General features: G+C 33.6%; 17 protein-coding genes and 1 long non-coding RNA gene across 24 annotated transcripts; 8 read left to right on the top strand and 10 right to left on the bottom strand.

Moving 5' to 3' along the window:
• Window positions 1-4813: 4813 nt before the first annotated feature.
• On the bottom strand, window positions 4814-9117 carry LOC146941506 (Mitochondrial import inner membrane translocase subunit Tim17/Tim22/Tim23 family protein). 2 transcript variants are annotated; one of them, XM_085755298.1, is made up of 6 exons: window positions 8758-9117; window positions 8543-8658; window positions 6380-6506; window positions 5343-5491; window positions 5180-5242; window positions 4814-5113 (listed from the first exon to the last, which is right to left on the bottom strand). In XM_085755298.1, the coding sequence occupies exons 1-6, from the start codon at window positions 9052-9054 to the stop codon at window positions 5089-5091; spliced, it is 777 nt and encodes a 258-aa protein (XP_085611424.1). In that variant the 5' UTR covers window positions 9055-9117; the 3' UTR covers window positions 4814-5088. The 2 variants fall into 2 exon arrangements, with proteins under 2 accessions (XP_085611424.1, XP_085611423.1); XM_085755297.1 differs by having other exon boundaries at window positions 4814-5102.
• A 3299-nt stretch (window positions 9118-12416) lies between these two features.
• On the top strand, window positions 12417-16200 carry BIN4 (double-stranded DNA binding protein). Its single transcript, XM_085755296.1, has 13 exons — window positions 12417-12461; window positions 12664-12749; window positions 12886-13138; window positions 13278-13339; window positions 13502-13754; window positions 13877-13938; window positions 14091-14144; window positions 14450-14567; window positions 14953-14999; window positions 15145-15171; window positions 15366-15441; window positions 15578-15714; window positions 15810-16200. The coding sequence occupies exons 2-13, from the start codon at window positions 12702-12704 to the stop codon at window positions 15909-15911; spliced, it is 1239 nt and encodes a 412-aa protein (XP_085611422.1). The 5' UTR covers window positions 12417-12461; window positions 12664-12701; the 3' UTR covers window positions 15912-16200.
• A 2373-nt stretch (window positions 16201-18573) lies between these two features.
• LOC146941504 (uncharacterized) lies at window positions 18574-22105 on the top strand. Its single transcript, XR_015032401.1, has 6 exons — window positions 18574-19103; window positions 19253-19294; window positions 19638-19712; window positions 19960-20056; window positions 20861-20960; window positions 21624-22105. It is a non-coding gene; the product is annotated as an uncharacterized LOC146941504 (long non-coding RNA).
• A 756-nt stretch (window positions 22106-22861) lies between these two features.
• Window positions 22862-24676, bottom strand: LOC146941503 (uncharacterized). 2 transcript variants are annotated; one of them, XM_085755293.1, is made up of 2 exons: window positions 24471-24676; window positions 22862-23765 (listed from the first exon to the last, which is right to left on the bottom strand). In XM_085755293.1, exon 2 carries the CDS (start codon window positions 23699-23701, stop codon window positions 23264-23266), a length of 438 nt encoding a protein of 145 aa, XP_085611419.1. In that variant the 5' UTR covers window positions 23702-23765; window positions 24471-24676; the 3' UTR covers window positions 22862-23263. The 2 variants fall into 2 exon arrangements, with proteins under 2 accessions (XP_085611419.1, XP_085611420.1); XM_085755294.1 differs by lacking the exon at window positions 24471-24676 and adding an exon at window positions 24293-24311.
• Window positions 24677-29523: 4847 nt separating this feature from the next.
• Window positions 29524-31720, top strand: LOC146941502 (UNC93-like protein 1). Its single transcript, XM_085755292.1, has 2 exons — window positions 29524-30978; window positions 31363-31720. Exons 1-2 carry the CDS (start codon window positions 29813-29815, stop codon window positions 31547-31549), a joined length of 1353 nt encoding a protein of 450 aa, XP_085611418.1. The 5' UTR covers window positions 29524-29812; the 3' UTR covers window positions 31550-31720.
• Window positions 31721-38133: 6413 nt separating this feature from the next.
• Window positions 38134-40470, top strand: LOC146941501 (UNC93-like protein 1). Its single transcript, XM_085755291.1, has 2 exons — window positions 38134-39336; window positions 40106-40470. Exons 1-2 carry the CDS (start codon window positions 38171-38173, stop codon window positions 40335-40337), a joined length of 1398 nt encoding a protein of 465 aa, XP_085611417.1. The 5' UTR covers window positions 38134-38170; the 3' UTR covers window positions 40338-40470.
• Window positions 40471-42124: 1654 nt separating this feature from the next.
• On the bottom strand, window positions 42125-45222 carry LOC146941500 (uncharacterized). The gene is made up of 2 exons (XM_085755290.1): window positions 45009-45222; window positions 42125-42480 (listed from the first exon to the last, which is right to left on the bottom strand). The coding sequence occupies exons 1-2, from the start codon at window positions 45114-45116 to the stop codon at window positions 42295-42297; spliced, it is 294 nt and encodes a 97-aa protein (XP_085611416.1). The 5' UTR covers window positions 45117-45222; the 3' UTR covers window positions 42125-42294.
• A 3602-nt stretch (window positions 45223-48824) lies between these two features.
• LOC146941499 (uncharacterized) lies at window positions 48825-49569 on the top strand. Its single transcript, XM_085755289.1, has one exon. The coding sequence runs from the start codon at window positions 49015-49017 to the stop codon at window positions 49414-49416; it is 402 nt and encodes a 133-aa protein (XP_085611415.1). The 5' UTR covers window positions 48825-49014; the 3' UTR covers window positions 49417-49569.
• A 12497-nt stretch (window positions 49570-62066) lies between these two features.
• LOC146941498 (uncharacterized) lies at window positions 62067-68033 on the bottom strand. Its single transcript, XM_085755287.1, has 9 exons — window positions 67775-68033; window positions 67435-67681; window positions 66906-67055; window positions 64710-64767; window positions 64529-64621; window positions 64290-64388; window positions 63764-63855; window positions 62853-62912; window positions 62067-62746 (listed from the first exon to the last, which is right to left on the bottom strand). Exons 1-9 carry the CDS (start codon window positions 67933-67935, stop codon window positions 62483-62485), a joined length of 1224 nt encoding a protein of 407 aa, XP_085611413.1. The 5' UTR covers window positions 67936-68033; the 3' UTR covers window positions 62067-62482.
• Window positions 68034-71032: 2999 nt separating this feature from the next.
• LOC146941497 (uncharacterized) lies at window positions 71033-73905 on the bottom strand. The gene is made up of 4 exons (XM_085755288.1): window positions 73480-73905; window positions 73165-73408; window positions 72923-73078; window positions 71033-71268 (listed from the first exon to the last, which is right to left on the bottom strand). The coding sequence occupies exons 1-4, from the start codon at window positions 73638-73640 to the stop codon at window positions 71197-71199; spliced, it is 633 nt and encodes a 210-aa protein (XP_085611414.1). The 5' UTR covers window positions 73641-73905; the 3' UTR covers window positions 71033-71196.
• A 5862-nt stretch (window positions 73906-79767) lies between these two features.
• Window positions 79768-82985, bottom strand: LOC146941496 (uncharacterized protein C16G5.07c-like). Its single transcript, XM_085758014.1, has 4 exons — window positions 82735-82985; window positions 82404-82647; window positions 82158-82313; window positions 79768-80126 (listed from the first exon to the last, which is right to left on the bottom strand). Exons 1-4 carry the CDS (start codon window positions 82902-82904, stop codon window positions 80034-80036), a joined length of 663 nt encoding a protein of 220 aa, XP_085614140.1. The 5' UTR covers window positions 82905-82985; the 3' UTR covers window positions 79768-80033.
• A 469-nt stretch (window positions 82986-83454) lies between these two features.
• Window positions 83455-84975, top strand: LOC146941495 (uncharacterized). The gene has a single exon (XM_085749961.1). The coding sequence runs from the start codon at window positions 83455-83457 to the stop codon at window positions 84973-84975; it is 1521 nt and encodes a 506-aa protein (XP_085606087.1).
• Window positions 84976-99454: 14479 nt separating this feature from the next.
• LOC146941494 (uncharacterized) lies at window positions 99455-100555 on the top strand. The gene is made up of 2 exons (XM_085758013.1): window positions 99455-99869; window positions 99952-100555. The coding sequence occupies exons 1-2, from the start codon at window positions 99719-99721 to the stop codon at window positions 100350-100352; spliced, it is 552 nt and encodes a 183-aa protein (XP_085614139.1). The 5' UTR covers window positions 99455-99718; the 3' UTR covers window positions 100353-100555.
• Window positions 100556-103569: 3014 nt separating this feature from the next.
• Window positions 103570-105855, bottom strand: LOC146941493 (uncharacterized protein C16G5.07c-like). Its single transcript, XM_085758012.1, has 5 exons — window positions 105447-105855; window positions 105242-105349; window positions 104909-105152; window positions 104666-104821; window positions 103570-103994 (listed from the first exon to the last, which is right to left on the bottom strand). The coding sequence occupies exons 1-5, from the start codon at window positions 105611-105613 to the stop codon at window positions 103887-103889; spliced, it is 783 nt and encodes a 260-aa protein (XP_085614138.1). The 5' UTR covers window positions 105614-105855; the 3' UTR covers window positions 103570-103886.
• Window positions 105856-107327: 1472 nt separating this feature from the next.
• Window positions 107328-113159, bottom strand: LOC146941492 (uncharacterized protein C16G5.07c-like). 2 transcript variants are annotated; one of them, XM_085755286.1, is made up of 6 exons: window positions 112896-113159; window positions 112656-112808; window positions 111507-111613; window positions 110697-110946; window positions 110443-110598; window positions 107328-107378 (listed from the first exon to the last, which is right to left on the bottom strand). In XM_085755286.1, the coding sequence occupies exons 1-6, from the start codon at window positions 112917-112919 to the stop codon at window positions 107367-107369; spliced, it is 702 nt and encodes a 233-aa protein (XP_085611412.1). In that variant the 5' UTR covers window positions 112920-113159; the 3' UTR covers window positions 107328-107366. The 2 variants fall into 2 exon arrangements, with proteins under 2 accessions (XP_085611412.1, XP_085611411.1); XM_085755285.1 differs by lacking the exon at window positions 107328-107378 and adding an exon at window positions 108989-109222.
• Window positions 113160-124442: 11283 nt separating this feature from the next.
• LOC146941491 (uncharacterized) lies at window positions 124443-130139 on the bottom strand. Its single transcript, XM_085755282.1, has 7 exons — window positions 129177-130139; window positions 128833-129076; window positions 128590-128745; window positions 127498-127601; window positions 126669-126918; window positions 126409-126567; window positions 124443-125245 (listed from the first exon to the last, which is right to left on the bottom strand). The coding sequence occupies exons 1-7, from the start codon at window positions 129332-129334 to the stop codon at window positions 125096-125098; spliced, it is 1221 nt and encodes a 406-aa protein (XP_085611408.1). The 5' UTR covers window positions 129335-130139; the 3' UTR covers window positions 124443-125095.
• A 1874-nt stretch (window positions 130140-132013) lies between these two features.
• Window positions 132014-133341, bottom strand: LOC146941490 (large ribosomal subunit protein uL6). The gene is made up of 3 exons (XM_085755284.1): window positions 132910-133341; window positions 132399-132521; window positions 132014-132302 (listed from the first exon to the last, which is right to left on the bottom strand). The coding sequence occupies exons 1-3, from the start codon at window positions 133279-133281 to the stop codon at window positions 132216-132218; spliced, it is 582 nt and encodes a 193-aa protein (XP_085611410.1). The 5' UTR covers window positions 133282-133341; the 3' UTR covers window positions 132014-132215.
• Window positions 133342-136623: 3282 nt separating this feature from the next.
• On the top strand, window positions 136624-140426 carry LOC146941489 (putative calcium-binding protein At1g02270). 4 transcript variants are annotated; one of them, XM_085755279.1, is made up of 10 exons: window positions 136624-137192; window positions 137284-137388; window positions 137489-137594; window positions 137942-138162; window positions 138239-138315; window positions 138390-138510; window positions 138600-138725; window positions 138915-139022; window positions 139137-139244; window positions 139772-140426. In XM_085755279.1, the coding sequence occupies exons 1-10, from the start codon at window positions 136959-136961 to the stop codon at window positions 140006-140008; spliced, it is 1443 nt and encodes a 480-aa protein (XP_085611405.1). In that variant the 5' UTR covers window positions 136624-136958; the 3' UTR covers window positions 140009-140426. The 4 variants fall into 4 exon arrangements, with proteins under 4 accessions (XP_085611405.1, XP_085611407.1, XP_085611404.1 ...); XM_085755281.1 differs by having other exon boundaries at window positions 136625-137192; window positions 138402-138510; XM_085755278.1 differs by having other exon boundaries at window positions 136627-137192; window positions 139769-140426.
• The last annotated feature ends 424 nt before the right edge of the window (window positions 140427-140850 follow it).

Below are 140850 nucleotides of genomic sequence, written 5' to 3'. Positions count from 1 at the left end.
ACAGAATTTATATTTATAAATAAGTAAAATAAGTATATTGAGGTGAGATTAAGACATTGCGAATTCCCCGACAAGAAACATGGATATATAGATAAATTGTAGTAACGTTTAGATTAAAAATTTAAACTTTAAAGGTAAATTCTTATCTACCGTGTATTTTGGTGGGTACTGATGCAACATGGATGAATGATACATATTCAACCAAATTTCATAGATACTATTGTGTTCATCAAATTCGAATGCTAACGATTTAGTCTAGATCACGTATAGCATGTCATGTCCTCTCATTCATCCACTTGATGTTTGCCACTTGCATATACTTGGCTAAGAAATAACCTTTTCAAAGTGATTTAGAAGCCTATTTGATGCAACATCAACGATACACTTTATTATAAGACGCAATTAAAATAAGAGCAAAGGTCCGACAACAGACTTGGTCTCACAATGCAAGCATATAAGAAACTTGTCATCTAGTTTACTGGCTAGTGGGGCTATAGAGAAGGATACCCCAACATGGAATGTTGTGTGTGATATCCCTCAGGGAAGCTAGTAGTGTCTTCCAATACCAAAGGCAGAGGAGGATGAAGTCTATGGCAGATATAGTAGTATTTTGTTATATTTTAACATATCTGGTACTGAGTTACAAGCAAATTGTATAAATTAACTTGAACAATTATCGTGATGGTTAATATATTTTTGTTCCCATATTGTCGTTTTAAACTTATAACTAATTACATGCCCAAATACTATTTTTAGGCGACTTTCAAACTGATTTCACAACCTTTTACACATTTGGATTCTATAATTTTGATGCATTTAAAATTTTAGAAACAAAACTTCTGAAAAATATGTTTTACACATCCAGACTTTACAACCCCAATACAAAATACGTAATTTTACACGTCCATGTTATAGAATTTGAACCTATAAAACACAATAAATAGTGATATACGGTCTAGAATGCATTGACAATTTTTGTGGACTAGAATACATTGAAACTTAAATAAATTTGTGTGTTTGATTCATGATCATTCACAAACCACCTTACCCATTCAAAATAAATTCTAACATAGTTGCAGTTTACTATAAGCGGTAAACCAAGTTTGTTTATGATCAATGATAATGTTACATTTTATGATTCAAAGAGCCAACTAAAATATCACAAAAAGTTTCATGGTACATTATGTGGAGTTCATGGACTATTGCTACAAAATATTGATCATGGACTGAAAACCGCCAATAAACCCAAAAAGGAATTTGCTCTTTATACATTTGGCAATTACTCACAGGCACCTCAAACTACTAAAAATACCTTCAACGACATCTAAAGAGCAATTGTTAGGTGTCTAAAGAACAAATCACACCCAATAATTGTATATGACAAGTCCACAAACGAGTCTTCTAAATCCAACGGAGACAATTTAGTTCATTGAAGCTATAGTTCTTTAAAAATTGGAATTGTTTCTCGCTTTCCAAAAATTATTGTGTACTTGAAGTTTTTACGGAATTTCATAAATGTAGTTTCTTATGAACTACTCCCTCCGGTCCTATTTACAAGAGAAAATTGATTTTTTAGATACATTGAATAATTTATGTATCTAGTCAAGAATCTAAACCAAATACATAAATTACTTAATGTATCTAAAAAATTAATTGTCTCTTGTAAATAAGACCGGAGGGAGTAAGTGATTAAAATAAGAAAGGGAAATGTTAACTTGTGCCCTTGGGGCATAAGTTAAGAAACTAAATATAGAAGGTTTTTCTTGGAACTTGTGCATTCAATATCTTAAAAGTTGCAAAAGTTATACTTTTAATATGAAATTTATTTTTAATTTCTATTTTAAGCACTTTAAGTTAACATGACCCAATAAGAAAAAACAGTCAATTTAATTTATAAACTATCACTTTCTCACAAATTCAGTTCATAAATTATTAAAATCAACTAAAAGGTGTTTAAATGATTCTCCTATCAATCTTATTTGGTCATTTGGTTAACGAAATTGATGTATTTTTATATAGTTTAAGGACTTTTTAGTTGATTTAAATGGTTTTGGAACTACATTGGCAAGATACCGACAATTTAGGGATCAAATTGATTGTTTTGTTCTTAAAATAGTGAGTTTGTGTACCTCTGAAGTCTAAATACTTCAAAATAGAGACGTAACCGTATAAGATACCAATATTCCGTGGATATGCATCAAAAAAGTATCAAAATTAGTTTTTAAATTTATTTAAATTATTTATCAAATATTTATAATATAATCCATCCGGTCACTATTATAAGCAAAATTCCACTTTTTAGATACATTCAATAATTAATGTATCTAGTCTTTGTTATAGACTAGATACATTAAATATTGAATGTATCTAAAAAGTGGAGTTTTGCTTATAATAGTGACCGGAGGGAATACTTTGCAGATAAATATAGATGCTTTAGGGATACATATTTTAAAAAAAAAAAAAAAGGTAAATGAAAGTGAGACAAGATTGTAAGAATTTAGTGTAAATAAGTCGATCTTTTCCTTGATAAACATACTTAAAAGGGTTAATTATGTTTCTAGTCCCTATAAAATAGCGACCTTGTAAGTTTAGTCCTTACTTAATTTTAATAGCATTTTTAGTCCCTATAAAAAAAATTACTTATAATTTTAGTCCCTGCTAAAACAAAGTTTGATTAATTATCCTTAAACTCTTAAATTTTTGAACGATTTTTTTGAGACAAGATTAGAACACTATGAAAGGTTCGTTTACTAAAATTTAGAATTTTCAGACATGAAATGAATTAAATATGAATTTTTTAAAACGACAAAAGTTAAAGATAAAAAGTAATAAAATCTGGATGTAGAAATCAAATTTTGCGATAATTTTTTGCGGAGGAACTTTTAGTAATGTTCTAAACATGTCTGCAAAAAATTGTTCAAAAATTTAAGAGTTTAAGCATAAATTAAACAAATTTGAATTGAGTAGGGACTAATACTCAGGGCAAAAAAACAAAATTAGGAACTAAAAATGCTATTAAAATTATGTAAGGACTAAACTTACAAGGTCGCTATTTTATAGGGATTAGAAACATAATTAACCCTACTTAAAATATATGATATGTGTGGACCGTGGTAATAAGAGTAAAGATAGTAGACATTCAATTGGCCAATATTAAACAAAATTAACATTAAATTCTTTCAACGACGCTGTTATTGACATGATAGGTATGAAAATAGGAATTCACACTAACCACAAGAATTATCTTTGTAAATTATGATCTTTAGAATTATATATTAATAAAGAAAAATTGAAGCATATTTCTTTTCACTATTTTACATGCATATATTGTTGGGTTAATTATGTTTCTAGTCCCTATAAATTAGCGACCTTGTAAGTTTAGTCCTTACTTAATTTTAATAGCATTTTTAGTCCCTAATTTTGTTTTTCTGCACTGAGTATTAGTCCCTACTCAATTCAAATTTGTTTAATTTATGCTTAAACTCTTAAATTTTTGAACAATTTTTTGCAGACATGTTTAGAACATTACTAAAAGTTCGTCCGCAAAAAATTATCGCAAAATTTGATTTCTACATCCAGATTTTATTACTTTTTATCTTTAACTTTTGTCGTTTTAAAAAATTCATATTTAATTCATTTCATGTCAGAAAATTCTAAATTTTAGTAAACGAATCTTTCATAGTGTTCTAATCTTGTCTCAAAAAAATCGTTCAAAAATCTAAGAGTTTAAGGATAAATAATCAAACTTTGTTTTAGCAGGGACTAAAATTATAAGTAAAATTTTTTTTTATAGGGACTAAAAATGCTATTAAAATTAAGTAGGGACTAAACTTACAAGGTCGCTATTTTATAGGGACTAGAAACATAATTAACCCTTTAATATCTTAGTCATATCCTAAACTATAAATTAAAATTTCACGTATCCCCGTATCCCATTGGGCTTCATATTTTTGTATTTACTCAGTTACTGGAAAACAACGAGTAATTTTGGTAGAGAACCATCCCTGCTGCAAAGTTTTTTTTAGGGGGTTCAAGTATGCTCCATTTGGGTAATGCTTCATTTAATCCATTTAGGCTTTGGATGAAAGACATGTGGCAAAATTAAATTTAAGGGTTGAGATTCATTTAATAAAAATAAAATACAAAGCACTGTCCACAGGCAAGTATTTTATTTAATAAAAAAATTTAGTTTCTTCTTCTCCTTCTCACGCTCCCACAATCCCCACTCCTCCTCTCCCTTCTTCTTCGTCGCCGCCGCCACCGTTTCGCCTCTCCCCATCATCGCCCTCTCTTCCTCCCATCATCATCTCGCAGCTGCCGTCGTAAACTATTCCATCGAAATCTACAAAATCAAAAACAACCAAACACAAATCTGAATTAGATTAGATCAGAACAGATGACGGCGATGGGTGGTTGTGGGCGGTGGTGCTGGTGGTGGTGGGTGGAGGTTTACCGTGATGAGAGGAGATGGAGAGAAAGATACGTAATAGCAGAAGACAGAAGGCTGCTTTGTTTACCTTCACCGTGTGATTAACTGTGGTGCTTTGTATTTTATTTTTATTAAATAAATCTTAACCCTTAAATTTAATTTTGCCACGTCTTTCATCTAAAACCTAAATGGACTAAATGGAGCATTACCTAAATGGAGCATATCTGAACTCTTTTTTAGGAGGGGTCATTTAACACTCAGAATCGCAAAAATTGAAAATTCACTTCCATTAACGGTTGCTAATGCTATTGTTAAAAGCGAGCCATAGTCTTTTTATTTTTAACAAAGCAAGACATAGTATTTACGCATAATCAATCGTTATAATTCTTCCACAAACAATGACTTATCTTATTTAAAGTGAACAAATCCATGCACCATAATTTGCTTTTGACCCCATTTGCGTTTCAGGGCAATCAAAATATGACTGTTAACCAAATTTTATCAAATAAACTGCAACAACAATGAAACATAAAGCATAATAAACAAAAATGACAAAACTCATTTGCAATGCAAACTCCCTATACTATGCTTTTCACCACTTATAGTTCGGAGGTAGGAGATTATGCATGTCAGTTAACGGCGGCTTCCACGCTTCTCTCTCAAATCTTGGTCCCTGAAGACAGACTTTAGCTTTAGCAATTAAGAGTATGGAACTATTACAATGTAAAAGCACAGAGTATCATTCCCTACCTATGGATGTGGTCAAGAATCAAAAGTCTGGGTCCTGGAGGAATTTTCACATCTCTCAGAGCGCTGAAACAACACATCATACGAAAACAAAGTACTTTAAGTCAATCAATGGTAAACAAAATAAGTGGAGAAAATCTGACAATAAATAAATTAAGCATCCTACCTGTCATTGAGTAGAGGCAAAGTGTTGTCTGATAATAAGCCTTTCTTAAAATTCTTCTCGTAATTCTGAAGACCAAGGTTTTGCAACATGTTTCTTGTTTTAGCATAGTGAGTATCTTCAGCAGGTGGTTGAGAAAACTTTTGTCCTATCTGCATGATTAATGTATAGTTTAAGACATGCTATGGGTTTACGGGGGTACCAAAATAAAAATCGGAAATACATATAACAACGAATCTAGGCAAGAACATCTCACTTGGGCAACAACCAATTAACCATGTCTAAATTTTTTAACAATAGGTGAAAAGATACACAACAAAGATTAACCCAAATAATTTGTTAATAATCAACAAACATTCACTGAGGTCGCCAACATGAAAATTGAAAAATGCAAGACACATAAGACCTGGACATTCCTTTATAAAAATTTGGCATAGCCTAAAAGGCTATTAAAAAGTCTATCTTGAAAGAGAAAAGGAAACATGCACTGCCAGTGTAAACTAGTTTTACATTGACATCCAATATGAATTGAGTATTTGACAGTTATTTTAAAAAATCGGTTATAATACAGACTTAAATAGCAAGCAATATGATAGTAAGTCATGGTGTGTCGCCGAGAAACCTCATCTTGCAATAAGGCTTTCAAGGTCATGGTGCTGTTGTAAAATAAATTCTATACATTGGCAAAAATGTTTACATCTTTAAATGGGTCAGTAAGTCAAAGATCTGATGCTATATATACACATACATGCACCTACCTAATAGGCCCTACAAGACTTTTTCGATGGATGGCCAAAAATCTGACATTAATAACTACCCAAGCTTGTATTTTACATAGCCCAGTTGACTTGGTAAATATAAGCCTTACACAACATAGATTTGGCATAGGGTAGGCACTACTCACTACGACTCCAAGGGTGGCCGACCGTTTTCCATTCCTAGTGCAGCATTTATGTTTACCACTGATGAAATGGGGGTACTACTACAAGATTATTTTGGTTTACAAAGCTGTAAAAAAGATGCATTTTGTTCGTGCTCACCTGGAAAAGCCCACCTTGAACGAGTGCAAAGAATAGTCCAGATGTGACTGCATTTCCTGCTTGATTTGGTCCACCCATACCACTTACCAACGAAAACATGGCCCCAGAACCAAAAGCTGCCGCCATGCTGCAATAAATAATTGTAGTGCTATTAAATTACTGCTATAAGAAGACACATCAATGATAACAAGGACAACAAATCAAAATACTGAGTAGAGCGTTAAGAAATAGGAAATGGAAAATAGCTGTTATATCCGATTTAAACCAAAAGCATCACCACAAGAGCAAATTCATTTTCATCTACAATAAATCTGTTGGTAAGATTGTCCAAATACCGGCATCAGAGAGCTCTTCAAGTACATGATATGTGTTTTTTTTTTTTTTTTTTAAAATTGATGAGTTGCAACATAAAGTTTGAAATTTAATATTGAGGCTACAACCAGTGATACTCCATCTTATATTGACTTATAAATACATACACCACACCAAGTGTATTGAAATATGCGTCATAAACGTAACCAGACCAATAACATAAAATGGTGATGACAACAATAACTAAAACCTTATAGCACAAGTTGTGCATGAATCATGTAACACCTTAACTTGACATGAATTTAAGTCCAAACCAAATAACACAAATGAGATGATTATTGCACACTGTTCCCACACTATCATGATTTATTTGACCCTTTTAGGCAATCTGTCCTGTCTACCCTTATAGGCTTTGGCTCTGCCTAATACATGAAAATATACCATCTTTTGAGAAGGGTGGCAGGTTAACAACTTTGATGCAACTGTTAAGCAGTAGTGTTGTACAAAGCATATGCCCAAACCCACTAATAGTAGAATAAGGCAAATAATCCTTAACGAGGAAATACAATGAAATCTGTCCCTCCTCTTAACAGTTGTTAACCTAAAACCTTTTAATATATAAATATGATTATGGACTTGTTACATATTAATTACAATCTTTTTAGGAGTTTATATCATCATCTCTTTTCCTCATGGTTCAAAAAAAATCTCTCTTCCTCATTTCCCCGACTGAATCCCCTATAATTTTAACAGTAACACACATGCTATTATTCAAAGTAGAATACGTTTTTATTCGTTTTCTGTCTTCTTCAGAAAACAGAGCTTTGATTTGTTGCAACTTGCAAATAATCACACAACCTTGATAGTTGTGGTTGTGTTGATGGTAGAAGGCTAATTCAAGTTGAGAAAACTCAATATCTCAAGGCTTATTACTTAATATTTTCATAAACTCTAAAAAGGCTATTTCAAGATTTGCCTCCATCAATTTATGCAATATTTATTTGGCTTACACTAAGGTTTTGTTTGTGAGTTTAGAGAGGAAGGGAAGGGAGGGCTTTGGGGGAGAAGAGTAGGGGGAAATAGATAAATCTTCTATATTTTTTGAGAGTGTGTTTTTGTAGAGAATGATGAATGAATATTATAACAACATAGATTAGGATTCTAAAATTTAGCTAAACCCTCCGAAATCCTCCTCCAATACAATTTTTGAGTACCTCCATTTTGAGGGGATGTTTTGTATGAGGCAAAACAAACCCCCTATTTAAGTTTAGGGACTATCCTTTCTTTCATTTCCCTTTTCTCCTTCCTTTTACCCAAAGCTCTCCCCTCCAATCCACTTGAAACTCGCAAACAGAGAGAACAGAGAAACTACATACATCATAAACTCATTGCATTTTATTTTCACCTTTTAAAAAAAAATACAAATACTACTTTCTGAAGAAAATCATTTCCAGTTATTCAACTAAACCACAATTCACAAAATTATAGCAAAAGAAACCCAAGAACAAATTAAAACTAATGGAATTGCATATCTATATATCACACCTAGCAGCAGCACATCTGATTGAAAGCATGTCCAGTGTCCAACACAAACACGGAACCAACACGTGTGATTATATTAAATTATGTCATTTTCTCAAAGCATTCTCAGTGTCAACGTGTCAGTGTTTCTTGTGTCGTGTCGGGTGCTCATGTCTATGCTTCATAGTATCATACAAATAGTTTAGTGTTAATAATTGGACACAACTATATACAGTAATTCAGAACAGAAAAATATGTATAATTTCACCCACAAGTAAACCAAACATACAAGAAAGAGAAAAGAAGAAAAATTAGGTCAAGAAATTTCACCTAGATTGAACATCTTCCTTTCCTCTCAACCTTTTCAAAACACAAGTAATACCAGCATTCACTCCGGTCATAACAGCAAAATTCCGAGCCTGAATCAAAGGACCTCCAGCAAGAGCCTACAATATCATAAACAACAAACCCTAACTTTTGAAATTCAACCAAAATTAAAAAAATTAGGTTATTAAATTACTCCAACATAGAAAATTCGATGAAACCTGTGCTTGTTGAAGAGAAGCCATGGCTTGAGGGTTAAGAGAAGCATTAGGCGGTGGAGTTGGAAAAGCGGAAGATGCATCACCGGTGAGAGTACCCATGAAAGCACCAATAGCGGCACCTTGAGCGGCGCTGGTGGTAGTGACGACGGCGGCTTCAACGGCAATGGACTGTTTAGAGAGCCAAAGCTTGAAACCATTTTCAAAGTGTTTGTAACGAGTTTGAATTTGGTCAATTGGGTTTTGAAGTTGTTGTGGTAAACCTTTCAACACCATTGCTCCTTGCTTTCCTTGTTCCATTTTCTTGAATTTCAACGCCGCAATGAAAGTGCGATGGAATGGAATGGATATTTTGTTTTTGATAACGTTTCGTTTCGTAGGAAACCTTTTATATAATTTTCTTTTTTGTTTTTTAGAGGATCTTTTTATGATTTTATTAAAGTTAATTAATACTTTCAATTTTAAAATTTAATAATTAGCAAACCGGCCATTTTAACTGGAAAAGCCGAAGCGGTGCCATTCGTTTTTGTACGCTACTTACCGGATCGCGCACTAATGTGCACAAGTATCAATGTATTTTTTGTTAAAACAAAATCAAATTGATTGGTATCATTTGAAATTCAAGAATATTTAGATGAGATGGTAAAAATACTTATAAATGAGAGAAATGTATAGAAAAGTGGTGTTGAAAGTCTCACTTATTTGAGAGGTAGTTTGAACAAGTGTTTATGGGGTAGGAACATCGGACACCACAAAAAAAAAAATGGAGAAAATTCACACTATTTGATTTTTGTGCGTTGTGTTAAACTCCTCGTGAGCTTAGCTCAGTTAGTAAGGATAATGCATAATATATACAAGGTTCGGAGTTCAAATCTCGGCCACCACCAAAAAAACTCATCCACAAACTCTAAAAAACCAAAATAGAAAATAAGGTATTGTTAGCGAGTACTTTTAGGACATTGGTTAAAGAATTCTTTAATAGAAACTTTATCTTAAAAATACAAGTTTTTATTTTTGTATTAACAATGATTACACCATTTTTTGATGCAAACTTACTTTAGAACTTTAACCAATGCCCCAAAGGCACCAGGTAACATTCTCATTTTTATTGGGGAATTGGTCACTTTAGTCCCTGAATGGGAGAGGATTCATCACTTTAGTCCCTGAATGAAGAGAAATTGCAAAACAGTCCCTGCATGGTCAATTTCATGGACTAAAGTGACTAACAGAGTTTACATTCAGGGACTAAATTGACTAACGAAGTTTGCATTCAGGGACTAAATTGACTAACAAAGTCTACATTCAGGGACTATTTTGCAATTTATCTGCATCCAGGGACTAAAGTGACAAATCCCTTCCGATTCAGGGACTAAAGTGACTAATTCCCCCATTTTTATTATTATGCGTGAAATGATTCCATGGTTCACTCGTTGTGAGAGAGACAGTTAGGGATGAGAATAGGCTAGACCTAGCTAGGCTTTGCAAGACTTGAGCCTGACTTGCCAATTTTTTTTCAGGCCTGCAGCTTGTCATAAGCTTATTTTTTAGGCATGAGTCTGACCTTCTGAAAGCCTAATACTGCCTGCTAGCCTGTTTAAAAACCTATTTCAACTGAACATCTTTAAATAAGCAATGTGATCTAAGTTTAAATAGACTAACAAACCAATATATCAATTAGATTAAACTCTCTTTTGATAATTAATATGAGTTTTTAGGGAATTTGATTATATATTTTATCATATAACAATTCTAGTTTGTAATAATACGTTTAAATATGCAAAAAAATTAATGTATACTTATAAGCTTAAATTATTGAAAAAGCTATCAAATTTTTATTTTAATTCAAAGTACAAAATATAATATAATAATAAGAAATAATATTCATATTTACTTAAATAGGCTGATCTAATAGGTCTAAGATGCTTTTTGAATGGTCTGGTCTTATAAGCTAAATAGGCTTCTAAAAAAGCCTAGACATTCTCTGTTTAAGAAAAAAGTCTGGTCTGGCCTGACCTGTCATAGGCTAGGTCATAGGTCCCAGTAGGCCGGTCTGACCTATTCTCATCCCTAGAGACGGTGTATCAATTATGAGAGAAAGTTACATCAAATAATATATTAAAATTTGTATAATTAATTGGATTAGCAGCTATCTCTTAACTAATCCAACCAATGTGTAACTAATTTTTACATATCTAATCGTCTCCTGCAAAGCTTGAAAGTGTTCAATTTGAGAAATACAAAAAAGAAATGTCGAAAATCACAAATTTCAATTAAAATAAAAGTATTTGTGTGATTAAATTCTAAGTCAAATCACATACAATTAGATGATGATATGGAAAAAAAAATTATATTAATGATGAATATGCATTAATCTGTACAAATATTTTAAACACATATGAAGATAAAAAAAAAAGGAAATAGACTAAAATCATATAATTATTAAAACTACAAAGGACAAAGCAAGAACAACAAACATTTTACATTAAAGAATATCAGAGTCCGATCCAAGTGACCGGTGATGTAATTTGTCTAAAATTTAAGAGGTAGCAGTAGATACTAATTAAAATTTTAAGTTTTTTTTTTTTAAAACAAAATGAAATATATTAATAAATAAGCGGAGATTTATACCAACACAAAGAGCATTAGGCAAGGACCTCAAAAAAGTTACAGTCACATACAAGGATTCAGAAGGGGAAATACTTGTGTGACATTAATGTCACGGTGACATTAAATCTGGACCACACATTGGGTGACATTAGATGTGTTGTGTGGCCCAGATGCAATGACAATGACAATGTGTGACCCAGATGCAATGGCACGGTGACATTAATGTCACTAAAGTGCCACCCATTCAGAAGCCACTTAAGATAACTTTTTAAACTTTTAAATATCAAATGTACAATTTTCAAGAATTTTTTTTCACGTTTCGCTTGACGAAAATCGAAAGGTAAGTAACTTTTTCTTGCTTGGAACCACTTAAAGATAATAATAATAATAGCTTCATACTATTGTTCAACTAGTATTGTAATGATTGAAGTTTTCATTTCTTTCTAAACATTTCAAAGAGAAGTCATCTGGATCACATGAATTTAAGCAAAATTATTAATAGGAAAATGTTAACTTGTGCCCTTTAATTACTAATAATAACATTAAAGGTGGGTAGATAATTTGTTGTGTTTTTAATTATGTTTGAGTCCAAAGCATTCATTTATAGTCAACAGATGTAACTTTTTTTTTAAAGATCCAACAAATATTACTGTTAATCATTCCTAAAAAAAAATAAAAAATAGAATTGTTAATCACTAAATTTTTACATGTATTATTGCCAATGACATGAGACTCTTTAGTAAAAAAAAGAACCTGTTATAATGGATATTAATAGTATTTTATTCTTGTAAAAAAATAGTATTTTATTTGACAATACTATTATATTTCATATTTAAAAAAATGAGCAAATATTTTTAGTGATAAATTATAATTCTTCGTACAGTTTGTAAATTTTATTTTATTTTTAGTCAAGACAGATTCTAAAATTATTTCCTAAAAAAAAGGTTCTGAAATTTTTGTGTATTAAGAAATACAAATATTTTATCTATCTGCTGGTACGACGTCGTTTCACGTTTGATAAAATGAGAAACCTGTCTTCAACCCAATTTCTCTTCATCTGTATAGTTCAGCAGTTCCCGCCTTTTCCCTCCGTCATAAAGGTAATTAGATCTATAAGCAAACACATCGATAATTGAATTTCATTTTATGTTATTTTAGCTTTCAGATTTTAGTTCGGTTAGTTCACGATCTTTACTCTTTCTCTAGTCAACATTGCTTTGCGTTTTACTCGTGCCCATTACCTGTTCGATCATTTGCTTCACTCACAACACCTCCTTATACACTTGTTTTTCGTTCTTTCAGTGATCAAAACCGCTTTCTCATCTTCATTTACCTAAAAAATGAGCAGTTCTGGAGATAGTTCGCCAGATTGGTTGCGTTCTTATCAGGTATCGAATTTCTCGAAGATTCTATGTTCTTTTTGATGTACTTTAATAAATGTAGTCTTCACATTGTACATCAGTTCCTAAGGGTTAGTTGTGCAATACTAACATCATTGGTGGTTACACATTTTTGTGCTACTAGGTGCCCACTCCTAATTCGCCGGTGACACTGTCATCTGATTCCGAGTATTTACATGATAGTCGCAGTTTTTCTGATGAGGATATAATTGACGATGAAGATTCATCTCCTAAGTCACCTAAGAATCTTAAGGCCAATAAGAACAAGGGTAGTGCCAAGTCTTCAACGAAAAAGACGTTGGAAGGAAAAAGTCTCAAGATAGAAGATGAAGCACCACCCACAAGAAAGAAACTGTACACGCGGAAGGATAAAAATGGTACGCTTGATATTTGATTTTAATTTGGAGTTTTCTTTAGATGAAATAGTATTTATGGTCAATCAACTTGAGTTATAGAATGTGAGAACCATTCGAGAGTGTTATTTTTACTGCATTGTCATTTTGTACTATGATGCAGGAAAGAAGGAGGAAAAGAAGATCAAGCTCGATTCAGACACCGACAAGGAAGCAGAGCATAAAGTAAGACCCATCGCATCTTTAAATGTTAGGTGGCATTTGTAGATTTGGGGAAAATAGCACATTTCTGTTTACCTTATTATGCGCATTGTGTCAAAAATATGGGTTGGTTTTGGCCTGCTATTTGTATTGTGATTATTGATTATACCAAATGTTTTTGCATAGGAATCCATTCATTCAATGTGGGAGCTGTCATCAGATTCCGAGTCATGTCGTGATCATAGCCCAAAAACTGAAGATCATATTGATCAGGTAGAAACTAAACCTCAACCTTCTGGTGAAGATGGACTTCGTGGCAATGACGGAAAATCTCCATCCACAAAGGCTTCAAAAGCGAAGGCATCACAAAAACAAATAGACGTAGAAGACTGCACACCAGTAAAAGGGAATAAAACAAAGGTTAATGCAAAGGGGAAAGGTACGAAATGGTTTATTTTTAACTTTTAAGAAAAAAAGGCAAGACATTGCTCCATCTTCATGCATATGGATATGAAATAGGCATTTCCTTACCATTTATACATGTTTCTCGAAATGGGACAGGTGGTGATGGAGATGTAGAAGTTAAAGATGAAGAAACTTTTGAAAAGCCTGTTGTACCTAATGTAAGAATGACATTGTTATACTGATTTCCTAAAAATATTTTACAGCATGGCCGTCACTTTGATACATGAACAAATAATAACTATCAAAGACCATATTGACTGCCTATCCAGCCTGGCATTCTAAATTGTGCTTTGCTTTCTATTTGTTCCAGGTTTCCTCCTCAATATTGCCTTTGATGCTTTCTGAGAAAGTTCATCGCACAAAGGTCAGGTGGCAACTATATAATTTATAGATTCCCTTTGCTACATGTTTGGTTTTATAGTTGTATGGGCCATGTTTAAATACTACCACAGGGACAACCAGATGAGTAACACATTTCACTTTCGAAAACATATAAATTTCGTGGAAGAAAAGTTGCTAGTCTGGCTTATAATTTTGTTTTGAATGGAACGACAAATGGCATGTGTTTTTTTTTCTTCGTAAAAATCACATCTGCTGTAATGATTTTCCATTTCCTTTTTTCATGAAAAAGGAAACGAGCCAATCCTAAAAAGCTGCTCTGTTTTGCAGGCTCTTGTTGAGTGTCAAGGTGACTCCATAGATCTGAGTGGTGATATGGGAGCTGTAGGGAGGGTTATTATCTCAGATTCCCCGTCCGGGGATCAGGAAATGTGCTTAGATTTGAAAGGTATCTTAGTACATGTTTTATGATTAACTAACAAATATTGTTGTCTTTACTGTATAAAGATAAACACACATATCCTGATGATAACACTGCGTATACATGCAGAACCATAATACAGCTTAGCTATTTTAAGTGCTGTTCTGATTGTTACGTGTTAAGTTTTCTAGAAATAGCTGACTGTATCTTACCTGTTTTAAAAAAAGGGAATCTCAGACTCGTAATCATAAAACCTTGATTTTTAGCGATTACCTCTTTTTGACATTTTGATTTCTTCTCCAAGTTATATTTGTTCTAATGTGTCCATTATAAGTCGTAATTTTCTTGTTACACTACTTTTGTCTAATAGTGGTAACCTAACTGATTGTTCAAATCTTTATTTTCTTTTCAGGAACAATATACAAAACATCTATAGTTCCTAGCCGGACGTTTTGCGTTGTATGTCATCTTGGATGTAATCTGCATTTATCATCACGGCCTTGAAAGTTTCTATTTGGCCTTGTAGCTAGTTACTTCCATGATTAAGATACCATACCTTTTAAATATTGCTTTCATACGAGTTTTCTTCTTCTTTTTCTTTCAGGTTAGCTTTGGGCAGACAGAGGCAAAGGTCCGTTGTTATCTAGATTTTACTTATGTGCTCACTTTACGTTGTAAATATGTCCGAATACATCTGGATTACTACTTATCAGTTATCTACACATCTCCTCATTTATTTAATTTACTTATCAGTGATTAGTCAGCCTTGACCAGGATTTTGTAAAATACGGTGCCATTAATATTTAACCTGTAACTTATTTTCAGATAGAGGCCATCATGAACGACTTCATACAGCTGAATCCACCGTCTGATGTTTATGAAGCTGAAACTATGGTTGAAGGTAATTTGCATCCACCAACAATTAACTGAGGATTTTATGTCTCCTAGTGCTGCTTTAAATATTATTTTACCGAAAAAAAGGAAAAAATATGATGCATGAATTCTTTGCTTGACATCTATTATTTTCATGTGAAAAGGGACATTGGATGGTTTTTCCTTTGATTCTGACGAGGAAGATGGTAAGAGGCAGAAAACCGCCCACCCAACTGATCAAAACGAGCACGCTGAGGAACAGACACCTGGTAAATCCAAAAGGAAGGTGGACAAAACATCGGTAAGTTTCCTAGTTGCTTTTGGTTTAGATTTGTCTGTATTGATGATTGAAATTGCTGGTGCATAAATTTTTAGTTGCTGAAAATTTCGATACAGGGTGCTGAAAAGAAAAGAGGTAAAAATACTGGAGGAAAATCACAGCCAAAGACAGCAAAGAAGAAAGCTCCAAGTTCCAAGAGGGCAAAGCCTAAGAAATGAGTCAAAGAAAGATTATATCATTTATTGTATATGTCTGTACTAAATAACTAATTCTTGAATTAAAAGTAGAGATGCTGAATCAATTTACCAATGACAGAGATGGTAAATCGGCGATAGTAGATCAGTTGCTGTTAGAATTCTTACCAAACCCCGAGCAGGAGAATTTAAAAATATAGTCTGCTGAATGAGTTATTATCAATTCCTTATTATGTTCCTCATTATCAGGCCTGTTTCGATACACTCATTGTGATTTTCTTTTTCAGTGAATGTTATTTCAATTTGTTTGCCATCTTTTCTTTTAATTTATCTGCACTAGCTAGCTGGTTCCAGTGGGTTATTATCACTGCTCATCATTTCCACCACATTAAGTGGCCTTTTTCTTTTGATTTACCGGGTTCTATTTTTTCAACAGGAATCATACATAACGGGTTTGGAAAAATGCAAATTAAATTGAACAATTATTAGAAACAACCTAGTTGTTTTACATTGAGTTGGTCAGGTCATCAATCATCATGTTGATTTGGACGCGTGCCCACCCCAGCTACCAATTAGAATGATATTAATTTGAAGGAAGTGATTCTTCATGAACATGTTTAAACATCGATCGAAAAGCTACGACTCTTCATGAATCATGAAACATGAATAGACACCAATTACAATAATATGGCTCTTATTAAAGACCCCCCACCCCAATATATGGACTCAATTGAAACATGATGTGGCTACCCAATATATGCATCGTCCTAATTAAGCGATAAAATTTATTGATATATTATTTATTACCAATGGAGTCATTTGCACCATTCATTAATAAAAGATTAATCGGCTTCTTATTTTGATGCTAATGCTGTATAATATAATTTGGGTAACACAATCAATACTTGCACATGGTTTGGACAGTGACATCCTGATAACATGTCGGGATTGTTAACGTGTATATATATACACAGGCAACAACTGGAAACAAAATTAAAATTCGTAAAACATTGGAAAAATATTCCTCTTTTGTGGTAAGAACAAGACGTAATAACCTATATAAATTAGAAAAATTCTCCCAATAAAAAGAAGGAACATTCGTAAAAAAAAAAGGACCTAACATTACTGATTCTCAACAGAGAGGAGTGAATAAGGATTGTAATCGAAAGGTAAATGGTCAAGAAAGAAGGTTGGTTATGATAATTGATGAGTAAAGAACCAAGGAATGGTTCTAGTGTGGCTGTGTGCAATGGAGAGACAACGGTAGCGAGAAAAGGCAACTTGGTGAGAAAGAAAGAGACTGATTGTGAGATGATTGTTCAGAATTAAAAAGTGTTAAATTTTTATTAAACCAAGAATAAACGAAAATTTCATGCATCACAATATCCGGATACAAACTTACATCTGCCTACAAAACAAAAGCAAAAAACTGACAAAAAAACATCATCAAAGTGTTAAAAACATCAAAACTCAAATAAAGGGAGTTGAAACTTGGAATCTTAATCTTAATAATATACAAACATGAAGCAACAAATAGCAACTTTTTTTACACCAATCCAATGTGGCACATACTCAATCCAATGTGTCACAAGCTTAAGCCATCTACGAGTCTTTATCACATTTTATAAAGCTCATTTTATCATCAAAAATAGTAAGTAGGAGCTGAAAATGATGTAATCCACATTTTTTAACAATTAAAAAAGCATCAAAATTCATTTTAGACCATAAAATTTTGAAAGTGTTTATTTCCCTCCAACAAACATCATTTTCAGGTGTATTAATAAGAAAAAAACAAATGTTGAATTTGAAATCAGGCCCAATGCACCCAGCCCAACAATAAAGTATACTTTATCAGATTTTTTTGCAGACATTAATGGTGTGTTTGGTTGCGAGAAGAAAGTAAGAAGAGAGAAATAGGTGAGAGAGAGAATGAAAAGAGAGAAATAGATGAGAAATAGAATGGATTTGATGTATTGTTTGGTAATGAAGAGAGATGAGAGAAATTGAAAAGAAAGAAGTGTTGATTGTTTATAAAAGTACTAAAATACCCTTGGTTTTCTTTAAATTTCAAAAATATTTTAAAATTTTACAACAAATCCATCAATGACTCCCACCGCCACTGTTGAGGTATCCATGCCAATTCACTCCCTAACTAGTCATTCCTTTCTACCACCTCTAGGCCTCAACAGTTCCGGTATTCCTAGTTTGAACACAAGCTCGGTCAGTTTCATTATTTGGTGATTGTTTTATCACTTCTACAAACCAAAAAAAACTGAAAACCCAATTTTTCTCATGCTAGATTCAAATTGAATTCACTTCAAATCCAAAATTACACTAAAATTAATTAATCAATCAACTGTTAAATAACACAAACTCATAACTTATCAGATCAGATCTATGTATTTCCAATCACAAAAATAAAAAACCTTAACTTTATTTCCATACATTCGATTCATAGGTAACTGCGAACAACAACAATAACAAAATCAATAAAAAGAAAAACACAACCAGTTATTAATAAGAGTGCGTGTGGTTGGTCTTCTTCCTCTTCACGGTGTATCAGTGGCCAAACAATTCCCAGCAGTGTTGTGAAATAATATGTCATTCATATGAAGAAAAAGCAAGGGTAGAAAAGGAAATAAATAGAAAATGAGAACTTCTCTCGTCTTTCTTCTCAGTTTTGCAGAGAAGATAAAAAGTGTGGGACCCACGCGAAATAAGCCTCTCTCCCCTATTTCTTCTGTCTCCCAAACAGGAGAAGTGTGACATTTCTCTGCTGTTTCTCTCTTCGATGTTTCTCTCCTCTTTATTTCTCGCGTACCAAACAGAGTGTAAATGCAAAAAACACAAAAGAGTTGCTTTTCCCCTCTTCTGCGCGTGAACAACCTTCATTATCAGACAAACACCATTAACACAAATTCTGCACATCTCAATTCAAATTCAAATTCAAATTCGAAATTTGAATTCTCCCCTTAAAATTTTCGCTCTCTCTCTTGGATTTCATTCTCTCATTTCCGTCTTCTCTCCTCTTTTCTTTCATTTTTTCTCAACTGCAATTTCACCAAATACAATTCTCAATTCTAAATCAACCGATTCCAATTTCACCAAATAAAAATCATTTTTTCGATTCAGAGGTAAGAAATCCAAAGAGGGAATGAAATCGCAGTTATCGGTTGAAGATCGATTTTACGAAAAAGCACGCGAACGGCGCGAGAGGTAAGAATTTTAATTTTTTTTCCCTTTGAATTCATGATTTGTGTTCATGTTCAAGATATTAAAATCCTCTCTTACTCTATCTCTCTCTCTCTCTCTCTCTCTCTCTCTCTCTCTCTCTCTCTCTCTCTCTCTCTCTGTTGTTGTTACAGTATGGAAACTACGAAAGCTTCTTCAGTTTGGATATTTTCAAGGTACCGTTTATACTCACTCGATAATAATTCAATTTTTTATTTCGGATTTATATTTTAGAATATTGGGTTTGTTGATTGAAGTTGGTCTAATTCTGAAAATGGTGTTGAATTTATTTTAGTTCTGTATTTGATTTGATTTATTTATGGTGAAATTTAGCACTCACCAAGTGTTTGAGAAAATGTCACAGTAAAAAGAATGTTAGTTTTGATATTGATTTTGTTTTGGATTTGTGTTGTTGATATTCTTTTGTTCATTTTTGTGATTTTTTTGCCATATATTTGAAGAATTCCTTTAAATCTCTGACTCACCGTTTTTTATCTTTCTTTCCATCTAAATTTTCAGATTTCTATTTCATCCACATTTTGACGTAATCGGTTTGTAGACTGAGAAGAAGATGGTTTGGTTTAAGGACTAAAGGTAATGGATTTTCCGATTCAAATTTTTTTTTTTATGAATTTGTGTTGTGAAAGGTTTTAACTTTTTGGTTTGTGTGTTTTCATTTGTGCTTTTTAATTTGAAGGTGTTGTGTCAGATTCAGCATCTCAACCTCACTATTGTTGAACAATTAAACTTATTGTTCTTTCCATGTTCATTATTTATAGTTTTGTATTCGGTTGCCATGAGATTGAGTTTTAATTATTTTCATACAATGATCTATTTGCAGATACTACATTGGATGATGTATATGGTCAACTCAGGAAGAAATAATGAAGGATCTCATCATTTATAATTGGGTTAACCAAAAATTAGTGCACAATAAGGTAAACTAAAAATTATTACAATAAAATTAGTTTCTTGCTCTATTGAATAGTGCAATGATATCTGTGCAGTAATGAAAATTTAGAGTCTTTGTATTTGGTGATAGACTATGTTTTTATTTGAGTGCAATGATATAATGTTTGGACTATTTTATTGTTTTCAATCATTGGAAGATACATATCAATGACATATTATCAATTAGAACCAATTATTGAAATTAGTATTTATTTTTAAATTGTTCACTCAAATGTAATTTTGAAGTTTTGGAGTTTAAATTGAATCAACTTGATAATTAATTCAATATAGTTGTTCATTATCTGTATTGGGGTTTTATTCTAAAGATATCACCATGAAATAAAGTTTACTAGCAACTCTATTTGTAGTGTATATCTGTCATAGGCATAGTAGTCTAATACGACCTTTTGTTTTGTTCATTACGAACTCGGAAGAATGAGAGCTGTAATTTATATTTGGGTAACTTTCATACTATTTGGGTAACTACATGAAGGTTTCATACTATTTGGGTAACTTTCATGAGTTTCCATTGTTATATTTGTGTTTTTTATATGTATGTGCTTGATTTGTTTTCTCTGTGTATGCCTCTTGCAAAAAGGTATCAATTTAGTTAAATGTTATATCATACAATTTGAATGATATTTATTATTTTGTTAAATGTTATATCCTGCCTCTTTCACATTTGCTTATTTGTTTTTTTATTTAGATTTTGATTGCAGGATAGTAACCGTCATGTAGATTTTTACTGCTTTCTTTTAATTTATTTGAATATTTTGTTTCTTTTGTACAAGGATTTTCTCAATGGGTAAATGGAAAGCAAATGGAGGGTGACTGAACTATTAAGAACAGTTAAATACTAGCCTTGGAATTCAGAAGGCCCCTCTTTGTATGGTAAATCTTTAGATCTTATGTATTTTGTTCTTTATTGAAAAGAATAAGTTTTAAAAAGCTTGGAATTCATTGAACTTCACTATAATTATGAATGGGGGGACATATATGGCCGAAAATATAAATTAATGTCTCAATATTTGAGGAAATAAAGGAATTCCAAGTGGTCTCCTTTTTTCATTGTGGTCTCCTTTTTTCATAAGGCTTATGATGTTCTGAATTTTCTTTCATGAGTAAGGTGTAGTCCATGAAGCAATGTGAAGAAATCTAATATGAGATCCCTTTTATGAAATTATTACTTCATTGCATCAGCACCACCTGTTAGGTCACATTTCATTTATTTTATAAAGTGAAATTTACTTTAATTTGAGCCAGTGCATAATAGAAAATTCTAAAAAAGTTTAATGTGTAAAATAGTCTAAATGTTTGCTAGCTTATTTTGGGTTCTACTTTACTTGATCTCTCTTGATGAAATAAATTGCTGTCATATTTTGTGTATATGAATAAGTCTCACTCCCTTCCTTAGTCTTTTTGAAGAATAAATTTCCCTATCTGATTATAGATTGAATAATTGCCAACTTTTGTTTTTTTTTGAAAGAAACTTTTTGTTCTTTTTTGTTTATCCTACTTTGATTCATCAACCATATTATAAAAACATTCATCCAGGTCTGTGTTTTCAAATTATAGCTATAAAGTTGGACAACTTATGGGGTCTCCTAAGAGGAGGCATGTTCCTTCATATGATTCTTCAAGGTCTTCATCTTTTATGGAATAATTACTAGGATGGAAATCTATCACAATCACCACATCTTCAGCAGAGTCCATGTCAAACAACTTAAGTAGTTTGTGGACTTATATTTTGAGGCCTAATTTTTTTTTATTAGTGATGTAATAGTTGTGATGTAACCGATGTTACTTAATTTTTGTTTTGTGTCTTTTAGTATAGTTTACCTTTATTAAAAAGGAAAGAGACAAGAGACTAGATAGGAATGAAATTATCAATTGATATGAAATATGAATCAATGCAAAAAAAAAGAAAAATCATGAACTACAAAAATACTAGGACGTAAATTATCGTCATTGTCTTCCATTTAAGAACTGTTGCAACAGGGAAATTAATAGATTTGGAGATACAGTCTTCTATGAGATTTATTTTGGTTTTTTATTTTCTACTTTGCTTTTTCATTTTCTACGTTGCTCTATAGCTTAATATTGTTTATCCATTCTTTATGATAATTTCTAAATCCGCCCCTAAATCACGGGAGGCTAACATAATTGTGCTTTCGATTCTTATTTAAATTATTTAAATAGAAATCATGTTCTTGATATATACTGGATACACTATAGAGCAATTTAATATTATTTAAATTAAAAATAGACAATTGAGCCAATGTTATGCCCTGCATTAGAAGGATGTTACTTACTAATTTTTTTCATTTACAATTTTTCTTTGGCAAATCTTATACATTAATATTACTTTATATATATTTCTGTAACATAAAAAAATATATTCCTTTCTGTAACTACAAAACTTTAAAAATGTTTCTAAGTTTGGTGCATTATCAAGGTTCCCCTCTTGACTATTTCCAATTAGACACAAGGCTTTAGTAGCATGAGAAAATCTATTTGTTTTTATCCATCATTATATTTTGCCACTTTTTACTTATCAATTTATGCATCACGGGAGGCTATAAAGTATTTGATTTAAATTTCTATTAAATGTCCAAAGTTTCATATTCCTTTAAAACATCGAGTTACATGTGTTTCAATTAAGTTTCTATTTAATTAAGTCTACAATTTCATATTCCTCAAAAAGCATGGGAGGCTATAAGTATTTGATTTAAGCCACAATAAATCTTTTCTAGCCCGTGCGTTGCACGGGTGGAAATGCTAGTAACACTATATACACTTAACAGACAGCTAGATAAGGTCTACAATTAAGTACATTGTTGATGCATATTACATTATTCAGGTCCTAAATCAAAATCAAACATCATAAAGGTGAAGGAAATGCATCTGTAATTAGATACAATCTTCTTCTCACTAATGTTAGCAAGAATCTAAAGTAAACTGAGATCTCACATACAACTGAATACTGAATAGAGCCTGCTAAAATCCTCATTCAACATTTAAGCTACATTAACCACCACATTACATTAATATTAAAAATTAGGAGTTCCAGCAATAGAAAGATGTTCATACAACGCGTCCATAGTAAGTAATCCATAATTGTTCAAGTTCCGTTATTCATACTCATCTGATAAAAAAAGGAAAAAAGACAGGACAAGTGAAAAGATGTTATATATCTAGCTCATATCCATGCCATCTCCAACTTGGCTGCAAATAGGACTGACAGCAGAAAAAGACTTCTCAAAAGGAGAAGGATGGCGTTGGGTATCCCGTCTGCGCTTAAAACCACAGCCATCAGTAGGCGAGTTCTCTGCATCAAGCTTCCTTCGTACACCTCTCACCGCCTGTTCCTCTGTCGGTGTAAGCGGGAAAATCTGACCACTAGCTCGGCAGAGGGAGCTGTGATTGTCATACAGAATTCTCTGGTTACAGTTTTTATCACAGATGTGAGTCAGCCCTGTTAACTTGCAGCGATACATGTTTCCGAAAACATGTTCGTTTTGGCACTTCCAGTCGCATTTGTGACCAGGAACCGGACTCTCTCGGCCCAAAATACTCGACAGGTAAATAACATTTGCAGGACCAGCTACCACAGATTCTCCATATACCTCCATTCCTTCGGCGAAAACAGCAACTCACTCCTAAGTAATATTTTACACTCCCACTTCAAGGCCTTGCCTGCAAGGCAGTCAAACTCAACATAAATTTACCTACTTTTGATTCTGCCCTGACAAAAATTTATTTGGTAAAATTGATTCCGACTAAAATGACTGGAATGCAAATTATTTATGTTTAGATACGTAAATGTAAAAGTGAGTTGAATAACAGATTCGATTGGAAAAATCAATTTTAGAATCAAAAACTCTAGTTTCTAACTTTAAGAAAGGAAAATCAATTTTACTCGAACCAAATATGTCAAAATCTACACCGCTAAAATCAATTTTGGCTAAAAGGCTAAATGAGAAACCGTAATTAATTTTGCAAAATCACGGTGACTGATATATGATAGTATATCATAAAACGCAAATTGAGAATCTAATATAGTTTTTACACAGCTAAGACAAAATTACATGTAACTAACTACACCATTGATTGACACGTGACAAACAGCTCCACATGCGTCAGATCTAAACCGAGTCCAGTGGGGTTTGAATTTTATTAATAATTTAATTTAATAAATAAATAAATAAATAACAAATAATTACATAATCAAATATGAACACGCGCGCTTTTTAGCAATTAAACGACAAAATACCCTCGTTGATATTCTACTTCCCAGAAAACCTAACATGAAAATCAAAACCAGAATTGCTTTACACATGAATACTACAACGTGCAGAAGAAAAAATTGAGAAAAAAGATGAAGAAAGAAAACGAACTTACACGCACGGTCTTCAGCAAAGTGAAGCTCCACCCGAACAGAATATTTTTTCTCCTCTACAGAACCTATAAGAAAAACAAAGAGAAATATCTCTCTATGAAGAATGAACCTAATGTAATGCAGATGCTAGTTAGATGAAACTAGAAAATAAGAGAAAGGGAATGGAAGGTATTTATAGATACTCAACGCTGAATGAATGAATGAATGCTGGTAGTACTCGTGACTTTACACATGTGGGGTTGACGTTCCACGTAGGATTAAATGCAACCCAAATTTCTCACAAATTTAATTTCACCTCACCTACAACTACAATTTTGGATAAACTAACGGATCCAACCATCTTTCTTAACCCATCATTTCATCATCATCACATTTGAGTTAATTAAGAATATAAAAAACAATATTTAAATTAATCTCTAACATAATTTTGATTCATTACTGTAGAGAAACTAGTTAATGTCAAACACATTTATTTTCACAAGGTACAAATTTGCTAGTGATTAATTTAAGAATAATTTTATATTTTTTGTAATAATTGAAAAAACTGCAAGCGGCGAAATTGAACTTTTAATCTAAAAATAAAAATAAAGTAGTACAGTGTGAAAATAATTTTATTATGGCTTGTTTGTCACGTGTTTCCAACGGTCACTCTTTCTTCTTGGGTGGCCTAGCTTTCACACTTCTAAGTAACGTTTCAATTTTTAATTTATCAAATTAGTCGAGTGAGAGAAAATGGGGCGGGACGCGGAGACTTTTTTCTTCTAATGGACCTTTGACACGTTTAAGCACCACCGTCCGCCTCTTGTGAAATTTCTTTAAGAGGTCTGTTAAATTGCTTAACGTTTACTCAAAATCTTAAAATTACCTCTCTCGTTTGTAACTCTCAAATCTCTTGGAACGTAACGCGTGATCGGTCAAGTTCAGATTTAGGAATCACTCCTGTTATACTCCATTCTGTCACTATTATAAGCAAAAATCAACTTTTTAGATTCATTCATTAAATGATGTATTTAGTCTATATTATTGACCAAATACATCATTTAATGAATGAACCTAAAAAGTTGATTTTTGCTTATAATAGTGACCGGAGGGAGTATATGTTATGTTAATATGTTAAATAAGCTTGGATATTATGTTAAATGAGTTTGAATCTCATCCTAAATGGTAGTTTAAAGAATGAAGGTATTCCTTCAAACATATCTATACACTCAACAACTCGGTAACCTGAATAACTAACTACAAATAATTACAAATAGCTTATTTAACCTGAATAACATATCTATACACTTGAAAAAGTGGTTTGAAACTTAAATAATGGTTTTGTGATCTAGGTGTTTGAGGAAATGCTTTACCGAATGTTTAATATATTTTTTCCTGTTGGTTGTTGTAGATATGACTGACGAAGTCGGTACGTTGAGACTTGGTAGAACGGTCTAACACAACTGCGTACACAAAGAGCCACATGCGCCAACACCACCACCACCATAGGATCCACAACAACCACCACCACCACCACCGGAGGACGTCCCGATTACATTTGGTGGCGAACTTTCAGATTGATCCTTATTGTCTAATTTCACTAAGCACGTTGCACCCAAAATATGAGTGGGAGATGCAAGTAGATTTGCATATTATTTATATTTGTTTTTAATATTTGTAAATTTGTATGTTTTTATGTCAGTGCATTTGTATGTTTGTACTTATGTTTTTATTTCATTTTTTTTTATTACTTTTTCAGGGATGTGAGAAACTACTCAGATGCATAAACAACATGAAGAGGATAACAAACATGGATATTGTCACATCATTTGGCATGGTTTTGGGATGTGGCGGAGATTTTCGGTCTTTTTGCGCATATTTTCACTCGGTTTAGTTGGATTAATCCAAGCTTGTGTACGGTGTTGACGGAGCGGTGGCATGAAGAGACTAGAAACTTTCACCTGTGGTGAGATGACCAGATGTGTTATGCCTTTTGCACTTGCTATACATGGAAAGATGATGAACCATTGAAGGCAAATGAGCAAAAATGACGGTGTTGTGTTGCTTAATGAGTTACATGGTTTGGACATAGAAGATGCTTATAGTGAGTGCAAAAAATTGAAAGGTACCCGCATAACCTACAATTGGCGTCTTGAAACCTACAAGTTTCATCACCACAAGCCTTGCAGCTCGATAGTGAACCAAGCATGAATCGGCTGAGAAAGATAGACACATGACTGTCTATACGAGCTTACTTACTATACCTTGTTACTGCATAATGCATTTGATTTTAGATGGGATTCGCGTGATAATGGATGGATAATACAAAAACGGGATCACCTCAATTCATATAAAATAAAGTCGTAGATGCATTTTTCGTAATAATTGAGAAAGAATTTGCTTATGCTTGTCGGATTTTTGATGTGGTTGCTGCTTTATTAACTTTGTATGTTACATTAGATATTGCCTTGCCTAATTTCCTTGTGTTTTTTTTTTTTTTTTTTTATCATTTCACTTCACTTTAGCACATGTATGCCGCCAACTAAACAAAACAAATGTCTCCCTTTCTACTGTTTTAGTAAGTAAATTATTTAAAATGTTCAAGAAAAATATTAATAAAAATATTTTTTTTTGGTACCAAATAAAAATAATTTTTAAAAGATTGATAAAAAATACAATCATATTTTTCGAAATCAGAAATCCTCATAGATAAATGAGATTTCAAAATGAGTTAGAGAGTCGTGCACTGTGATTGTGAATATATTTTACATAAAACAATCAATAAGAATTAAGAACTCATTAGTTTACACTCATACAAACAATTTCAAAATCCACTTAAAGAAGTGGAAGATTGTGGTAGAATGGTTAACTCTTGTCTTAGTGCAAAACAATTATATATTTACATTAACATTATATTTCTTTTAAAATACTTTAAAATATTGAAACAACCTTAAACGTCGTCAAACATCGAATTAAAGTTTTTTAAATTGGGTTAATTAAGTTTTTAGTCCCTATAATTATACAAAATTTTGTTTTTAGTCCTTATAAAAAAATTTGACAGATTTCTGTCCCTATAAAATTTTTCAGCACGTAGTTTTAGTCCCTGTTAAATTAAAATTTGTTTAATTATGCTTATAATTTTAAATTTTTTAATGATTTTTTACATACATGTTTAAAACATTATAAAACGTTCCGCCACAATAAGTTAGCTCAAAATTTTATTTTTAGGTCCAAATTTTCGTTAGTTTTATCTTGAATTTTTTGCGTTTAAAAAAAATTATATTTAATTCATGTTAAAAAATTCTAATTTTTTATAAAAGTTATTATTATAATGTTCTTAACATGTCAGTTAAAATTTATTTAAAAATATAAAAGTTTAAGTATAATTAAACAAATTTTAATTTAACAGGGACCAACACATACTTTTAGTCCTTGTAAAATTAAAATTTGCTTAATTGTGATTAAACTTTTAAAACTTTAACATAATTTTTGCATATTTAGTTAGAACATTATACAAAGTTCCTCCGCAACAAAGTAACTCAAAATTTTACTGTTAAGTCTAAATTTTCATTAATATAATCTTGAAAATTTGGTTATTAGAAAAATTCATATTTAATTAATTACATGTTAAAAATCTAAAAGATTTTATAAAAGAGTGTCTTACGATGTTATGAACATGTCTCTAAAAATTCTTTCAAAAATTTAAAAGTTTAAGCATAATTAAACAAATTTTAATTTAACTGGGACTAAAAACACTAATGGAAGATTTTGTAGGGACTAAAAAGTGTGATTTGTTTTTATAGGGACTAAAAACAAAACTGCAGATATTTATAGGGACCAAAAACTTAATTAACCTTTTAAATTTGAAGGTGTTTTATTTAGATTGACGAAAATTGAATCATGTCATATAAGATACAATTCATATGTGTGTGGTGACGTGGTGTCAGGACCAATAAAAGAAAAAAAAATTAAAACTAAGGAAAAAAATGATAAAGAAATGATGAAAACAACATAGATGAAGATTTGGCCCCTTCTCTAGTAGAGATAAGGTTAATGAACATTGACTAGCAAGTAGTACCAACCAAAGAATATGGTTATGCTTTTGCCAAGAGAATATCAAACTTTCTTAAATAAAAATTATTTTCATCAATTATTACCATGATTTTCATCAAAAGAATTTAGTAATTTCCATATAAAGAACGAAAAAGTTGATACAAAAAAAGTTTCATAATTAATAAATATTGGGATAAAATTTCCATAAGAGATAACCCAATTTTTAATGTCGAATATCGTTAGAATTGATACTTACATTTAAGAGTGTAGTGATTTGGTATTTTCATCTCACTGTTATTTTTTGTATTGATATAATATAATATAATATATATTTTTTTGACAGGATAATGTAAAAAGTTAGGGAAATGTTAACTTGTGCTCTTAAGGCACAAGTTAATGATTCAAATATGGAAAAAAAATTGAAATATGTGCATTACATTTAATATTTAACTTTTTAATGAATTGAATGCACAAAATTTTAGAAAACATTTCTTCTTTTGAGTTTCTTAACATGTGCCCTAAGGGCACAAGTTAACACTACCCAAAAAGTTATACAATGATTTTTTGACACAAAGTTATACAATGATGAATGAATTTTTTTTTTTTGAAGGAATACAATGATGAATGATGTTGATGAAAGAAACACAATAATTTCGCCTAAAGTTACTTCATTTCTTTTTTGGTGTCAATATCAAACGTTATCTTATTAATTTGTCAATGAAAATCCATTTTTAATGGTAATAGTAAATAGTTTAAAGAAAATGCTTAAACTCGCAAAAGAAGCCAATCACGAGGTTAAACTAGTTTAAGGGAAAATTGTTTCATTCCGTTTTTTCGGAGTTGAAATTTTGACCGCTATTTTAAGAATAAGACACGTAATGTTTGATCAGAATCCGAGATAAACGACGTTTTGGTTGTGTATTGCACTACTGTTTAATCTATCTATCCAAAATCCACTTTTTAGCGTCACCATCTTTTCATCAAAATCAATAAAGAATGAAATTGCCATGTTCATTCATTTTTAACCAAGACATATATGCTTTGCGTAAGCCTATTGAACATATGGTTCGTATGTTTGTGACAACAAATGACACAACGTTGCATGTAACTACAACGTTTCGCTTGTAAAAAAAAGAAAAAAAAACTTAACTCCAAATTTGTCACATTTTTAATTGCATTTACTGCAAAATTGTCCACATTATGGTGGTCAAATCTCAATCTCCAACTCCATAAATTGTTTCTTTCCCTTTCCATTCTTCATCTCCAATTCTGAATCTTTCTTTCACAATCTTCACTCTTTCACAATTTTCCAATGGGTGGTGTCGTTGAACATGAAGAATCAGCCACTCAACCACCGGAAACCTCAAAAACTTCATCACTTCTTAGATACAATTCACCTCTTTCACAAATCATCCTTATTGGGTTGGTTTGTTTTTGTTGTCCAGGCATGTTCAATGCTCTTTCAGGAATGGGTGGTGGTGGTCAAGTCAATGCAACAGCTTCCAACAACGCCTTAACCGCACTCTACACAAGCTTCACAATTTTCGGAATCCTAGGTGGTGGCATCTATAACATCCTCGGACCCCACTTAACTCTTTTCGCAGGTTGTTCCTCCTATGTCCTTTACACTGGTTCTTTCCTCTACTACAATCATAAACAACATCAAGCTTTTGCTGTAGTTTCCGGTGCTGTTCTCGGCATCGGAGCTGGACTATTATGGAGTGCCCAAGGTGCTATTATGACATCTTACCCACCCATGAATCGTAAAGGAACTTACATTTCAATTTTCTGGAGTATTTTCAACATGGGTGGTGTTATTGGTGGTTTAATTCCTTTTATTCTTAATTACAATCGTGGCGACCAAGCTGCTACTGTTAATGATGGAACTTATATAGGTTTCATGGCTTTTATGTCACTAGGGACTGTTTTGTCTCTAACTATTTTACCTGCTAGTAAAGTTATTCGTGATGATGGAACAAAGTGTACAAATATGTTGTACTCAAATGTTGCAACTGAGTGTGTGGAGATTCTTAAATTGTTCTACAATTGGAAGATGCTTCTCATGATTCCTGCAGCTTGGTCTAGTAATTTTTTTTACGCATATCAGTTTAATCATGTTAATAAGACACAATTTAGTTTGAGAACAAGAGGGTTGAACAATGTGTTTTATTGGGGAGCACAAATGATAGGGTCAATTGGGATTGGTTACACTATGGATTTCAGTTTTAAGAGTAGAAAGAAAAGAGGAATTGTGGGAATTAGTGTGGTTGCTGTTCTTGGATCTATTATATGGGGTGGTGCATTGGCTAATCAGATTAAACATAAACATGGCAAGGTCTTGGATTTTAAGGAGTCTGGTTCTGATTTTGCTGGTCCTTTTGTTTTGTATTTTTCTTTTGGGCTGTTAGATGCCATGTTTCAGAGTATGGTTTACTGGTCTATTGGAGCATTGGCTAATGACTCTGAAGTTCTTAGCAGGTAATATTGCAAACTAAATTTTGTTTGATTTTATTATTTAACTATTCCATTTGTTCTTGGTTGCATTTTTTTGCTCAAAATATCAACTTAAATATGTTTTGAACTAAAACAATTATGTTATTGCACCAAAACATAATATTTTTTTAATAAGTAGTAGAAACTTCAAGAAAATATTTGGAGCTGTGATGCAGTTCTTGTATATATAGTACTAGTATCAACCAGTATTTTTTGGTGGATTATTATATGACTTTAAATTTGTAATTAACTAATACTAGCATTAATTTGTAGTTTTAGTGATTGGCATTTCATTTGGAGTATCCCTGATAGTTGAAATTTGGAAATAAACTCATGCTACTGCTAGTACTAATGTTTGGACTTACACAGGTACACAGGATTCTATAAAGGGATACAAAGTGCGGGGGCTGCAGTTGCATGGCAAATTGATAATCACAATGTATCTCCAATGACACAGTTGATTGTGAATTGGGTGCTCACTACACTAAGCTATCCGTTATTGTTGGTTTTAATGATTTTGGTTGTGAAAGAGGACAATAACGAGGAAGAGAAATGATAATAGTCTGTAATATAATGTTTTTAGCAGTATTTAGAGTCATTCTAACAAGTTTTTAATTGTTTTAGTTGAGTTTTTGTAAATAATATAATGGATGGGTAAGGAAGAACTATTTGGCATACAAGACCTTTAAACATGCTAAATCACCTAAACTAGACAATTTTGTGGTCATGTTATACTTTCTTAGATGATATATAGGTGATTTTTTGAGTTATAGTCATTGCAGATGTTTCAGCGAGGAGAAATGTGACAAGGGATGAAGAAAATCAAAAGGACCAACTACTGTTACATGCACGATGCGTGCTACAAGACACATGTTGCGCAATTGTGATTGAAAGTGTCTCGTCACTGCTTAAGACGCATCGTGTGCTAGGAGTTGCGCGTCGCGCAAGAATGTTACCGAAATCATGGAGTGCGGATAGAAATAATTAATTTTATTGTGTTATTGGAGATCATTGGATAACCCAAATATAATGTTAAGTTGCTTAGAAATTAAGTCATAACATGCCTATAAAGTATAAATACAAGAGACAAACAACACAAGGTAAAATGATTAGCCTATCTTTTAATCGAAACATCAGTGTTCTTGTGATTAGTGATTGATACATGCATAAATTGTTTGTCTAATTTAGGTTAAAAGTGAGTTTAACATAAATTGTTTGATGTTCAGATACATTAAGGTAAACTTGATTCTCATCAAATATGTTGTTTGAATAGTTTAGGCAAAAGTTGATTTTAGATTTGTAATTACCAAAATTAATTTGTATATGTGTATTTAAAAGTTAGATTTCATTTCTATTTTATATAATTATTTATTTATTAAAGAAATGAGCCATAGAGCCCAATCTAGCCTCTCTTCTCTAACCTTGAGGAAAATGGTTTCTGCAACATCAAAATTGCAACAACAATGGCGAAGTCGAATTCCAACAAGGTCCCACAAAATGCAGAAGACATGAACCTCCTCAAGTCCGAAGTAGCTTCTTCTGCTTCTTCACTAAGCTTATCCACAACTTCCCAATCCAATTCAGGTTTCAACGATGCTGATTTGTTTATATGATATCATGTTGTACCTTTATCTTTATGGGTTTTTAATTTACTTACTTGCATAGAATTGAATCGCATGCATCACCAATGCACTGATTTACTTCAATTTTCCCCCTATGTTACTTATACTTATAGCTAATGACCAGATCTTAATAAAGTGAGTTAACACTTAGCTATGACTTGGTTGAAGTGAATATATTTGATATTTCATTCGATGGTGTTATAGGCTACAAAGCACGTCTTGCACAAAAACTGGACATATACTAGTAATAATTTAAGAAAATGCAAGTGATTTAGTACAATATGTGTCGGTGTTGGATACCGACTTGTGTCGGGCTCCAGACACATCTTCAATATGAAGTGTCGGTGTTACATAAATTTTAGGAGGGGGTAAGTGAGCGTCCCAGAACTCCAATAAACTGAAACTAAGCATTAATGTTTTTTTTTTCTTCAGCTTGGGGATCCAGATAAATAAGCAGCAGCTAATGCCAACTATCACTTGTCCAATCTTTTTCTCAGCACCCAAATATGAAGGTGTGTATACTTATGAACATCTATTGTTTCAACCTTTTCAATTTAGTTCTGTGAGTATCAATAATTTGTTTTTAGTCAGCTTTTGGATTTTATCAACGTTATTAGGAAATAGATATATACTTGAAGAAATGTTACACATGCTATATGTCTTACTTTTCTATTCTTACAGTTCTTGTGTCATTGAACGCAAATTTGGCTGCGCTTTGCGTCTTTTCTTCAGATGTACTCCCTATATCCCTCAATAGATGACCTATTTGACAATATACATTATTGATTTAACATACTTTGACTTTGACCATATTTTTTTACTAATTCACAAAGATAAATAATATCATGTAAGATTCGTCTCGATGAATATTTTTAAAATATTAAATTTTCGTAATTTTTTTTAGTAGAGAATTGAAGATATCAAAGATAAAACATATGCATTGTTACGTGTGTCGGAATCAATTAGGTCATCTAATATGGAACGGATGGAGTAATATGTAACAGATTTGTCGCACACATAAGCGCCTTGAATATTAGATCTTGCCACATATTGATTGTACCTGTTTTTATTGTCATCTCCATCTTCATATGACACTTTTGTTATAGAAGAACATTCTGTATTACAAGTATTTGAGTATATATAATTATACTGTAATTGTGTTTTAATCATAATAATACTGAATGCTTAAAAACAACCTCTGTTAAGACTTTTAAGATTCAGTTCTTATGTTTGAATTCGATTCCTAGCTGTCAGGCTTTCAATTATATGTTCTAATCTGTATAAATATGGTTTCTTGTAACTCAATTCATTCATTCAAATGAAATACATTTCAGACGTAAGAATTCTTCACACCGAAGAATTCTAGGAGCACACCCCTGCATATTGGGAAGCGCCGTGCCTTGTCAGGCTTTGAAGCACTTTTATTTATTGCAAGGTTTGCATTTCCCCATTGTCTCTCCCTCTAACATGCCCTCCTTATTATGAAAAAATCTTCTGCCATTAAGCTATAATCATGTAGGCTTTTCAAAAAGATTATGCAAGAAGAATGAGAAAAAAATCGTTGTGATGGTTTTGAAAGTGATAAAAAACATCAAATGTAAAACAATTAACCAAATTTGCTGCCGGCCAGAGTCGGCTTGGATTACACACTGCTTGACAAAACAAAGGATAGATAAGAAAACAACAAATAATGTGTTAATATTCTTTTCATTACGCAGGAAAAGTTCAACGTTGACAACAAATTTGGACTATTGAATTCTTTAAATATTCGATTTTCCTTCATGAATTATTAGGAACAGATTCAATTGTTTGTGCAACCATACAAAAGAAAAGTGTTGATTCCGTGGGCCAGTATGCTTTTTGTTTTGGTTGATTCCGTGGGCCAATATACAGAAAGATTCTTTACGTTGTTACTGCATAATGCATTTCATTTTACACGGGATTCATTTGGATAACGGATGAAGTGTTACCCGTGCTAGTAGTATTTTGGCATTTTTGATGTGGTTGCCGCTTAATTAGCTTTGTTATATCCTTGACTAATTTTCTTTTCAGGTTTTTGCTCTTGGCTTTAGCCTTTGTCTGTCACCAAAAAAACAAAACAGATGTCTCCTTTTCTACTATTTTAGTAAAATTATTTAAAATGTTCATGCAAAATATTGATAAAAAAGTAGTTTTAAATGATAAAAAAATATGCATACTAATTTTTAATCACTCGATCACCGAATTATTGGCCGAATCTTAGAATCACTGGGTTATTGATCAAACCGTTGAATTATTGATCAAACCGTATGATTGAATTGGATTAAACCGAATGACTTGATCATTTGTATATGTATTAAATCAATGACACCTATTATGAAAAAAAAATGTATATTTTATACCTAAATAAAAACTACATATCATATTTAAATAATAATTGACAAAAATTGTACCAAAAAAATATTGACAAAAAATTTGTAACTTCACAATGGTCATTTTTTCCTCAAAATAAAAATAAAAATGGTCACACAGATTTTTACAAACAAGAGTACTAAAACAATCGTATACCCCACGCCGCCTAAGGCTAGGGTGGGAGACCTCTTTAGGTCTCCTTAAGTGACTTGAACTTTTTTTTTTTGTTCTTTTGCAAAATAAATGTCAACCATTGGATATGTATGACAATGATTGATGGCTGTGATCTTTGGTGGACTGTGGCCCACTAATCTTTGAATATTGTTTTTAAAAAAGGCAATATAAGTTGGAATTATTATAGTTAGAAAAGGGTGCTTTCCGATTTGTCTCTAGAAGTCCCAGGAACGGTTATTTTCAAAGGCTTTATATATTTTTTTTACAATTGCTAATTTTCTTTAATTATAATAATTATAAGGGTTAATTAAGTTTTTAGTCCATATAAATATTTACAGTTTTATTTTTAGTCCCTATAAAATAAAATCACATTTTTTTAGTCTCTGTGACATTTTCCTTAAGCATTTTAGGGACAAAAAATGTTGATGGAAATTTTTGACAGGGACTAAAAATGTTGATGTAAAAATTTTATAGGGACTAAAAATCCTGATGAAAAATTTTATAGGGGTTAAAAAGTGTGATTTTATTTTGTAGGGACTAAAAACAAAATTCTGAATATTTACATGGACCATTTACTTAATTAACCCTAATTATAAATTCTCCGGTTAATGTTCAACGAAAATGCAAATTTTTTCTATCTTAATTATTTGGCACATCGACATATTTTAATCATTTTGTGTTTTTTTAACAAATAATCATATTTCGAGGCGAGAGAAAGTAATTGTTAAAAGATTGTGATGATTTTGTAACAAAAAATTCATTTTATGTAGTTGTATGTTTTTTTGGTAGTGTTCGAGGTTCGAACCTCGGACCTTGCATATATTATGTAGTTATATTCATACTTACTTTTTAATTATCTCAATTATACTCTCAAACAACTTTTTTTATAATAAAGATTGTTTTATTAAAGAACTGTAATGTCATTAAAAAAAATCGATTATATTTTTTTGTTATATTGTTGGTGTCATTGAAATAGATAATTATGGTTAGTTTGGTTTGTTATAACTTGAAAGCAACAACCATTTATATTTTTAGTTTCAATCAAAATCAAAATATCATTAAAAAACACCGTTCATAACTTTTCAAGTGTGACTCTAGCATTAGTTGAAGCCTTAACTTTATTAAAGGAGTTGGAAGAAAGTTAATTTTTTCTTAACTTTTCATAAATGTGAAGTTGAAATAATTTTTATATTGACTTACAATAATTAAAAAGATGTGCACAATATTTAGACTTTGAACTCTACTTGAGACTTTGAACTTTATCAAAATCTGAACTCTGGACTTAGTTAAAAAGAAGAAAAAGCTAAGAATTAAGAATTAAGATTCTTTTATATGAGAATATTTCAGATACTAATTATCGTTCTATGATAATCTTCCTAAGATTAACTTTCGTTTTCTGAGAATCTTTTAAAACAGACTTCTGTTTTATGAGAATCTTTCAAAGACTAACCTGTGTTCTATAATAATCTTATATTAGGATTAACTTTCGTTCTAAGAGAATCTTACAAAGACTAACTTCCATTCTACGAAAGTCTTCCTAAGAACTAAGATTATGTTATATGAGAACCTTCCAAATACTAACTATCGATCTATGAGAATCTTCCTAAGATTGACTTTCGTTCTGTAACAATCTTTACAAGACATGCTTTTGTTCTATGAGAATCTTCTGAATACTAACTATTGTTCTATGAGAATCTTTCAAAGACAGACTTCTGTTTCATGATAATCTTTCAAAGACTAATCTCAGTTCTAGAGAAACTTTCAAAGACTAATTTTTATTTTATGAGAATCTTATAGAGACTAACTATTATTTTATGAGAATATTCTAAAGACTAACTTTTATCCTATGTGAATCTTCTAAAGACTAACTTCCATTATCCGAAAATCTTCCAAAGATATTATATCATTTTATGAGAATCTTTCAAAGACTAAAATATTCGCACGAATTTTTTTAATTTAAATTTAGTTGTAAAATTTAATATTATTTTTTTCCAAGAAATTTTATTAAATTATTCCTTTCCACCATATATGTTATTATAACATAATAATTTGTCAAAATTGATGGTATTAAGTGACTAAAAATCAATTAAATATAATAAAATATTGATCATTTAAATTGAAATACTATGTTAATAAAAAAAAATTGGAACTAATGGATACGACACTTTGGGATATATATATGTAGTTTATAGTTTGAAGGATATTTTTTTTTGAGTAATATTGTTTGAAGGATGTTGATTATATGTGGTTCGATAATGATTTATATTAATTAATGCGAATTTCCAAAGCTGACCTTGTAATATTGGTAGCAACAAATATATAAATAAATCATTGAAAGAATTATTATAAATTATCTAACTTCCTACAATGGGTAAACAACAGTGCAGCCACTGAAAAAAAAAAAATTGTTCCCACTCCTATGGTACGAGACCTATGTGGCCCTCGCACCGTATACAGCGCCATACACAACACATGTATTTTAGGTACTATTACAACTTTTGGTAAAAACAAAAGTAAAATGAAGAGTAAAATAGAAATGTGCACGGGCTGAAAAAAAAAAACCCAACTTATCGTTTCATCTTTGTATTCCAAGTTTTAACTTTCATCTCCTTCCTTTTTTTCATCATCAACATTGTCATGATCTTTATCTTCATATATTTTGCTGACATCTTTCTCTATTCACGGTTTTTTTGCAACTAAATTTCAAACACAAATCACGTAATGGTTTTTATCTTTGACCCGGACCGGGCCTGTCCGAACCTACACTGAAAATGACACAACGTTGAATGTAAAGTAACCACGTAAAAGGTTTGACTTGTAAAATAAATTAACTCCAAATTTGTCTCATTGTAGATAGCATTTAATGCAAAATTGTCACATTATAGTGATAGTGACCAAATCTCAATCTCATCTCAAACTCCATAAATCATTCCATTTCATTCGTTCATTCTTCATCCCCAAATCTTCACTCTCTTTCTCAACTTTCCAACATGGGTTCAACTGAACATGAAGAATCAGGAATTCAAACACCAGAAACAACAAAAACTTCATCACACCTTTTCAGATACAATTCACCTCTTTCACAAATCATCCTTATTGGCTTAGTTTGTTTTTGTTGTCCAGGCATGTTCAATGCTCTTTCAGGAATGGGAGGTGGTGGTCAAGTCAATGCAACAGCTTCCAACAACGCCTTAACCGCACTTTACACAACCTTTGCAGTGTTTGGTATCCTAGGTGGTGGCATCTACAACATCCTCGGACCTCACTTAACTCTTTTCGCAGGTTGTTCAACTTATGTACTCTACGCTGGTTCTTTCCTTTACTATAATCATAAACAACACCAAGCTTTTGCTATAGTTGCCGGCGCCCTTCTCGGCATCGGAGCAGGTCTATTATGGGCTGCACAAGGTGCTATTATGACATCTTATCCACCCATGAACCGTAAAGGAACTTACATTTCAATTTTTTGGAGTATTTTCAACATGGGTGGTGTTATTGGTGGTTTGATTCCTTTTATTCTTAATTACAACCGTGGTGATCAAGCTGCTACGGTTAATGATGGAACTTATATAGGTTTCATGGCTTTTATGTCACTAGGGACTGTTTTGTCTCTAACTATTTTACCTGCTAGTAAAGTTATTCGTGATGATGGAACAAAGTGTACAAATATGTTGTACTCAAATGTTGCAACTGAGTGTGTGGAGATTCTTAAATTGTTCTATAATTGGAAGATGCTTCTCATGATTCCTGCAGCTTGGTCTAGTAATTTCTTTTACACATACCAGTTTAATCATGTTAATAAGACACAGTTTAGTTTGAGAACAAGAGGGTTGAACAATGTGTTCTATTGGGGAGCACAAATGATAGGGTCAATTGGGATTGGTTACACTATGGATTTCAGTTTCAAGAGTAGAAAGAAAAGAGGGATTGTGGGAATTAGTGTGGTTGCTGTTCTTGGATCTATTATATGGGGTGGTGCATTGGCTAATCAGATTAAACATAAACATGGCAAGGTCTTGGATTTTAAGGAGTCTGGTTCTGATTTTGCTGGTCCTTTTGTTTTGTATTTTTCTTTTGGGTTGTTGGATGCTATGTTTCAGAGTATGGTATACTGGTCCATTGGAGCTCTAGCTAATGACTCTGAAGTTCTTAGCAGGTAATATTACAAACTAAATTCTGTTTGATTTTATTATTAAATATTTGATTAATTAGCTATTCCATTTGTTTTGAGTTACTTTTTGCTCAATAAAAATATGCAAAGAATTATCTAAGCTGTAGGAATTTTTTATAAGTAAAATAAAATACCACTTGAAATATATTTTTAACTCATAAAAATATGTTTTTCATCAAAATTGATTAGCTTGTGAGCAGGTTCTTTGAGTCACAGTTGCAGTTACGGAACAAAGTATACTCATTTTTAGAAATGATGTACTTTTTGCACTAAATACAATTTTCTTTTAAATAAGTATTTAGTATTTGTTAACAAAAAGGGAAGCCTTGACGCATGAGTACCAAAATGGTGGGACCATTTCACGGATCCGTTAGAGCTTTAGTGCACGTGGGCTGTCCTTTTTTTATTTGTTAATAAATATTTAGAGTAGGGTCTATTTCTTGTCAAAATTTGGAAATTAACTAGTACTAGTAGTAACTTGTATTTTTAGTGATTAGAATTTCTTGTGGAGTATGATAATAGTTGAAATTTGGAAATTAACTAGTACTAATACTTACTTGTATTTTTAGTGATTAGCATTTCTTGTGGAGTATGATGATGATAATTGAAATTTGGAAATTAACTAGAACCAACACTAATTTGTATTTTTAGCAACTAGCATTTCTTGTGGAGCACTAGTATTGATTAATATGATATATGAAATTTGGAATAAACCATTGAAGTACTACTAGTACTGATTTTTACACATACACAGGTACACTGGATTCTATAAAGGAATACAGAGTGCAGGGGCTGCAGTTGCATGGCAAATTGATAACCATAACGTGTCTCCAATGGCACAGTTGATAGTGAATTGGGTACTAACTACATTAAGTTATCCCTTATTGTTAGTTTTGATGGTTTTGGCTGTGAAAGAGAACAATGAGGAAGAGGAGGAACCTGTCAAACAAGTTGCTCCTTCAAATAACAATGGGTCTGTCCATTGACTATGCTAGTATATCCCCCTTGGATTAAAAAAATCAAAGAATCATTTGGTTGTCTTCTTTTTGTTGTCATTTGCTATTGTTGTTATCATTGTTCGAAGTTCATACAATCATATTTAATATTTTTTCGGGGAAATTAACTTTCATCTATAAATTTTAGTTAAGGGTCTGAATTAAACCTAAATAAAGGAGAAAAAACTACTCTACTAATCTAACAATTAATTATAACATTAATCATTTTTTTTTAAAAAAACTTTGATTTATGAATGATCATGCAATACATTGATCATGAAAAAACTTGAATTTCAATTTGACAAAAATACTAATGTAGTTTGATTTATTTGTAACGACAAAAACTTGTGTTTTCTTCCCTCATGGATGAACTTCTACAGGATCATCACAAGGTCCACAAGATGCGTTGGTTCACTAGTTTAATGTATAGTTGTTATGATGTACTCCCTCCATCTCTATATATAAGCACCCTTTGCCTCTAATAAAAGGGTGCTTATATATAGGGACGGAGGGAGTATATACTATATATAGATTAGGGGTTAGTATAGTTTGATTCACTTAAAGTATGGGTCCAAGTTGGACCAGTTTTTTTTACCATCAAATTTAATCATGGTATCTCAACACCAAATCTCTCCCTCTCTCATTGCTCTCATAATGAATATGAACCTAGAAATGGGAGTCAGAGAAAGTTGAAAATCAACACTTTTTTTTGGTGTCGTTGAATGAAGATTGGTTGAATTTGGTCTCCCAGTAATTTGTTGAATTTGGTCTCCCAAACATCTTTCACCATTGTACTGTCGCTTCCTGCACGTGACTTACTTTCATCGCACGTTCAGAAACTCATCTTCCATCGCCGAACCTAAAACTCATCTTCAAATTCCCTAACCACTCTGAGTATATGGATTAAAAGTAGGAATCCTGAATTCGGTCAATAGAAACAGAAATTAGTACAACAATGTTATCTACCTCCATCCAAGCAAAGTTGAAGGTTGAAGCAACTCCTCCCCGGCAAGTTTTTTTCTCTATGATTCCTTGAGAAAGAGACAATGAGAGAGATGGATGTAGTGTAGATAGATCATCATGAAATTTGGTGGACTGATTTAATCTAATTGTAAAAAAATTGGTTCAACTTGGATCAATACTTTAACTGGTCCAAACTATACTCGTCCATAGATTATTTAGTAATTAGTTGGATAAGATTGAACTAGTTAGGGATTAACTTGAACATAGAATTTACTTGTTAGTCAAGTAACCATATTTAGGTAGCATAGTCCACTCTATATAAAGAGTAAGTGCCTTGCGTATAAGAGACACATATTGTATTGCGTGAGTTAGTTACTCAAGTTGAATGAACATTTTTACAATTCAATAACCACTTTTATTTTTTTTTCTCTAATCTCAATTTTCTCTCTTCTCTTTCTCTCACTTTATTTTTATTATTCACTTAAGTTTTTATCACAAATTACAAGCTTATCTCAACAATCACAACTCACAATTGGCGTGAGAAAAAAATATAACCATATGTGTCAACTATAACTGGTTAAAATTAAATAACTTAAAAGAGGCAAATGTGCTTGGTGTGCATTGCTGTATTGAATTAAATGTTACAAGATAAGATAAGATGACGTTTGAATATAAATTCTTTATAATTCTTTTGTAGTTTATTACTTGATGTATATTTAGCCTACGGGACACTTCTCTGTCAATAAAAAAAGACACTTAATTTCTCTATGGCCAACAAAAAAAGTAGTTGAGCCAAAACAAAGAAAACAAAATAGTAGTTTAATTTAACCAGTTAACATATAAATATAAAGCAAATATACTATTTCTGAAATGATATGTGTAACAATTATGAATGAAACAATTCCTTGGTCATGTTACAACTTCCTAGAACACACCATGAGTTCGATTTGGCTCAGGATATTTAGACATTAGATACTCAAGCTTTTCACAGGGTCACAAGATTTTTATTGGTCTCCTCAGCTTTTGGTTCCTCAGCTTGAGCTTCTTTCTTTTCTGCTTCAGCGGTCACAATAGCAGCCTCCTCTGGATTGGATTCTACTGGTTTCTCTGCAGGCTCAGATGAGTTTACCAAAGGCTCATCTTTCTTCTCAACTACTTCTTGGGTGTTTTCCTGCATAAACCCCCCACCAAATGTTATTACTTACTTTCTTTTTAATAGATAAAAAATAAAAGATAATCATCACATCACACACACATTTAGGGATGTCAATGGGTATCCATGGGTACGGGTACTATGATATCCGTCCCCGCCCCGTTGGATAAATATGGTACCCGTACCCGTCCCCATACCCGTGCGGGTATCTCTAAACGGGTATTTAGATACCCACGGATATTCGCGGGTACCCATGAATTTTTGAATTTTTTTTTATTACAAAGAAAATACTTTTTAATTACCTACAAACTTCTACTTTTAAACATCCATACATAACATATTTCATTCAAATTTCATAATCCATACCATAATCCAAAAAGCAACCGTTGAAATAAAATCAAAATATCCAAAATTCAAACAAACATCCAAAATAAAAGCATAGAAATCTCCAAATAAAAATCTAAATAGGAGGTATAGCTTGCTAACTTGCACCTTAGTGTTTTTAGGTAGGTGTAAGTTAGCAGCCCCCTATATATAAATATAAATATACACACACACACACACACACACACACTAGTTTAGAGATCCGGCGTTGCCCGTGTTAGATATTAAATAAGTTTTATAAGTTTGTGTGCACGAATACACGTGTCAGTATATTAGATTGAATTTATTTAAATTTACAATTATAATAATATCTTAAAAATAAATATAAATGATGAGATGAATGTCCAATGCAAGAATAAAATGTGTAACAAAATCAATAATGAATTAGTCAAAGTGGTAAGAGTTTTGGGTCCTTTTAAACATGTGGTCATGGGTTTGTTTCGTGACCCATGCGTATGAGAGAAAAATCGTTTGAAAGGGAAGAAAGTGATTGATATATATATATATATATATATATATATATATATATGTAAATATGTAAATAACGAAAATTTATTTATTTATAGTTAACATTTGCATTAGAATATGCTGCAAAAGGATAACATAATAACTAACAAACCTTTTTTTTATCAAAAAAAAAAACTAACCGAACCTTTTTTTTCCTCAAACATAAAAACTAATTGAATGATATAGTGCTAAAAGATTAGTAATAACTAATTGAAGCTTCTTTTCCTAAAAACAAATAAACAAATTGGAGTCTTTTAACCATAAAATAAGATCATATATGTAAACTTTGTTGAAAGTATTATGTGTAGTTTGTTAAGATATTTCTGCTAAATAAAATATTAGAAATTCAATAAAAATTTAAAGAAAATATTAAGTGGATAAGATCAAAATGTTGGTGAGATATTTATGTTAAATAAAATATTGATTTTTAAAAATAGAAAAAATAATAAAAATAATGAGAATGAATGTGGAAATGACACGTGGCATAAAAAACCTTACTTTATATATATACTATTGATATATATATAGACACACACACATACTCATACACACACATAGATATTTTAGTAATTTACATAATTCATTAACGGGTACGGATACCCGCAGGCACGGGTATTATCAAATCTGTGTCCATAAAATAACGGATAGTTAAATACCCATTTATTATACCCGCGGGTACCCGTTTAGCTACCCGCCCCGTGCCCATAACGGATTTTATCCGCGGATACCTGCGGGCACGGATTTTTTTCCACCCCTACACACATTTAAAAAAGACTGGGAGGGAGAAAATTATCATTAATTAAAACAACATTGTGAGCATTCTACAATGGAATATATAAGGGGATTTGAATTCGAACTTCATTCCTTAAAATTACATGGATACATCTTTTGAACAGTCATGCACAAACTCATTCTTAGTCTAAAATGTGTTAACTCAATCGAAAAGTTTGACTTTATAGTTTCAATGAATATGATTCAAATTCCATCTTAAACTATTGTCAAAAGACCATTAACATCATCATATTATTAATAATTTTTAAAATTGTGCGCACACACATACTTGTATGTCAATACAAAAATTTAATATTTAGCAATCAATTTAGATACCAAATTATTTTGATAAACCAATTTCAAAAACAATATTTTAAATTGGTAGCTAGATAGATATGTGACCAATTTATACATTGATTTGTAAAAATTTGATATGGAATATTGTTTCGTTACAAATTAAAATATAAGCGATTTTGATATAAAATGATTTAGAAGAAAATAAAAAATAATTTTGTGTTTGTTTACAATTATAAAATATGATTTCATATTTCTCATTCATTCATTGGAAAATACATTTTTTTCCCTAAAAAATTAATCAACCTTTTTATTTGAAGCACAAAATTAATTTCCTTGAACAAAATAACTTTTGAAAAGAATTTACATATACATAATTAAAACATTAAAAAAGTGATTTTATCCTTAAATTTTTTAAACAATGCACTCGTAAAAATCAGTGATAGCTAATATTGGCAACAAATTTTACATTTGCTCTCTAATTGTGTCCCTAAATTGATAACATTTTTTGTAGTTGTGTGCATGTAAAAGAATATTTTGGGAGATAGTATATGATTAAATGAGAAAGAGAGAAATGAAAGAAAAAGAACCTGAGCAACAGTCTCGCCATCAGCCTTCTTTGGTGAGGTTGGAACCTCAACTGGGGCTTCCCCTTCGTTCACAGCAAAATCCTTAGGAGTACTCACACAACCTCCCATAATTCAATTCAGATTGTTAAACAAAGAGAGTGAAAGGGAGGTGTGTGGTTTAAGGGCAAAAATAAAGGGTAAAATATATATAGCTGCATTGTATCTGTGGTTTAAATTTTAGGAACAATTTTCGGGTTGTAATAGAAAGAAATTAGCCTGGCAAAGAGGATGTTTTGTGGCCAAAATAAACCCGATTCTTACGTATGTATAGATGGTCGTTAAATTCATTATTCACTTCTTGTTATGTCTCTTTGTTTTCTTCCATGCATTTTCTATTTTCTAAAGTTGGGGTTGTGGCATAGTTGGAGGTTCACTTTGCGAGCAACTATTATAACCAAATTAAAGACAACTATTTACATCAATTTATAGGTTCATATTCTAGTTAATGCGGCTGCAAAGATGATCTGTCCTCAAATTTTAGAGGAAAATCAATTATAGTTTCTCTTATACAAACTATAGATCAATTCAAATTTTAGTATTTATTTCTCATGGTCTTTCTCTTTTTTCTCATATTCATTCCCTCTTCTTATATTACATCTTTACACCTTAGTTGTTGTTATTATTATTATTATTATTATTATTATTATTATTATTATTATTATTATCATTTTCCATATGTGGGCGCTAGAGCTATCAATAAATTGGTTGTAGATCAAACCGACCTTTTTATCATTATTACATAAACGAGTTAAATCATACTAACCTATTTGTTGTTGAACTAGTACATATTATTAAGTCAAACCAACCACTATGAGCTATGCCAAAGCTAATATGCATGATCCATTTTTTTAGTTTATTCAGTAATTTTTTTATGTCACTTTCATATATTATCTATTTAATCATTTCAAATGAAAAATATTATCTATTTAATGAAATATGATTGAATATATGTATAGTTTTTTTTTGCATTAACGGTGAATATCAATTAAACTGATATTTTATTCCTTCAGTTGAACCAAATTATATTTATATTGGGTGTTGGGCACTCTTGAAGCTTAATAGACAAGTATGACATATTCTCACAGTGCATAATATATGCAAGGTCCAGAGTTTAAACTCCGGCCAACAAAAAAAAAGACTAATACGACCTTACTCAATTTTTTTATTTGGATTAACTGGACTTTGGTTTAAATAAAACCAATTATTATTGTACAAATTATTTTGTTTTTCTCCCTATATATTTTCTCCCTAATTCTTATTGGGCACTCTTTGAATAATATATTTCCTTTCTTTCCTCCCTATATTTTGTTTTTCGACAAGCTCCTCTTTAAATGTTTATATAAATTTTACTTATGGAGTATTGAATAATAACAAGACTTTCTTTTTTTGAAAGAACTGATATCTTAACAGCACCTTTTTATTTTTGAAAAGAGAAGATATATCATATTTTTAAGGAAAAATAATATTGTATTGATCCTATATATGGCATTACAGCGGTGATTTTTAAGGTTCGTATATTGGCATTACAGCTGTGTTTTTAAAGATTGTATTTAAAGAGATTGCCTAAAAATGTTCAATGAATCACTGAATGATGAATTTCCTTTCTTTCTTATTCTCTTAGCATAAATTGCAAACGAGAGGTACATTTAGGATGGCAATGGGTACTCTATAGATAGGGTATTACGGTGCCCTTTTCCATACTCGCGTTTGTAAAAAATATTCGTATCCGAGTCCATATCCTTGCGAACAATAACTTTAGTTCCCTATGCTTTATACCCATTACCCGCATACTCTATGGGCACTTAAGTGCCCATATTCGTACCAATTACCCGCATTTTAATCATGAAAAGACAATAAAAACATCATAATTGAAATAAAACTATGGTCCTAAAGTTTTCAAATCAACTCGTAAATAGTACGAATCGTAGCATGTACCCAAATAAAAACATCCACAATATCCTTATTAGTTTTTAGGTTTGGGTTTAGAATTAAATAGTTAAATAAATTAATTGATTATACACAAAAAATAAATAAATGATTTATAATACTATATAAATATGTATATGCGAGTTGCGGGGTGAGCAGTATAGTACCCTTACATGTGCACATACCATTTAAATTTGCGTATAATTAGCTGAATCCAAGCCCAAATTCATCATATATAGCAGAGTTTTAACCTATCCATTGCAAGTATTTTATGCGGATATCCATCAGACCTAAGTCGAATTGCCATCACTAATTATTTACATAGCTTAAAAGGATATTAAAATCTTAAATTATGACGAAATTCATCTTTTTATATACTAACAAGGAGTTTTGTCAAAAAAAAAAAAAAACAAGGAGTTGCTTTACAAAAAGTATATATAATAAGGAGTTGAATTTTTATAATCTTATAATTCCTAATATTATATAATTAGGAACAGAATCATTTCATTAGTAATTTTATAATTTTTTTAAAAATGAATAAATAAAACTATTTATGGAATTTCTATAAAAAAACAATTTATGGAATAAAATATCAATTTTTGACAAATAGAATAATTTTTTTTAAATTGTTCTTAGTTTTCTAACACTAAATGATTTCCAGCAAAAATCATTAAGTTTTTTTTTTCTTCATAAAAATAGTTTTGCTTTTATTTTATTGATTTAAAAAAGTGTTAGCAACGAAACTCACAAATACTAAGTGTTGAGAAATGGTAAATTTCGTATTCGAACCTGCATTTCACCATATCACATATCTCCGAGTAACATTAAATTCATGAATCCATGAGCAAAAATCAATCAAACATTTTTTTTTGAAGGAAAAATATACTATCCTTAAAAAAACTACTAAATATTAAATTCATGAATCCACATTAAAAAATCCATTAAACATATACTATTCATTACAAAACATTATATATTTTTTTTTGAAGAAAAAAACATTATACATAAATAGTCATTAGTCAATACATGAAAACTTATATTTTTATATGTAATTTTTCAATTTATGTGTCAATTTAGGTGGACTAATTTAGCTTCTTCAATTTTTTTTTTCAATTTATGTAAATTTTTTGAAACTTTTAAATTAAAAGAACATATATACGTTATTATACCATAAAATATATTGGTTATTCAATTTAATTCTCAATTTTAATTATTTCTATAAATACATTATATTCATATTTTTCCAATGTGAATGTCTTTACTTATTTATATTTTTATTACAAAGAGAATCGCAACCAAAAAAGGAGAACTACAAAACTAGTACCAAACTAGGGTCACAACAATCCACACATTATTTATTTTTTCTACTTGTAAGGTATCAGTGTGAACTGTGAAGAGTTTTAATTTTACGCGTATAATGTTTTACATAGCAAACCAAAATCAATCGTGTAATGTATTTTAGAACAGATTACATTTAAAATTAAACGTAACAAGTTATTATCTTTTTTTGTTAAGACGTAACTAGTTAAATAACACCCATAAATAACTAATCGATGATATAAATTTTACACGAACAAAGCATTTGAATCAAATCTCTCTCATTAATGTACTGTAAATTTTTTTTTTACCATTGTTCCAATTTTTTTATTTTTTACAACGGATCAATCCATTGTTAATTTTTTTAAGGCAATCCATTATTAATGTAATGTAATTAAATCTTAGTTATCAATTTTCTTTTTTACTGATAATCTTAGTTGTTAAGAAAGGATTGTTCTTCCCTCAAGAAGAAATAAAAAAAGAAAAAAAAGATTATTCTAAAACTGCAAAAAAAAAAATATTTCATGTCTTTTTGTATTCAACATTTATTATCAACTTAACCCCATTTCACAAACAATCTCTCCTTTTCACAAAAATTTCGTCTTTTCGATTTCAATTTCAATCAAGAAAATTCATCTTTTCAATTGAGAAAATATATCCCATTTTCTTCTCCAATTCACCCGGCAAGCATTACGGAAATTCCCTACTCTCCGATCAATAAGACATGGCCGGAATTTCAGACGTAATAATCGTCATTTCCATTTTCTTGATGGTATTGGTGGTGGCAGAAGACATGTCGACGTCGTCGTTGTCGTCGTCGTCGTCGGTGATACGTTTACCGTCGTCGGAAGTAAGCGGAGAAGGGAAGAACGTCTGCGCTGGTGCGGCGGCATCGTCATGGTGCCCTGTGAAGTGTTTCCGAACGGACCCTGTTTGTGGGGTTGACGGTGTGACGTATTGGTGTGGTTGTGCAGAAGCGGCGTGTGCCGGTGTAAAAGTTGGGAAAATAGGGTTTTGTGAAGTGGGAAGTGGCGGTTCGGCTCCTCTCTCTGCTCAAGCGTTTCTTCTCTTACATATTGTATGGCTTATAGTTCTTGCATTTTCAGTTTTCTTTGGTCTTTTTTAATTTTTTAGTACTATCTATGAGGATCTCTTGTCTTCTTGTAGAATACTAGATTAGAATATGATTATAACCCAGTGGAATAGTGAATTTTTAATGCTAATGTAGTCTATGAGTTTGTCAACTTCAATCTTGAATCAACTTCTTTTTTATCAAGAACTTTCCGGCATGTTTTTTGGTCGGGTGTTCAACAAAGTTGAAAAAAAAAAACCATTTTTTGTCAGAAATCAAACTTGAATTCTCTCGAACTATTGTATCTTCTTCCATTTACATGTTACTATATGATATCTTTTCTTTAAAATGTCATGTGTGATATTCATCAAACATGTCCATCGTCCATACTACTTCCACCATTATTCTTTATTTATATTTATAAGTTTGTAAAATTATTAAATTATCGACCTTTACAAATAGGGTTATCTTGCATATGTTCTTGTTGGATCCCCTCTTGTAATTTCGTGATTAAGTTATAGATCTCGATTGTCTGATCTTAAATTAACTATCGAGATTGTTTAGAGTTAATTTATTGACCATGAAATATGAATCGTACGATCTCAAATCAACAATCGAGAATCATTACAACGTAGAACTGTAACATGTTACTACTTTCGATATGGACTCATTGTTATTGGATGCATGAACCTAGGCTCCATGGAGTCATTAATTTGATGCATTTAGTACATCTGTGATCATTTAATTGAGTTTGGACGGTTCAAATTTCAAATTCGATATTCATTTATTGGCAAAATTACACAGATGGTCCCGTAACTTAACTTCAGATAACGATTTGGTCATTTATCTATTTTTAATTGCATTTTGGTTCATTTACATATGAAATTTTAAACTTTAAATATATGGTTTTATTTTCTTATGAACTCTCAACCTTCAAATTTACGGTCTTATGTGAATATTAGATTTGAAACTTGACAATCCATATACAAATAGACAAAAAAGCAAAATTGAAATGAAAAAAAGAAGATAAAGAGTAAATTGTTACATACTAAGGACTGCCTGTGTAATTTTACCTTTTTTTTTATTTAAATTAAAATCTAGATCATCTGATCTTTGATTAAATGATCATTAATTTGATTTCTTAGGTGAATATATCGAGAACAATGATTGTGAATGTCATTGTTTTTGGTTGCAATTTGGATGGTGTGCAAACCGAATTTCATGTAGTCGTGTAGTCAAGTCATATCGTCAAGTCATATCGATGGATATTGAATTAGGATTAAAACCAAATCTGCATTGAAATTTAAATTGTCCAATCATGGTCAAATGATGGACGATTTAACTAATTGTGTGATTGCACGTAGCCCTAGACTGTTACCACGCACAATCCAAATCTGCAGAAGAAAATGGGGCTAATTCCAAATATACAAACAAATTAAACGGGTGAGTAAAAAACTAAAAACCTCTAAAAATGACAACACTCATGTCTCCCAAGAACACGGAAGGAGACAAAATAATGAATAGCATCAAAAGTTCGATCAAAACTAGTTTGTAAACCATAATGACTACACGAGAAAAACAAATTACGAACCAAATATATCTCCTCTTATATATACATGTATCTCTCTATGCTTCTCATTTTTTTCCTCCTATATTTCTCACTTTTATCTTCTCCCAAAACTTTTAATGTACACCTTCTCTTTACTTTTTATTTTTTTTTTAATTTTTTTTTATCCTAATGCACTCTTATTCTCTCCATTTCTCTTTACTATCCTCTTATTAATTCAACCTTCTCTATACTATATTCTTATTAATATAGTTAAAACAGTTTCCATAATTATTACAGTTAACATATTATCATGCTTTTTTTCGACAGAAGCGTATTATCATGCTTTGAATGACATATTATAAATGGGGGCTGCTAACTTACTCCCACCTAAAAACATGAAGGAGTAAGTTAGCAAACCTACTCCCACTTGTATTTTACTAAAAACTCCATTGTGTTTTTAATAAACACTACTTTTAATGCATGGACATTATTGTATTTTACTTTTTATAATAGTTTTTTTTGTTACATTATTATTTTTAAACGCTGCTTCCTGCGAGGTACGACATTGTTTTGTCGTCTGTTCTGTGCTTGTTTTCCTTAACCACCCCAAGGACTCCATAAGAAAAAAAAAGTGTGCTCAGTAATTAAAAAAAAAGTGTCCTCCATACATCTAGAAATTGAAATCCATTCATTTAACTGGTTTATTGGAACTGAAAATGATAGGTCCAAAATCAATAGTTTTGTATTTGAACTCTTATCAAATTGAAGCACAAAATTTCAAATCGAAGCACAAAATCATTAGCGATTGCAAAGTTTCCATGAGAGCCTGGGAAAGGAAGAGTGGGAACGATAGGTGTGTTTTGGGTGAAAGATATTTATTTTTAATTAATTAAAATTAAAATTACAAAACTACCCTTCTATTTAAGATTGGTTTCTATAGTAGTAATTGGTTTTTTTGTAAAATACAAGTGGGAGTAGGCTTGCTAACTTACTCCTTCATGTTTTTAGGTGAGAGTAAGTTAGCAGCCCCCATTATAAATTATCATTATGTTTTGAATGACATAATTTAAATATTGAATGATTCCTTAAAAAAAAAATTGAATGACATAATTTAAATATTATATTTTTAAAATACATTATGGTTTAATTTATTTTAAAAAATTTACATTATGCTTCAATATAAATTTGTAAACTATCCCTAATCGGTGTAATGTTATTTTCTTTATAAAATATAAAAAAAAACTATCAATAATCGCCATTTTGTGGCGGCAAAAACTACCAATAACCAATGGCAATCAAAGCCTCCTCCTAAGGTTTCTGGATGTCTAGGCCACGGTAACGTTAGACTTAAACCGTTAAACGTGAAAAAAGGGGGTAGTTTATGCTGGAAATTTCCATCAGTTACATTTATATGACGTCTCCTTAAAAAAAAAAATTATATAACGACCTCTTTTTTTTGGTTGAAAGATTTATATGATGACTAATGTGATACAAATTTACTACAAGAAAACGTTCCAAGTGAAATGAATTGTCAGCTAAATAGTTACTCTAGAATGTCGTTACTCTAGCATGTACTATTGCATTTGATTAAAACGCTTGCAAACAATTGCATTTTTAATATAACTTAGGGTCCTTAAAGAGTGTACCTAATGCTCAACCAGGATAACAAGTATACAAAAGGTGGAACAACTGATTATAATTTTGTTGAAGAGAAACTATGAGAGAGTACAGAGAGGTTCTGAGCGGCGGCCGTCCTAGGGCATTCTTAGGGCAACCGCGTCGGAGTTTATCTCCGGCAGAGAGATTCTTAGGGGGGGGGGGAAGGGGTCCCGCCAGGGTGGCAGAAATTGGGGGGGGATAGGGGAGATTGGACCGTGGTTAGGTCACGAAAGAGGAAAGCGACGCAACCGGAAGCGGGACGACGGGACAGGTCAAGGGTATCGGAGCGGCAAGGAGGAGCGGTTTCAGCTAGGGTTAGGGACAGGCGCGACTACAGAGAGTTACGACAGAATGATGGGAATAGACAGTATGGTTTCCATAAGGAAGGTAGGGTTTCCAAGACAGTAGGAGGTAATTATAACGCGTTGAACAAGAATGAAGATGTTGGCAAGGATGGTTCTGTTAGAGTGAATGAAGATGGCAGTAAGGTTTCTTTTTACTTCACAAACTTTCCTGAATTTATGTCGGTGGTTCAATTGCGACAATTCTTCGAAGTGTGCGGTATGTTATCGGATGTGTATATTGCAAGGAAACGGAATTATAGAGGTCAAGTTTATGGTTTCCTTCGTTTTTGGAATGTCAAAAATCCAGATAAGTTGGCTCTAGCTTTAAATAATGTGTGGATTGGACAGTGTCGAATTTGGGCTAGGGAGGCACGTTTTGACAGGTTTGCTTCAGTTTCTTCGGATGATGGGAGGAGGAAACGGGGGATGGAGGAGTCATTACCGGTGGTGAGGGTGACGGGTAAGGGGGTTAAAAATGTGAGGGTCGGAAGTTTGGAGGAGGGGACAAGAGGTGAGGGAGAAAAAATGAGGAATGAGGGGAATGAGGAGGTGAGGTTAGGGGGTGATGAGAGAAAGGTGAAGATGAGGAGGGGTGGGGAAGATCTTGCGGTTGTAGGGGGAGTGGTGGTGGAGGAACGAAGTGGTGCTGATGTGAGGGTGAAGGGTGCAGCTGTTAAAGTGCAGGGAACCGGCCAACATGTGTATGGTCATCAAGCTGTTCCTGTTCAAGCAGTAACACGTTTCATTCCGTCTTATAAATCCACGTTGGAGGATCGAAAGTGGGCAGAAAATGGTATGGTGGCTACGGTGTTCGGTGGTGAATCGACATTGTCGTTACAACAAAGAATTGAGGATGCCGGGTTTCAAACAGTAGTAGTAACTCCTATGGGGGGGGGATCGTGTTTTTTTACATTGCACCGGTGGTGATGATGTCTGGTCTGTGTTTAACAATGCACTTCATTTTTTTGGCATGTTGTTTCAAAATATACACAAGTGGTCGTCAAAAGATGTTCGATATGAACGGGGGGCTTGGCTCCGTATTTATGGCGTTCCCGTGCAAGCTTGGAATGATGCTTTTTTCAAGCTATGTGTTATGGATATTGGTAGATTTATTCGTGTAGATGACTGTACAACGGATAAGGCCCGATTGGATTTCGCAAGGCTTATGATAACAACAACTCAGTTAGAAATTGTAAATATGACGTCTGAGTTTTTTATTGATGGAAACAAATATGTTTTAAAGATGGTGGAGGAATGGGGTTACAATTTGGGTGAGGATGCATTTTTAACGGAGAAGGAATCTTGTAATGAGCCTGAAGCGTTACCACATTTTAATGTCGAAACCGGATTGGACGAAGTTCAAGGAGAGTGGGAATTGGATGAATTGGTGGATGATTTGCACCATGAGTGGGACAAACATGAAGCTGCTAACAAAAGGAATTCTAGTTCTAAGACTAAAGATACTGAAGTCAGCGGTTCGGCAGAGGATAGTCAGCAACAGTCCTTGTTTTTACCAGTTCTGGAACCTGTTTTATGCATAGAAAAGAATAGTCCAGCAGGCAATCAGCAAGGCGCATCTGCACAGTCTAAGGGGCACAACTCAACACCTGATGACAGTCACCAACAGCCACTGATTTCCCCGGTTTTGGAACCTGTTGTGAACAAAGATAATATACTTCCAACAAATACTCAGCAAGATGTTCAAGTTCATCCTATTCGGTGCAATCCTAAACCAAGTTCAGCTGGCCCTTGGAGTCTCGATTGGCTTGCGCAAATCCCATGTAAACCGACAGATAAAAGTGTTTCAGCAATTGTCAACAAGCATCACGACAATTTCACCTTTGCAGCACGTGAGGAGCCTTCTCACCATAGTCGTACACCGAAGAAGAATTCTGCAAATAATTTTAAGCTTACGGCGGGGTTTGTGAAACGTGTAGCTCGAATGCCGCCGGCTGATCGTAGAGATATTTTAAAAATATTAAAGAAGAAAGACCGGAAACGGAAGGTTAGTTGTAACGCCCTCCTTCTATTTAATTATTTTTATTAAGTTAGAATCTATTTATGTGATTTATTTATATATATGAGTTGTTAGTATTTTATTATGTGGCATTATTCTATTATTTATTAGAATATGAGAATTATTAGTGTAAGTAGAATTGGAGGTTAGAATAGAAATAAGAATAAGTTATTGGGCCTAAATAGATTTAGGAAGAGTGATTAGTATTATAAATAAGGAAGCTTAGGTTAGAAAGAGTTTTTTTACGTTAGACCACTTTTTGGGAGAAAGAGGAGAAAGAGGAGAACTCAAAGAGAGGGAACCTTATAAACGAAGAACGCTACTTTTGATTTCAGAAAAATAATCTAAGGTAAGGGTGAGACTATCTTTCACTAATATTAAGTTTGTAGATCATTAGATTGCATCTAACGTGTTTTAGGATGAATTTTGTAAGATTATGAGAATTAGGGTTTGAGTGATAATTGATAATTAGGTGATGAAAAACCGTTAAATTGATGTAAGGAAGAAGTAGTAATTTAGCAACGATGATAATATTTTATTGTCCTGTAACTTTCATCATACCAAATATGATAAGACGTGACCAAGTAGCTCAGTACATTCTGAATATTCTTGTTTGGGATAGCTATATGCCATGAAGCATATTCCTTTTAAAACTTGATCTCAATCTGATTCACTAACTGAATTTTTGACCAGTGAACATGTTAGTGTTAGCGTCTTTGTTTTAGTCAAACATTAATATACCAGTATTTATTTTTCATTAGGATTAGAACAAGATATTTTATTAGTCCCATAGAAAGCTTTATGATATTGGTTTCAGTGCACTTATTTCTTGCTGGATACATATACATACATGCTAAATTGAATGACTTTACTATAGTTATATTGAAGCATATACAACGTGAATAGTTATGCATCGTAGCTTTGGGTTTTAAATTGAATTCTCATGGTTAGAAAGTACATCATGCCTTGCCCTTATGTTTATCGCATCTGTTCTTCTTTTAATTAAAGTTGACCTTTAATTGTTACTCTTTTTCTATTGTGAAATAATAGTAGTTGCCGTGGCTAATTTCTTTTAGCTTATTTATTATGATTTCGATTCAAAAGTCTAGTTATTGAATTGATTAAATATTTAAAGATATGCCATATAGAGATGTGCTATTTGAAGATGTGTGATTTTAAGATGTGCTATTTTAAGATTGATGCAAAATTAGTGTACAAACCTTAGATATTCCATAAGGTGTTAATTAGATGCTATTTGGATGAAAGAATCATGAAGATAGGTGAAAAAATTGTGATTTTTAGGTTTCTGGCCGTACTGACATTCATCGCTCGCAACTGCGAGCAGTAACACTCGCAACTGCGAGCTAGGAGCCATCGCTCGCCATTGCGAGCAAAGTTACTCGCGTCTGCGAGCTAGGCCGTTAGTTGCCCAAAATTGTTCCGATGCGTTCCTTTCGCACGTGTAGTCCTGAGTTGATCCTAGAAGTAAGATGAAGATTGTTTAGGACATTAGGAGCTGTCCAGAAAACCAAACTAATATGGTATAGGTTGTGATTAATATGATGTTGATAAATATGCTTTATGCGATTCTTTTTATGATGTTAGATTGATATGATTCATTTCTTATTTGATGATATGATATTTAAGCACTGTTAAATGTTGTAATTACTGCTGTTTGTTGCTGTTGAGTTTTAGCGAAGATGTACAAGTCGGTCTAGGTTGTCATGATTTAAGAAGTTGTCTATTTTAATGGAGTTGTATAAGAGGTTCACGTTGTTGTCCAAGTTGCATTTAGAGTTGCGATGTTGCATAGTCAGCGATGGGGGCTTAATGCCTGACAGGTCCTTTATGACCTTAGTGATGGGGGCTTAATGCCTGACAGGTTCTTTACGACCTTGGCGATGGGGGCTTAATGCCTGACAGGTTCTTTACGACCTTAGCGATGGGGGCTTAATGCCCGACGGTCCAAATATGACCTTAGCGAAGGGGGCTTAATGCCCTGGTGGTACCACATGCATGTTGAAGTTGTCTAAGTTGTTGTTGAAGTTGTCTGTGTTGTTGTTGAAGTTGTCTGAGTTGTTGTTGAAGTTTGTCTAAGTTGTTGAAGTTGTCTAAGTTATTGTTCAAGTTGTTGTTGCATTGTAGAGTCGTCATAACTTATATTCGATGATTATGATTTAATGATGATGTTTGTTTATGAAGTTGATTATGAACTTGATTATGAAGTTGTTTTCGATAAATGCTATGTGTTGATAATGATACTTATGTGAATTAAATGATGATACTTACGATTATATTTGATGTTAGATATCGATGCTATGATTATGATTGAAGATAAGATGTTCTATGATTAATAATTGAGACTAATTGATGAAGTATATGACTAAAGTAGGAAGATTGATGATACTAGTTAAAGAAGTAAGTTGTTAGATATAAATAATAAATTATATGATGTATATGTTGTTAAATGTAGTTTATGAGTTACCTGCTTAATATTATTGTTTGAGAAATCTCACCCCTTCTGCGTATATGTTGCCTCGACCGTGGGTAATGTGCAGGTAATAGAGACTAGCTGTGTTCGTGAGTAAACTCCTCACATCGTGTCGTCTAGGATGCTCTGATACGTAACGGGATGGAGATTATGTCTTTACTTTCTATTCCTTACGTATTGTTTTTATGAGAATTATAATGAAGTTGTCGGATTGAACAAATCATGATGTTTAGACTATTTATGAGACTATAGTGATGAGGCCTTGGTGCCAAAGACTATTTTTATGATGTTGAACTAATTCCGCTGCAAAGTTTATAAATACTTTTTTGAAGGATAAATTATTATTTATTCAGTTTATGTTTTTAGAAAAAGAATGTGACATTCCGTTTAAGTTGAATTACTCTGATTTTTATTATGAAATTTTTATGTTCGAAAAACGGGGTGTTACATTAGTAATGTTACTAATAATTTGAGGAATGATTTTTCTTCCAACTCCGACTCTTCCAAGAACTCAACTACTTCAGTAAATAAAGAATGGGTAAATTGGGTGGCCTTGCATGATAAATCAAATGGGGGGACGGAGGATGTTATGGAGATGGGCAAGGTGCTTGGAGTGAAACACAAAGGCGATCCCAATAACCGCTTTAATTTGTTGACGAGGGAGGGAAGGAAAGAGGAGGTCAGCTGCTGGTGTTGGAGGGAGTTCGATAGGTGAGGAAGGGGGTTGAGTGTGGTGGTGTCGGTGACGGGTGGGGGTGGAGAGAGGTTTCCAATGAGGGTGTTATCTTACAATGTGAGGGGGTTAGGAGGGGGTGAGAAGAGGGTGGAGGTGAGGCGTTTGGTTCAAGAGAAGTGTCCTATGGTGTTATGTGTTCAAGAAACAAAGTTGCACTTAGTAGATGATTTTTGTGTTACATCTTTTTGGGGTGACGCACCGTGTGGCTATTCTTTTAAACCATCGGTGGGAGCTTCAGGCGGATTGATAACGGTGTGGGATACTACAAAGATTAATGTTTGGTTTTCATTCAGCTTTGATCATGTGTTGGTAATTAGTGGAACGGTTATTCAAATTGGTGTAGATTTTTTCATTTTAAATGTGTATGCTCCATGCGAGGCTGAGGCAAAAAATTTGTTGTGGGATCGGCTGACGACTTATGTGTTGAGTAAGAAAGATTCTTGTCTATGTGTCTGTGGGGATTTTAATTCCATCCGTAGCAGTAATGAGAGAAGAGGTAGAAATGTGGTTTTTCGACATGCGGATGCAGACAGGTTCAATAATTTTATTGAAGATGGCTTGTTGATTGATTTACCTATCTGTGGTCGTTTATTCACCTGGTATCGCGGTGATGGTATTACGATGAGTAGATTGGACCGGTTTTTGTTGTCAGAAAAATGGTGTGAGAGTTGGCCTAATTGTATTCAAGTAGCTTACCAACGGGGTCTCTCTGATCACGTACCTCTTTTTTTACATGCTGACGATTCCAATTGGGGACCTCGTCCTTTGAGGATGCTGAAGTGTTGGTCAGATTATCCAGGTTATGCTGAATTTGTTCGTGATAAATGGGGTTCCTTCAACATTCAGGGTTGGGGAAGCTTTGTGTTGCAACAGAAGCTTAAATTGATAAAAGCTTGTTTAAAAGACTGGCATCATAGACATTCGCAGAACACGGAAGGCAAGATGTTAGAAACAAAAAATCGCATTTCTTTTTTGGATTCTAAAGGGGAAACTTCTGTGCTACTCGATGAGGAAGTGCAGGAATTGCATGAATTATCAGTCAGTTTGCATTCCATGGCGCGTTCGCAAACTAGTATTAATTGGCAGAAGTCTCGGATGCATTGGTTACAGGAGGGCGACGCAAATACAAAATTTTTTCATGGTGTCATGGCTAACCGACGGCATCGTAATAACGTTATTATGGTAAATGTAGATGGCAGAAGTGTCGAAGGGGTCCAGAATGTTAGAACAGCGGTCTATAATCATTTTTCCCATCACTTTAAATCAGCACGGGTTGCTAGGCCGCAAGTGGACAGCCTTGCTTTTCGAAAATTAACATGGGGTGAAGCAGGTAAATTGATCAAACCTTTTTGTTTAGAGGAGGTGAAGCGAGCGGTTTGGGATTGCGATAGTTATAAGAGTCCAGGACCGGATGGGATCACTTTTGGTTTTTTAAAAGATTTTTGGGATTTGATGAAGGATGATTTTATGAGATTTTTTGTGGAATTTCATCGCAATGGCAAGCTATCAAAGGGGGTGAATTCAACTTTTATAGCTTTGATTCCGAAGGTTAATAGTCCTCAACGGCTTCATGATTTTCGGCCCATTTCTTTGGTGGGGTGTATGTATAAGGTGTTAGCGAAGGTTCTAGCTAATAGATTACGGGAAGTTATTGGTAGTGTGGTGTCAGACTCTCAATCAGCTTTTGTTAAGGGGAAACAAATTTTAGACGGTATCCTTATTGCGAACGAAGCGGTTGATGAAGCAAAGCGTACGAAGAAGGAACTTCTTATGTTTAAGGTTGATTTTGAGAAGGCTTACGACTCGGTCGACTTAAATTATCTTGATTCCGTGATGGCTAACATGAATTTCCCTACTCTTTGGCGAAAATGGATGTCAGAATGTGTAGGAACGGCTATGGCTTCAGTTCTTGTCAATGGTAGTCCGACAGAGGAGTTTCCTATCGAGCGGGGTCTCCGTCAAGGGGACCCTTTATCCCCTTTTTTATTTCTTTTGGCAGCTGAAGGCTTTAACATTTTGATGAAGGGTATGGTTGAAGCTGATATGTTTACAGGTTACGGTGTTGGTACTTCGGGTGAGGTTTTCCTTACTCACCTTCAATTTGCAGATGACACATTGATCATAGGAGAGAAGAGTTGGCAGAATGTGCGTTCAATACGAGCGGTTTTGCTATTGTTTGAGGAAATTTCAGGGTTGAAGGTGAACTTTAATAAGAGTATGCTTACCGGTGTTAACATATCAGGGTCTTGGTTGGCTGAAGCGGCTATGGTGATGAATTGTAGATTGGGGTCCATTCCTTTTGTATACTTGGGTCTTCCTATTGGGGGGGACTCAAGAAAGCTGAGCTTTTGGAAGCCGGTTGTGGATCGTATAGTTGCTCGCCTGTCCTCGTGGAATAATCATTTTCTCTCATTTGGTGGTCGCCTGGTATTACTGAAATCTGTCCTGTCGTCGCTCCCGGTTTACTTTCTTTCCTTTTTCAAGGCTCCCGCAGGTATAATCTCTTCCCTTGAATCTATTTTTAAAAGATTTTTTTGGGGGGGTGGTGAGGATCATAGGAAAATAGCTTGGATTAATTGGGACTCTGTGTGTGTCCCGAAGGAGGATGGAGGGTTGGGGGTTAGAAGATTAGGTGAGTTTAATATGGCGTTGTTGGGGAAATGGTGTTGGAGGATGCTGACTGATAAGGAGGGTTTGTGGTACCGTGTTTTGAAGGCCCGTTATGGGGAGGTAGGGGGCCGATTGACGGAGGGGGGTAGGCATGATTCTATGTGGTGGAGGTCTCTATGTCGAGTCAGAAGGGGAATAGGTGAGGGAGTGGGCAGTTGGTTTGACAACAATGTCCGTCGGGTGGTGGGTGATGGTAAGACAACCTTGTTTTGGTTCGATCATTGGGTCGGGGAAACACCTTTGCGATTTAAATTTCCTAGGCTCTTTGATTTAGCCATTAATAAGGATTGTACGGTGGAGGAGATGGAGCGGTTAGGTTGGGAGGCGGGTGGTAGGGCGTGGTCGTGGAGACGACGTTTGTTAGCCTGGGAGGAGGAAAGTGTGAGGGAGTGCTCCGAAGTGTTACATAACATTGTTTTGCAGGTTGATGTTACTGATTCTTGGAGATGGTATCTAGATCCAGTGCATGGTTATTCGGTGCGGGATTCCTACCGTTTTCTCACAAATTCTGGTGGACAGATGGATAGGAGTCTTGTTGATGATGTCTGGCATCGGAATATACCTGTGAAAGTGTCAGTGTTCGTGTGGCGTCTCTTGCGTAACCGGCTACCTACAAAAGACAATTTATTGCGGCGGAATATTATTCAAGCAACTGATATGGCTTGCGTTAATGGGTGTGGAGTCGTCGAATCAGCTACACATGTTTTTATAGATTGCGATTTGGCCTCCTCTTTATGGTCTCTTGTCTGGAATTGGTTAGGGATCACGATGGTTGCTCCTTGTCAGTTGCGTGATTATTGCATTCAGGTTTCTTTCATGGCAGGGATGCCGCGTGGTACGCACTTATTCTTTAAGGTCATATGGTTTGCTGTTGTTTGGGTAATTTGGAAGGAACGTAATAATCGTATCTTCAAAAATAGGATGGTTACTTCTTTGGTCCTTGTTGAGAAAGTAAAACTTCTCTCTTTTTTGTGGTTGAAAGCTAAACAGACATGCTTTTGTTATTGTTATCATGATTGGTGGAGACATCCGCTTCCTTGTATGGGTGTCCACTAATTCTTGTCTGTTTTGCTCGTACTTTTGTTGGCTCTTTGTGTCTGTAAACTTTGATCGGTGGTGTTTTGTGCACTCCTTGTGCATGGAGCTTCCACGTTGTTGATTTTATATATATAACATTTTGATTTCTCCAAAAAAAAAACAAGTATACAAAAGGAATATCAAACTTCACCGAAGGTAAATTACCAACGAAAACAGTAATGTTTATACCCTGGTAAATACTTGCAAATACTGTCTACTTTTGACATTTAACATAGCCTAGTTGCAAAGTTGGGAAGCACTGCCCGTGTACAGTACATGCTTTGCACAAAGCCACAAACAACCATCTACTACTGAACGTGCAGACAAAAATTATTTTTGGAAGAAAATACTAGAATCATTTCTACTCCACAAATTGTCTACTGTCTAATTATAAACTATGTATCCTGGGATCAATGTAACCACTAGAAATACGAAATAAAATCCCGTCAAACTCTTCTACCTCTCTCTCTCTCTCTCTCTCTCCGAACTCTGAACTCAATTTCACAATAACATTCATACACTAAAAAACAAATGAATTCACCAGAATGGCAAGTTCAGTAAAATCAAATACTACTCCCTATTTGGAGGGCGGGCTCTGAAGTGAAAACCCAGATGTTCCAGGATGAGCCGGGGTTCCTCTAGTTGTAGTACGGGTTGTTGAGCTCTCATTAACCTCACCAGATGAATGATTTCCTTCCTTTTGTCCTTCTATTGGAAGGGGTGTGGTCCCACTGTGCGTATTACTGGGAACATTACCAAGCAGGCTTTTATACATGGTAAGGGCTTGAGCCATCATGTTAGCAGGATTGGATGCAGAGCTAGGAAGCAACATTGTGGTGCCCTGAGGAAAAGAAAAGAAAAGAACAGAACAAATATAAAACAAATTTCAAAGTGGGCAAATTGTCCAGTGCATAAACTTGCATGTCAAACAGTTTGTAGGCTATTACCTCCTTGGCTATTTTACCGAAAGCATGAATATATTGCTCGGCTATCCTTAAACTTGCTGCCTGCAAACCAAATGACAATAATGATTCATTCCCTGTTAGTCCATGAGATTCAACAATGATTAAACAAATGTGTTGATTAAGATGAAATTTTATATTCCAGATGCTGAAGTTATGGGGATTGGGGATTTATATAAGAGAAGAAATAACCCCAATTTATAGGGACACAGGACCTAATCCTAATTGAATAGGGAAACAAATCACGATAATAACTAAATATTATGAAAACTGATCCTCTGAGATACTCTAACTTGAGAAACCGATCCTATGAGATACTTCAATCACAAACTTAATATCAAGATATTATAAGATATTTCCCTTATTCTAACACTAGATTCACAAGTTTTTTACGAGCTTCACAAATAACACAAACTTAAACATAAATAACCCTGTTTAATGTGTGTTTTGACAAGTATTTGCAAAATTAATTACCTTGATTTTGAAAAATGAATTTTGGCCAAAATGAAATGGAAGAGAAGTAATTTATGCTTGGAAACTTCCATCTCAGGCATAAGTTTGAAGTAAAACTAAGGGTGAGTTTGTTTCCTGACCGTAAAATTATTCCCAACTAGGTTCTGCCCTGAAAATTGTGACTGTAATGACCTGGTCTATACAAACATAGTCAGTCACTCACATGTTTAGTCTATCTGAGTGGAATGCTAGGATATCTAAAGTTTAAAATTTCCAAGTATCATTGGTAAACAAAAAACGAATCTCTAGGCCTGAGAAGTTTGCAATCTATATTCTATACATAACTTTCAGCCAACACATTGCAAAACTTAGATGAAAAGCTTCAAAATTACTGAAATGTTTATAACGACAAAATTGTAACAGAAAAAACTGCATAACCTCACCTCTGGTCCTCCATTTTCTTTTAGGGCTTGTGACACAAGACTAAGTCCTTCAGCTGTAGCTCTTGCTTTGGCAATTATGGCATCAGCCTCACCTGAAAAAGAATGGTGTTAAGTATTATAAGGTTTTTAAGATATCAAGTGGAACTGACAATGTAGTAAGGGAATATCAAACAAGCTTAAATTGATAGGATAAGGAAAACAGATGATTGACAGCACCCTAAATTGAACACCAAATTTATGGTGGCATGTTACAGTAACACATGTCAATACTCAAGTAAGAATGTTCCAATCTAATTAATCATATTTGCACCTCTTCAAAAAATAAAAATAATCATCTTTGCATGCAGAAAATCATTCATCTCAAAAGAGACTTAGACTCTACATATGAGCACACTAATATAAATAAAAGTTTCAAATTGAATATAAGAGTTAGCACATCAAATCCAGCAGATGTCAAAAGCTATCATAGAGAATAATATTGTCAAAGAAATGGAAGTTGGGACCAATATATAAACATGTAATTAACCTCTCGCTCTGTTAACTTGATCCTCCATAGCTGCTTCTGATGCCAAGATCACTGACATCTTCTTTCCTTCAGCTCTGTTTACATGAGCCTGCCTCTCTCCTGTTTAACACTACAGGTCGTCAAAGCCATAAACACAGACTACAAATTTGAATGACATGGGTATTGACACTAATTTCAGAATGATAATAATATAATGTCATCCTTGGACATCTGAAGAGTCGGAATATTAAATTGATTACCTTCGGACTCAAGAATTTGAGCTCTCTTTTTCCGTTCTGCTTCTGCTTGCATCTCCATAGCTGCTTTCACTCCACGTGGAGGAGAGATATCCCCTGTAGAAAGACAACCACGAAAGAAATTACACAGAAATTGTCGAGTAAAAGGTAAAAGATAAGTGTTCATACATTGCCAAAAACTCACTTATTTCATATCGAAGGCACTCAAGACCCCAGCTTTGGGCAGCCACGTTAATGGACTCCTGTAACAATTTTTTCACAATTAAATTAACAATTATTAAATTTGGCTGCAGATAACGAAAGAGTTATTCTTTATATAACAAAGACAGCAACACTGTATGGAAGAGCCGGTCCATAGCTGTTGCTTTGTGCTTGTTACCTACTGTAGTGTTGTTAAAACTCCACCATGGTGGATTTGTGACAGCCACCATAAGCCATAACATCAATTATATACGCCATGTTTCTGCCATAGGCAACAACACCATGTTTATATGGCAGGTTTATGGCTGGCCACCATAATCCGCTGTTGATAACACTTGTCATTGCTATGTACTAACATCTAAGCCGGATTATAAACCATGTCCAAACAAGGATGCGCAAACAAAAATCTGTTGTAGATTGGGCTGTTAGTTTCTGTACGTTATTTAGAGTTTCATTGTCATAAATATGGTTTTTGATATTATTAATTCGTACTTGCTATTTCAAGATTTCATTCAATTTTAGATTATCATGCTCCAACTGGAAAAAGAATAGCTTGTTAGGGCGTTTACCCTTGTAAGGTCTATAAATAGATTTTGAGTGTAATATTTGAGATGCTTTTGATTAATAAATAATGTTTGCTTCATCCAGAGTATCTCGTATTGAGTAGCAGTCCCACTTTTCCCAAGAAGAGGAAGAATAGCCCAAGTAAATGCACTTCTTACAGTTATACAATCTTCCGGAACGAAAGGGTCTAACAAAGGGATAGCATGCAAACCCGAACATTTTGAGGAACTTGTAGTCAGGAAGTTGATTAAACGGTTTATAGTAGGAGTTAGCTCCAGAGATTATATCAATAATATCCTACTATTGTTCACTAATTTTGTACCAGTTTCTTTCAAAATTGCTGAGTTTGAAAGTGGGTGTGAGGTAGTGAATGGCCCAATAGTTTACAAGAGTAGAAATAAGGGTGTAGCAGGAAAAGGAGAATAATTAGTTAGCAAATCACGTACAGTGCTGATGGATGTTCGAGGGGAAAGAAGATATTCTGTTTTGGATGTTGTTTTGCAGACGCTGACAGGTCATCTCTCTTTGAAAGGGCTTTGTCCTGTGAAGGTAGTTCCAAGGACTATTTTTGGTGGTAATTTCTTTCCTGGTTCCATTGTTGTAGCTAGCCATTGCTCTAATATCTGGTAATTACTACTGCTGCATAATTTAGATTTAGCAGACTTGTCAAATATCTAGTTATACCTGGTTGTTTCATGCCCTTGCCTCTTTCTTTATATGTGATCTAACAGACTTAATGTATTTAATGTATTGAAGTCAGGTTGCTGAAATGAATTAGCTTCATCCAATCCAAAGCACCGACTGGATCATGTATTATCATCAGTTAAGGACTTAAGGCCACACTGCATCTGATAATAAGAGGAAAGTAGCCAATACCCCATAACCAACAAAATATTTCAGTCTTTAGCTCTTGTCTCATTCCTTTAATTTTTTTCCCTCCTTATCTTAATATAACTAGATTCAAACAGGACTATTTTTCCCCCCTCCTTATCTTAATTTTAGCTCTTGTCTCGTTCCTTTAATTTTTTTCCCTCATCTTAATATAACTAGATTCAAACAGGACTATTTTTTCCCCTCCTTATCTTAATATAACTAGATTCAAACAGAATTATCAAGTTATAAGTCAGACAGGTTATCCTTCAACCAAATCCCTAAAGCTCCACATCTGAAAAGGCACATTTGTTTCAGAACTAAATGATGTTTGGATATCCGAGCTAGATTGGCACCCACAAGATTTTTAAGTACTCCCTCCGTTTCAAAATGAGTGTCGCTTTAGGCTTTGACACACAGATTAAGAAATGAAATGAAATAATCATTGGATATAACGCTTTTACTAAACTGCCCTTTATAAGAAAAAGACAAAATTAAATTTGCATTGAAAATTGTGTGAGAGAAAAGTTGAAGAGGGTAAAGTTGGAAGAAAAAAGTTAAAGTTGTATTGGAAATGTAAAGTGACATTCATTTTGAAACAAAGTTTTTTGGCTAAAGCGACACTCATTTTGAAACGGAGGGAGTATGATTTAAAACTGAAGTAACTAAATGCTTCCATGAAAAAGATGAACGGATGGTAAATCACCAGCATAGTACAAACAACCAGTTCATAAACTAAACTCACCACAATCTTTTCATTGAGCGTGTCCCTTTCCGCAAAGGTCTTGTCGAGAGTAATCTTACCAAGTTCACTACGCATTGTGGTTTGAGCCAGCTGAATGACAGCATACAGGGGATTCTCAACCCCATAAGAAGCAAGTTTAGGATCCACAATCTGCATTCCAAAAAGAAAACATTTAAAAACACAAAATTAAACTAGACTGATTCGAAAACCAGTTATTCGACATTGTCATGGCTTCTAAAAATACACACAACTGTTCACTTCAAAAATCTAGTATATCCTTGTCAACAACTAAAATTAACAATATTTTCGCGAAGTAAACCGAGCCTAGAGTAGCACGACAAGTTTGGTCGAAGGTGTGTCCTATGTACAGAGGCGTGACCAGTGTCTGACACGTGTCCGTGTCCAATACGACACATGTGATTATATTCAATTATGTCAGTTTCATAGATTACTACATGTGTCAATGTGTCCGGTGTCGGTGCTTCATAGGTCTAAATAAGGGAATTATGAAAAGAAAAAATAGACACACCTTAACATAAAGAACACCATCAATTAGAATGGTGACATTATCCTTGGTGATAGCAGACTGATCAGGAATACTGATAGCTTCTTCCTTTAGCGAATGAACATAAGCAATTCTATCAACAAGAGGGACCAAAAAATGGATTCCAGAAGGAAGAGTCTTAACGTATTTTCCAAATCGCTCAATAACAAACGCTTTCTTCTCCGGCACAATCCGAACCCCCCAATTCAACGGAGGAGTAATTTCATAATTCCTAATAAAAAAATTCAATCCAATTAAATTCAATAAAAATAAAATACGAATACGATTTCATAATTCCTGATTAGTGAGAATGAAATTGAACAACCTTGAGACAGGATCTCGACCGCTGCGAAGAAATCGAACGGAGGAGAGTCGAGAGGGGAGTGAAGAGGAGTAGTTGGTAGTTGGGGTGGACGCCGCCGTCAAGGATTGGGCGATAGAACGAAGTGCGATTCTTCCTGAATTGGATTTCAAAATGTTCGCCATTGTCGTGTGCTTTGAACTTCTCTGCAACTGCAACAAACCCCTTTTTGTTTTGTTCACCTAATTAACGTGTTCATCAATCAATTTTCTTCACCTTCTTTCGTGTTCCTCAATTTTCGTTTCTTTTTACTAAAGCCCTAGTAAAACCTCTTTCCTCTATTATTTTTTATTTTATTTTTACACAATTACTATGCTCCATCCGTCCTAAATTATAAGAAAAATACTCATTTTCTTTGTCCCAAATTATAAACAAAAAAGACCAACTTTTATCATATTTAATTATGTTTTTTCAAAAAATTATCTTTCCAAAGGAAAATTAAATGCAAAGTGCATTCAATTTGCTCTCTTTTTCATTTTCTCTATAATCAACTACCAATGAAAATTGTTTTTGCAACTTCTTATAAAACTTATTTCAAAGATAACACAAAAAACTATGTTACAAACTACTACTCCCTCCAGTCTCAAATGTAAGAAACAAAAAAATGCAAACGTATTAAGAAAGTAGATTGACCACATTTAAGTCATTAAAAAAAGTATTATTTTTCTAATTTTACCCTTGTCTTGGAGTAGTAAAGACATTAATGAAGTTGTTTTAATGAGGGTAAACTTGAAATAGTGGCATTTAATATGTTCATTTTACTATACTTTTTCTTATATCTGAGACCATCAATTTTATTTTTTTGTTTCTTACATTTGAGACCGGAGGGAATATGTTTTAGTTTTCTTAATAAATGTGATTTTTTTTTTCTTATAATATGGGACGGAGGGAGTATCTTATTAAAATTAGAATTTAATTAATATCTACAATTATTTTACACATAATGATGTGTTGCACGTAAATAAATAATGAATATGAAAATATTGAATCATCAGCTTTATCCTTGAATTTGTCCGAATCGGCCAAATTCGTCTCCCAATTTAACGAAATATCAAAACAGCCCTTGAATTTGTAAAATATCAATCAATTTAGTCCCTCCGTCCAATTGGAGTGTTAACGGTGCTGACGTGGCCGTTAACCTCTCACATGTCAGATGCGACATAAGCAGGGACTAATTTGGCTGATAGTGACCAAAATTTCAAAGGACAAAGTTGATTGATTTGTAGAAAATGTTCTTTCCTCCCCCAACGACTCTTTCTTTCTTCCCCAACGGCTCTTTCTTCCCAAAATATATAAAATTGGAACCCTAATATAAAAATTGTTCAAAATGTCTTGTAAAGTGCAATTCAATTGGTAGTTCTATAGATATTGAAATGCAGGGTTGAAATTTAAACTTTGAATTCCCCACTTCTATACACTTATAATTAGGCTTTGTTTGGATGGTAAAGAAAAGTTTAAGGAAAGGAATGATTGTTATAGGAAAAAGAGTGAAAAGAAAGTGAGTGGAAAGTGTGATAATTTTTTAGTTGTTTGGTATAAGTGATAGTGAAAGGAAAGAAAGATTTATATTTAATAAAATGACTAAAATATCCCTATAAGAATGTGATTATATATATATAACTATTTTTAAGTTATAATTTTATTAATAAAAAAAACTACATGTACGATTTTTTATTTTGATAGAACACAACCATAAAAATTTACTTTCATTACTTATATTTTAATTTTAATTTAATATATTCTATAGTCACATTGAAAAACATCTGCACTTGTGGGTTTTTATGTAATTTTGCTCAAAATAGTACCGTCTCCATACTTTCCAGGCTCAATTGAGGAGAAACATTTTTTATGTGGGACCCATCCATCATTACCCTTCCTCCCCCTTTTTAAGGTTGTTCCAAACAAAGGAAAGAATGTTAATCATACTACTTTCTATCATTCTTCAATCTTTCTTTCTACTTTCACCCAAAACAAACAGACCCTTAATGTGTGAGTTTAGTCACTGGACTATTTAAAAAATTCATTAACATAAGTGAATTGTCATAATGCATTTTGGTGATAAAACCATGCACGAGAGACTAGAATAAAAGATCTAATCTATTAATTTCAAAAGCTTAGGAATCGATTCACCATTGACAACGAAATTGTGGAAACTGAAGATTTTGTTTTTCCCCAATTCAACGACGAACCACGTTATGGATGTGTATTTAGAGGTTGGAATAAAGTTTGGTAGATTGAAACTTTGATGTTGTTTAAGAATGTCTTGTAGAATCATATCATATACAGTGGTAGGGAAATCAACTAGTTGAAGAACAATTTATTCATACCAAGATAAAGAATTCTGGAATAAAAAGTAAATAGTCATGCTCAATAATGTATCCATTTATTGAAATTTATTTTTTGTCCTCTGATAAAATAATGGAAGGCAAGTCTTAGAAGTGTATGGTTTCCGCCTGAGGATAAGCAAGACGAAGTATATGGAATGTAACTTCAGCAAAAGGAGAAGTAATTCTATCTTGGAGGTGAAAGTTAGAGATCATATCATACCACAAGTTACACGGTTTAAATATCTTGGGTGGAGAGAAAACCGGGTGTTTGAAATCATTAGAGAGAGCCTCATGTATTTTGTGCAATAAGAAAGTACCACTTAAGCTGAAAGGAAAGTTCTATCGAGTCAGACCTGCAATGTTGTATGGTACGGAGTGTTGGGCAGTTAAGAGCCAACACCAGAGTCAAGTAAGTGTAGCGGAGATGAGGATGTTGCGCTGGATGAGTGGTAAGACTGGGCATGATAGGATTAGGAATGACAGAGAGAGTGGGGGTAGCACCTATAGTAGAAAAGTTAGTAGAAAATAGGCTTAGATGGTTTGGACATGTAGAGAGAAGACCCGTAGATGCTATTTTAAGAAGAGTAGATCAAATGGAGGAGAGTCAGGTTAAAAGAGGTAGATGAATACCTAAGAAAACCATTAGAAAGGATTTAGAGGTCAATGAGTTGGATCCAAATATGGTTTTTGATAGAACACCATGGCGTCATTTGATCCATGTAGCCGACCCCACTTAGTGAGATAAGGCTTGGTTGTTGTTGCTCTTGTTGTTGATAAAATAATGGAAGGAATTTGCCTCAACCAAAAAAAGATAACCCCATAACCCACAAGGGGAAAAAATAGAATGACAAGAGTAAGAGTAATTGCAAAGCAATAATATCAACACCCACCACAGTTTTAGAAACTTTACACGGTCCTGCACAATTCACAACAATAAATATGATTTGATAACAGTTGCAGTAGCACACATATATTATAACTGATTTAGAAACCTATGAGCAAAGTAGAGTAATAGCAAACTTATACAAGGGCCTTGTTTTGATTCCGCTAACTAATCCATCAATCATCATTATCTATCCAACATCCAAGGCACTCTATACCCCACCTTTTTGCACCCACATTAATGGAATCCTGCAAAAAAAAAATTGCGACAATTAAATTAAACCATTATGAAATATGGCAGTAGAGATGATTCAAGGAGTTGTTCTTTATATACTTCTTCATGGAAAATTTTAAAAATCTTATCTTCATGTTTACATTTGGTAGACTAAAACAAATATACAAGGTTGACTTTTATGGAAGAACAAGCTCATAGCTTTTGATTATTGGCATGTGAGCCTCACATGTGCGCACGTCAATCCATTTCTGCAGTGAGCATTGTGCGCCAATTTCTTAATGCTCCTTGTGATAGTCATTGGAACTCAGTTATTCGTATTCTCAGATGCTTACGAAAAATGCACCCAGAAGAGGACTATTATATGAAGATGAAGGTGATTGTAAAATCATATGTTATTCAGATTTTTGTTATTCAGATTTTGACTGGACCAGGTCACTGTTAGGCAGGAGATCCATTTTTGGATATTATGTCATGGAGACGCAATCAACAAAACAAAGTTGCAGTATCTGGTGCGGAATTTGAATATTGTGCTATGACAGTAGCCTTAAAGAAGTTTGCATGACTTAAAAATGTACTCTTAGAGCTAAGAGTTGGTGGTCTTCACTATGTAAGGGACAATAGCCACAAAACTCAAATGCCACGATCAAGCTGCACTTCACATTGCATTGAGTCTGGTTTTCCATGAACAGACGAAGAACATAGAGATAGACTGTAACTATGCAAGGGACAAGGTACTTTCAGAAGAAATCACCACAGATTTTGTCAAGTTTGAAGACCAATTAGTTGATAATGTTCACTAAGTCTCTCAACGGCTCTCGAGTCGATTACATTTGTAACAAACTTGGCTCATATGACATATATGATCTGACTTGAGGGGGAGTGCTAAGAATCAATTAGAATAATTAGTATTGATTAAGTATTTATTGCATTCATTACACTACCTTATTATGCTTGGCTCATATAATTATAATTTTTAAATAAACACTCAGTATGGTCTTATTAGACACACAATCATTCACACAGATCTACAATCTCTACAGACTAAAACAAGATTACCAAATTATAAGTTGAATTGGTTATCCTTCAACCAAGTCCCTAAGCGCCATCTAAACATGCACTTTTTTTTCGGAACTTAATTATGAGCTGCTTATCCAAATGCTTTCATAAAAAGAATGAACCGATGCTAAAATGAAAACTCCCTCTGCTCTTTTTAATAGGAGCTTGTAACAAAAATCATGGTATTAAGAAAAGTTGTTAAATAAAAATTTAGTAGTACTAATAAAACGTACTCCCTCCATTCCTTTTCTTTTGATGTTTTAGCTCTTGACACAAGTTTTAAGGAGTAATTAAAGTATATTTTAGCTCTTGACACAAGTTTTAAGGAGTAATTAAAGTATATAAACATTTGTGTGTGTTTTACTTAAATGTCCTTATTTATCATTAAATTCACATGTGATAAACCAAAGGTCACAACTACTTTAATAGTTTATTGTGTTTTCCAACAAGGGTAAACTTGAGAAAACAATAATAAATTCACTAAAACATCAAAAGTTTTGGAATATAGTTGAAGTTCTAAAACATCAAAAGAAAAGGAATGGAGGGAGTATTATATTTAAGAACGGATGGAGTATCATAGCATAAACAAGCAGTTCAACGAACTAAACTCACCATAATTTTTTTAGGCAGTGCATCCTCCTTTTCCTTTTCGAAATTGTTCAAAGTAATTTTATGGAGTTCACTATGGATTGTCGTTTGAGCCAGGTCACGGACATCATTAAGGGGATCTCGATTAGATGCATAAAAAGCAAGCTTAGGATCCACAATCTGCACTCCAACAAAAGCAGTTACTAAACAAATAAACAAGCACCTAAAAAGTAATACCAGAATTAGAGACAAAAAAATCGATAGACCTTAACATCAATCCAAGCATCGATGGACAAGGGGTATTTTTCCTTGGTGGTAGCAGTCCGGGAATGAAATTTGAGGGTTTCTATCCTTATGAATTGAACGCAAGCAATTTTATCGAGAAAAGGATTCAAAAAATGGATTCCGGTAGGAAGAGTCTTGAAGTATTGACTGCATCGCTCAACTATGTATACTGTCTGCTCCGGTACAAAGTGAATTCCCAAGTTCATTGGAGGTCCGCACTTATACCTGATCAGAAATTCAACAAATTTAAATGATGTTATCTGGAAACCTCATTAAGAAGGATAACATTAACTAACTTGTAGGAATTTTTATCGTAATGGCTGCGAAAACAAATAGAACGAATGGAGGAGAATCGAGAGGGTTGGTTAACATTTGTAGCTGATTCCGCAGCTGCGAAGCAGTGGGTGATGGAACGAAGTGCGACTCTCGCTGAATTGGATTTCCAAATGTTGGCCATTTTCGTGCCATGGCATTTTCTGCAACGGTAGCCCCTTTTCTTCGTCCTCTCTGTAATGGTAGATCGTTTATTTAGCCTTCTTTATGCTCATCAAGTTTTTATGTTCTCAATTCCCCGATTGCTTAAAACCTATTCCCTCGGTTTTTTATTTTATTTTTCCAAACCGTTTTCATTATTTTATTTTTTATTTTTTTGAGAGACTTTTCATTATTCTTTTAGCATAATTTAATGACAAAACCTCATGATCAAATATCATATTTACATTTACCTCTATTTTAGAGTGAGTACTACCATGGCTATTTTATTCCTAAAATAAAAAAAAATATGACTATTTCATTAATATTATTAGTAGCATGCATACATAGGGGTATATTTTTTTTAGGGAGTTTCTACGGTGCAGTCAGGAAACTGACTTTTTTGAAAAAGTTAATTTTGATTTTAATGTTTGATTCATTTTTAAATTGTTGATTACTGATTAATGATCAATAGTAATTCATCTAGTAATGCTTGCAACATCTTGGACTTACATGTACTATTTTATCGTTGGAATATTTAACATGCAAACAGAGTTGATGATATTATGTGATAGTCTTAACACTTTGTGGGGTGTTACGCTTATAACAAGGTAGGATAAAATTAGATTAAGTGTAGTCTTGTTAAATTGATGAATTGATGATACTATGAGGACTGAACTTTTGATGCCATTGTACAAACAGTGGGGTGTTACTCATTACATTTTTGATGTAATTCTTATGACTTCACCAAAAAAGTCATTCTTATGACTTTACCATAGAATTTTCCTTTTTTTTTTTATGGGTTATGTTACTTGTTAAGGAATCTAAAAATAGTAGGTTGACATTGAAATAACAATTTTTTTATTTTTAAAAAACTTGCATCCACAACTTTTCACGATTTTCCAATACATTTTTTCTTATTTTAATTCTCTTAATCAATGTCCTAAGACACTCTTTAACATTTCCCTTTTTTATTGTATTTCGTTGTGTGTATCTGTATCTATTCTATATATAAAGAGAAAAGGAAATTGTAGACAGTCTTTTTTGTTATTCCAATTATACGCTTAAACAAATATTCCTATAATAATGTTATATTGTTGGTTGTGGTTATGGTTGTCAAAGTCAACAACTCAGGTAAACTTGTTGAGCTATGCTAAGCTTTGACCCGTAAACTAGTACTGTAAGAGTTACCTAATGTAAAAAGAGAACCACTATTTATAGCGAAAGGATGTTTCGTTAAAATAATAATGTAAATAAACTTGGAAGAAAAAAAAAACTAAATAGGTACCAATAGAAAGAGTACTGCTATTTCTTGCAAGGTACGACATCACAAACCTATCACGAATAGTGTCTAACGTACGATTCTCATTTGGCGGCATAAATGAGTGGTGGGATAGAAATTATGGCATTTGCTACAACAACTCATAGATATGACTAATACCGCTTGGGATGATTCGCGAGAAAAAAGCTTGCGATAAGGAGCATTACCCCAATAGAAAATTGCCACATCATTTGCCGGATCATTCGCGAGCCTCTTGTGATCAAGGTTTTCGTTATAATAAGCATTTTCAATGTAAAAAATATTTAAAAACTTATAATTGCATATATCTAGAATATAGTCACCCTAACGCGAATGACCAAACCAAACATACATATCTCCATGAAAACCCAATTTCCTAAAGCGAAAACATTTCAAGAAACAAGAGCTGATTCCCTCAAATTTTCACCATCCTCCAACATTATGCGAGACACACTCACTCGCAGCAAATAACAATCTCAAAGTTCAAATTAAAACAAACATAGTTTAGTTATCAATCCCAGATAGTGGCTGAACGCCTGAACCCAAAAACGTTATAGTGGGACAGTACATAGAACCACCTGAGTGCATGACCACTATGAAATCGGCTTAGTTTACAAGTCCAAATGCAGTTTTGTTCGGTTGGACTCATAAACTCAGCCAATTTCTTAAAATGACTCACTATTTTCACAACTATGATTGTCGTCTGTTTTTTATTACACTTCTTTATTTTCTATGTGATAGACAACTGCTGGAATCATCAGGGAAGTTAAACTTGCTGGACAAGATGATGGTGAAGCATAAAGAACACTTCCTTTTATCGACCAAACTTTTGAAATTGATTGTTTCAGTGTGATATTCAATCTGTTTTACTCTTGTTTCTCTTGGTTTTTAAAATATAAATAGAAATGGCATTATGAAAAGATATATGGCAAGGTTGGTGGGGCTGAAAGACAAATACGGATAGTTCGTTTTAATGCCAAAAATTCTTCAAGATTTTGCTTTCTTCTTTCTACAACAAGAGCTGGGGGTTTGGGAATAAACTTTGCAAAAAAAACATATCGTTTATAAAATTGTATGACTAGAAGAGACTCCTTCGATAACCGTCGTTTTCTCAAGTAGCTTATAACTTATAATTTTATCAACTTTTATCTCAATTTTACCTCTACATTCTTACATATATATTAATTAAATATATAACTTTTATGTCATTTGTTAAAAGACACCAACTAATTTTTATGAATGTGTCTTTTAGCAAAGTTATAACTAAAAAGTTGAAATCACACCTTGAGGTGTGACTTGCTAAAAAGACACATTCATGAGTGGCTTATAGCAAAACCTATATATATATATATATATATATATATATATATATATATATATATATATATATATAAGGGGAGATATTTTGACTCCAAGAGTAAGTGTAATAAATTACTCCAAATCTTGACCTTTAATTCCAATATTGATTAATGATTTAGATTAAATGATATGGTAGACTTTAATTTCATTTTCTATTGTAGTCGACACTTATCACCAAAAAATAACAAAATAATAAATGCCTTTTAATTGATTTTTTTTGTTCTTCTCCCATATTGCTTTTTTTTGTTTTCACGCTAACATTTATCTCCTTTTCAAATTTTAACACAAATTCTTGCAATGTTGCTGAAGCATTTACAAAAGAATCAAAAAAATGAATTAATGCTTTCACTTCTTTGAGTTGTATTCATCCCAGCAAAAAAAACACTTATATTATAAACCGGTATCCATGATTCTCTGATACTATATACCCTTGAAGCCATTCATTGTTTTGCAGATTATAATCATTAAACGCCTCCATTCATCTACGAAACTTTGTATACTCGATGAACCATGAATGCAACTTTTAAGTTCTCGCTTGAAAATGGAATTCTTATGATAAATATGAGCTAACGTAAAGTGTTGGGAGAAGTAAAAAAGAAAAGCAATGGGAGAATTACTTTTTATTAAAAAAAAGCTAATTTTTAGCGTGAAAACAAAAAAAAACAATGGGAGAAGAAAAGAAAAATCAATCAATTTTTTTAGGAAAAAAAATAGGGTTAATTATGTTTCTAGTCCCTATAAAATAGCGACCTTATAAGTTTAGTCCCTACTTAATTTTAATAGCATTTTTAGTCCCTATAAAAAAAATTTACTTATAATTTTAGTCCCTGCTAAAACAAAGTTTGATTAATTATCCTTAAACTCTTAAATTTTTGAACGATTTTTTTGAGACAAGATTAGAACACTATGAAAGGTTCGTTTACTAAAATTTAGAATTTTCTGACATGAAATGAATTAAATATGAATTTTTTAAAACGACAAAAGTTAAAGATAAAAAGAAATAAAATCTGGATGTAGAAATCAAATTTTGCGATAATTTTTTGCGGACGAACTTTTAGTAATGTTCTAAACATGTTTGCAAAAAATTGTTCAAAAATTTAAGAGTTTAAGCATAAATTAAACAAATTTGAATTGAGTAGGGACTAATACTCAGTGCAGAAAAACAAAATTAGGGACTAAAAATGCTATTAAAATTAAGTAGTGACTAAACTTACAAGGTCGCTATTTTATAGGGACTAGAAACATAATTAACCCAAAAAAATATCAATCAATTAAAAGACATTTATTGTTTTGTTATTTTTTTGGTGATAATTGTTGATTACAAGAGAGAATGAAATTAAAGTCTACCATATCAATTAATCTAGACCATTAATCAATATTGTAATTAAAGGTCAAGATTTGGAGTAAGTTATTACACTTACTCTTGGAGTCAAAATATCCCCTCTATTAACCTTGTTCATCTTCTCCAACTCACAGTTTCATTTGTTCACTCACAATGTTCATCAATCTTGAGCTTCGATTTCAATTGATAGTAAATCTGCCTTCAACTTCTTCTAACTTCATGGAAACTACAGAGATTTTAGAACTGTTTGTATCAATTTTAACTATTTTTACAATTACGATTGGATAAATTAAGATAACCCCACATCAATTTTAACAATTGAATTATTTGGGATTATATGTTTTGAGAATCAACCAACCAAGAATTTCAATACAAAACGACCAAAGCTATTTCTTTTGAATTATTAGAAACCAACATAATATATTATGATCAATATAATAGAAAGAAAAAACAAAAGGGTTATGAGAAGGTAAATGGGTTGTTTTCCGAACCCCAAACTCAAGTAATTTGTGAAAAATGATTGTAGATATTTTGGGTTGAAGAAAATGAAAAGGGAAATGAATTTATGAGAATTGATATAATGAAGTGAGGTGTATATGTGACTTTTTAATCTCAACCATTTATCTTTGATCTAATGATTGATGATCATTCTCACCGTTCTCATATAAGATAGTCATTCTCATAATATACATCTTTATATATATATATATATATATATATATATATATATATATATATATATATATATATATATATATATCAACAACAACAACCAAGCCTTATCCACTAAGTGGGGTCGGCTACATGGATCAAATGACGTCATAGTGTTCTATCAAAAACCATATTTGGATCCAACTCATTGACCTCTAAATCTTTTCTAATGGTTTTCTTAGGTCTTCCTCTACCTCTTTTAACATGACTCTTCTCCATTTGATCTACTCTTCTTACACCGGCATCTACGGGTCTTTTCTCTACATGTCCAAACCATCTAAGCCTATTTGCTACCAACTTTTCTACTATAGGTGCTACCCCCGTTCTCTCTCTAATGGTGTCATTCCTAATCCTATCATGTCTAGTCTTACCACTCATCCAACGCAACATCCACATCTCCACTACGCTTACTTTACTGTCGTGTTGGCTCTTAACCGCCCAACACTCCGTACCATACAACATTGCCGGAACCGCACACGATGTGCTAGGCTAGAATTCAAAGAGTGTTACATACCACAAACAAAGGACCAATACCACAACTAGGAAGCATAGTAAAACGCTGAATGAGATTTGTCCACCACCAATAATGAAAATCAAAAGTTAAGTTACTAATTTTTGTTTGTAACCATCTAAAAGAAGAAAGCTTCACGTTGTCCACCCAGTTGTTGTATTGATTGATCTATATCGATCTATATGTGCCGAAAAATGCGACTAATTCTATCCTTTCAAATAACCCAAACAACCGACAATGGGTGTGTGGTTGGAAGAACAAGTTGGTATGATGAAGAAAATTTCCATTTCTCAAATGAACAAAGTTGGCAATGATGAATAAATTTTGGGAAAATCCGAGTTTATTTTATTTTATTTTGGGTTTGGAAGATTTGAATTTCTTTTGAGAATAATAGATTGACTCTTTGTACAAAACTACAATTGGTCCAACCTAAATGGCACCTAAGAAGTTGAAGATTTGAGTTTTTTTGAAAGTATGGACTGTTTTTAATATTTGGGTTTTAGATTGGACAAAAGTTTGAATTTTTTTTTTTAAGATGAACTTTATGAGTTTCTGGATTTTTTTTAATTAACCGATGATTTATTTTTTTATGAAGATATGCATTTAGTGAGGTCTTTTCTGAGTTTTTAGGTTTTATTTTATTTTTGTAAAAAAAGAAAAACAATGTTAACATTTTTGAACGTAAATTAAGGATAGAAATAGAAGAAGAAAAAAAGGAAAAAGATTGAATCGTTACAGGAAATTTAGTTACGAAAAGAATTGTATAATTTTGTCATTATTTAACCAGCAAATAATCCAATTATTGACATGTTCTTCGTGTTAAACACTCAACACAAGACAGGTTGACCATAAGAGTGAAAAATTGATTGACTAAGTCTAAAAGCCAAAAAGCATAAAAAAAGCATTATTTTATTTCAAATGACAAAAAATTCCATACCCAAGCAAATGTAGATTGTGTTGTGTCCAAGTATTGCTTGGAACATTAAGCAATCCATGAAAAAGAGAAGCTAGAATTCATGTAAGGATTAGTTAAATCCTTAACCAAGGGATTTACCTTCCTTCCTTATTCGATTTTGTTAACTAATTCATCAATGACTTGCAAGAGTTATCTATCCAACATCCAAGACACTCCTCACCTCACCTTTTTGCACGCACTTTAACGGAATCCAGCAACAATTTTGCAGGAGTTATCTATCCAACATCCAACACACTCTACTCCCCACCTTTTTGCACGCACATTAATGGAATCCTGCAACAATTTTGTGATAGTTAAATTAACCATTATGAAATATAGATGCAGCTGATTCAAGAGTAGACTCCTATGGAAGAGCAAACTCATAGCTTTTGGTTCATATTTGTTATTTATTGTCATTGCTATTTTCTACTTCCTCCGTCCCATATTACTTGACCTATTTAGAATATTTGCACTATTCATATAACATGCTTTGACTCTATTTTTCTACTAATATATAAAAACAAAATATAGCATATAAGATGTTGTTAGATTTGTCTCGATTAATATTTTTAAAATATCAAATTTTCGTAATTTTTTCTACTAGATTATTAAAGAAATTTAAGTTTAAAATTGTGCATTGACATACGTGACAGAGTCAACTAGGTTAAGTAATATGGAACGGAGGGAGTAACATCTAAGCTTTAGTTTCTGTGTAAGTTATTGTTGGGTCACGATTGAAGCTCCTTGGATTGTCCATTCTATTGGATCTAAGGCAATTACATAAGTGAGTTTAGACACCACTTCTAATGATTTCATGGGTCTTCTTTCTTATAAAGTGTTCAACCTCTACTTTTATAAGCAATATATAACTTCTAACTCACACTTGCTACACAACAGTTATTTAGCGTTGTAGAATAGGGTACGATGCACGTAACATCAAGATTTTTATGTCCTTAATTTTAGCCCATACTCAGAAAATTAAATACATTACACCAATCAAATACTTTTTTTAACATAACTAACAAAAAATAAGCAAAAGAGTATAAAGATAAACCATAATTCAAACAAAATTGATAACAATTTGTTCAACTCAAAAAAAATAAAAATGCAATCATTAAAAAAAAGTTTCTGATTTCATACCCCAACACAAAATTAAACACATTACTACCGTTCAACATAAAAAAAAAAAAAGCTATCATGATTTCCTAAAAGAAATTTTATCATAACAATGTATACAGTGTGAATAAATAAAGTACCCCATAATTCACACAAAAATTAAATTAAAAAAATAAAAATTTAAATACCATGGTCCAATACATAAAAAACAACAATAAGTTACAATAATATGTTGCAATTAAGTTTGAACATAACCACTACTTTGCAGATAATTTAGTTTTAGATTGTTTATGTTAAACAAACTATGAACAAAACTTTACTGAAACTTGAATACAATACTTTAAGGTTTTGTTTGTGAGTTTGGAGGGTAAGTGAGAGGAAAGCTTCAGAAAAAAGGAATGAGTAAGTGGAAGAAATAGAGGAAAATGGGAGGGGAGGACTTGAGGGTTTTCTTCATAATACTAAACCCTCTTCATTTGGGGGAACTTACTAAACCCTCTTCATTTGGGGGAACTAACAAATTGTTTTGGAGGAGGGTTTTGGAGGATTTATATGAATTCTTCAAATTTAATCTATGTAGTTATATTTTTTTAAAATTAAAATTACAACAATCATATGCATTAATTTATCATTCTCTAAAAAACTAATCTTTTAATTTTTTTGAAAGATTTCTCTATTTTCCCTCATATTTTCCACCCCTCAAAGTCTTCCCTTCCCCTCCACTCAAAACTCGCAAACAAAGCTTTAAGACTACGAAAAGAAACCCTCTACCAAAAACATTCATGAAGTATTTAGCAATGTCAAACCAGCAAACCAAAATAATGTAGGAGTGCACCAACAAACACCAAGTTTTTAAGATTCATTACATAGCAGTAGTGTATGATGCAACGTCCACAAATGCTTACTACATTATACTTCCAAAATAAGCCATCGATTCTTAGAAAAAAAGTACATGATACCAAAACGATTCAACTTTGATAGTCCAATTACACATACTTGGATTTACTATTATTCAGTATAAGCTTCAACACTAACTATCAAATTATAAGTTGAACTGGTAATCCATAAACAAGTATATTCTTTTTAAAAAGTATTTTAATGTACGCCTTAAAACATAAGTATCTAAATATGCTTCCATAAAAAGAATGAACCGATGCTGCTAAGATGACTAGCATAGTATAAACAACCAATATAAGGAACTAAACTCACCACAATATTTTTAGGCAGAATATGCTCCTTTTCATTATTGAAATTGTCTAAAGTAATTTTGCGGATTTCACTACAGATACTGATTTCAGCCAGTTCATGGACAGCACTAAGGGGACTTTTCTGAGCTACATAAGAAGCAAGCTTAGGATCCACAATCTGCACTCAAAAAAAATAATGATAATAAAAAGGTTGCTAAACAAATCAACAAGCACCAAAAGAAGTAATAATTGGGGAAAATTGATAGACCTTAAAATCAACCCAAGCATCGATGGCCAAGGTGTGTTGATCCTTGGTCAAAAGAAAGTCGTGATGAAACTTTAGGGTTTCTATCCATATCTTATGGACGCGAGCAACTTTATCGGTAAAAGGATTCAAAAAATGGACGCCGGTAGGAAGAGTCTTGAAGTATTTTCCGAATCGCTCAACGATATATACTGTCTGCTCCGGCACAAAGTGAATTCCGAAATTTATCGGTGGTCGCCAATAATACCTGATTAGAAAATCAATCAACAGATTTAAATAATGTTATTACTATTATTATTGCAAAACCTCGTTAAGGAGATTAAATTTAACTAACACAGGCTTATGATCATAGCGGTGTCGGCTGTTAAAACAACAAATACAGCGAACGGAGGAGAATCGAGAGGGGATGGATGCAGGAGTAGCTGATGCCGCCGCTGCCGCGAACGGGCGGGGGATAGTACGCAGTGCGATTCTAGCTGAATTAGGTTTCAAAATGTTAGCCATTTTCGTTACCTGGGAATTCTGTGCAAGCGAAACCCTTTTTCTATCCCTTCTTTCGTGTTTATCAAGTTTTGCTGTTCTCACTTCCCGGTTGCTTTTACTAAACCCCCTACTAAAACCTCTTCCCTTTATTTTTGGTTATTTACCAAGGTTTATCTATACGAGTTACGATTAGTATTTTTTTTATCCCCAATTTTTTTAAATATTTTTTGTTTTGTTTAATTATAAAATTTTATTTATTTTATAAACATTTAAGCACTCTTTTGTAAAAAAAAAAAAAACTATTTACACACTCATTTAATTTTCATATAATTAATTGATATGAATTTTTATGTGTATGTATAAGTAATGGGGAGGGGATTTTATTTTATTTTTACGGGGAAGGGATTTGCAAACCCAACTCACCTAAGCACCGAATGCGATTTGCGATTCGGTAAGCAACTTTAAAAACGATTTGCGATTGTTACTCCTCTGCGTTGCGATTTGCGACTTGCGTTTTCAGGAAAGAGTGATAGACGATTTGCGATTTGCGATTTGGGTTACGAGTTAGAGTATGTCCAGCGTTTCGAAACCTCCGGAAACCTTTGTTTTTTCTGCAACCATGCAGCCGCCTCAAAAACCTCCAGATGGGGAGGCGAGCAAGCCAAAGAAGACGTCCTTTCGGGATATCCTTACAGAAGGACAGGGAACAACACAGGCCAAAGAGAGGGTTGATCTGATTGAGCAAGGTCTAATGAAGGTAACACTAGAGGATGGAAATAGACTACTGCCTAAGGTAACGATGGATGAAACGCTATTTCAGGATCTGTGCAACCCTTGGAAGGAGGCCTTGGTCGTGAAGCTCCTAGGAAAGCAGGTGGGATATCACCTAATGAAAGATCGATTGAGGAAGATGTGGAGACTCACGGGAGGGTTTGAAATTATGGATGTTGATAATGGTTTCTATATGGTGAAGTGTGAATTGCTTGCAGATAGGGAAAAGATTATGTCTGACGGACCATGGATGTTGTTCGATCACTACTTGGCAGTGGCAAGATGGACTCCTGATTTTGCTTCTCCCCATGCTAAGGTGGAGAAGACCTTGGTTTGGATTCGTTTCCCAGGTCTTAATTTGGTGTATTATGATGAAAGCGTCCTTCTGGGGTTAGCCTCTGTTGTTGGGACACCAGTGAAGGTTGATACTAACACTTTGAAAGTGGAGAGAGGCAGGTTTGCTAGGATTTGCGTTGAAATTGACCTCACCTTGCCGGTGGTGGGTAAGGTTAATGTCAATGGCCACTGGTACAATGTTCAGTATGAAGGGCTACACATTATTTGTGGCAGTTGTGGCTGCTACGGGCATCATACTAGAGATTGTACAATGAAGCCAATACAATTGTCGCAACCATCAGTACCCGTGGCAGCTGTGAATAATGGTCTGGAAGACACTGGTGCTGGTAGAGGAATGATTTTAGCATCAAATCAGGCTACTCACACCAAAAATTTGGGAACTGATAATGGTGAAATTAATGAGGTGCATGGGGATTGGCTAGTGGTGCAGCGAAAAAGAAGGAATAAAAAAGGTAATTATGGTCAAACATCATCATTGGCTAATAATGGGCATAAAGAGGTGGGGAATCCTAACAACAATGGAGTCACAGTTAGCTCAAAGGGAGCACATGAAAGTAGAGTGACAGGAGTGGGGCCAAACCATCCAGATACCAATCCCAAAAAGCGACGTTTTGACAAGAGTGGAGCCCACATTGAAACGCGACAGTTCAGTATGGTGGGAGATTCACGCAACAAAGAAAAGAAAGGGCAGTCTTTGGTCCAACAAATTGATAGTGGGATACACACTAAGTCTAGGCTTAGTCACAATCATGGCCCAGGCATGACAGCTACTAGAAACATTGCTCTCCACACCCCCAAGAGTCCCCAAGTTCGACATAATCCTGAAAACAAAGATTTTATGAGGCAGTCAAATGAGGATCCGACACATACCCCTATGACTAGTCACAACGCCATGGAAGAAGGAGGTAGCCAAGGTGAGGATATTGTCAGAGAGTCTCCCATTGAGTGGGAGCCTGTTACGTAAGCTTGTCTCTGATGTTGTCTTTGTTTCCTTCATCTTGTAGTTGTTAATGATGTTAGGATTCAAAGAAGTAACTGTGCTGTCCTGGAATATCTGGGGAGCAGCAAATAACAAAGCAAAAAGACATTTGTTAGATTTAATTAGGAAACACACCCCAACATTTCTTATTATTATGGAAACTCATGTTAGTTTTCTTCAGACTAAGGCTTTTTGGCATAAAGCAGGTTATGATTGTATTCATTATGTGGATGCCCGCAGACATTCTGGAGGTATCTGGTTATTAAAACATAATGGAAGCAGTATTGTGTCTACTGTACACGAGGTTTTTATGGATACTATTACTCTTAAACTTTCTTTGGGAAACAATTCTTGGTTTCTAACTGGTGTTTATGCTAGTCCGGTATATTCTACGAGGTTAGAACTATGGCGTCATTTTACGGATCTTAGGCAGAATAGAGATAGGCCTTGGTTATTGATGGGAGATTTTAACGATATTACTCATCCAAGCGAGCAGCGGGGTGGTAACTTTTCTCATTCGAGAGCTGCGAAACTTTTGAAAGTTGTGGATGATTGCAATCTTGTGGATGTAGGTATGACTGGTGGCAGCTTTACTTGGAATAGGAAGTGTGCAGGTAATCGTATGGTGTATCGTAGGCTTGATAGAGCCTTAGCTGATGTTCCCTGGAGAATGGCTTTTCCAGATGCTTATGTTGATCGGCTGTGTAAATTTCACTCTGACCATAACCCTCTCCTTCTTAGATGTGGCCTTCCTTTGCAAACTTATGGACCACGTCCCTTTAGATTTGAGGCTGCTTGGATTACTCACCCTACTTATACAGATATTGTGAAAGTGGCTTGGCAGAGATCTCCAGGGAATGTTGTTTCCTCCCTTCAAAATGTTCAGCAAGACTCGCTTCTCTTTAACAGGGACGTCTTTGGTAACATTAGGAAGAGAAAGATTCAAATAGAAAAAAGGTTGCAAGGGATCCAACGTGCTCTTGAGCGGATCGATTCGGCACGTTTAATTTATCTTCAGAGGGAGCTTCAACAAGAATATGATCAGATTCTAGCGCAGGAAGAGATGCATTGGTTTCAAAAGGCTCGAGATGATTGGCTTAAGCTGGGGGATCGGAACACTAAGTTCTTCCATACTAAGACAATTATTCGAAGAAAAAGAAATAAAATCCATGGACTGCATCTCCCTAATGGTGCATGGTGTAGTGATGATACTATGCTCAAAGAGGAAGCTCTTTCTTTCTATAAAAAGCTCTTTTGCCCCCATGATTCTCTTGTTACGGGGAGGATGTGTGATTTACCTTTTACTCCGGTTCTTAATGAGGAGGCGTATCAGTCCATAACCCAGCAGGTGACGAGGGAGGAAGTTACCCATGCGCTGAATCAGATGAATCCCTTTAAGGCTCCTGGCCCAGACGGATTTCAGGGTATTTTCCTTAAACAATATTGGCATATAGTGGGTGATGATGTTGTTCGGCTTATTTCGATTGCGTTTGAGACAGGGAGTTTCCCATCCTCTCTATCTGAAACTCTTATTGCTTTAATTCCGAAAGTGGACTGTCCTCAGAACTTTAAGGAATTTCGACCTATCAGCCTCTGTAATACAGTTTACAAGCTTATTACTAAGATTTTGGTGAATAGATTGCGTCCTTACCTGGATCAGATCGTGGGACCTTTTCAAAGTAGTTTCATACCTGGGAGAGGAACAACTGATAATGCTATTATTCTCCAGGAAGCTATCTACTCTATGAGGAAATCGAAAAGGAAGAAAGGTGATATGGTATTTAAAATAGACCTTGAGAAAGCTTATGACAATGTCAATTGGGAATTCTTAAAGTTTTGCTTGGAAAGGAATGGGTTTCCTCCTATAACTATTAAGTTGATTATGCATTGTGTTACTAGTTCCTCTATGACTATTCTATGGAATGGGCATCGGCTTCCTAGTTTTTCTCCAACGCGAGGTTTACGGCAAGGCGATCCTCTCTCTCCCTATTTGTTTGTGTTGTGTATGGAATTTTTGTCTCAAGTTATTATCAAACATGTGGAGGATGGTCAGTGGAAACCAGTCCGACTTTCTAGAAATGGTCCCCCTCTTTCACACCTTTTCTTCGCTGATGATGTGCTCCTTTTTGCAAAGGCGACTAATTCGCAAGCGTTAAACATTGCTAATACTCTTAAGAGTTTCGCTGATTGTTCTGGGTTGAAGGTTAATATTGCTAAATCCAAGGTGTTCTTCTCATCTTCCACTAAGAGAGGTAAGATGACATCTATTGTAACGACTACAGGTATCAGCCGTACTCTTTCCCTTGAGAAATATTTGGGTTTTCCCATGATGCATGGTCGCCTCCAAAGGAAAGATTTTGAGTTTTTGGAGGAGAAGATAAGCCAGCGGTTAGCCTCGTGGCAACACAACCTGTTAAATAAGGCTGGTCGAATGACTCTGGTTAAATCTGTATTGAATTCTATTCCTAATTATTATATGCAGGTGGCTTGGCTGCCCCAATCCACATGTGAGTATATTGATAGATTGGCTAGAAATTTCTTGTGGAAAGGTTCTTCGAATTCAGGTATTCACTTAGTTGGCTGGGAGAAAATAACCAAACCCAAAAAGCTAGGTGGTCTCGGTATCAGGAAGGCTAGAGAGGCTAACACGTCGCTGTTGGGCAAGTTAGTTTGGAGGTTACATCAAAATTGTGATTCTTTATGGGTGCAGGTTTTAACTCACAAATATATTCAAGCAGACAAGCTTCTCACCGTTAGTAGGAAACCAGGATCAGTCACATGGAATGCTATTATGAAAGCTAGGCTTGCCTTAAGAGATGGTTTTGAATTCCGCTTAGGTGACGGAAACTCTTCGTTTTGGTTTGTTAATTGGTCTGGCATCGGTAAGTTAGCGGAAAAGGTTCTTTATGTGGACATTCACGATCTCAATCTAAGAGTGAAAGATGTCTTCGTGAATGGGTCTTGGAATTTTAATCATCTTTACACAACGCTCCCTGCAACTATTACAAATATCTTAGAAGTGCTTCCAATTTGCCTGAATCCTCGCGTGGTTGATGGGTATACTTGGAAAGGTAATCTCAATGGTATTTACTCAGCGCGGGATGGATATTATTGGCTCAACAGGTTTGCTTTTGCTACTGGTGCAGTAGAGACTGTTTCGTGGACTTGGATATGGAAGCTTCCAGCGCCGGAAAAGATAAAATTCTTTCTCTGGACTGCTCTTCAGAACTCCCTGCCTACGCGTTCGATGTTAAGCCGTCGTGGTATGCTTCAGCTGAACCTCTGCCCAAGATGTAATCAGGAACCTGAGACTACGCTTCACTGCTTGCGTGATTGTGCTTTTGTGAATCGCTTTTGGAGATCAATTGGATTCTCAGGTAACTCCTTTTTCCAGACTGCTGATTTGTATGAGTGGCTTCGAACTGGTGTGAAAGGTTCATCTATTTATATGTTCCTAGCGGCTGTTTGGTGGCTTTGGCGCGCTAGAAATAAACTATGTATGAAGAATGAATTGGTTTCACTTGTCTCTCTGAAGGTCTGTACGGAGAATTATGCCCATTTGCTGATTAATTGTTTCTGGCAGCATCATTCGATTTCCCCTATGAGAGTGATTCGATGGAATGATCAGGGTGGCACCGGTATGATATTGAATGTGGATGGTAGTAGTCTCGGTAATCCCGGCGTTTCAGGCTTTGGAGGGTTGATCCGAAATTCTGATGGTACATGGATTCAGGGGTTTGCTGGAAATATTGGTTTCTCCAACATCCTTCACGCAGAATTATTGGGTGTGTATTACGGTTTGGTCATGGCTTGGGAGGTCGGTTGTTCGGAATTGTGGTGCTATTCCGACTCAAAACTAGCAATAAAGTTAATTTCTGAACCAGTTAACACTTGGCATCATTATGCAGCTATCCTCCATAATATTCAGGAGCTTTTAGCTAGGGACTGGCAAGTCCATTTATTGCATACTCTTCGGGAAGGCAACGCGTGTGCTGACTACCTTGCTAAGATGGGAGCTCGCAATCTCGAGGCTTATAACCGAATCATTGCTCCACCAGTTGGGATTAGTCTCCTCCTACTAGCTGACGCTAGTGGGGTTTCTTTTACTAGATAGTTCTTTTTTTGTTTTATTTTTTCTTTTCTTTCTCACCTTGTACCAAAAAAATAAGTAATGGGGAGGGGAGTGTAATTCAAGCATCTTAGAGGGGAGGGGAGTGTAATTTACTCTATATTTTAACATAAGAGGAGAGTGAAGTGTAATTCAAGCATTTTTTAGGGGTGGGGAGTGTAATATACTCAAAAAAAATTATATGATGCTATCTGATGTTAAACCTTGTTCGAATGAATTTGTAGTATGGAGAATATATATATATATTTTTTTGTCATATCCATCGAACATAATATATATATATATATATATATATATATATATATATATATATATATATATATTTTGACGGAAAAAAAGGATTTCATTAAGCAACCAAATCGGCTGCAATAGAAGAAACAATACAAGGAGGGCATTCCTCAATCCAAACAGTATCAGAGGAAGTTAAAGCAAATTTAGCTAAAGAATGAGCTGCCATATTAGCACTACGTTTAATATGACTCAATGAAAAGGAATTAAAACGGGAACTAAGACGATTACAATCAGCAACCACCATACCAAGGTAAGATTGATTATTTGAATGTTTGTGAAAACCACGGACCACGTTAAGAGAGTCGCTTTCAAACACCACCTGGAAAAACCCCATATCGAGAGCAAACTGAATCGCTAGCCTTACACCCAATGCCTCGCCAACATCAGGATCTGGAATGGCTTCAACAATCCAAGTAGCTGCTGCTGCAACATCTCCATATGAATCTCTAATAACAACGCCAATACCCCACATATTGTTAGTTGGACCAGCAGCATCAACATTAACTTTATAACAGTTTGGAGGAGGGGGGTTCCAAGAAACGGGGGAGTTGGAAGGCTCCGGATTATCAGATGATACATGTGTGTTCAACATTAAATTATAGTCATCCACTATAGCCCAAGCCTTACGAACAATATCTTCCACAAGATTTTGTTTCCCATCAAAACATGACTTATTGCGAGCAAACCAAATACCATAGCATAAAGAAAGAACATATGAGATGACATCTGATGGTGAATGTGAAATGACATGATCAAGCCAAGAAATGAAAGAGAGGGGAGAATCCTCTATTCGAACACCCAAAGGAGAGTGAAACCACACCTTTTTCGCCCAGATGCACCCTTTAAAGACATGATCCAGATCTTCGTCAGCATTACCACAACGAGAACAAAGAGGGTCAATCAACATTCCCCTACGGATCAACTTCTTTTTAGTGGGGAGGCTATCATGAAAAATACTCCAAGCAAGGTGGATATGTTTTGGGATGGTGCGAATGTTCCAAAGCTTTGACCAACACTCAGAATTGGCACCACGAGTAGAAGTTTGAGAAATGTTAAATTCCTCCCACTTTCGAATGGAGTGATATGCACTTTTAACTGAGAAAATGCCATTTTTGTTAGGTCCCCAAATTTGAGAATCCATATGTGTTGATGTTGGCAAAGGGAGTTGGAGGATTTGCATGGCTTCAAAAGGCAAGAAAGTTGCATTTACCAACGATGCATTCCAAATTCCAAGATCATGATGAATAAGTTGAGACACCTGAGAAAGTTCAGAATTGGGGGGCTTTGGAGACCACACTTTGTAGCCATTTTGAAGAGGGAGCCAATTATCTTCCCAAATGTTGATGAAATGTCCCGTTCCCACTCTCCAAAGACATCCACGATTCAAAATCCATAAAGCTCCTTGGATACTTCGCCAAGTATAGCTTGGAATATGTCCAAGACTCGCTTTCAATAAATTTCCACGTGGAAAATATCGAGCCTTTAAACACCTTGCAAGCAAAGAATCAGGATTTGATAATATACGCCAGCCTTGCTTAGCAAGCAGAGCAAGGTTGAAATCTTTGATATTTCTAAAACCCATGCCTCCACTCTTTTTGGGTTGACAACATTTATTCCAATTAATCCAATGAAACTTTTTCTTCTCCCCTTTACTGTAGCCCCACCAGAACTGTTTGATCATAGATTCAATATGCTCGCATAACCCTATTGGGAGGAGGAAACAACTCATGATATAGGTTGGGATAGACTGAACCACTGATTTGATCAAAACTTCTCGACCTGCTGATGAAAGAAATTTCTCCTTCCAACCTTTCAACTTCTTCCATACCCGTTCTTGGATAAAATCAAATACTTGTTTTTTCGATCTCCCGACATAGGAGGGAAGCCCCAAGTATTTTGATTGTGTCTCCACAGCCTTAAAAGGGATCCATCTTTGGAATTCAATTTTTTTCTCATTCGGAACATTTCGGCTATAAGAGATCTCTGATTTATCCAAGTTCACAAGTTGTCCAGAAGAATCTTGGTATAGTTGGAGAATACTTTGGATACTGGCAGCATTTGATTGATTAGCTCTGCAAAAAATGAGAGAGTCATCTGCAAAGAACAAATGAGAAAGAACTGGGGCTCCTCTTGCAATTTGGATACCATGAAGGGTGTTCCTCTCAATAGCTCTAGAAATAAGCCCTGAAAAAACCTCAGCACATAAAATAAATAGGTAAGGAGATAATGGATCCCCTTGTCTCAAACCTCTGTGGGCCAAGAAGGATTGACACGGACCACCATTCAAGAGAACTGAAAATGATACAGTTGAAACACAATTCATGATAAGGGAAATCCAATGTTGGGGAAAACCCATGCTATTCAAAACTTCCTTGATAAAAGGCCATTCAATTCTGTCATAAGCTTTGGACATATCCAATTTCATACCCACATAACCTTTACGACCCGTAGTTTTTTTCCTCATATAATGAAATGCTTCAAAAGCAATAAGTGCATTATCTGTAATCAATCGACCAGGAACAAAAGCACTTTGGGATGTATCAATAATGTCAGGTAGGATTGATTTCAGTCGATTAGCTATCACTTTTGTTATAATTTTGTAAATAACATTACAGAGAGAAATTGGTCTGAACTCACTTGTCAGAGTTGGCTTCTTCTTTTTAGGAATGAGACAAAGGAAAGTGTGATTCAAATTGCTCAAGTCTCCGCCATTATTTAGCACGTTTAGTACCAAAAAGGAGATCTCATCTCCCACGATGTGCCAATACTTTTGATAAAAGATTGCTGGCATGCCATCCGGGCCTGGAGCTGCTGTAGGTTTCATTGATTTTAGAGCAACAAAAACCTCTTCTCGGGAAAAAGTCTGGTTTAGAATCCCTCTCATTCGTTCAGTTACTCTGCCTTGCACAACATTCACAGCTTCATCAATCCTAGACGGCTCAGAAGAGGTAAATAAATTTTGGAAAAATTCAGTAAAAATTCTAGCGATGTCTTCTTCTTCTGAAATTTTTTCTCCATACTCATCATAAATGACATCCACCCAATTCCTACTTTTCCTTTGACAAGCCTTTTGGTGAAAAAATTTTGTGTTACGATCTCCATGTTGAAGCCACACAGCCCTCGACCGTTGCGCCCACCAAATCTCTTCACTTTCAAACAAATCATCAAGAGTAGCTTCGACCTCTTTGATTTTCCTCATGTTACCAGCAACATCAGAATTAGAATTTAAAATCTCAAGTTGTTTCTGGAGCTCTCGAATCTTTTTTGGGACATTACCAAAGCGATCATCACCCCATCTAGTAAATTCATCCACACAGTAAGGAATTTTGGAATTAAGTTGAGAAGAATTAGAAGACCAAACTTGTCGGACAACTTGCTCAAAATCATTATCTCTCATCCAACATTGCTCAAACCGCCTAGGCTTATTAAAACTTCGTCTCTTTACTTTTGGAGCTTGAAGACGAAGAAGAATAGGCATGTGATCAGATGCATACCGAACCAAGTTAGTCACCAAGGCTGAAGGGAATGAAAACAACCAGTCGGGAGTTGCTACACAACGGTCTAAACGAGCTTTAATATTATGCTCCCCATCCTGTTTATTGCACCAAGTATATGGATCCCCAACATAACCAAGGTCACTAAGATTGTAATTTTGTAAAGTATCCCGAAATAAATTGATAAGAGTATTTGAAGTCAAATTTCTTCCGCCTTGTTTTTCCTCGCTATTTAGAACCAAATTAAAATCACCCATGATTAACCATCTATTTATAGAGTAAGAATTAGCAAGATGGTTGATCAAATCACAGGTCTTGTGTTTATTAGCAGTTTCGGGAAAACCATACAATCCAGTGCACCTCCATTCCACATCGTCATTTGTGAGCTTTACTAACATATCAATATGATTAGATGAGAATGAAAGAATAGTAACATCAACCTCTGACTTCCACATACAAGCCAAACCTCCTGATCTCTCTCTACCATTGCCGGCGCAACTGACAGCAAAAACATTGGAAAAACCATTCCAATTTCGAAAAAAATTCATCTCAAAATCTTTTCTCCTTGTTTCAGAGAGGAAAACAAGGTTGGGCCCTTTATCTTGGGTGAGCTTCTGCAAAGCTCGAACTGCACATGGGTTCCCAAGCCCACGGCAGTTCCAAGCTAGACAACTCATTGGGACTGGCAGGCCTGCTGAACAGGACCCGCCATATATGTATCATAATGTGGTCTTTTTGGAGAAGAAATATCCATGTCTTCAAATTCATCATTTGTTTTTCTCTTAGTTTCAGTTTTTTGAGGGACACCATCAACATTAACAACATGTTGAACACTAATTCTTTTCCACCTTTTGTTAGAGGATTTTTTTGGAACTTCATGAATATGGTCTTTGTTTATTTCCACATGAGTACCCACTACATGGTCCACGTTTTCCTTAGCTGACTCATCACCATCATTCACATGGATTGCTTCTACACTAGCCAACAAGTCTCCATCATTCACATGGGTTATTTTTTGAAGAGCTAACACGTCACCTTCATGAATTAAATCTTGCTGTTCAATATTTTGAAGCTTTGTCACTTTTTCTACTTGGCTATCTATACCATGGTTCATAAATGTCTTTATATTATTATCATTCATCTCATTACCATGACTATTTTGTTGGATAACATTCATACGTGCTCCCTCCTTTTTTGCTCGGCCAGAATATGCTTCAAGTGAGGGTAAACTAGTGTTATTCAAAACTAACCCATTTAACTCCTTCTCTTCATCATTCTTTTCACTTTCTTTGAAAGAAATTGATGCCAACTGTGAGAGTATGTCAGCTGGAAGTTCTTTTCTACTACCACCCTTTCCTTTGACAGCATTATTTACTTTCTGTTTGTTCTCTCTCTTTTCCTCATGAACCCTTCTACCCCCTATTTGAGCTCTAAGCCATGGTCCTAAATTTAGTGACATGTTTCCATCATCATCGGCCCTATTTTCTTTACAATCTATCTCTCCATGGCCAATAATACCACAATAAAAGCAAAATTGCGGGAGTTTCTCATATTTGAAATCAACCCAAAAAACCCCATCCTTTTTACTTCCCACATTTGCACCTCTCTTAATTTTGTGAGAGATATCAAACATAACATAAGCTTTCATGATTAAAGATTTATCGGGCATCTGAAACAAACCTGTATCCAAGACCTCTCCTAACGTAGCCCCGATTTTGGTTGCCATATTCTTTGTGCGGCAATGAGAAGGTAATCCGTGTATCTGCACCCACAAAGGGGCCTTTGTAAATTCCATATCTTTAGGGTCTATTTCACGGCTCCATGGCTGAATGATGAACCATGAATTTCTGAATAACCATGGACTACCGTTAGCAATTCTCGCAAGGTCACAATCGTTATCCATGAAAATCTGAAAAGTTTTGTCGGCTACCTCCTCCATCCTCAAACCTTTGGGATTACACCATATGTTGGCTAGGGCACTATGAACAGAACCCTTGTGAATAGGTTTCTCAGTAACAATCTTGCCCACGAGGCTTTTTTGACACTCTTGAACACCTTCTTCTACATCCTCATCATCAAAGATGATGATGTGCTCCTCTGTTAATTGTTCACCATTATTGTTTTCAGACTCAATAAGAGGAGACAGAGAAGACGCCATGGAAATTGAATAGGAAGAAAAGCAAAGGAAATTGGAGTGATACACGTTCATATATATATATATATATATATATATATATATATATATATATATATATATATATATATATATATATATATATATATATATAGAGAGTCAGGATCCGTTGACACCAGGTGTCAACGGATTCGTTGACACCAAATCTTAACCATTTATTTATTTTCATCTAATGGTCCAGATTTATTTACTTAAAAACATCACGTGAGTTTGATCACACCATCTAGGTCACTGCATTTTCCCCAATTTATCGTTCTCGCTCTCTTCTGCACGGTCTCAGCACTCTTGATGCACCTTGCTTTCTTTTATTTGTGTAACCCATGAGATCTCTATAAGGATAAGAAGGTTTTTCACTTTTTGTAATCAAACATGATGATGACGATCCTCATTCAAAATCAGGGCACTGCATTATTTCTGCTTATAAAATTATTATTGAGATGTGTGAATATTTAATTTAACATTCAATATGCGGCAACTATTTTCTTTCCATCTTACATTAATAGAAAAATATTCATGCTCAAAAGCATTATCGAAAAGGGTAATGGAGAAATAGAAAAAAATAAAAGAGCCAAAGGGGGTTGTCAATCAAAAGCTTAATTAATTAATTAGCACCGTTTGATTTTATTTGGACGGGACAAAAGAATTAACCATGAATCCGTGACAATGGAGAGCGAGAAGAACAATTGGATTCCGTAAGATGCAAGGAGAAGATGTTTGAATCAAGGAGAAGATGCAAGTGGATTCAGTCACGTGAGATTATAAGTGAATAAATTTGGATCATTGGATTAAAATAAATAAATGGTTAGGATTTGGTGTCAACGAATTCGTTGACACCAGGTGTCAACGGATCCTGACTCATATATATATATATATAATCTTCCAAAATTAACTCTTTTCATATTATTAACATGTTATAATAAGGAGAAAATTTTACATGGTCACAAACATTTAGACACATTACTTATAAGATGCTTGAATTACAACCCTAAAAAAAAAAAAGATGTTTGAATTACAACCCTCTCCCTTAATAAATAAATATGCACTACACTTTAATCTATTTTAATCTATTTTGAACCACCATTTAAGAAAAATTAATTCATTTCTTTATAATTTAAATGTCAATGATAATTAAATTTAATTATTTTGCTATTGATTTTATAATTTAGAGTATGAAATTAACTTTTAAATTACCATGCTTTATTGTTTTTAGTAATTTTTCACGTATTTTAATTTTATTTTGGGTTGTTTCATACTTTATAATAGAGTTTAAAATTACATGTTAATGAAATTGTAATTAAAAAATAGCCAAAAATATGTATTCAATTTTTTATTATATTAAACTAGACCCGCAATACTATTTTTTTCAAAGTGTGTTAGATTATTTTTTTTTTCTACATTATTAAAAATAAAAAAAATAGGCTAAAACGCACTTTTTGCCCCCTAAGTTTGCAAAAGTTGCGATTTTGACCCCCTATTAAAAAAAATGGCAAAAGTGACCCCCCATGTCTACCCCCTTTTGCAAAACGTCAATTTTGACTCAGTCAACCTTATGTGGCACGCCACATGTGTATTTATTTTTATTTTGTATTTTTTTTAATTCCACGCGTGTAATTCATAATTAATAAAATGAAAAAAATGAAAGGGTAATTTGGAAAGGCACATGTGAGCTTCTTCTCCAAACCACACCACCCAACAACCATCACCTCCTTTTCTTCTTCCATTTGGGTTCTTTCCACCACCTCATAATCAAAAAACACAACCATGTCCTTAAAATCAACAACATTAGCAAACCTAATCCATATTTTAAAAACCCAATCCAATTAGTGAAAAACCAAATCAACCCACATAATTTCAGAAAAATTAATGGAAGATTGTGCTAGTTTTTGGTGGTAAATTGGGAACCTTTGGAGCAGATTGTGCTGGTTTATTGCTGCACTGTTTGTGTAGCAGCTGTGTTGCAATTCTGTTTTGCTGTTTCAGTTGTAGGAGTTTTGTTCCTTGAGGCTTTTTTCTGTTTTTGGAGCCCTGCTGTTGTGTTTTTGGAGCTCTGCAACTTTGAAGATTTCTAAAAATCAATACCAAATCACAAGTAAAAGAAACGGGGAAATAATAACAAAGAAAAAGGAATTTTTGTGCTTATTTGAATCTGAATTTCGGGATCCCACATGGGAGTACGAGACTTCATTTTCGTCATTGGGGGTTCGAAGTTGTTGTTGGAAGGGTCGTGATGCTGATTGTTGTTGTAGTACTTCATTTTTGTTTTAATGTGGAGGGTGAAATGATAACAAAGCTTAAGTTGAGCTTGATGAAGGAAAGTGGAAATATAAAGTTCACTACTTTTGAATCAATTGCAGGTTATGTGTGGAGGTCAAGAGCAAGAGCCTTAAAACTTAACAACAATGGTGAAATAGTGTTGACCATTGTCGCTCGTATTAGACGCAAGTTGAAGGATTTTGATCCCTTACCTAATGGTTATTATGGGAATTCATGTGTTGATGCAAACTCATGAATGGTGGGTATAGGCACCACGGTGGGTGGAGGAAAAAGGGGGTGGTGGGTTAGGAAAGAAGGAAGAGGAAGAAAGAATGGGGAGGAAGAGAAAGAATGGGAGAGAAAATCACGTGCCTCCCTTTTTTCTTTCTTTTTTTATTTTTTTTAATTCTATAAATACATGCGTGGCTTTTTCTTTTATTTTTTAATTCAAAAAAACCCAGGTGGCATGACACGTAGGATTGACCAAGTCAAAATTGACGTTTTGCAAAAGGGGGTAGACATAGGGGGTCACTTTTGCCATGTTTTTTAATAGGGGGCCAAAATCGCAACTTTTGCAAACTTAGGAGGTAAAAAGTGCGTTTTAGCCAAAAAATATTGAGGGAGTAAGGTGTATATTTTAACATAAGAGGGGAGAAGAGTGTAATTCAAGCATCTTTGAGGGGAGGGGAGTGTAATTTACCCTAAAATATACACTCCCCTCTTATTCAAAACATATTAGAAAACTTTTCACTTCCCTCTCCTGAGAGAAGCTTGAATTACATTTCCCTCCCCATTATGTTAAAATCTACACATGACTCCCTCAATATTTATTTTTTATTTCTAATAATCTAGAAAACTAATAATAATCCAACACACTTCAAAAAAATAGTATTGCATGTCTATTTTAATATAATAAAAAATTGAATACATATTTTTCGCTATTTTTTATTCACAATTTCATTAACATGTAGTTTTAAACCCTATTATACCCATGTAGTTTTAGTGACCAATTGAAAAGGTGTTTCATGCTAAAACACACCTTCACAAAAGTGAATATATATATATATATATATATATATATATATATATATATATATATAACTACTTAAAATATAACTTTTAAATTTGAGCCATTGATTTTAATCTAGGGGGTGTATTGGATTAGAATTTTATAGGACAATTTTCGCGTAAAAAGGTCTCAGATTTTGTAGGATTTTAATGACTTTCATGATTTTAAAAGACTATTAGGATTTTCAATTTGGATTTCAATGGATTTAAATCATAAGATTTTAAAGGATTTTATGGATTTATAAGATTTCAAAATATTGTATGAATTTTAAGGGTTCGTTGAAAAGAAATGATTACAACACATTCTCTATCATAATATTCTCAATACAGACTCTTATTTTATGAGAGAGGAGAGAGAGTGGGAAGGGAGAAAAGAAAGGAGAGGGCGAGAGAGAAGGGAGAAGGGAGGGAGGGAGGGGGAGAGAGAGGGGGGGGGGGGGGGGGGGGGGGGGAGAGAAGGGAGAAGAAAGAGATGGTAAACTTTTAAAAGAAAAACAATCCCAAGAAATCTCATGTTTTCATGAAAGACGTTTTCTTACTAAAATTTCACTAAAAAATCCCACAAAATCCAATTTATTAAACAATCCTTCGAAATTTGAATGATTTTAAATACCATGAGACTTTTTTTAAGTGATGAAAAGTCTTGATTGAATACCTCAAGGCTTTGAAAAAGTCTTTTAAAATGCCTTAGAATCTTAATTCAATACATCCCCTAATGGTGAGAAACACTTCCATAGACACAACGACAAATGATAAATATTTGGGCACACTAGCATCAAATGGAAAAATTTAAAACAAAAATAATCGGATCACATCAATCAACATCATTTAGTTTTATTCTCTTTTAATTTTTGTATTTGATGTGAATGTGCCCAAATATCTATCATTTGTGATTGTGTCTATAGAAGAGTTTCTCTCAAATGGTTGAGGTTTATTCCTTTCATCTTTCATTATAACTACTCCTCTAACTTGATACACTGTATATATATGTATACATTATTGATTTCCTGGGATTTAGTTCACAAATGTATCGAGAGTATATCTTGTAAAAGAAGAAAAAAAGAAAAAAAAGTATCAGAGTATATGTGGTGGACGTGTTTTTCTCATAAATTCTAACACCTCAACTATTAGATCGAGAAAAAAGGCAACTAATTTGCTTGCTAGTTGCTACCAAGTCTCTCTCATTCACCCCCTCAAATTTCTCTGCTCCAAAACAATATTAATCTTTCTCCCGCATGTAAACTCTACTTTTTCACCTCCAATTTCTCTTCTTCTCCCACAAGCACCTTTTCAATCTATATGCCAATGGCTTCCCGCTTCCTCTCCTCCCGTCTCCTCTCAAAGCCTCTTGCTGCTCTTGCGGTCTCTTCCGCTGCTTACCTCTGTGTCAAGAACAAAACCTACGTCGTCGTGTGCCCAAGAACGATCAAGAACGATCACCCCCGATTCAGTACCATATCTTCTATTTTCCTGTTATGTTGATTTGATTGATTGATTCACACTTAACTTTTTCTTTATTCTGTTGCTTATAGGTGTGTTATTTCCTTGGCAAATGTTATATAGAGTATTCCAGACAAAGGAACGTCTTTTTTTCCAACAACTATTCCAACACATTGATATGAGAGTGACGGAGGATAATCTGCTTCTTCGTCTACATTTGTTACAACTCGATAGGGAAGATGTGAAGATCTATGTGGATAACAAGACTCTTACCATTAAAGATGCTCTTGGTGGTAGTATCTTTGGCATATTTGGCGATAGTAGTCGATTCACTTGCACACTTGAGTTAACTGAGCAATATTGCAAATATCCGATTACAGCTAAGATGGAAAACGGTATGCTCGAGGTTGTTGTGCCTAAAATGAATAATGAAGAGGATATGCTCAACGTTGTTCTGCAAGAAGGTGTGACGATTGATGTCAAAGTTGAATAGAACATTATGGTATTTGATGCATTTTGTTTTTACTCTTTTTAGTGCAAATGGATCATCTAGGTTTTGATGGTGACGGACTCGTGTTGCTTAATTTTTTAAGCAAGCATTGTGACTTTAACTTCTCATTGTAATAATTATTACTTTGAAAGTAGGGTTGACAATGAACCGAATCAACTCGACAATAGTTCGGAATTTGAGTTATATATTAGTTAGTAAGTATATTAATAGAGTACAAACTTCCTATCATATTTATTTACTTGTTTGTTTGCAGAGGAAATAATACTAATTTGTTTAACAATTAACAATAACTATAATAAAAGAGAATGAAAAGAAAAGACACTAACAACATACTTGTACGGGCTTTGAATCAAAGATATTTGCACTAAATTTAGTCCCACATCGGGAAGTTTAACAACATTAGAGTGGAGCGGTAGTTATAAAAGAGGAGCGTATACTAACTATGCTACACTAATACTAACAAGAGAAATGCTAGGGTCACACCCACTAACACTCTCTTTTAACACACCCAGTAAAAATTAGCCATGTGTCCTACTTTTTTAATTCAATTAACCTGAAACCTGTTCAACTAGTTTCTAGACGAGTGTGGAGAACACGACGCAGTCATCTTCAATCTTGAAAGCTTGAAATTCCAGTGAACAATACGATGAAAACCTAAAAAGGGGGCAAGTTTCATTGTATCTGGAAACATAAAATCAGAATTCCCTATTAAAAAAAATTAATAGAACCCAAAACAATTTTTTTTCCAGGATTCGACCTTTCTCTCTCTTCTCTTCATTTCTGATTTTTCTTCAATTTAATTGCTTTAATTTTAATGAAATTTCACAAATCATAAAAAGAATTTCGGCACTCTTATACAGAATGATGAATTTGAACTTCAACTATAATCAACCTAACATCAATCTTTTTGTTCCGCGGCGGATTTCCCGATCTCCGGCAAATGTCCACCGTCATACTTGTTCCTCCCCTGATCTAAATGTGCTCCTGTTGTTGAATTGCAAAAAGATGACTTCAGTTTCTTTTAATTCATCACTTTCTTTTAAACCAGGAGTTACATGGAGATCCATTCTTTTCGTTATTTTAATGGTTTTTATAAGTAATTATTCAGGGATGATAGATTTTACTCCATTAGTTAAAAATGACTTGCATGAATTTTCTCCAAATCACATGATCAAAACACCAGGTAAATGATGATGCTCGTAGTGGATAGACGATGAACAATACCATTTCACGTGACTCTTTTAATTTTGGGTTCCTAAGCTTTCAAGCTTGAAGATAGAAATTGAAGACCCAGATTGTTTCTCAACACTCTTCTCTCCTCTTTCTCTCTCCAAGTGTTTACTAAGTTATTAAAAAAAATCAAATGTTTAGAAACTGATTGAACAGGTTTCAAGTTAATTGAATTAAAAAAGTAGAACACATGGCTAATTTTTATTGAGTGTGTTGAAAGAGAGTGTTAGTGGGTGTGACCCTAGCATTTCTCTACTAACAATTAGGTGTTACTACTATTTTCCTTAGCGGTCTTAAGACCGACTAGGTCAATGATTTTATTATATTTTAATTTTTGTTTTTTTTTAAATAAATTAAATGGTCAAAATATACAATTTTGACAAACAAAACGAGAAAAAAAAGTTTTGAATTATGTTACTTGAGTAAACGAGTTGAACCTATCGAGCTGAACCAAGTTGTTCGTGAACATTAAACGAGCCGAACTCGAGTTAAAAAAAGGTTCGTATCGAACTCGAGTTGAGTTTCGAGCTGAGCTGAATCTTATCGAGTCGGGTCGAGCTCAAACGAGTTCGGTTCGACTCAACTCATTTCCAGCCCTATTGAAAAGTAATGAATTGAACTTTTGGTTAATCCAATATTGTATGTATTCCCTTACAACCTGATTTCATTTCATGTGATGAAGTGCAGGACTAGCTATCTAGTAATGTGACATGTACATGATACTATTCCAATTATGATCATATTATAGGTTATACGAAGTTGAACTCTCTCCTGTAATAAGCTAGGTTCTATGCCTTTACATCCCACAATGCCTTTTATTCGAATGGTAGACTGATTCCATCATTCCAAAACACATGGTTAAGTCTTTATTTTGTTTTTGAAAGAAGTTTTATTTTGTTATTTTAAGAGATTGTACACATACATACACAACAGAGAAGAAGTAAAGGATAAAGAATACTTGTGTTAAGGATTTGTTTTTTCCCGATCCTAGAAGTCCAAAGTAATGGATTTACTTTTAAATGCGGTGTTGAATGCAATCTCAATTTTTTACCTTTCTTTTTTCAAGTTACAGGTAAAGGTGTGGAAGAGGGTGGTGAGAATTCAAAGAGAATTTCTTTGGGGAGGTGTGATGGGGGGTAAGAAGGTTTGTTGGATAAAGTGGTCGACGGTATGCCTACCTCGATCTAAGGGGGGTTTGGGAGAGACTTGAGGATGGTGAATTTTAGTCTTTTAGCTAAATGGAGGTGGAGGTTGATTCAACTATCTTTTGTGGAAGAAGGTCCTTTGTTGTAAGTATGGGAATCAAATTAACTATCTTTTGAATCTGGGCGAAAACTCTTGGCCATCATATGCTTCAAGGTGGTGGTTGGATGTTGTGTCCTTGTAAGGGGTGGTGGGGGTGAATTGACACAAGGTTGTTTTCAGGACTTGAATCCGTGACCTTTCAGTCACATGACAACAACTTTACCAGTTGTGCCAAGGCTACCCCTCTTAGTTTCAAATTCATTACCAATATTAAAAACATATTGTCATTCTAGTCCTTTAGACAAACCCCACCGGAAGTATGAACTTAATTAAAATGTTACAATTCCAAGGATCGTTTTAGAATATTGCAATGTTAATGACTATATTGATACAAATACAATCCTACAATTTTAAAGACATATTTGAGTATTTACTCAATATTCATGTCTATAAAGGAAACAAGAGAAATGGTAGAAAAGAATCATGTGTTGCAAAATGGCCATATTTGGGACTATGCGAATGAGCTTAGAAGAAGCAACCTTGATCAAGAGTAAAGATAAACGGTATCCTTGTTCATGAGGCTTCACCACAATTCCAAAGATTTTATATACTGTTATTAACAATAAAAAAAAGTTTAAGGGCTAAATAGTGGCGAATAACTGCCTAGATAGATGATTTTAAAAAGCTATTTAGCCAGAATATGATATTCCCAAATGACAAAAAATCCCATACTCAAGAACATGTAAATTGTGTCTGTGTCCAGAATTATCGTAAGGATTAGTAAAATCATTAACCATCCTTATTCATTTCGTAGGATTATGATTCAATTAATTAAGGAACTTGTATCCCTATGTTACTTCTATTTAAACTGTACTATTCAGCTGTAATTAAGGAACTTGTATCCCCATGTTACTTCTATTTAAACTGTACTATTCAGCTGTAATAAACACATGAATAAAGCAAATATTTCTACAACGAGCATAAAGAAATCTCATTTTGCACTTGTTCTCTTGAAAACAGTAGGTAGGGAAGGACAAAATATTACTCGTCGTCTGCACCATTCCGTGGCATCAATCTCGTGCCAGAGTCATTTATCTGACATCCAAGGCACTCTAGACCCCACCTTTTTGCAGCCACATTAATGGACTCCTGCAACAAATTTGCAACAATTAAATTAACCATTATGAATTATAGCTGCTAATGATGAAAGAGTTGTTCTTTGTATACTTCTTTGTGGAAAATTTTAAAGCTTTTACCTTCATGTTTACGTCTGGTAGATTAAAAGAAAAATACAAGGTTGACTCCTTTGGAAGAGCAAGCTCATAGGCTTTTGGTTCATGTTTGTTATCTACTATCATTTCTATGTTCTAACATCTAAGCAAGTTTAGTTTCTGTGTAAGTCATTTGGGTTTACAATGTCATAAATAGGGTTATTGGTCGTTGATATTATCTAGTATATATTGTTATTTGCTAATTCAGGATTTTATTCTATTTTATATTATCATACTCCAACTCGGAACAATAACAGCTTGTTTGGGTGTTTGGCTTTTTACTATTTGAGATGCTTTTGTTGATTAATAAATAGTGTTTTCTTCATTCAAACAGAACTATCAACTTATAAGCTGGACCGATTATCCTTCTACCAAGTCTCTAAGCTCCATCTAAACAGGCACATTATTTTCATAACTTAGTTATGTGCTTCTTATCCACGATTTGCACCAATGCAACTATCGAAATTCGAAATGCTCCCGTAAAAATAATGAACCAATGCTAAAATGAGTAGCATAGCATAAACAACCAGTTAAAGGAACTAAACTCACCATAATCTTTTTAGGCAGTGTATCGTTCTTTTCCTTGTTGAAATCATCTAAAGTAATTTTATGGATTTCACTACGGATTGTGGTTTGAGCCAGCTCATGGATAGCATAAAGGGGATTATCCTCGGTTCCATAAGAAGCAAGCTTAGGGTCCACAATCTGCACTCCAACAAAAACAGTTACAAAACAAATCAACAAGCACCTAAAAAGTATTAACCGAAATCAGAGACAGAAAAGTTGATAGACCTTAACATCAATCCGACCATCTACGAACATGCCGATGTTATCATTGGTGAAAGCGCTCTGACTATTAAGTTTAAGGGTTTCTATCCATAGCTTATGGACGCAAGCAATTTTATCAACAAAAGGGATCAAAAAATGGACGCCAGTAGGAAGAGTTTTAAAGTATTTTCCGTATCGCTCGATGATATATACTGTCTGCTCCGGCACAAAGTTAATACCAAAGTTCATCGGAGGTTCTGCATATTCCCTGATCAGAAATTCAATTTCAATAAATTTGAATAACAGTATTATTATTATTATTGCGAAACCACAATAAGGATAATAAATTTAACTAACTTGGAGATATGATCATAGTAACGGCGGCGAAAGTGAACATAACGAACGGAGGAGAATCTATATGAGGTGTGGTTAGTAGTTGAAGTTAACGCAGACGCTAAGGAGTGGCTGAAACAGTGCAATGCAATTATAGCAGATAATAACTGTTAAATAATGGTTTAATGGAAGAGAAACGTGATTAGTGAGAATGAAACTAAGTAATTACCTGGAAATAAGATCTCGACAACTGCGGAGATGACGGACGGAGGAGTGGCAAGAGGGAATGGAAGAAGTGAGGTGGTTAGCAGATGTAGCTGATTCCGCGGCAGCCAAGGACCGGGTGATAGAACGAAGTGCGACTCTCGCTGAATTAGATTTCCAAATGCTAGCCATTTTCGTGATTTGGCATTCTGAGTCCTTCTCTGCAACGGAAATCCCTTTTTCTTCATCTTCTTTCGTGTTCAACAAGTTTTTTGTTCTCAATTCCCGGTTGCTTTTTCTAAAGCACTACTAAAACTTCTTCTATCTTTTTTTTTTTTTTTGAGGCCATCAAATTTTTATTATTTATTTATTTGTTTAGATTTTGACTTTTTTTTTTGTTTGAGGGAATAGATTTTGACATTTGTATTATAAAAAAAATAAATTGACATTTTGTAGACACAAATAATTAAGTAAACACAAAACAAAGTTATTTTATACAAGACTTAAACAAACCCAATTTTACTCCCTAAATTTATCATATGGTTTTTTAGGAGACCACCTTAATCAAGTACTTTGACACTACCAATACATATTGGTTTGGTTGTTAAGGATTTGAATCCTACACTTTAAGAACGTGAGTTCAACTTTCATTGTTAGCGTTAAAATCTTGTTGGTAGACCATCTCTAAGTACCTCTCTGAGCCTTATGCAATGCCATAATCTTGGTGAGCCCCTAAGACTCAACTCACTTAAATTTTTAATTTATAAAAAAATATAAAATAAATAAATATCACTTCAGTAGCTCTATAGAGTGTTCCTACAAATAAATAAATAAATACTTTGAACGCAGACTAATATTTGCTTGGGTGCTAATGTCACAACTTAAACTCTTCGATCCTTCAAAGAATGTGTTTTATGGAAACCTAAATTAATCATTTCATGTCACTCTATTTTACAAATTCACGAAGAAAAAAAAAATCAATACAAGGGAAGCCTTGAGGCTGAAAACTATATTAGAACTCTACGACTAAGTACATACTACCACAATCCTTTCATAAAAGGTTAACGAAACCCATTAGAGGATTTCGAAATGCATGCGTATCCGTAGATATTAGAAGAGCGTAATCTACTATCTAATCAGCAACCTGGTTTGCCCGCCTATATGTATGATGGGTAGAAAGCTCCCACTCCTGCATTTTCATGTGATTGATGAGGTGATTATAGAGGCACAATCACAATGATTTCAAAAAATGTCTTTTGTACACACTGCATTAAAGGTTTTTTTAATGCAAAAGAGAACCGTTAAGCCCAAAGCAAGATACTAAACTATAACTCTACGCAGGGTATCAAGCCCCATAGCATCATGCAGCAGTTAAGCTCTCTCCGAAGGAATGTAATGAAACAACTGAACTCCAAGAGGGTAAGAATGAGCAACATTAACCATCCAATCCGCGACCATCTTAGCCTCTACGTAGTACATGTACCAAGCGCACATCTCAATATCTGTCACACCCAAGACGCCATTGTTGGACCATTCCATAATACGAATGATGATCATCACAATGTTTAGACATAAATTGAACATCAATTATTCACTCACACTACACTAGAATTTGACGAATACCATGCTCCCAAACAACCTCGAGCGTTGTGACCTCTCCCCACATTTCAGCCATAAGAGCTCTAGATGATCCTAGATTACGAACAATACTAGCTTATAGCATGAAAGATATTATACAGAAGCTTTGAAATCAATACGTCCATTGCATAGTTGGGGGATTCAAAAGTTTCAAAATATTTTGAAATATTCAAAATATTTCAAAATATTCGTTGAGACGAGTGAAACTTCGCACTCCTTCTGCCATTTGATTACTAACTTCCTCACGACTTCACATGTTGCGACCAGACACTTAACGTATCTAAGAAACTTTACGATATCCTTGTTCTTAACGGCATTTCTATTCCAAAAACAAAAACATTCAAAAACCATTGTCGGTTGAGTGAATAATTGTGCATAAGCTTCCAATCAATACTTTCATTGCATAGTGGGGTATTCAAAAATTGCAAAAAATTAATGAAGTGTTGTAGATAAGAATAAGATTATAATCAAGCTTGTTCTTCCATACACCAAGATATTCAGCGAGAATAATACTCAAATCAATCCTTAAAATTGTAGGGTTGTATTAGTTAGTCCTCGCAATATCAGTATTTTAAAATGATCTATTAAATTGCAAAATGTATATCAAGTTTTTCCCAATATATGAATATGTTATCAAATGCATCATTTTACTCATTTATCTTCAAATTCATCATTTATATTATCAACTTAATGTTGTTATTCTGGTGCCTACAAATAACAAGGTAAGGATGAATTGTAATAAATATTTTGCAAGTTCAGAGATCATTTTGGAATATCGATAGTGAACTGAAGGACTAGATTGATGCAATCCAACAATTTTCAAGACATATTTGAGAATTAGGTTGGTGGAGAGTGGGTTTGGGATTTTAGGTGGAGAAGACCCCTATTTGTCTGGGAATTGGCCTTGCGGAAGAATTACGCCTTCAAATTGTGGGTTATGCTCAGTTGGATGAAGTGGACCACTGGTCTTGGGTTCTTGATCCTAGTGGGAAGTTTTCAGAGCGGTGGTGGTCCCTGTTAGTCCAGAGGCTAAGGTGGTTTTAGCTTTAGCCAAGGTGTGGTGGTCGTGGGCGCCTTTAAAGGTGGCAGCCTTTTCTTGACAACTCCTTCAAGACCGTGTGCCTTCGGGTCAGAACTTCTTAGGCGTGGGATTGTGCTGTCTCCGAGTAGTGTTGGGTCTATTTTTTGTGGGCATCGGCGGACCACCTTTTTATCTCTTGCTCTTTAACTCTCCCTATTTGGTATAGGATTACTAGGTGGTTAGGGTGGATGTGGGTATCTCCTTGTAATCTGGTTGGGTTGTTTGAGTATTTTCTGGGTTGGGCTAGGTAAGAGAGTGAGGTTATGGTTGGTTTCTGTTTTGCACGTTGTATGGTCCATCTGGATCTCTCATAATGATCTTATCTTTTCTAGGGACGGGACCTCGTCTGGCATATAGTGAACAAGCTTAAGTTTTTAGCCTGAAAGTAATTCCTGACAAAGTATTCTGCTAGCCCCTGCTCCTTCTATGAGTGTGAGGTGCAGCCCTCCATCTGCTGGACTAGATAAGGTCTTATGGTGGTGTTAGTTCTGGTGTTATTTGGTGGGGGGTGGGGGGCGGTTGTCCATCTTGCCCATCCTATGGGTTCTACTTTTCTTTCTTTATTGGAGGGTGGAGTTGCAGCTTTTCGTTGGAGTGTCTCTACTCTAGTTCCTTGGATGGTTTTTGTTTGTGTTAGATCGTTGAGGTGTTTTGTTTTTCTTTTGTGTCGTGTATTTTGGTGTTGGGTGGTCTCGTTTTTGGTTTGAGATTTTGACTTGTACCTGTTTTGTTTTTATATATAATGTTTGCCATTCAAAAAAGAGAAAGAAAAAAAAAACCAAGATAACAAAGAAATCCGAATTTCCGTCAAAAAAAAAAAGAAAAAAAAAATCCAAACCCAACAAGTGTAAAAGATGTCCAAGTAATTGCCACAAAACAGTAACCTATCCAAGAACAAGAGAAGCTCATATTAGATTACAAAAGACATACTTATTTTAAGTATAACCTTCTATTCTTCAGTTACTCTACAAAGCACCAATTTTGCCAAGGCAAACTATGCTCCAATGTTATTGAGACGAGGCATTTACTTGACACGAAACGCACTCTAGACCCCAACTTTCTGCAGCCACATTAATGGACTCCTGCAACAATTTTGTCACAATTAAATAACCAGTATGAAATATGGCTGCAGATGATGAAAGAGTTGTTCATTATATGCTTCAAGAAAAGAAAAAAAATCTCAACAGCATATTTATATCTGGTAGGTTAAAACCAAATTACAAGGTTGACACCTATGGAAGAGCAAGCTCATAGATTTTGGTTCATGTTTGTTATCAATTGTTATTGCTATATTCTAACATCTAAGTAGGTTGAGCTTCTGTGTAAGTTATTTAGGGTTACAATTAATGTCATAAAAACTGGATTATTGGCTTTTGATATTATCTAGTATTGTTGTTTTCTATTTCAGGATTTTATGCTATTTTATATTATATCATACTCCAACTCGAAACTTATTTGAGATGCTTTTGATTAATAAATAGTGTTTTCTTCATTCATAGAGTATCTGATATGAGTAGCAGGAACAATTTTCCTAAGAGGAGTACTTATGGAAGGATGAATAACCCAAGAAAATGCACTTCTAGTTCTTAGAAACACAATACAATCTTAAGCTGCAAAAAGGGATAGCATGCAAACACTCAAATATTTTGAGGAACTTAAAAGTCATGAAGTGGACTAATTACGGTTTAAAGTATGATGAACTAAGCTGCAAAACAGTGGGTTGCATTCTGTAATTATGAGAAAAGCTTTGAGAAAGCCATGGTCCCAACATGTGAAATTGGATATTGGTCTGAATCAGTGAACTGCCCAACAATTTTGAAATTTACAAGAGTGGAATTAAGGTTGTTGCAGGAGAAGTAGAAGGGCTGCTGGATATTAGAGGGGAAAAAGATATTATGTTGGAAGTTGCTTTGCAGAAGTTGAGAGGTCATGTCTCTTTGTAAGGGGTTAATGTTGTGGGGGGTAGTAGTAGCTGCAAGGACTATCCTGCATCGTCATCTCTTCTCTGGTTCAATTGTATATTACTGCTACATAATTATGCGGTAGAAATGGTTGATATCTAGTTGGTATTAATACCTAGTGGTTTCCTTCCATTTGTGCCTCTTTTTTTTATCGGTGATCTAACAGACTTAAGAAATGTTTTTAAGTTGATGAAAAGAATTAGCTTGAACATATCCAAAGCACCAACTGGATCATGTATTGTTTAACGACTTAAGACCACATTGCATCTTTAGAAAAAGAATAAATCAAGGCTAATATGAGTAGCATAGCACAAACTACCTGTTCAACGAACTAAACTCACCAAAATCTTTTCATTCAGTTCCCTCGATTTCATGTTCAAGATATCCTCCATAGTAATCTCACGGAGTTCACTACGGATTGTGGTTTTAGCCAGCTGACCGACAGCATAAAGGGGACTCCCTTCAACTCCATAAGAAGCAAGCTTAGGATCCAAAATCTGCACTCCAGCAAAAACAGTTACTAAACAAATCAACAAGTACGGAAGAAAACAAATAACCGGGATTGGAGACAGAAAAATCGATACACCTTACTTACCTCAACATTAACCCAACCCTTGATGAACATAATGACGTTATCCTTGGTCCTAACAGGATGGCTAGGGATGTTGAGGAATAATTCTGTCTGTATCTTATGCACGTAAGCAATTTTATCGAGAAAAGGATTCAAAAAATGAATGCCGGTGGTTAGAGTTTTATAGTATTTTCCATATCTCTCAATGATATATGCTGTATTCTCCGGCACAAAGTCTATTCCAATGTTCTTTGGAGGTTCAATGTCATGAAACCTGATAAGAAATTAATTGAAAATTAAACAGTATTACATATAATATCGCAGTGAAACCTTGTTAAGGAGAATAAAATTAACTAACAAGGAGTAAGCATTAATGTGCCAGTTGCGAAAATGAGCATAGCGAATGGAGGAAAATCGAGAGAGGAAAAAAGTTGAAATACTGAGTGGCTGTGAGGAAAAAAGCATTAACAAGCAATATTTTTAAATAATTTCCAAATGACAAAAATTCTATACTCAAGCAAATTAAACTGTGTCTGTGTCCAAGTACTTGCAAGGAAGGAAACAGTAAGCAATCCATGAACAGAGAAGCTATAATTAATGTAAAGATTAGTCAAATCCTTAACCAAGGGATTTAGCTTCTCCCCTTATTTATTTATTAGGATTATGATTCCGTTAGTTAAGGAATTTGTGTCCCTGTGTTACTTCTATTTAAACTGTAAAATTCAGCTGTAATAGACATATGAATAAAGCAAATATTTATACACTGAGCATAAACAAATCTCATCTTGCACTTGTTCACTTGAATACAGTAGGTAGGAAAAGACAAGATATTACTCGTCATCTGCTCTATTCTGTGACATCAATTTTGCGTAAGAGTCATGATGTATCCAGCATTTAGGGCACTCTAGACCCCACCTTTTTGCAGCCACATTAATGGACTTCTGCAACAATTTTGTAACAATTGAATTAACCATTATGAAATATGACTGCAGATGATGAAAGAGCTGTTCTTTATATACTTCTTCATGGAAAATTTTAAAGCTCTCAACTTCATATTTACATCTAGTAGATTAAAACAAATATACAAGGTTGACTCCTATGGAAGAGCAAGCTCATAGCTTTTGATTCATGTTTGTTATCTACTATCATTGCTATGTTCTAACATCTAAGGAGGTCGAGTTTATGTGTAAGTTATTTAGGTTTACAATGTCATAAATAGGGCTATCGGTTGTTGATATTATCTAGTATTGTTATTTTCTATTTCAGGATTTTATTCTATTTTATATTATCATACTCCAACTCGGAACAATAATAGGTTGGTTGGGTGTTTGGCTTTGTAATATTTGAGATACTTTTGATTAATAAATAGTGTTTTCTTCATTCATAGAGTATCTGATATATTAGTAGCAGGATCAATTTTCATAAGAGGAGTACTTGTGGGAGAATGAATAACCCAAGAACACTTTGTAATGGGTTAGTGTTATGAGGGTGGTTGCAGTTCCGACAACTATCCTGCGCCGTCATCTCTTCTCTAGTTTAATTTTAGCTAGCCACTGCTCCATATTACTGCTGCAAAATTCAGCAGACTTATTGATATCTAGTTGAGACTAATAATACCTAGTAATCTAACAGCCTTAATAAGTTGATGAATAAAATTAGATTGATCCTATCCAAAGCACCAACTGGATCATGGATTATTTAAATGCGACATTGCATATTTAGCTCATCTCTTTCCTTTCTTATAATTGGACTCAAACAGAACTATGAAATTATAAGTTGGACCGGTTATCTTTTTACCAAGTCCCTAAGCTCCATGTAAACAGGTACATTCTTTTCAGAACTTAGTTATGTGCTGCTTATCCACGATTTGCACCACAAGATTTTAATGCATGCTTCAAAAAGAACTATCGAAATGCTCCCGTAAAAATAATGACTAAAATGAGTAGCATAGCATAAACAAACAGTTAAAGGAACTAAACTCACCATAATCTTTTTAGATGAATCGTTATTTTCCTTCTTGAAATCATCTAAAGTAATTTTGCGGATTTCACTACGGATTGTGGTTACAGCCAGCTCGTGGACAGCATAAAGGGGACGATCCTTGGTTCCATAAGAAGCAAGCCTAGGATCCACAATCTGCATTCCAACAAAAACAGTTACAAAACAAATCAACAAGCACCAAAAAAGTATTAACTGGAATTAGAGATAAAAAATGTGATACACCTTAAATTGAATCTGACCACGCATGAACACGCTGATGTTATCCTTGGTGAAAGCAGCCAGGCGATCAAGATAGATGGTTTGTTTCCGTAGCCGATGGACTCGAGCAATTTTATCGATAAAAGGGTTCAAAAAATGGGCGCCGGTAGGAAGAGTTTTAAATTATTTTCCATATCTCTCGATGATATATACTGTCCTTTTCGGCACAAAGTGAATTCCAAAGTTCATCGGGGATTCTTCATATACCCTGATCAAAAATCCAATCCAGTAAATTTAAATAACGGTATTATGATTATCATTATTATTATTTATTGGTGATTTCCAAAATAATGGAATCACTTTAAATCAAAAGTTGTAACTCTTCATGAGAATCATTCATATACATTGGAACTTTTCGCAAAGAGATGCTTAATGAACATTTGCATTGATTCAAATGTATATGATTATAACATTTGGCAAAAGGGTGCTTAATGAACCTTTGCATTGATTCAAGTGTATATGATTATAACCTTTGACAAAGGGATGTTTAATGAACCATAACATTGTTTCAAATCAAAGGGGTGTTTTCTCTCATATGAAGGGTCATATAATGCATTATAAATGCTTGGCATTTGGGCATTAGTTTGACAGAGAAAGAACAACAACACACAACTTTGGACAGAATTTTGTTGCATTAACAACATAGTTCTCCCTCATTCTCTTACTCTAAATCATCCATCAATTCTCGAATGCATGAGTGAATTGCTGGAACCATAAATCTGTAAAATACTGTTAGGAGATACGCTTGGTGTGGTTGTGCAATACACGTCAAGGAACTCATAGTATCCTGAAGGGGATTCGCCGGTCATTCCTTATTGCATCCAATATACAGTTATTGGTGGGGGCGAATCGAACCTAAAGGTTAGTATGGCAACCCCATACGCTTTGAGTTTACATGCATAACCATTAAACTTTTCAGGTTTCAAGTGCAGCGGCATCTTCCCAACAATCTAGATATACAACAATCTTTGGAATTTATGTGCACACTTCATTGTATTCATCTTCATCATCTTCTTGGTCAAGTTATTGCAGCAGACCCCCAACACAAGTTCCAACATTATTATAGCAAAACCTTATTAATGAGAAGAAAGCTAACTAACCCGGTAACTACGAAGATGACGGACCAAGGAGAGTCGAGGGAACGGAAAAAGTGTGGATAGCAGTTGTAGTTGATGCTGCCGAGGACTGGATGATAGAATGAAGTGCGGTTCTCGCTGAATTATATTTCCAAATGTTCGCCATTTTCGTATTGATTTGGCATTATGAGACCTTCTCTACAACGGAAACCCCTTTTTCTTTATCTTCTTTCGTGTTCAACAAGTTTTTTGTTCTCAATTCTCGGATGCTTTTTCTAAAGCCCTAAAACCTCTTCAATCAATTCTTTCTTTTATATATACTAGACTTTTCACCCGTGCTATCGCACGGGTCTGATATAGATGAAGATTATTTTTGAACAAATGATTTTTAAATTGCTAGTTGCGACTAACATGTATGACATTTATATTATATTCGCAATAAGACAATCGAATATAATGACATGAAACAAAATAAATTTATCACAACTTTACACTAATATAAGATTTTATCTTACAAAAGTAGTCTAAGTTATAAGTTTTTGCTGGATGGGGTAATAGGAACGTGATCACTACTTGATATTTTTTAGACAACTTGATCACAACTTAATCATATTAATGTCCTCCACATGTTTGATTGTTTCCTCTGTGATCCAATTCAATTCACTCTCTATACATCCAATAGCTTATTTTGTTGTTTCAAAAAAAAAAACCAATAGCTTGTCGCAAAAGTGTGTCTAAGAAGCTTATTAATGCATTGTTCAATATCAGTGATTTATGATTTTTAAGATTGAATTAGTAATGTGACATAAACACACTTCAGTGGAATACAATTGTATTTTACTCTTTATTCTCTTTCAATTTTACTAAAAGTGTGCCAATTGATTAGGAACATACCTAATATGCAAAACCTGTAGTTTTTGAAAACTTGGAAATAAATTGATACTTCACTTGCTGTTAAAAAATAAATAATTTGATACATCAGACAACAATAGAACCCTTATAAGAGTGTGAAAGCCACTGCTCCAAGATGACATCACTTCACTATAAAAAATCACGTGGGAGTGCTCTTGGCTTAAAACAATATGACTTTTTTAGGAGAATTGATGGTTGTTCTTTATATAGTTAGTAAAATTAATGTATTAGAATATTTCAGCATAACTATAACTATAGTTTACATAAGTATTCAACACCAATAAGTTGGTCACAGACTTACACCATTACAATGTGGGAAAAAGAGTGTTATAACACCAAAGCCACTAAAAAATTCATCAAGACACATTATTTGCCTCAATTGAAAGAAACTTGATCACTTATACTCAGCAAACTATACAGAGGCAACTTCTGCCACAGAGAAGCATGAGTTGCACAGTTATAAGGCACCACTCACAAAATACAACAGTCTAAATGAATTCGGCAAGCTGAAAAACAGTGATATGGATAGTCTGCTAGCTACGTCTCTCTTGATTGATACATCAACTCCCCACTGAAGATACAATATAGCAACCAAAATCCTGAAACAGTATGCATATATCAACACTGCAAAAACTACAACACACTACTCAGACAGAGCAACTCCAACTCGAAGACAGGCTAAATCAAAGGCAAAATGACCAAACTATCATGACTTGACTTCCCCTTTTTTGTATAAGAAAACATGTCAAAAACAATAAGATTAAAGAAAACATGTAGAGCATCTCATCAAATATAGCTTTAGTTGACCACATTATGCCAGGTTTTGGTTGTGATATGTCAGGGTAAAAACAACATACTCTATTATCATATATTTTTTCTCTATCGAGACATGAAAAACTCAGGGCATGTGAAAAAGTAAAATACATCAAAACAACTTTCAAAATTCCTACAGGAACCAAAAAACATGATAAGTAATAAGCCTCCAAATTATTCATCAATGTATATCTAAAGACTAAAGAAAGCAAAATATAATCAAGCATCATTCTCATATTACGACAATGACTTCAACATAAAGAGATGCAAAACTGGAGTAGCAAAGCTAAAAAAAATACATAATTGTGCCATAACATCTGAAACCAAATTGAAGAAAACAAAACCGACCTTAACAATTCTGCGAACCTGCTAATGGGCAACCACAAAACTCCAAGCAGAAAAATCACTAAGGCCACAAAACCAGTTGCTTGTCCCACTTAATATCAAGAGTAGAGTTTTATATTCTTAAGTTACCTCTAGAAGACAGTAGTGAAGTTTACAATCTTTCATGTCACAATGAAGCCTGTTTAATCAAAGGTTTATCCCAACAAACCGGGTGAAATGGAAATTGTGTAGGAGTTTATTCAATGGATAGAAACATAACAACATAAGACCAACTAAAGCTTCATTCCAATGAGATAGAAAAAATAAATAAAAAATTAACATAATTACATAAACAATAAAACTTATATACAACTGCATTATGTAGAATAACTTCCTTTTTTATAACTATGCACGAAATCTTATGATAAGATCCACCGCAGGTATTGACACAAAAACTAATCCAATTGAATTTAGTAATAGTTGATAGCAATCATACCAAATATCAAATCCGTTGAATCATCATAGTGGTTTAGGAGCTTGGAGCACTAAACATATGTACAATTAAATAAGAGTAATTTCAATGGAAAGAACTTCAGTACCTGGTTCCCTACAGTACTCACCTACCGGTTGTTGTAGCACTGCCACAATGTTCCCATCTCCCAAATACATATCCGTTGCCAAGAATCTAAAAAAATCACTACATAATTAGGGTCCAATTCTTTACAACTAATTCAATAACTAAGAAGCATCTTAAAAAAAATCAAGAAATAAGAAGAAAATTAATGAAACTAAATATGACTTAGTCATGGACATAGCAAATTAACATCAAATTAATGTCATATCATATTAAATTCACATTATATTTTTTATCAGTACAAAATCTGTGAAGGAAGAGACTTCTAGTCTAAGTGGTGTAGTCGCATAAATAAAGAACAAAAGAGAGATAATTTAGAACAAAAGAAAAAATGAAAGCAGCCAAACTTGTTGTGGGATAAAGAAAATCAAAGGATCCCCAATTTAAAGAGTTGGAATTGAAAAATTGAAGAAACATTATGCTAAAAGAAATCCATGTAAAATCAATAGCAGTGGCCAAACCTACCTTCTCTACTGAGACGGAAAGGAATTTCAGTTCCACCATTAATCTCAACAAAAACAACCAGCTGCGATACAATGAAAAATAACGTCAACCAAAAATTAAAAAAGATGTGATTTCAGATCTACCAAAAAAACATATACACCGCATTTCATTAAAGGGAAAAAAGAGGGAAATCATAAGCCAATTGGGTTGGCTATGGTGAGGGCAACATATCGTGTAGAGAGAGATATAGAGAAAGAACTGACCGTGGCGGTAGCAACTGATGTTATGAGTTTGTTGTGATGATCTGAAGCCATAGACGGTGGCGATGGAGTTGACGGCAAGGGTGGTGCCGGAACCGAGAGCATTGGCGAAAGGAAGTGATGAGAGGAGAAAGACAACAATGAAAGTGGAAAAGACACAGATGTGGCAAAGGAGCGATTTAGCTTTGCATGAGAATAGGTAGGAAACTATTTTGATATCTGTTTATCTATTTAGGAAAATCAGGAGCGATTGGTATGAGAGAAGGTAGGAAAATAGGAGATTTTGTTAAGCAAAGGAGCGATTTTGCTATGCATAAGAATAGGTAGGAAACAATTTTTATATCTGTTTATTTTTTTACGAAAATTAGGAGCGATTTGTTATTTCTTTATTTTATTTTATTTTATGTTTATCTGTTTAGTAGGAGATTAGGTGTGATCTGGCCGATTTGTTTCAACAAAAAAATAGGTTAAAATTAGAGCTAAAATAAGCTTTCGAATTAACTTTTATAGATAAATAGATTAACGATTTAGTTAGGGTAAAACAATAATTGTAGCCATTAGGGTTTTGAAAAAATTAGGGTTAATAGGGTTAAACAAATTGGAATTAAGCATTAGGGTTAAAACAGTAAATTTAAGCATTAGGGTTTAGGTTAAAATTAGGGCTAAAATAAGCTTTCAGATTAACTTTTATAGATAAATAGATTAACGATTTAGTTAGGGTAAAACAGTAATTGTAGCCATTAGGGTTTTGGAAAAATTAGGGCTTCAAAATTGGCTTGGGACAACTTTTATATCAGTAATTGTAGCCATTAGGGTTTTGAAAAAATTAGGGTTAATAGGGTTAAACAAATTGGAATTAAGCATTAGGGTTAAAACAGTAAATTTAAGCATTAGGGTTTAGGTTAAAATTAGGGCTAAAATAAGCTTTCAGATTAACTTTTATAGATAAATAGATTAACGATTTAGTTAGGGTAAAACAGTAATTGTAGCCATTAGGGTTTTGGAAAAATTAGGGCTTCAAAATTGGCTTGGGACAACTTTTATATCAGTAATTGTAGCCATTAGGGTTTTGAAAAAATTAGGGTTAATAGGGTTAAACAAATTGGAATTAAGCATTAGGGTTAAAACAGTAAATTTAAGCATTAGGGTTTAGGTTAAAATTAGGGCTAAAATAAGCTTTCGGATTAACTTTTATAGATAAATAGATTAACGATTTAGTTAGGGTAAAACAGTAATTGTAGCCATTAGGGTTTTGGAAAAATTAGGGCTTCAAAATTGGCTTGGGACAACTTTTATATCAGTAATTGTAGCCATTAGGGTTTTGGAAAAATTAGGGTTAATAGGGTTAAACAAATTGGAATTAAGCATTAGGGTTAAAACAGTAAATTTAAGCATTAGGGTTTAGGTTAAAATTAGGGCTAAAATAAGCTTTCGGATTAACTTTTATAGATAAATAGATTAACGATTTAGTTAGGGTAAAACAGTAATTGTAGCCATTAGGGTTTTGGAAAAATTAGGGCTTCAAAATTGGCGTGGGACAACTTTTATATATAGATAGATTTACCCGACGTTGCTCAAGTTAGACATATTCAAGAAGATCAAAAAATTCTATGTATGATATCCGCAAATAAAATTTATCACGGATTGGTATGTGACGAATATCTTAATAAATACACACGAATAAAATAAAATAAACCATATTATAAATACTCGTAAATTTATAGATGCACATACAGATAAAATTAACGGGATTTAGTAAAAATATTAAGAGAAATTCTTACATGAACTCTTACCTAAGAGATCATTCTTACACCCAACCAATTAAAATCAAACATCTCATTAAAATAATAAAAATAATTAATATCATAATTTTTTCTCATTATTTTTAATATTTCTCTCTCCTTTTTCTACTTTCTTTAACCAACAAAAACCACCCACCACCATTTATGTTTCCATTTCCTTAATTAAAATCACATTTTTTTTAAAGTTAATAACATTTGTCATATTTTTATTGGTTGGGTGTAAGAATAATCTCTTAGGTAAGAGTTCATGCAAGAATATCTCAAATAAACACATATAGAATAAATAACTTTTTTTAAGTTTTCGGATTTCCATAAATCCATATTCGTTATTAAAAGTTCTAGTCTTTATTCAAAAAAAAAAAATATTCGTTATTAAATTAATAAAATTATACAATTGTTGTGTTACATGAAATAATATATAACTAGATCTCCTAAGTAAAAAAATTTGTTTGAATAGTAATTTGTGAATATCTGGTTTGGAGTTATTGAACTTCAGGAACAACATCGTTAATTATTAGTTTTGAATTATTATAGGGTGTGTTTGATACTCCCATTTTTTTTTAAAGTCCAAAATATAAAAAAATAAAATAAACATTTGCAAACAATTTTTAATATACAAAGTAAACTTTAATTTGAAACACGTAAGAATTTCTTAAGAAAAATACCTCTATACAATTTAAACTTAGGCAATTGCAATATTAACGTAATGGGTACATCTCGATTTTCAGACATAAAGTCAATAAGTTGATTTGCATATTCTTTCGATAGTGTGCACGTGAGTTTCTCCCCTCCTCTGCGTATAATTGGTTGGTTGGACACCACTTTTGTATTCTGTAAGTTCTCCCTTTACATCTTTAAAAAAATATGAAAGGTGAAGTTGACATCCAATGCATTAAAAAAAAAACTAAAACAAATAAACAGACAATAGATATAAAAAAAAAAATTGACTCCATAAAAATATAGTCTATAGTCATATCCTTAAAAAAAAAAAAAAAATAGTCTATAGTCATGGCAAGTTGGATTAAACTTACAGTTATTCTTAGAAACTGAGATATTTGTTATCTCATAACACATTTCCTCAACCAGCATAAATTGATATTTTGACATTTTGTCACTCCACACAATGCATTGAATTTTGCTCCCGTAGAATATTAGAAACAACAAAATTCAACAGAATAATTATACATACAAATGTTCTAAAAACAATAATAAAACATAACAAATAAAAATCGTAAAGATTAATTATCATATCAAATAATTTTAAATAATGTAAAGTCATGTTAGTTTGTAAAAGTTAACAAAGAAAAAGAACTAATGCATATTTTTTTATCCATGAAAACCATATCGAATAAATCAATCTGGTCTCAATCTTTGAAGTTTGACATTCTCTATATTCAAACAATCCTAATCTTGAATCTCAATACTTTATATTTATTATTGATGGTTATGATATCAATGAGGTCAAATTTTGTAGTCATAATTTTTAGAAAATAAAAATAAAAATCCGAGTGATGAAATTTATTGATTAGTTAGGAATCAAAATTGAATGAAGGTGTTGTAAGTATGTGTGTAAACATCATTAGAAATTTTTAAGATGTTGTTTGAAAAGTTGTCTTCAAAAATAAAAAGAGTAAAAACACAGAAATATATTATATTAAAAAGTAGCATTAGAAGGTGGTTGATATATATAATATAAAAATCAAAATATAAGTAAAAGAAATAACAAAAAAAAATAGGTGTTTGCCAAGCCTGAAGAAGAAAAAAGGTTAGATAAAAAGAAGGTTTGTGTTTTGGATTATGCTCAAAATATGTGAATATGTGATTAACAAAAATTCCTTTATTTTTATTTTTTTAATTAAAAAACTCATTTATTTATAGTTAACATTTTTTTAGAATATGTTGTTAAAAGATAATATAATAACTAACCGAAGCTTTTTTTCGTTAAAGAAAAACTGATTGAATAATATGGTGTTGAAAGATTACATGGTAACTAATTGAAGCTTCTTTTCCTAAAAAAATGAAATATTTAATGGATATGAATGAAGGGTATCGTATGCAATTTGTTGAGATATTTCTCTTATATAAAATATTATGAATTCAATAAAAAGTTAAGTAAAATATTTAAAAGATAAAATCAAAAGTATGTTGAGATATTTATGCCAAATTAAATATTGATTTTAAAAAATAGAAAAATAATAAAAATATATTGAATAAACGTGGAAGGGACACGTGGCATAAAAAACCTTACTTTATATATATACTATTGATTTTTTAGGGTAGTGTAACTTGTGCCCTTAGGGCACATGTTAAGAAATCTAAAAGAAGAAATATTTTATAAAATTTTGTGCATTCAACTCATTAAAAAGTTAAAGATTAAATGCAATGCACACATTCCAATGAGCTATTTCTATATTTGTTTCATTAACTTGTGCCTTGAGGGCACAAGTTAACATTTCCCAATTTTTTATGAGACCAACATTTTTTTATTCATATTTTTTTTAGATTTAGATTTTTTTTTTTTAGATTTAGATTTTTTTTTTTGTTTTAGTAGTAGATCTTGACATTGGTATTATAAAAAATGACATTTTGTAGACACAAATAATATAATTAAGTAAACCTAAAACGAAATTCTTTTATACATGACTTAAACAAACCCAAATTTACTCTTTAAATTTATCATATGTTCTTTCATGAGACCACCGTAATTAAGTACTTTGACACTACCAACATATATAAGTTCGATTGTTAAGGATTTGACTCATACGTCGTAAGAACATGAGTTCAACGCATGTTGCCGACGTTAAAATCTTGTTGGTCGACAATCTGTAAGTACCTCTCCAAGTCTTATGCATGCCATAATCTTAGAGAGCTCCTAAGACACAACTAATCACCTAAACTTTCAATTTATAAAAAAGTATATATAAAAAAATAAATAAATATTTTGACACTTCAATAGCTCTATAAAATATTCGTACAAATAAATAAATAAATACTTTGAACGCATGTGAGACTAAATATTTGCTCACAATTTAAAACCTTTTGATCCTTCAAAGAATGTTTTATGGAGACCTAAATTAATCATTTCACGTCACTCTATTTTACAAATTCATGAAAATTTAAAAAATATCTCTCGTACACATAACATTGGAGGTTATTTTTCAGACATTATATTGAAGGTTTTTTTTTTAATGCAAAGGAGGAGCGTTGCCCAAAGCAAGAAACTAAATTATAACTCTGGGCAGGGTATCAAAGCCCCATAGCATCATGCAGCAATTGAGCTCTCTCCTAAGCAATGTTGTTAAAATCCCGACTTAAATCCTAAAATTCAGAATTTTGCGACTTTCTTCACCTTCAACGACTCAAATCCATAGAATCCTAAAATAGGCAAAATCCATCTATTTTGATTGCTATTTTACGATTTCTTATAAACTAAGTCATTTATGACTATACCATTTATAACATATATTTAGTATTATTATTTTTTGGTAAAATCCATCGATTTTGATTGCGATTTTACAATTTCCGATATCGATTCTACAAAAGTCCTTGAGTAAAATCCTTCGATTTTGATTGCGATTTTACGAGTCTCGATTTTTCTATTCCCTTTCGACCTGAAGTAAAGTCCCGATTTTGACAACTTTGCTCCAAAGGAATGTAATGAACAAATTGAACTCCAGGAGGGTAAGAATGAGCAACATTAACCATCCAATCTGCGACCATCTTAACCTCTAGGTAGACATGTACCAAGACGCCGCTGTTGGACCATTCCATAATACGAATGATAATCATCACAATGTTTAGACATAAATTGAACATCACTTCTTGACTCACACTACACTAGAATTTGACGAATACCATGCTCCCAAACAGCCTCAAGCGTTGTGACCTGTCCTCACATTTCAGCCATAAGAGCTCTAGATGATCCTCGATTACGAACAATACTAGCTTATAGCATGAAAGATATTAAACAGAAGCTTCGAAATCAATATGTCCATTGCATAGTTGGGGGATTCAAAAGTTTCAAAATATTCAAATAAGATCAAGATTATCTAGCTTGTTCATGCATACACTGAGGTTTTTGGTTTCTCGGAAAGAATTTGATTATCATGAGGTGATATTAGGATATTGAGGGCTATAAAGGAAACGAGTGGTGGAAAATAATCATGCGTAGCAAAATGGCCATATTAGGGACTACACGATTGAGCTTCATTTGAGCAACCTAAGTCAAGAATAAAGATAGATGATATCCTTGTTCCCAAGGCTTCACCACAATTTCAGAGATTATATTCCTAAAAAAAAAAAAAAAAAAAAACTAAATATAGGCGTTTAACTGCCATTGATAGATGTGTTTAAAAGGTTACGTTGATGGTCGATTACTCTATAGTTGTCAACAATGACAACAATCGCATACATATCTTTGCAAATCAGAGATGCAATCGCTGATGTTAGGAACAAGTCATAACTCATAAGTGGTTTTTTAACCTACTTCGTGAATATTTCAGGGTTTCAAAGCAACACGGTTAAAATACTGAGGTAGTATCAAGAATACGACTTTGAAATTTAAATACTTAAGTAAATAACTAGACTCATACTTGATATGGAACCAATAGACACATTTTCTAGTATTCCTTTATTTTTGTACCAATTTTCCTGAAGCTGATAGATTTTTTTTATTTTGAAAATACACTTCGCTTTCAATCAAATACCTGAGAATACCATTCATAAAACTATTTAACGACCGAATAATTCATTCATTCATCAACATGTTCTTCACATTAGACATTCAAAACATGACAAATGAGCGATAAGAATAGTAAGAGACTAAGAAGTATAAAGCACATAAGAGCAATGATTTAAATAAGATATCCCAAAAGAGAAAACCATGATGTAAAAAAATTCCATACTCAACGTCAACGAGCAAATGTTAACTGTGTCCAAGTAATCGCCAAAAAATAGTAACGAATCCATGAACAAGACAAGCTCGAATCAAACTACTAAAAGATATGCTTATTTTGAGTATCACCATCTATTCTTCAGTTACTACTGCGCCCTTCTCACTATCAAATACCATCAAGAAACTTTATGATATCCTTGTTCTTAACATGGTCCAAAAACAAAAACATTCAAAAACCATTGTCGGTTGAGTGAATAATTGTGCATAAGCTTCCAATCAATACTTTCATTGCATAGTGGGGTATTCAAAAATTGCAAAAAAAATTAAGGAAGTGGTTAACTTTTAGATAAGATTATAATCAAGATTATTTTCTTCTTTCTTTTTGATGGAAGTTAAAAATAAATTCCAAACCCAACAAGTGTAAAAATGTCCAAGTAATTGCCACAAAACAGTAAACTATCCAAGAACAAGAGAAGCTCAAATTAAATTACAAAATATATACTTATTTTAAGTAGGGTTAAATATTGTTTTTGATCCCTATAAATATATTAACTTTTCATTTTAGTCCTTCTAAAATTTTCCTTCAACTTTTAGTCCTTATAAAATTTTCAACAACTACTTTTGGTCCCTATTTTTAAGTAAATTTTTGTATTTTTTTTTAATGAAATTGTGTAGAAATGTGTAGAATATATCAAAAATCCCTCCAAAAAAAATTAGAATTTTTTAACAAACAATGAATTAAATATTTATATTTTTTGGTTAAAAATTCATTTTTATTTTTAGAGATTCTTGTAATATTATAATTTTTTTGCAAAATTTTGATCAAAAATATGAACTCTACATACGAGTTTACTTCAAAGGAGGGATCAAAAGTGAAAATGAAATTTTTTGGGAGACTAAAAGTTGAAGAAATTTTTTAGAGAGACTAAAATAAAAAATTAATATATTTATAGAGATCAAAAACATATTTAACGCTTTTAATAATCACCTTCTATTCTTCGGTTACTATACAAAGAACCAACTTTGCCAAGGCAAACTATGCTCAATGTTATTGAGACGAGGCAAACTATCCTTCCATGTTATTGAGACATCCTCTTTTACTCGACACGAAAGGCACTCTAGACCCCAACTTTTTGCAGCCACATTAATGGACTCCTGCAACAATTTTGTCACAATTAAATACCCAGTATGATTATGAAATATGGCTGCAGATGATGAAAGAGTTGTTCTTTATATGCTTCAAGAAAAGAAAAAAAATTCTTAACAGCATATTTATATCTCATAGGTTAAAACCAAAATACAAGGTTGGCACATATGGAAGAGCAAGCTCATAGCTTTTGGTTCATGTTTGTTATAAATTGTTATTGCTATATTCTAACATCTAAGCAGGTTGAGCTTCTGTTTAAGTTATTTAGGGTTACAATTGAATTTGATGTCATAAAAACTAGATTATTGGCTTTTGATATTATCTAGTATTTTATGCTTATATTATCATACTCCAACTCGAAACTTATTTGAGTATATTTGTTTAATAAATAGTGTTTTCTTCATTCATAGAGTATCTAGCAGGAGCAATTTTCCTAAGAGGAGTACTTATGGGAGGATGAACAACCCAAGAAAATGCACTTCTAGTTCTTAGAAACACAAGACAATCTTAAGCTGCAAAAAGGGATAGCATGCAAACACTCAAATATTTTGAGGAACTTAAAAGTCATGAAGTGGACTAATTACGGTTTAAAGTACGATGAACTAAGCTGCAAAACAGTGGGTTGCATTCTGTAATTATGAGAAAAGCTTTGATAAAGCCATGGTCCCAACATTTGAAATTGGATATTGGTCTGAATCAGTGAACTGCCCAATAGTTTTGAAATTTACAAGAGTGGAATTAAGGTTGTTGCAGGAGAAGGAGAAGGGCTACTGGATATTAGAGGGGGAAAAGATATTATGTTGGAAGTTGTTTTTACAGAAGTTGAGAGGTCATGTCTCTTTGTAAGGTGTTAATGTTTTGGGGGTAGTAGTAGTAGCAGTAGTTGCAAGGACTATCCCGCCTGCATCGTCACTTACTGCTACATAATTATTATGCGGTAGAAATTGTTGCTATTAATGATACCTAGTGCTTTCCTTCCATTTGTGCCTCTTTTCTATGTATTTAATGTATTTAAGTTGATGACAAGAATTAGCTTGAACATATCCAAAGCACCAACTGGATCATGTATTGTTTAAGGACTTAAGACCACATTGCATCTTTAGAAAAAGAATAAATCAATGCCAAAATGAGTAGCATAGCACAAACAACCAGTTCAAGGAACTAAACTCACCAAAATCTTATTATTCAATTCCCACGATTTCTTAGAGTTCCAAATATCCTTCACAGTAATCTCGCGGAGTTCACTACGGATTGTGGTTTTAGCCAGCTGACTGACAGCATAAAGGGGACTCCCTTCAACTCCATAAGAAGCAAGCTTAGGATCCACAATCTGCACTCCAGCAAAAACAGTTTACTAAACAAACCAACAAGTACGGAAGAAAGAAAAAAAAATCGGAATTGGAGACAGAAAAATCGATACGCCTTACTTACCTCAACATTAACCCAACCCTTGATGAACATAATGATGTTATCCTTGGTCCTAACAGGATGGCTAGGGATGTTGATGAGTAATTCTGTCCGTATCTTATGCACGTAAGCAATTTTATCGAGAAAAGGATTCAAAAAAAGAGAGCCGGTGGGAAGAGTTTTAAAGTATTTTCCATATCTCTCAATGATATATGTTGTATTCTTCGGCACAAAGTGTATTCCAAAGTTCATCGGAGGTTCAATGTCATGATACCTGATCAGAAATTAATTGAAAATTAAACCGTGATGTTACATATAATATTGCAGTGAAACCTCATTAAGGAGAATAAAATTAACTAACAAGGAGTAAGCATTAATGTACCGCTTGCGCAAGTGAGCATAGCGAATGGAGGAAAATCGAGAGAGGGGAGGGATGAAGTGTGGTTAGGAGTTAAAGTTGAAATACTGAGTGGCTATGAGGAATTAACGAACAATATTTTTAAATAATTTCCAAATGACAAAAAATCCATACTCAAGCAATGTAAACTGTGTCTGTGTCCAAGTACTTGCCAGGAAGGAAACAGTAAGCTATCCATGAACAGAGAAGCTATAATTAATCTAAGGATTAGTCAAATCCTTAACCAAGGGATTTTGATTCTCCCCTTATTTATTTATTAGGATTATGATTCCGTTAGTTAAGAAATTTGTGTCCCTGCGTTACTTCTATTTAAACTGTAATATTCAGCTGTAATAAACATATGAATAAAGCAAATATTTAAACAGCGAGCATAAACAAATCTCATCTTGCACTTGTTTGCTTGAATACAGTAGGTAGGAAAAGACAAGATATTACTCTTCTTTTGCTCTATTCTGTGACATCAATCTTTCGCCAGAGTCATGTATGCAGCATTCAAGGCACTCTAGACCCCACCTTTTTGCAGCCACATTAATGGACTCCTGCAACAATTTTGTAACAATTAAATTAACCATTATGAAATATTGCTGCAGATGATGAAAGAGTTGTTCTTTATATACTTCATGGAAAATTTTAAAACTCTCAACTTCATATTTACATCTGGTAGATTAAAACAAAAATACAAGGTTGACTCCTTTGGAAGAGCAAGCTCATAGTTTTTGGATCATGTTTGTTATCTACTATTATTGCTATGTTCTAACATCTAAGGAGGTTGAGTTTATGTGTAAGTTATTTAGGTTTACAATGTCATAAATAGGGTTTTCTCGATCGTTGACATTATCTATTATTGTTATTTGTTATTTGAGATGCTTTTGATTAATAAATAGTGTCCTCTTCATTCATAGAGTATCTGATATATGAGTAGCAGGAGCAGTTTTCCTAAGAGGAGTACTTATAGGAGGATGAATAACCCAAGAAAATGCACTTTGTAAGGGGTTAGTGTTGTGAGGGTGGTTGCAGTTCCGACGACTATCCTGCGTCGTCATCTCTTCTCTAGTTTAATTTTAGCTAGCCACTGCTCCATATTACTGCTGCTGCTTAATTCAGCAGACTTGTTGATATCTAGTTGAGACTAATAATACCTAGCGGTTTTTTGCCATTTGTGCCTCTTTTTCTATCAGTGATCTAACATCCTTAAAAAATGTACTAAAGTCAAGTTGATGAATAAATTTAGCTTGATCCTTTCCAAAGCACCAACTGGATCATGGATTATTTAAGGCGGCCTTTGCATCTTTAGCTCATCCCTTTCCTTTCTTATAATTGGACTCAAACAGAACTATCAAATTATAAGTTGGACCGGTTATCTTCCTTGAAACAGGCACATTCTTTTCAGAACTTAGTTATGTGCTACTTATCCAAGATTTTAATGTATGCCTAAAACAGAACTATCGAAATGCTCCCATTAAAATAATGAACCAATGCTAAATAAGTAACATAGCATAAACAACCAGTTAAAGGTACTAAACTCACCATAATTTTTTTAGGCAGTGTATCGTTCTTTTCCTTGTTGAAATCATCTAAAGTAATTTTACGGATTTCACTACGGAATGTGGTTAGAGCCAGCTCATGGGCAGCATAAATGGGATTATCCTCAGTTCCATAAGAAGCAAGCTTAGGATCCACAATCTGCACTCCAACAAGAAAAGTTACAAAACAAATCAACAAGCACCTAAAAAGTATTAACCGAAATCAGAGACAGAAAAATCGATAGACCTTAACATCAATCCGACCATCTATGAACATGCCGATGTTATCGTTGGTGAAAGCAGGCAGGCGATCAAGATAGAGGGTTTTTTTCCATAGATCATGGACGCGAGCAATTTTATCGACAAAAGGGTTCAAAAAATGGACGCCGGTGGGAAGAGATTTAAAGTATTTTCCATATCTCTGGATGATATATACTGTTTGATCCGGCACAAAGTGAATTCCAAAGTTCATCGGAGATTCTTCATATTCCCTGCTCAGAAATCCAATTCAGTAAATTTAAATAACCGTATTATGATTATTATTATTATTGCTGTAGCAAAACCTCATTAATAAGAAGAAAGTTAACTAACCTGGGGATATGATCTCGGTAACTGCGAAGATGACGGACGGAGGAGAGTCGAGAGGGAACGGAAAAAGTGTGGATAGCAGTTGTAGTTGATGCTGCCTTGGACTGGATCATAGAATGAAGTGCGGTTCTCGCTGAATTACATTTCCAAATGTTCGCCATTTTTCTGAGACCTTCTCTACAACGGAAACCCTTTTTACTCTATCTTCTTTCGTGTTCAACAAGTTTGTTGTTCTCAATTCTCGGTTGCTTTTTCTAAAGCCCTGCTAAAACCTCTTTCATCAATTTTTTCTTTTATATATTTTTTTTATAAGACCATCAATTTTTTATTCATCATTTTTTTCGATTTTGATTTTTTTTTTAGTAGTAGATTTTGACATTGGTATTATAAAAAAATGACATTTTGTAGACACAAATAATATAATTAAGTAAACCCTAAAACTAAGTTCTTTTCTACATGACTTAAACAAACCAAATTTACTCTTTAAATTTATCATATGTTCTTTCATGATACCACCGTAATTTAAGTACTTTGACACTACCAATATATATAGGTTCGTTGTTAAGGATTTGTCTCATATGTCGTAAGAACACAAGTTCAACTCATGTTGTCGGCGTTAAAATCTTGTTGGTCGACAATCTGTAAGTACCCCTCTCCGAGCCTTGTTCATGCCATAATCTATTTTGAACGCATGTGAGACTAACATTTGCTCACGATTTAAAACCTTTTGATCCTTCAAAGAGTGTGTTTTATGAAGACCTAAATTAATAATCTCACGTCACTCTATTTTACAAACTCATGAAAATTTAAAAAATGTCTCTCGTACACATTACATTAAAGGTTTTTTTTCACACATTATATTAGAGGTTTTTTTGAATGCAAAGTAGGAGTGTTGCCCCAAGCAAGAAACTAAATTATAACTCTGCACAGGGTATCAAAGCCCCATAGCATCATGCAGCAGTTGAGCTCTCTCCGAAGGAATGTAATGAACAAATTTGAACTCCAAGAGGGTATGAATGAGCAACATTAACCATCCAATCTGCGACCATCTTAACCTCTAGGTAGACATGTACCAAGTGCACATCTCAATATCCGTCACACCAAAGACACCATACGAATGATGATCATCACAATGTTTAGACGTAAATTGAAAATCAATTCTTGACTCACTAAACTAGAATTTGACAAATCCCATGCTCCCAAACAACCTCAAGCGTTGTGACCAGTCCCCACATTTCAGATGATCCTAGATTACGAACAATACTAGCTTAAAACATGAAAGATATATTTGTGGGTTAAGTGAAATTATACAGAAGCTTCGAAATCAATACGTCCATTGCATAGTTGGGGGATTCAAAAGTTGCAAGACATTCAAATAAGATCAAGATTATCTAGCTTGTTCATGCGTACACCGAGGTTTTTGGTTCCTCGAAAAGAATTTGATTATCAGAGAAGGTGACATTAGGATATTGAGGGCTATAAAGGAAACAGTGGTGGAATGGAAAACAATCATGCGTAACAAAATGGCCACATTAGGGACTACATAATTGAGCTTCAGTGGAGCAACCTAGGTCAAGAATAAAGATAAATGATATCTTTGTTCTCAAGGTTTCACCACAAATTTAAGAGATTATATTCCTCAACCAAAAAAAAAAAAAGGCTAAATGTAGGTGTTTACTGGCATTGATAGATGTGCTTAAAAGTGTTATGTTGATGGTTAATTACTCTACCGTTGTCCAAAATGAATCGCAAACAAATTTTTGCAAATACCATCGCTGATGTTAAGAACAGCCATTGTATATTTCGGGGTTTCAAAGCAACACAATTAGAATACCGAGGTATTATGAATACGAATTGACAATTGAAATACTTATCAACACCCAGACTCATGCATGATATGGAACCAATAGACATCCCTTTTTTAGTACCTTCATTTTTATTTTTTAGTACCTTCATTTTTATACAATTAATCAAATACCTGAGTTTCCCCATTCAGAAAGCCCCTGAATAATTCATTCATCAACATTGTTCTTCACATTAGACATTCAAAAAATGACAAATGGGCTATAAGAATACTGAGAGTCTGAGACTAAGTATAAAGCACATAACAATGATTTAAATAAATTCCAAAAGAGAAAAATCATTATGGAAAAAAGTTTCATAATCAACGAGCAAATGTTAACTGTGTCCAAGTAATAAAGTAACATTAATTCTTTTCGTGTGCGCTATATCTTATGAGGTATATGGGAGAAATGATGAAAAAAAGCTTATGAAAATTGCCATGTTTTCAGCTCAATTTTCATAAATTCTCCTAAAATCTTACAAAATGTACGTCTATATAAACTCAAGTTTAAGGCTAGGCTAATGAAGGCGTTTAACAGGGCTAGATAGATGTGCTTAAAAGTTGCCACTGATGAGCAAATACTCTAGAGTCGACCACAATGACAACAATCACACATAGTTTGAAATCAAATATGCATTCGTTGATGTTAAAAAGGAAGTTTATAGCAGATTTATTCCATGCATTTAAGGTAACACATGAAATATGGTTTTACAAATAAAATTGACCACGGAATACGTCCAAAATAAATAACCAGACTCATACTCTGAGCTTTCCTATCATTTCAAACATATAGAATATTGATATTGAAATATCAATCTAGCTGAAGCTGCAATATAACTTTTTAATTTGAAAATTTTCATCACATTGAATCAAATGGCTAAAACCATTCAGTGCATTATTTAATCACTGAATAATTCAATGAAAACAGAGTAACTAAGAAGCATAACGCACATCAACGCCAATAATTTAACGAACTGAGCTTAAAAACAAGCAGTAATTTAACTAAGAACCTTAAAACATATAAGAACAATAATTAAGAAGATATTCCAATAGAGAAAACCAAAATAACCAAAAATTCCAAACTCAACAAGCAAATGTAAAAGATGTCTAAGTAATCGCCAGAAAACAGTAACCAATCCAAGACCAACAGAAACTTGAATTAAACTACAAAAAGATATGCTTATTTTGAGCATCACCATCTATTCTTCAGTTACCACCGATCCCTTCTCACTAACATAAATACCATCAAGAAACTTCCTGATATCCTTCTTCTTAACATGGCATTTCTGTTCCAAAAACGCAACAACAACATTCAGAAACATAAACAAAGAGCAAAATGTACAAAAATAAAGCATGTTCATGGACCATGTTAAGGGGTGTACCTGGTTAATAAGTGCACATGACCTAGAAACAAGCTCAATGTCATTTCCATCCAAAACAACCTCATCCTTCACCTTCTCAGATCGAACAATTGAAACTCCATCAAGCAAATCTACTTTCCTCACCTAATACAACATTATTCGATTCAATACCACAGATTCACAAACTAGTAAATCACAAATAACTAAACCAGATAACCAAATAAATTAGACATTATCTCATTTTTAATTACCAAAATAAAAAAATTAACTCATTTTTAATCAACAGATAAAAGATTAACTCGTTTTTTAATCACAAAAAAACATTAGCACTAATAAAAATTAATGTTTAACGTAAGTAATATATGAAAATTATTACAAAATGATCTAATTACAGATTATAAATTAGATTAAAACTAGGGTTATCAAGTCTAAAATTGCATAAGATCACAAATTAAAGTGAAACTAAGGTTATTTAACCTAAAATTGAAGAAATTAAAGATAAAAATAATGATTACGAAAAAAAATTGAATACCTTCTTTTCTCCAAGAAAGTTTCGGATCTCAATCGACTTGTTGTCATTGGTGATGCTAGCGTTGATGGGGAAATGAGCATACACAAACCTCATCTTGTAGCGGAAACCCTTGGTGACACCAGTGATGAGATTCTCAACGTGGCTGAGAGCAGTTCTGATGGCGGCGGAGGTTTTCCTGGAACCGAACCAGGCATCGATCTTGAGCTTCTTCTTGCCTTCTTCATCGGTGATGAGATCAAAATCGAGGTTGAGATGCTTGAAATCACGAACAAGCTTCCCGCGAGGTCCTTCGACTTCGATGACCTTAGCATTAACCTTGATGCTAACGCCGTCAGGGATGTTCATGGTTTCGGAGGAGAGGATGGTCTTCATTTTTTGATACTGTGGAAATCTCACACACTCTACGGCGTTTCTGTGTTTGCAGCACTCTCCGGAATGAAATGCCAAAACCCTAGATGAATATATAGTGTCGTTTTGTTCACCTGGTCTTGTTCGGGTTTTGGGCTTGTAGTAGGTTTAGCCCAATAATCACTTTTTTACCTTTTCCTTGAGAAATATATATTTATAATCAGTTGCTATCTATAGTCTCCATTTACTTACGACGCATCCTTCCTTTTCACTTTTGAAATTAATTTATATATACGATGGGTGTCTACATTTTTTACATATGAATCTAATAATATGTTGTTACATCTACTAATAAGGTTCTTTCAAAAAAAACCTACTAATAAGGTATAACGTGTCAGTGGATGCATGTGTAAAAGTTGTGTATATGGTGTTTTTGAGTTTAATTTGTATACACAATTATTTTTTGAAGCATTTGTATACACAATTAGTATACAAAAAATTTACACATGCATCTAATAATATGTTGTCACATCAATTAATAAAATATGACACGTTATTAGATACATGTTAAAAATATTGTATATTAATGGTGTTTTTGAATTTAATTCAAAAATTATTTTGTGACGTGAGTGCGTATCTTAATTTCTCCATTTTTTTATAAGAACTTTGTTATTATTTTGAGTGTATAATGGATATGCAATCACGTTGTAAAATAGTTTTACACTTCTGTCTCATAAGAAACCAACATGTTATCGTGTATGCATGCTTTATAATTCACCTTTTAAAACAACCACCAAATGTTTCATTTTTATTGAACCTTAGTGCAAAACAAGTGCAAAACAACCTTACACTAATGGTATAGTCCTTTTTTCTAATATTTTTTGTTATACATTAGTGTTAAAACGGACACCTACATGTTTGTCTATTCATTTTACTATTGTGCTTAATCTATATGTATATATAAAAAGGATATATGATTTTGGGTTGATTTTTTATCTTCCAATCATATCCTTCTTTTAATTTATTTCAATCACAATTTTATCTTTTGTATTGGTTGATTCGAATATATTTCAACCCAACAAATGGACTCAATTGATCAATCTTGGACTCGAGTTGGATCCTTAAGAGGGTTTTAAGTTGATAGATTTAGAGTTAACAAGTGTCTAATCGTGAATCGAAGGAACGTCGAGTTTTAGAATAACATAAAAAAGGAAAAACAAAGGCACAAGTGTGCGAAAAGGGAAAACTATATATTATAAGTGAGTTTCATACATCGTTTTTTAATGTTGTCGGTAAGAGTAGTATTCATGTGAGGACGCATGTGTTTCTAACAGGTGTAGTTTTGTCAAACAAAAATGAACTCCTTTGCATGGAATTTTAGTTTACAATTTATAAAAAAAATAAATCAACTACTACAATTCATGTAAGCCAAGTGTCTTCTGACTTCTAAAAACTTCTTTCCTAAGTTTCTTCTTTTAAAATTTAAATATTTGATGCTCTCGGATGAATGTGAGTTGACTTGAGGCTTCTTAGACACTTTTCTTCTTCTCACATTCAAATTTGAATGAATAACGACTAACTTTAGGCTTTTTGACACTCTTCTTCTCGCAGTTTTCAGAGGTGGTATTTTTTACTTCTTTCGAGTATTTATGGTGGTTTACTTTGGCCTTAGAAGTATTTTGGTATTGAACTTCCTTCGTTTGGCTCGAAAACCGAGTGATATTTTTTGCTCAAAATATAATTTTAAAATCTGTATGTCGCAATAATATTATTATTTCATTTTTTATCAAAAAATAGTTAAATTTCATTATAGTAGGAACAATATATGTTAAATCTTCATTTGATAGTGGCATGTTCAAAAAAAAAATTAACAAAATACGATGAAATAAACATAGAATTAAGAACAATAGAAAAGCGAAAAGACGAACACCTTAGTGTCCGCCATAACACTAACTGTATATAGAAAAATATATCGATTTTGGCACATACTATGATCAAATACTTTTTGTAAATAAGATAAAAATAAGCTCTTTTAATAGTGTCAAATTTTATTCTTGATGCAATGTTGTAGTTCGCATTATAAAAAAAAAGTTCAATATTATATAAAATAGATTAAATTAAAGGTAAATTTGGGATATCAATGTCATCTCAAAATGGGATATTCCTTTTATGTATTGATGTAGATGGAGGGAAAAAGTCAAAGAATAATAATGTAATCTATTTATTTCGGACCGTGGTACCAATAAGATTGATTATATCGGAAGAGTTAAACTTTCACAATGTGGCAAACCAAGATTTGAATCCTCACCAAATGAGGTATTAAACTTTTAAAGTTAGTAGTTGTTTGGTTTTTAAGAAGCTCCAAATAGTGGTTTTAGTCAATCGTGCTTCTAGGTAGCGATGTATCGCAGAAACAAAGATACCATCAATCTTTTTTTTTTTTTGACAAAAACATACCATCAATCTTATGCAAGACATGTCACACACTAAATAGTAAATGTTGATATATCTTATAACTGTATAAAAAAATAGATATCGCTTTCATCATGATTTGAACATCGATTCGCCACATTTTAGAATCCAAACTCTTATCAAAGAATGAAAGTTAGCTTAAGTGTTACGATCAAGTAGCGCATGTGTAGCTACAAATGATCAGCCAAAGCCGAGCAGTGTTAGGGGTCAAAGGTGGTCGAGACCGGCGCCAAATAAGTATAAGTGTAATATTTACGTGGCTATTTCTTCATCTCTTAATAAGGTAGGGATTTGTATGCACGTAAGAGATGGTGGAGGATGCTTTGTGCTCGTTAAGACTGTCTAGTTCTCTCCTTGTTGTTTAGCGGAGGTGGTGGAAGCCATGAGATTACATAATGCATTACATTGGATGAAAGATTTTCATCTTGATAATTTGGATTTCGTTCTTTATTTAAAGAAAGGTTGTTGACTATTGTAGTACATGCAACAATGACATTAATGATTTGGTTGTATCGTGAATGTTTTAACCGTTGTTTCAATATAGCTTTCAAAACTCTTATGTCAAGTTTAACTCGAGTTAAGTTAATGGAGTCGCTCACACTTTAATGATGATAACCTTATTTTATGCTAGCTTTCATTTATGTATTTTTGTACCTTGATTTCAATGAAATGCAAGTTTGTTCCCTTTAAAAAAGAGTCCAACTCTTGGAGTAGACTTGATAATACACCTATCAATTTTATATGGTAGTATTAAAAAAAAATAGCAATTTTACACGAATAAAATAAAAATTAAAAAAAGGAGTAAAGAGTCAAAATGTGTTAGTTATGCGAAATAATCGCATGAAGAATCCGTTGAGCAGTTAAGTGCGGCGATGAAAAGCTATTTATAAAATCGAAAAAAGCAATGACGTGTTTCTAACTCCAATTCTGAAAGGGGACAACCGTTTCCTATTATCGTTCTTTTGGTCTCCAATCAATAATCAACAATCACCGAGGGAGGCAACGTTCAACTCCCTCCCTCCCTCCCTCCGCCCCTCTCTTCTTTTCAATTCTAAATTCATCACAAAAACCTGTTCAATTCCTTTCTGCTACTTTGCATAAAGCAAAATTAAATTAATAAAAAATATGAAATCATTATAAGCAAGCACCACTATATAAAGGGACACGTTTTTCAAGAGGGTTTTTGCTTTTGGAGGAATTACGCAAGCAAATATATAATAACATTGTTTATGTTTATGATCATAATTGATTATTGTTGTATCATATATAGAGGGACATTATCATTGGTGGGTTTTGAACGTAGAATGAGAACGGGTAAGTGGGCAAAAAGCATGGGAAGGATTTCAAGGATTGGAAGTTTTGCAATTGCTTCTTCCTTAAACGATACTAATCCACCACAACCTTGCATTACTTGCACCACTTTTAACATTCTTGCTCCTATTTACAAACGCATCAATGATGAGGTTTTTCTTCTTTCTTCTTCTTTTTCTTTCCTTTGTTTTGTTGTTTTTGTTTGTAAGAATAACCTCAAATATTTGTGATGATTGAAAACAGGACCCAACTTGTCGAGAGAGTGACTATAGAGCATATTGGTTGGCAAGGAATCATAGGATATTAGATTGGCTTTTGAATGAAAAGTCTTCTATTATTTGTCTTCAGGTTTGTGTCTGCTTATTTGTTTTGATTAAGGTTTTTCATGTTGTGTTCTACATTTCTATTATTGGCCAAGGGTGAAGGCTAATGTGTTGAATTTGTGAAGGAGTTTTGGGTAGGAAATGAAGAGCTCGTTAATTTGTATGAAAAGAGACTTGGAGATGCTGGTTATGTTAGTTTCAAACTTGGAAGGACGAACAACCGTGGAGATGGTATGCGCGTTCTTCCTCAATTTTGCTAAAATATCCCTTTGGTTGTCACAAATTCATCATTCTGTCATCATATTTTTCACGCCGGACGTTATGGATTTGTAATAATGTATTAAATTGGGCAAAGGGGGACACCATATAACATGTTTAAAAAATATTTACTGAGGGAAGCCATTTAGAATTGTTTTTACTGAGGAAAAATGCTTTTAGAGTTTAGGCAGCCAATGTAACCCTTGACATATAACAACCAGAATTACATTTTCCAAAAGCATGCTTTTGTTTAGGAATTGCTAGTTGAAAAGTTATGTATGCAAATTCTGATATAGTGTTATCCTTGGGTTACATAACAGGTCTTTTAATAGCAGTGCAAACGGAATACTTTAACATTTTCAATTATAAGGAGTTGCACTTCAACGATATTGGTGATCGTGTAGCTCAACTGTTACATGTTGAACTAGTCTTTCCATTTTCAAAATGGCGAAACGGTGAAATTAGGCAGGAAATTCTTATTGTTAACACCCACCTTCTATTTCCTCACGATGCAACGCTATCTCTTGTACGATTGAAACAGGTATCAAAATATTTAAATGTGGTATACAGGCATTTTTTAATGACCAGGCTTAGCTTAAAATTTCATCTTGTTGCAGGTCTATAAGATACTTCAATATGTAGAATCTTATCAAAATGACTTCCAACTCAAGCCAATGCCAATCATGCTATGCGGGTAATTCAACTCGATATGGACTACCGTGTACTTATTTTTCTTAATACTATTGAACAATGATTTATTTATAACAGTTTATTTCTCAGTGACTGGAATGGAAGCAAGCGTGGACATGTTTACAAATTCCTGAGGTCCCAGGGTTTTGTATCGTCTTACGATACTGCACATCAATACACTGATGCAGATGCTGACAAGGTCATTATTTAGCATTTTCTTTAGAATTTTTCATCTGGACAATGTGTCAATCCAATCATCTATACTTATTCTATATAATGTCGATGCAGTGGGTTAGTCACCGCAATCATCGGGGAAATATATGTGCTGTTGATTTTATTTGGCTTCTAAATCCTGACAAATATCGAAAATTACTAAAAGCAAGTTGGAGTGAAGCAGTATTTGGCATGTTCAAGGTAAATCGTATAACATTTGATCATAGACTTATTTATACCATCTTCGTTATGACTTTTACATGTCTATAAGGTTAGGCCACATGTGTTTCCTATACTACTGTGAACCGTCTACAATGATGTCCACTATGGTGCAATCTTTAGTTTCGTGGAACGAAATCGACGTTGACAAAAATTTCTCTATTTTTTCAGGATCTAGTGAGACGAGCTTCACTGACAGAAAGTGATGCATTCGCATTTCTAAGGGCCGAGAATGAAGATTGTATTACGTATTCTGGTTTCTGTGAAGCACTTCGACAGGTTTGTTGCAGTATTAACTGTGCGATTAGCACGCTAAAAGACCATTTAACGCACATGCTTATCTGAAAAATCCATGTGTTTATAAAGGTTTTTTTTTTTTTCAATTCTTTGCAGCTCAATTTAATTGGTCATTCTCATGAGTTGAGTGAGGAAGAGATAAAGGAGTTGTGGGTCCAAGCTGACATAGATGGAAATGGTGTTCTTGACTATAAAGAATTTCTGGTAAAGTATTTCACTTGAAATTATATTAACAACAATCTATCATACAGCCTTTCAAAAAAAAACAATCTATCATACAAGAAAAGATTCTGAATTTTGAATTATATTTTTCCTCAGAAAAATTATATCTACGCAATCAATGACTAGAGGCTTAGTGTAACTATGAAATTGAGTGCTTATCTCTACAAGGCATATGCAGTGCACAAAACATGTCACATGTAATTGGTCTACACGATCATCATTATTACAGTTTCCATTTAACTAGACATAAACTGCATGTGAATAAAAAAATTCTATCATTTCTAATTTATAGAATTTGCTACTGGCATTTGCCATTTAATCATGAGTGACCTAACAAGAACAATTTAATATGTCTATGCATGGTTTAAAAATTGTCATTCAGTGGTGTAAAATTTGTATAGAGTGGATTTTTTGTTTCTTTTGAGCAATGGCCTGCAAGACAAGCTTGTCTGCTATTATTCATAGCTTGTTTGTTAAATCATGGTCTTGAAATTACGTGGTTGCAGCAGCAAATATGGATTTCAACTGTTTTAGATCAAAGAGACGACAACAAGAATAAGGAGCAGGAAGATGGTTCAAATGACGTTCAAGAACAAACAATTGGTTTTAGTGTAAAAAATGCAGTTTTGTTCCCTCCTGAGGTGGAGAAAGGTAGATGGCCGGAAGACTACTCCCTTTCTGATCATGCTCGACTTACTGTTGTGTTTTCACCGATAAGAATGCCGTGCTCCCAGATGATTTGCTGACACAATGCTTTTTGGTGCTCTAGCTTAGGAGTTAATTAGAATCATAACTTGTGTACATAGATATCACATCACATGAAAGGGTGAAACAGTGGAATGAGTCAGGAAAGATACACTACAAGAGTTATTTTCTTGGGAGATTTTAAACACTCTGTGATTACTGCATTATGTTGTTGATGACATTTGCAGTGAGCAACACTCTGGCCCAAAAAAGAAAAGATTTGTATATATAGTTGTTTTGTTGTTATAGGTTTCTTAGGCATCAATCCTTTTTGTAGCATGGTATGATGCACCTCTAGCTAGAGCTTCTTTGAATAGATCAGAGTTCAGACATGTTGTATATCTTGTAACATATTTGCTCTTGATAGAGTATGCAAATTCAAATTGTATAAAGTTAAATTAAATAGTTTCTCATATATAATGCTAAGTGATAGCTATGTTATGCAATGAAATCATATTCTGTCTTAAGGTCCAAAAACAGAAAACAGAACTTCAAAAGAAAAGAAAAAAAATCACAAGAAATATAAATTAAATATGGTAAAGATTATACATTTATCACATCAATGCTAAAAGTACTTGACACTGACGTGTATTCTCGTTAATCTTAATGTAGCTATACTTCGAAGTAACGAAAACAATACCTGCGCAGCAATAGACTGTCATTAAAATTAACTTAAAGCCAACAGTTACAAAAGTTTGTTTCATTTTCTTGTGAAATTGAAACTTTTTGATCAAATTGTGGGTTAGTCTAACTGTCGCTTTTAACAGACTCTTGGCTAAGAGCAATGACTACTAATCCATACATTTTTAAGACTGGGAAGTACAAAATTCTAAGAATTGCAAGT

Source organism: Medicago sativa, chromosome 3 (assembly GCF_051527215.1).
Source record: "Medicago sativa cultivar Bolivia chromosome 3, Bolivia_mono, whole genome shotgun sequence".
In the NCBI taxonomy this organism is placed as follows: Eukaryota; Viridiplantae; Streptophyta; class Magnoliopsida; order Fabales; family Fabaceae; genus Medicago; species Medicago sativa.
The sequence above is the reverse complement of the archived record's forward strand: the minus strand, read 5'-3'. Positions and strand labels throughout refer to the sequence as shown.

What these genes read in the sequence shown, in the direction of transcription:
- LOC146941506 (XM_085755297.1), bottom strand. Translation starts at nt 9,054, where the DNA reads ATGGAACAAGGAAAGCAAGGAGCAATGGTGTTGAAAGGTTTACCACAA. An exon ending in CTTCTCTTCAACAAGCACAG is followed by an intron (nt 8,659 to 8,757) that starts GTTTCATCGAAT and finishes ATGATATTGTAG; the next exon opens with GCTCTTGCTGGAGGTCCTTT. An exon ending in TTCAAGGTGGGCTTTTCCAG is followed by an intron (nt 5,492 to 6,379) that starts GTGAGCACGAAC and finishes TTAATCATGCAG; the next exon opens with ATAGGACAAAAGTTTTCTCA.
- BIN4 (XM_085755296.1), top strand. Translation starts at nt 12,702, where the DNA reads ATGAGCAGTTCTGGAGATAGTTCGCCAGATTGGTTGCGTTCTTATCAG. An exon ending in TTGGGCAGACAGAGGCAAAG is followed by an intron (nt 15,172 to 15,365) that starts GTCCGTTGTTAT and finishes ACTTATTTTCAG; the next exon opens with ATAGAGGCCATCATGAACGA. An exon ending in GGAAGGTGGACAAAACATCG is followed by an intron (nt 15,715 to 15,809) that starts GTAAGTTTCCTA and finishes ATTTCGATACAG; the next exon opens with GGTGCTGAAAAGAAAAGAGG.
- LOC146941503 (XM_085755293.1), bottom strand. Translation starts at nt 23,701, where the DNA reads ATGGAGGTATATGGAGAATCTGTGGTAGCTGGTCCTGCAAATGTTATT.
- LOC146941502 (XM_085755292.1), top strand. Translation starts at nt 29,813, where the DNA reads ATGGGTGGTGTCGTTGAACATGAAGAATCAGCCACTCAACCACCGGAA. An exon ending in GACTCTGAAGTTCTTAGCAG is followed by an intron (nt 30,979 to 31,362) that starts GTAATATTGCAA and finishes GGACTTACACAG; the next exon opens with GTACACAGGATTCTATAAAG.
- LOC146941501 (XM_085755291.1), top strand. Translation starts at nt 38,171, where the DNA reads ATGGGTTCAACTGAACATGAAGAATCAGGAATTCAAACACCAGAAACA. An exon ending in GACTCTGAAGTTCTTAGCAG is followed by an intron (nt 39,337 to 40,105) that starts GTAATATTACAA and finishes ACACATACACAG; the next exon opens with GTACACTGGATTCTATAAAG.
- LOC146941500 (XM_085755290.1), bottom strand. Translation starts at nt 45,116, where the DNA reads ATGGGAGGTTGTGTGAGTACTCCTAAGGATTTTGCTGTGAACGAAGGG. An exon ending in ATGGCGAGACTGTTGCTCAG is followed by an intron (nt 42,481 to 45,008) that starts GTTCTTTTTCTT and finishes GGGTTTATGCAG; the next exon opens with GAAAACACCCAAGAAGTAGT.
- LOC146941499 (XM_085755289.1), top strand. Translation starts at nt 49,015, where the DNA reads ATGGCCGGAATTTCAGACGTAATAATCGTCATTTCCATTTTCTTGATG.
- LOC146941498 (XM_085755287.1), bottom strand. Translation starts at nt 67,935, where the DNA reads ATGGCGAACATTTTGAAATCCAATTCAGGAAGAATCGCACTTCGTTCT. An exon ending in ATGGTGTTCTTTATGTTAAG is followed by an intron (nt 67,056 to 67,434) that starts GTGTGTCTATTT and finishes TTTGGAATGCAG; the next exon opens with ATTGTGGATCCTAAACTTGC. An exon ending in TCAAGTTAACAGAGCGAGAG is followed by an intron (nt 63,856 to 64,289) that starts GTTAATTACATG and finishes ATTCTTTTTCAG; the next exon opens with GTGAGGCTGATGCCATAATT.
- LOC146941497 (XM_085755288.1), bottom strand. Translation starts at nt 73,640, where the DNA reads ATGGCCAACATTTGGAAATCCAATTCAGCGAGAGTCGCACTTCGTTCC. An exon ending in TACGATAAAAATTCCTACAA is followed by an intron (nt 73,409 to 73,479) that starts GTTAGTTAATGT and finishes ATTTCTGATCAG; the next exon opens with GTATAAGTGCGGACCTCCAA. An exon ending in CACTGCCTAAAAAAATTATG is followed by an intron (nt 71,269 to 72,922) that starts GTGAGTTTAGTT and finishes TTTTTTTTGCAG; the next exon opens with GATTCCATTAATGTGGGTGC.
- LOC146941496 (XM_085758014.1), bottom strand. Translation starts at nt 82,904, where the DNA reads ATGGCTAACATTTTGAAACCTAATTCAGCTAGAATCGCACTGCGTACT. An exon ending in CGCTATGATCATAAGCCTGT is followed by an intron (nt 82,648 to 82,734) that starts GTTAGTTAAATT and finishes TTTTCTAATCAG; the next exon opens with GTATTATTGGCGACCACCGA. An exon ending in ATGCTTGGGTTGATTTTAAG is followed by an intron (nt 82,314 to 82,403) that starts GTCTATCAATTT and finishes TTTTGAGTGCAG; the next exon opens with ATTGTGGATCCTAAGCTTGC.
- LOC146941495 (XM_085749961.1), top strand. Translation starts at nt 83,455, where the DNA reads ATGTCCAGCGTTTCGAAACCTCCGGAAACCTTTGTTTTTTCTGCAACC.
- LOC146941494 (XM_085758013.1), top strand. Translation starts at nt 99,719, where the DNA reads ATGCCAATGGCTTCCCGCTTCCTCTCCTCCCGTCTCCTCTCAAAGCCT. An exon ending in GAACGATCACCCCCGATTCA is followed by an intron (nt 99,870 to 99,951) that starts GTACCATATCTT and finishes TGTTGCTTATAG; the next exon opens with GTGTGTTATTTCCTTGGCAA.
- LOC146941493 (XM_085758012.1), bottom strand. Translation starts at nt 105,613, where the DNA reads ATGGCTAGCATTTGGAAATCTAATTCAGCGAGAGTCGCACTTCGTTCT. An exon ending in ATGGTCGGATTGATGTTAAG is followed by an intron (nt 104,822 to 104,908) that starts GTCTATCAACTT and finishes GTTGGAGTGCAG; the next exon opens with ATTGTGGACCCTAAGCTTGC. An exon ending in CACTGCCTAAAAAGATTATG is followed by an intron (nt 103,995 to 104,665) that starts GTGAGTTTAGTT and finishes AATTTGTTGCAG; the next exon opens with GAGTCCATTAATGTGGCTGC.
- LOC146941492 (XM_085755285.1), bottom strand. Translation starts at nt 112,919, where the DNA reads ATGCGTGGTCAGATTCAATTTAAG. An exon ending in AGGGTTGGGTTAATGTTGAG is followed by an intron (nt 110,599 to 110,696) that starts GTAAGTAAGGTG and finishes GCTGGAGTGCAG; the next exon opens with ATTTTGGATCCTAAGCTTGC. An exon ending in AACTGAATGAAAAGATTTTG is followed by an intron (nt 109,223 to 110,442) that starts GTGAGTTTAGTT and finishes AAATTGTTGCAG; the next exon opens with GAGTCCATTAATGTGGCTGC.
- LOC146941491 (XM_085755282.1), bottom strand. Translation starts at nt 129,334, where the DNA reads ATGGCGAACATTTGGAAATGTAATTCAGCGAGAACCGCACTTCATTCT. An exon ending in CACTGCCTAAAAAAATTATG is followed by an intron (nt 127,602 to 128,589) that starts GTGAGTTTAGTA and finishes AAATTGTTGCAG; the next exon opens with GAGTCCATTAATGTGGCTGC. An exon ending in AGGGTTGGGTTAATGTTGAG is followed by an intron (nt 126,568 to 126,668) that starts GTAAGTAAGGCG and finishes GCTGGAGTGCAG; the next exon opens with ATTGTGGATCCTAAGCTTGC.
- LOC146941490 (XM_085755284.1), bottom strand. Translation starts at nt 133,281, where the DNA reads ATGAAGACCATCCTCTCCTCCGAAACCATGAACATCCCTGACGGCGTT. An exon ending in ACTTTCTTGGAGAAAAGAAG is followed by an intron (nt 132,522 to 132,909) that starts GTATTCAATTTT and finishes ATGTTGTATTAG; the next exon opens with GTGAGGAAAGTAGATTTGCT. An exon ending in CATGTGCACTTATTAACCAG is followed by an intron (nt 132,303 to 132,398) that starts GTACACCCCTTA and finishes TTTTTGGAACAG; the next exon opens with AAATGCCATGTTAAGAAGAA.
- LOC146941489 (XM_085755278.1), top strand. Translation starts at nt 136,959, where the DNA reads ATGTTTATGATCATAATTGATTATTGTTGTATCATATATAGAGGGACA. An exon ending in ACAAACGCATCAATGATGAG is followed by an intron (nt 137,193 to 137,283) that starts GTTTTTCTTCTT and finishes GATTGAAAACAG; the next exon opens with GACCCAACTTGTCGAGAGAG. An exon ending in TCTGTGAAGCACTTCGACAG is followed by an intron (nt 139,023 to 139,136) that starts GTTTGTTGCAGT and finishes AATTCTTTGCAG; the next exon opens with CTCAATTTAATTGGTCATTC.